This window comes from Typha latifolia, chromosome 8 (assembly GCF_019914945.1).
Source record: "Typha latifolia isolate L0001 chromosome 8, TyphaL0001v2, whole genome shotgun sequence".
NCBI lineage: Eukaryota > Viridiplantae > Streptophyta > Magnoliopsida > Poales > Typhaceae > Typha > Typha latifolia.
The window spans coordinates 7,775,309-7,912,422 of NC_133093.1; the positions used below are offsets into that span (position 1 = coordinate 7,775,309).

The 137,114-nt window shown below is 35.2% G+C and overlaps 9 protein-coding genes and 1 long non-coding RNA gene across 18 annotated transcripts; 6 read left to right on the plus strand and 4 right to left on the minus strand.

Annotated features, from left to right (window-relative positions):
• Positions 1-24,544: 24,544 nt before the first annotated feature.
• On the minus strand, positions 24,545-27,928 carry LOC140794419 (uncharacterized). Of its 3 annotated transcripts, XM_073146435.1 has the most exons (4): positions 27,439-27,473; positions 27,017-27,373; positions 25,805-25,951; positions 24,545-24,951 (listed from the first exon to the last, which is right to left on the minus strand). In XM_073146435.1, exons 2-4 carry the CDS (start codon positions 27,287-27,289, stop codon positions 24,838-24,840), a joined length of 534 nt encoding a protein of 177 aa, XP_073002536.1. In that variant the 5' UTR covers positions 27,290-27,373; positions 27,439-27,473; the 3' UTR covers positions 24,545-24,837. The 3 variants fall into 3 exon arrangements, with proteins under 3 accessions (XP_073002536.1, XP_073002535.1, XP_073002537.1); XM_073146434.1 differs by having other exon boundaries at positions 27,017-27,928; XM_073146436.1 differs by having other exon boundaries at positions 24,545-25,015; positions 27,017-27,591.
• Positions 27,929-33,224: 5,296 nt separating this feature from the next.
• On the plus strand, positions 33,225-42,170 carry LOC140793781 (uncharacterized). Of its 4 annotated transcripts, XM_073145470.1 has the most exons (5): positions 33,225-35,903; positions 36,289-36,786; positions 37,350-37,452; positions 38,193-40,009; positions 40,126-42,170. In XM_073145470.1, exon 1 carries the CDS (start codon positions 33,361-33,363, stop codon positions 35,824-35,826), a length of 2,466 nt encoding a protein of 821 aa, XP_073001571.1. In that variant the 5' UTR covers positions 33,225-33,360; the 3' UTR covers positions 35,827-35,903; positions 36,289-36,786; positions 37,350-37,452; positions 38,193-40,009; positions 40,126-42,170. The 4 variants fall into 4 exon arrangements, with proteins under 4 accessions (XP_073001571.1, XP_073001572.1, XP_073001573.1 ...); XM_073145471.1 differs by lacking the exon at positions 40,126-42,170 and having other exon boundaries at positions 37,586-38,902; XM_073145472.1 differs by lacking the exon at positions 40,126-42,170 and having other exon boundaries at positions 37,600-38,902.
• Positions 42,171-42,962: 792 nt separating this feature from the next.
• On the plus strand, positions 42,963-49,468 carry LOC140793293 (3-oxoacyl-[acyl-carrier-protein] synthase, mitochondrial). The gene is made up of 14 exons (XM_073144686.1): positions 42,963-43,075; positions 43,173-43,402; positions 44,467-44,574; positions 44,655-44,726; positions 44,887-44,973; positions 45,085-45,236; positions 45,655-45,735; positions 45,828-45,861; positions 46,847-46,913; positions 46,996-47,072; positions 47,396-47,456; positions 47,587-47,669; positions 47,942-48,013; positions 48,994-49,468. Exons 1-14 carry the CDS (start codon positions 42,976-42,978, stop codon positions 49,156-49,158), a joined length of 1,389 nt encoding a protein of 462 aa, XP_073000787.1. The 5' UTR covers positions 42,963-42,975; the 3' UTR covers positions 49,159-49,468.
• Positions 49,469-53,248: 3,780 nt separating this feature from the next.
• Positions 53,249-63,740, plus strand: LOC140793544 (fumarylacetoacetase). Its single transcript, XM_073145067.1, has 14 exons — positions 53,249-53,697; positions 54,617-54,695; positions 55,515-55,573; positions 55,649-55,773; positions 56,587-56,661; positions 57,225-57,300; positions 57,630-57,729; positions 57,818-57,877; positions 57,984-58,054; positions 58,233-58,295; positions 58,439-58,503; positions 61,367-61,463; positions 61,596-61,721; positions 63,422-63,740. Exons 1-14 carry the CDS (start codon positions 53,479-53,481, stop codon positions 63,482-63,484), a joined length of 1,278 nt encoding a protein of 425 aa, XP_073001168.1. The 5' UTR covers positions 53,249-53,478; the 3' UTR covers positions 63,485-63,740.
• A 379-nt stretch (positions 63,741-64,119) lies between these two features.
• Positions 64,120-66,977, minus strand: LOC140793545 (protein IQ-DOMAIN 33). The gene is made up of 6 exons (XM_073145068.1): positions 66,723-66,977; positions 66,303-66,590; positions 65,467-65,676; positions 65,150-65,263; positions 64,706-65,068; positions 64,120-64,350 (listed from the first exon to the last, which is right to left on the minus strand). Exons 1-6 carry the CDS (start codon positions 66,795-66,797, stop codon positions 64,225-64,227), a joined length of 1,176 nt encoding a protein of 391 aa, XP_073001169.1. The 5' UTR covers positions 66,798-66,977; the 3' UTR covers positions 64,120-64,224.
• LOC140793546 (uncharacterized) lies at positions 65,165-65,802 on the plus strand. The gene is made up of 2 exons (XR_012109980.1): positions 65,165-65,306; positions 65,420-65,802. It is a non-coding gene; the product is annotated as an uncharacterized lncRNA (long non-coding RNA).
• A 5,060-nt stretch (positions 66,978-72,037) lies between the features above and the next one.
• LOC140793768 (transcription initiation factor TFIID subunit 6) lies at positions 72,038-81,926 on the plus strand. 2 transcript variants are annotated; one of them, XM_073145453.1, is made up of 12 exons: positions 72,038-72,299; positions 72,394-72,480; positions 73,113-73,214; positions 73,296-73,404; positions 75,222-75,328; positions 75,450-75,587; positions 75,678-75,773; positions 76,016-76,140; positions 78,979-79,111; positions 79,186-79,311; positions 79,424-79,535; positions 81,211-81,926. In XM_073145453.1, the coding sequence occupies exons 1-12, from the start codon at positions 72,174-72,176 to the stop codon at positions 81,585-81,587; spliced, it is 1,638 nt and encodes a 545-aa protein (XP_073001554.1). In that variant the 5' UTR covers positions 72,038-72,173; the 3' UTR covers positions 81,588-81,926. The 2 variants fall into 2 exon arrangements, with proteins under 2 accessions (XP_073001554.1, XP_073001555.1); XM_073145454.1 differs by having other exon boundaries at positions 72,041-72,299; positions 75,231-75,328.
• A 551-nt stretch (positions 81,927-82,477) lies between these two features.
• LOC140794270 (cell division protein FtsZ homolog 1, chloroplastic-like) lies at positions 82,478-89,706 on the minus strand. The gene is made up of 6 exons (XM_073146226.1): positions 89,387-89,706; positions 85,245-85,344; positions 84,667-84,896; positions 83,352-83,519; positions 83,008-83,241; positions 82,478-82,908 (listed from the first exon to the last, which is right to left on the minus strand). Exons 1-6 carry the CDS (start codon positions 89,663-89,665, stop codon positions 82,657-82,659), a joined length of 1,263 nt encoding a protein of 420 aa, XP_073002327.1. The 5' UTR covers positions 89,666-89,706; the 3' UTR covers positions 82,478-82,656.
• A 12,528-nt stretch (positions 89,707-102,234) lies between these two features.
• Positions 102,235-106,563, plus strand: LOC140793256 (uncharacterized). The gene is made up of 9 exons (XM_073144629.1): positions 102,235-102,575; positions 102,651-102,769; positions 102,857-103,427; positions 104,479-104,595; positions 104,703-104,881; positions 104,964-105,057; positions 105,260-105,337; positions 105,481-105,582; positions 106,165-106,563. Exons 3-9 carry the CDS (start codon positions 102,885-102,887, stop codon positions 106,294-106,296), a joined length of 1,245 nt encoding a protein of 414 aa, XP_073000730.1. The 5' UTR covers positions 102,235-102,575; positions 102,651-102,769; positions 102,857-102,884; the 3' UTR covers positions 106,297-106,563.
• A 3,221-nt stretch (positions 106,564-109,784) lies between these two features.
• On the minus strand, positions 109,785-133,104 carry LOC140793534 (protein ENHANCED DOWNY MILDEW 2-like). Of its 3 annotated transcripts, none has more exons than XM_073145055.1 (19): positions 132,822-133,104; positions 132,078-132,494; positions 131,894-131,990; positions 127,735-127,782; positions 127,477-127,646; positions 125,485-125,581; positions 125,299-125,397; positions 123,198-123,445; positions 123,036-123,125; positions 122,527-122,940; positions 121,956-122,100; positions 121,761-121,862; positions 120,566-120,658; positions 119,405-119,446; positions 115,270-115,380; positions 112,155-112,226; positions 111,920-112,038; positions 111,729-111,792; positions 109,785-111,638 (listed from the first exon to the last, which is right to left on the minus strand). In XM_073145055.1, exons 2-19 carry the CDS (start codon positions 132,485-132,487, stop codon positions 110,082-110,084), a joined length of 3,978 nt encoding a protein of 1,325 aa, XP_073001156.1. In that variant the 5' UTR covers positions 132,488-132,494; positions 132,822-133,104; the 3' UTR covers positions 109,785-110,081. The 3 variants fall into 3 exon arrangements, with proteins under 3 accessions (XP_073001156.1, XP_073001157.1, XP_073001155.1); XM_073145056.1 differs by having other exon boundaries at positions 127,477-127,615; positions 132,712-133,104; XM_073145054.1 differs by having other exon boundaries at positions 132,712-133,104.
• Between the last annotated feature and the right edge of the window lie 4,010 nt (positions 133,105-137,114).

Consider the following 137,114-nt stretch of genomic DNA (forward strand, 5'->3'; position numbering starts at 1 on the left):
ATCATACCTTATATTTTATCTATTTTATGATTCACACTCTGTCTTTAATATTTTTATAACTTGACACCTAATTTTTTTTTATAATTCTCATCTAACACCCTCCGTTAATTTAAACAGTAGCAGCAAAAAAGATATTTCATTATAATATATAAAATAATTTATAAATACCTAAATTACACATGCCTTTCTTAGATAAAGGGCAGCGAGAAAAAATAGTAATGATAGTATTTTAGAAAAATAAATGGTCGGATTATAAAAGACGAATGTGAATCACAAAATAGGTAATATATATCGTGTTATTTGTTAAATATTTATCCTCTCCCAGGTATGTATATTTACGTAATTTGTAAACTAATTATGAATTATATAAGATAATCGTAAATTATGTTTTGTGAATTAGTCTAACTTTCTTTAAATACAATTTATATCACTTTTGTCTGCAAACAATAATAAATATTTATTAACTAATACAGATATAACTATGGATCAAATGTAAATTAAATACACCCTATATCATTATAAACTAGGAAGTAAATAAACTAAATATAAAATTAGCAAAAATATAAGTGCTCAACAATTTACGTAATAAAATTGATAAACAGAAAGGGGTTTTTTGCATGTATATCCCTGACAAATCTCTTATTTATTTATATACCCTCTAAAGTACAGTTATACCCCTCAAAAAAGAAAGGGTTATTTGCATATATGCCCTACTCAATTAACCAGCTATTAAATCAAGAACTATTTAATATTAAAAAGATACAAATGCCCTCTATCTTTTTTTTTTTGTGCATATATACCTGTAGAACTTGCTATCTTAGTATAGTTTTAAAGTATCATTATAGGTTTTTACAAGAGCATTTAAGAAAGACTACCATAGTCACACAAAAAATTGCAAAAAATCTCAAAAATAAGCAAAATAGGGAGAGAAAAGAACTGAGAGGGAGTGCAATGTAACATCATAGAAGAAAAGACAAAAAACTATGGTGCGCATGTGACCAACAAGTGAGTTGCACCTTTTTCTTCTCTTCTTCCCTCCCTCTCCCACTATTTCTTTTTCTTTTCTCCCTCACCCGCAACTGTCATCTTCCCCCTTTTAGATCTCATCACATCGGAGCTCGTCAACCTCATGGGTCGAATCGTCGTTGAGTCTTCTACCCTCCGGTTAATTTAATTTAAGTGTAATTACCTTGTTAGCTTTTTCTTCTCTTTTCTTCCTCTTTTCAATTCCATAGGAAAATCAGCCAACCAGTGGCCTCATGCCTCGCTGGCCCCATTAGCTTTCTCTCTTCATCCTCATGCTAATGCTGCCCTTTGTGGACCATCCCGTGCCTCGGTGGAGGCTACACATGGTAGCCTCCCTTCTTTAGTTTTAGAGTTGGTTGCTGACTAACCCTGCCAGTGCCACCCTTCCCCGACTAATTGGATATGTTCCTCTTCGTGAGGCAAAGCTTTTGGTGTCATCCTTCGGTGGCCTCATGGTTGGAGTCGTCAAACAAACCCCTCTCCTTGGCCGCAGGCCTTGGTGAGGGTGGCTTTCGTCGTCGGTCGCCCTAGTGGTTGGGCTCTCTCTTAGTTAGCTTCTTCTTGTCGAAGGGAGCGTGTTGGTGGGGTTAGTAGGGCGTTTGATTAGTAGTGGGTAGCTGTTGGCTCCTTCGTTGATCAATCAGTATCGTAGGTGCCTTCCTCTGTTGATGATTGATGCTCGTCAGCAGCTCCTTCCCTTCTCCTCCTCGGCTAGGCTAGGTCAAGGAAGGGAAAGGGTGGTTGGGGTGGGCCAAGCCCTATGTTGGTGGGTTGCAACCTAGCCTTGGCTACCTAGGTAGGCTGCAACCTAGCCCAAATAAGGGTTCGTGGGTTGGGTTGAGCCCAATTTAAGGTAAGGGTGGGTTGTGCTGCGACCCAACCCATGTTGCTGGTCGACTGGGATGCGGCCAAACTCAAGTTGTTGGCTAAGTTGGGCTACCAGCCAAACCCATATGGTGGGCTAGATTGAGTGTAGCCCAACCCAAGTTGTTGGTGGGTTGGGTTGTTGTCAGCCCGACTTATGTTGGGTTTGGGCTATATGCAACCTGGCCATGGTCCGGTGGGTTGGCCTACGGCCTAGCCCAAGTGGTTTGCTTAGCTTTCTTTGTCAGTTGAGCTTTGGGCCTTGTGTTGATGGTTTTTATGATTGTTTGGGCTGACCCAAGTAGATTATTTGCTCTTTAAATCTATTTTAATTTTATTTTAATATTTTTTTAGTTAATCATGTCAAACTCGAGCCTTAAATATTAATTAGTTTAGATAATAGTTTTATTAGTTATATTAATTGTTATAAATTAATTTTAATTGATTAAATTGTGCCTTGAGAGTGGTAGTAATAATTGCTCCCAATAAAGAATCAGTTATAATTAGAGTTTAGCATGGTCAATTATAATTTTAATTAAATCAATGTTTTTATAATTTTAACAATCTAATTAAATCTGAGTTTATTTAATTATTGTAAGAAATGTTGTGTTTATAATATTATTTATTTCCAATTGTTGAGGTGGACTTTATACCAAACGATTCTATCGTTAGGGTTTACCTTTCCTTGGGAGTGTTTAGATGGTCGGGTGTGAGTGTTGATGCAGCCTACGGGTTGTGGCTCTGCATGAGTCTAAATGAAAGATTTAATAGTATGAAGTGGTGCATATCCTATTGTATAGTATTAACATGGCCTATGAATAGAGCTTGGTGTGAACTCGAGTTTGAGGACATAGTAGTTTAGATTGATACATATCATATTAGATTGTTAATACATGTGCACATTAGATGAATATGTTAAGTATGTGGTACTAATATATTAATTTTGATTATGATATGCATTTTTAGATTACCTTTATTGTATCTTTATAAATACTACTTTTAGATTATAAAAGTTGACACTTGCTAGGCTTTATGCTCACTATCTCTAAGTAAAAATATTTTTAGATTTGTAAATAAGCCCGAGTTCACAGAGAAGTTGGCAAAGATTTATTTTATAATTCTTTTAATTATTTATTCTTGTAAACTAAACTAGATGAATTGTAGCCCCTGAGTAGGTAAAAATATATATTTATGGATATGTATTTTTGGGCCTCTTATGACCTATCGTGTTATATGCTTCTTTTTGGCGGTATTATTTGTATAAATGTGAGTTTCTTTTCTTATTTATTGTGTTGACATATTGACCAATAGATCATGTGAAAATCACGTTGGTTCTACCCACGTGAGTGGCACATGTATTTGGTTGTAGGTGTAAGAGCAAGAATCCTAGAGCTTGTTGTCCAACTCAACTTTATAACTAATAAAAAAAAAAGCTCATAATTTAAGTGCTATGACCTAATAATCAAGTTTTACTTTAGCAAAGTCTTCAAATGTGTTAATCACTCTCTTTTGCTAGACCTGACAAGGTCTAGAGGATTCTCTCCGTATTTTAGACTTACTCACCTCGACTTTAAATATGATTCTAGTTAACGATGGCCCTTCTGGTTTCTTTGGCATGGAAAAGGGGTTCGCGAGGGTGACCCCCTCTCCCCAATATTGTTCATCATCCTCACGAACCTTGTTACACGAATGATCAATCTGGTCGGGCTTAACAACCTCCTTGAAACACCAGGGTTAGAAAAAAAAAATTTATCCATCAATTTGCCGACGACATGATTATATTTTATTAAGTTAATTTTACCTCGGCTATTAACCTCAAAATAATTTTCTACCTTTTTGAATTTGTTTGATGTCTCAAGATCAACTTCCGAAAATTAGCCATACTCTCAGTTTCAGACAATTCTAATCTTTATCGATGGGCTATCATGCTGGGCTACCCTAAGGAAACGTTTTCAATGAGCACCTAGGATTTTGTTTGAGACTAGGCCCTCTCTCTAAGGATTGGACATCAATTATAAACAAGGAAGGTCAAAACGCCTCCAAAATTGAATCTCTAAGACTTTCAGTTGGTCACTAAACTTTTCCTTCTTAGCTATATTCCTTTGACCATCTCTTCCTATTTCGTATCAACGTTTTAGATCCTATCTAACATCCTTTACAAGATAGACTCCATTTGAATATCCTTCTTGTGGCACGGTACAACACAACTCTAGTTTTCACTATCTATTAATTAGAAAACTATTTATAAGCCTAAGGACCAGAGAAGTTTAGGAGTTATCAATTTTTATAATCAAAACTTGGCTCTATTAGGTAAATGGTGGTGGAAGCTTCCTAGCCTTCCGATTGCACCATGTTGGAAGAATTTGGTCCTCCACTCCTACTATAGAAGGCTCATTTTATTTTCTTTGCTCATATTTCTAGAGGGAAATCCTCAAATCAAAGTATAGCTTTGAATATGGTGTCTCATATCGAATTAGCAATGAAGATTGGACTAATACTTAGATTAATGAATGAGCTTCACATTTATCTTTATAATCCTTCTGCCCCTCGATCTTGACTAGAAACTCAGATTCCACCATTATTGAAAGGCTTAAAAGAGCGGCCCCTCGAGACATATTTGTATGAATAATGCATGTAGTTGAGATTTGTTAAGTTATGATGTGGCTTGATATTAGATTAGTTTTAAAGTTATTGAGTTTGTTGTAAAGTTGCTATTGTAATCTTATCTCATTCTTTAACCTATAACATATTTCTTATAAATATGTATTTTGCTATCAAGGTAATCAAATCTTGAATTTTCCAAAATTCTCATATGGTATTAGAGCCATATTTACCATATGTATGCACCACCTAAACTCCTACACCAACCTTTCATTTTTCTTTTACTACTCCAACCTCTGTCTCTTGCTTCGTTGTTATCATGGCCGACCCTTCTTCCACCCCTAGTGGTTCCATTACCAATGATGATTGTTCATCTTTTTCAGTTATCAAGGCCATTTGTCAAGAAGTTTCTCTCAAACTTCTTTAAGTCAACTATAGACCCTCGAAGACTCATGTTATTCGAGTTCTTTATTATCGTAGATTTCTTGGCTTCATCCATGGCACTATTGTCCATCCTGAGAGTACATATGATTCTCCTATAGTGGCATGTTAGACTTATCTTGATCAAATGATCTTAGCTTGGATTATTAATTCTCTTTATGAGTTGGTGATCACGCAATTCACGAACTGCACGATGTTAACTGAAGTTTGGCACATCTTAGAGGTACTTTATAGTATACTAACCCATTCTCGTATTCAATAGATGAAGGCAAAGCTCTAGCACTTCTCGAAGGCCTCCCTATCAATCTCCGACTACACTCAACGTGCCAAGAGTATTGCCCAATCACTTGCGAGTTCGAGGAAACCTATTCACGATGATGACTTCATTATGTGGCTCCTTCAAGGTCTTTGACTCGAGTTTGATCCCATCATCAAAGTAATTAATCTATCACGAGAGTTTCCTACAACTAACAAGGCCATTGCAATCTTTTCGACTTTGAGTTACGTCTCTAGCTACTTATAAAATATATATAGTGGTTGTTCAACAGTCGGCAGTATTCACCTCTCAAGATCAAGGTCGCATTTTTGGTGGAGGGAGAAACCGTGGACGAGGCAGTCTAGTGATGCCCTTGAGTCACGAAAATGTTGCCCCCTCCACTTGTGGTTCCAACTACGGCCAACAAAACGGTGGTAGGGGATGTGTTGTGCCTAGAAGTGGCAACTACTTGGGTGTTTATTGCTAGACATCCAAATCACAAATCAAATAATTATTTTGCTCATGCTCTACCGTGACCTGACAACGATGCCACAAATCATATGACCGTGACCATTTCTTAGGTTGAAGGTATGACTTCTTATTCTAGTTTAATACAATTCACATTGGTGATGGAGTTAGTCCACCAACTTGGCATATTGGTTATATCCCTTTATCTCATACAAAGCTCCAACTTGGTCATGTCTTATATTCCTAAGCTGAAGAAGAATATGCTCAGTGTTTTTAGTTTACCAAGGATAATAATTGTTGTTTCATATTCTTTCTCTGGATTCGTGGTAAAGAACTTGAAGAGCAGGATGACATTATTGGAAGGAACTAGCCATGGTGGGTTGCACTCAGTTAGCAATGCTGGATTCTCCACCAAGCGACACTTTGTTTTAATAAAAAATATCCAGTTACTTGACATGCTCGTTTAGGCCATCTTTCATCTCATATTATGAGATCATTGTACTCGTATTTAGATTTGTCTAGTCATGATAATAATTTATTTTGTAGCAATTGTATACTTGGAAAACAATCCAAACTTCATTTTTTTTAGAAGAATTGCTTATTCTACACAACAATTACATACTTGGCATAGTGATGTTTCAAGTCTAGCTCCCATATCCTCTCTGAAGGTTTTCGATTCTACCTTATAATTATAGATAAATGCACTCATTTCTCTTAGCTTTTTTCACTAGGTCGAAAATCTGAAGTTGGTGATATCTTTGTCTAATTCATTACATTGGTTCAGAGGTGTTAGTAATTTCATGTTTTTGACATGAATTTTATTAACTTTGAGCTAAGTTTTAAGTGGGGCCCACACATTATTAATGATGGTTTAATGGTGGAATTAATTTAGCTCAAAGTGTACTTTATTGTCAAATATTCACTTAGTCAAATCCATAAAGAGAAGTTAATAAAAATTGGCTCTAAAGTGGGTATCATGGCAATTGAAAATAAAGAAAAGGAAGTTTAGTACCATATTGGATATTTGAGAAATGTTAGTATGGTATATAAGTAACAAACTCCTTATGGCGCTTTGGGCCCCAAAAGGGGTACCTATTTTGTGGGTCGGCTCGGTTCGCACGCACGGGTCAAGTCCAATTTTAATTTTTTGCCATAATTGAAAACAACATCAAAGAAGAAAAACTTGGTTCATTCCTTCTAGAGTCGAGTCTGCATCCGAAAAGAGAGTACAGCACAGTTCAGGTTCAATCAAGGAAAAGAGAGTACAAAGACGGTTCGGGTTCAATCAAGGCACCGACGTCCACTGTAGACTCGACTATTCAGAATTTTATATTCTGTAATCTGTAAGTTATATATATTATTTTGATCGAATTAATTGTGACTCTTTGGAATCAGATTGTTACTGCCAACAATCTTAAGACCAATTCTTTGGTTGTTACTCTGATTCCAATCAGTGTTCTTTTCTTCGATCGGATTTTATTTTACTTTCATTCTTTAGATGGCTGAAATAGTAAAGAGTACTATTTCCCCTATCACAACTCCTCCAGTACCTACAGTTCATGGAGAAAAGCCTGAGAAGTTATGTGGTGCAGAATTTAAGAGATGGCAACAGAAAATGCTCTTTTATCTGACCACCTTGAATTTGGCTAAATTTTTACATGAAGATGTGCCTGAACTCCGAAAGGAGGAAACTGATAGGCAAGTAGTTGCTACAGTGGATGCGTGGAAACATGCCGACTTCCTTTGCCGAAACTATATCCTCAATGGACTGGACAACTCGTTATATAACGTGTATAGTTCAGTAAAAACGTCTAAGGAATTATGGGAATCTTTAGACAAGAAGTACAAAACAAAAGATGCCGGTGCAAAGAAATTTGTAGTCGATAAATTTCTTGAGTACAAGATGGTTGACACTAAACTAGTGATTAACCAGGTGCAAGATCTTCAAGTGATAATTCATGAGATTCATGCTGAAGGAATGGTGATTAATGAATCATTCCAAGTGGCGGCTATTATAGAAAAATTGCCACCATTTTGGAGGGATTTTAAAAATTACCTAAAACACAAGCGTAAGGAAATGACACTTGAAGAACTTATTGTTAGATTGAGGATTGAAGAAGACAATCGTACTGCTGAAAAGAAAATTAGAAGCCAGTACGTGTCAAAGGCAAATGTTGTGGAGTCCACAAAGGACAAGAAAAGGAAGCACACCGGCGAAGGCTCAAAAAATGGCAATGCAAAGAAGTTCAAGGGCAAATGTTACGTCTGTGACAAACAAGAGCATCGTGCTCAGGACTGCCGCTTGAGGAAAAAGAAGGAGAACTCAAAGAAGGAGAACTCCAAAAAGAAGAAGCCACAAGCCAATGTAACTGAAGTAAAACACCTTCGTTCTGATGTCGATGATATGCACCTCTCCGCTATTGTCTCGGAAGTAAACCTAATTGGTGGTAATCCTAAAGAATGGTGGGTAGACACTGGAGCTACTCGACACATTTGTGCCAATAGGTGGATGTTTTCGTCTTATCAAACTGCAACAGATGAAAAACTTTATATGGGCAATTCAGCAACTTCCAAGGTGGAAGGAATAGGAAAGGTTGTGTTAAAATTGACTTCAGGAAAAGAACTTACTCTTAATGATGTAATGCATGTGCCCGACATTCGAAAAAATCTGGTTTCGGGATCATTATTGAGTAAGAAAGGTTTTAAGTTGGTGTTTGAGTCTGATAAGTTTGTACTTATCAAAAATGGCATGTATGTTGGAAGGGGCTACTTGTCAAATGGCCTCTTTAAGATGAATATAATGACTGTAACTCCAAAAATAAATAAAGGGGAATCTTCTTCTTACTTGCTTGAGTCTTGTGAAATTTGGCATAGTAGATTAGGACATGTTAATTATGGTACATTACGTAGATTAATTAATCTTAACATGTTGCCTAATTTTCAAATTAATTTAAATAAAAAATGTGAAATATGTGTTGAAGCCAAATTGGCTAAGACTTCGTTTCATTCCATCGAACGAAGTACAGAACCTCTAGAACTTATACATACCGATGTATGTGATTTGAAATTTGTTCAAACTAGAGGTGGAAAAAAGTATTTTATTACTTTTATTGACGATTGCACAAGATACTGTTATGTGTATTTACTAAGAAGCAAAGATGAGGCATTAGAAATGTTTATACATTTCAAAATAGAGGTTGAGAATCAACTTAGCAGAAAGATTAAAATGCTAAGAAGTGATAGAGGTGGTGAATATGAGTCACCATTTGCACAAATATGTGCGAAAAATGGAATTATTCATCAAACAACGGCTCCTTACGCTCCACAAAGAAAATAGTATTGCTGAACGTAAGAATAGAACTCTGAAAGAGATGATGAATGCCATGTTAATAAGTTCTGGTTTACCCCAGAATTTGTGGGGGGAAGCTTTGCTTTCTGCAAATCACATTCTCAACCAGTTACCCCATAAGAAATTATATAAAACACCTTATGAGTTATGGAAAGGTCGAGAACCTAGCTATAAATTCTTAAGAGTGTGGGGGTGCCCAGCAAAGGTTGCAATTCCAGTTCCTAAAAGAACAAAAATTGGACCTAAAACTATTGATTGTATATTCATTGGTTATGCTCATAACAGTAGTGCATATCGATTCCTGGTTCACAAATCAGATAATTCTGAGGTACATGAGAATACAATTATTGAGTCTAGGAATGCATCATTCTTTGAGAATATATTTCCATATAAATTTACATCTGAAATAAGTTCTCTCAAAAGAACTTATGAAAATAAGCAGGACCAAGAGTCCATGCAAGAAGGAAATGATAATGAACCTAGACGAAGTAAGAGGGCTAGGACTTCTACGTCTTTTGGTCCAGATTTTCTAACATATTTGTTAGAAAAAGAACCTCAGAGTTATAAGGAAGCAATGTCTACTCCTGAAGCTCCTTTATGGAAAGAAGCCATTGATAGTGAAATTGAATCCATTTTGCAAAATCATACCTGGGAATTGGTGGATCTTCCACCAGGGTGTAAACCTTTGGGTTACAAATGGATATTCAAAAGAAAGATGAAAGCAGATGGTTCAATTGACAAATACAAGGCATGACTTGTAGTCAAAGGATATAGACAGACAGAATGAATAGATTACTTTGATACATATTCACCTATAACAAGAATAACATCTATCCAATTAATAATTGCTCTTGCGGCATTATATAATCTGGAAATACATCAGATGGATGTGAAAACTGCATTCTTGAATGGTGAATTAAATGAAGAAATCTATATGGAACAACCCGAAGGGTTTGTGGCTCCAGGACAAGAGAGAAAAGTGTGCAAATTAGTTAAGTCTCTTTATGGGCTTAAACAAGCACCTAAACAATGGCATGAAAATTTTGACTTAGTTATGATGTCAAATGATTTTCACATTAATGAATGTGATAAATGCGTTTATGTGAAATGCACTTCAGAAAATTATGTCATTGTATGTCTATATGTGGATGACATGATAATAACTGGTAGCAATATTAATGTCATTAAAGCTACCAAGAACATGTTGGCTAACAAGTTCGATATGAAAGATATGGGAGTTGCAGATGTGATTCTTGGTATAAAGATCACTAAAGCAACTGAAGGGTATGTTATATCTCAATCACATTATATTGAGAAAATACTCGAAAATTTTGATAAAGATAGTAGCAATATAGCCAGAACACCTATAGATGTGAATCTTCATCTCACAAAAAATACAGGTGTATGTATATCTCAGTTAGAATATTCTCGGATAATAGGCAGTTTGATGTACGTTATGAATTGCACTCGTCCGAATATTACGTACTCAGTAAGTAAACTTAGTAGATATACAAGTAATCCAGGCAGTGATCACTGGAAGGCGATAGTTAGGATACTCAGATATTTGAGATACACCACTAACTATGGATTGCACTATTCAAAATATCCAGCAGTACTTGAAGGGTACAAAGTGATGCAAACTGGATATCTGATACAAAAGATACCAAATCCACGAGCGGATATGTCTTTACACTTGGAGGTGCATCTATTTCATGGAAATCTTCTAAACAAACATGTATAGCTAGATCTACTATGGAATCTGAATTCATAACATTAGATAAGGCCGGAGAAGAAGCGAGAATGGCTTCGAAATTTTTTAGAAGATATTCCTATGTGGCCAAAACCTGTGTCCGCAATTTGCATACATTGCGATAGTCAATCAGCTATAGGAAGGGCACAGAGTCAAATGTATAACGGTAAGTCACGACATATATGTCGTAGGCATAATATAGTGCGACAATTGATCGCAAATGGTATAATATCTATTGATTATGTAAAATCAAAGGATAACATCGCGGATCCATTAACTAAGGGTTTAACAAGAGATCAAGTATATTGTTCATCGAGGGGAATGGGTTTGAAGCCTACCACCTAGAGTAATGACACAACGGCAACCCAACCTAGTTGACTGGAGATCCCAAGATCTAGGTTCAAAGGGACAACCGAGTTGTGGGGGCGTTCTCTAAAATCACTAAGGAATTAAATTTCCTACACCTTTCCTATGATGACATAGTGATAAACCTGTACTAAGTGTTAGGGTAAGCGATGCTTTTAATGACTCTTATACTTTGAAAATCCAAGTGGAGTATGGCAGGATACTCTTAATAAGAGATCACCTATGTGAGTGTGAAGTGGGCCGCTTCTATGAGATGACTAGGCTAAATCTCTAGAGCACTCAAAGAATTACCAGGCGCGTCCAGGGCCGAAATGGACAGAACATTTAAAACCGACTGTGTTGAAAAGAGCCGTGTGAGTATTATTGTCTTGGTTTATACAAAAGCTGAACAGTTCAAGACATCATGTTCACTGGTTAGCGAATAAATCCGATAATACTTCACTATGGAAGGTTCAAAGCCAAAAGCTACCTATCCTAATGCGGTAACTTTTCGTTGTACTCTCAATCAAGTCTGCATTTCATATGCATTTTCAGCCAATTTATTCATGTGGGGGATCGTTAGTAATTTCATGTTTTTGACATGAATTTTATTAACTTTGAGCTAAGTTTTAAGTGGGGCCCACACATTATTAATGATGGTTTAATGGTGGAATTAATTTAGCTCAAAGTGTACTTTATTGTCAAATATTCACTTAGTCAAATCCATAAAGAGAAGTTAATAAAAATTGGCTCTAAAGTGGGTATCATGGCAATTGAAAATAAAGAAAAGGAAGTTTAGTACCATATTGGATATTTGAGAAATGTTAGTATGGTATATAAGTAACAAACTCCTTATGGGCTTTGGGCCCCAAAAGGGGTACCTATTTTGTGGGTCGGCTCGGTTCGCACGCACGGGTCAAGTCCAATTTTAATTTTTTGCCATAATTGAAAACAACATCAAAGAAGAAAAACTTGGTTCATTCCTTCTAGAGTCGAGTCTGCATCCGAAAAGAGAGTACAGCACAGTTCAGGTTCAATCAAGGAAAAGAGAGTACAGCACAGTTCAGGTTCAATCAAGGCACCGACGTCCACTGTAGACTCGACTATTCAGAATTTTATATTCTGTAATCTGTAAGTTATATATATTATTTTGATCGAATTAATTGTGACTCTTTGGAATCAGATTGTTACTGCCAACAATCTTAAGACCAATTCTTTGGTTGTTACTCTGATTCCAATCAGTGTTCTTTTCTTCTGATCGGATTTTATTTTACTTTCATTCTTTAGATGGCTGAAATAGTAAAGAGTACTATTTCCCCTATCACAACTCCTCCAGTACCTACAGTTCATGGAGAAAAGCCTGAGAAGTTATGTGGTGCAGAATTTAAGAGATGGCAACAGAAAATGCTCTTTTATCTGACCACCTTGAATTTGGCTAAATTTTTACATGAAGATGTGCCTGAACTCCGAAAGGAGGAAACTGATAGGCAAGTAGTTGCTACAGTGGATGCGTGGAAACATGCCGACTTCCTTTGCCGAAACTATATCCTCAATGGACTGGACAACTCGTTATATAACGTGTATAGTTCAGTAAAAACGTCTAAGGAATTATGGGAATCTTTAGACAAGAAGTACAAAACAAAAGATGCCGGTGCAAAGAAATTTGTAGTCGATAAATTTCTTGAGTACAAGATGGTTGACACTAAACTAGTGATTAACCAGGTGCAAGATCTTCAAGTGATAATTCATGAGATTCATGCTGAAGGAATGGTGATTAATGAATCATTCCAAGTGGCGGCTATTATAGAAAAATTGCCACCATTTTGGAGGGATTTTAAAAATTACCTAAAACACAAGCGTAAGGAAATGACACTTGAAGAACTTATTGTTAGATTGAGGATTGAAGAAGACAATCGTACTGCTGAAAAGAAAATTAGAAGCCAGTACGTGTCAAAGGCAAATGTTGTGGAGTCCACAAAGGACAAGAAAAGGAAGCACACCGGCGAAGGCTCAAAAAATGGCAATGCAAAGAAGTTCAAGGGCAAATGTTACGTCTGTGACAAACAAGAGCATCGTGCTCAGGACTACCGCTTGAGGAAAAAGAAGGAGAACTCAAAGAAGGAGAACTCCAAAAAGAAGAAGCCACAAGCCAATGTAACTGAAGTAAAACACCTTCGTTCTGATGTCGATGATATGCACCTCTCCGCTATTGTCTCGGAAGTAAACCTAATTGGTGGTAATCCTAAAGAATGGTGGGTAGACACTGGAGCTACTCGACACATTTGTGCCAATAGGTGGATGTTTTCGTCTTATCAAACTGCAACAGATGAAAAACTTTATATGGGCAATTCAGCAACTTCCAAGGTGGAAGGAATAGGAAAGGTTGTGTTAAAATTGACTTCAGGAAAAGAACTTACTCTTAATGATGTAATGCATGTGCCCGACATTCGAAAAATCTGGTTTCGGGATCATTATTGAGTAAGAAAGGTTTTAAGTTGGTGTTTGAGTCGATAAGTTTGTACTTATCAAAAATGGCATGTATGTTGGAAGGGGCTACTTGTCAAATGGCCTCTTTAAGATGAATATAATGACCGTAACTCCAAAAATAAATAAAGGGAATCTTCTTCTTACTTGCTTGAGTCTTGTGAAATTTGGCATAGTAGATTAGGACATGTTAATTATGGTACATTACGTAGATTAATTAATCTTAACATGTTGCCTAATTTTCAAATTAATTTAAATAAAAAATGTGAAATATGTGTTGAAGCCAAATTGGCTAAGACTTCGTTTCATTCCATCGAACGAAGTACAGAACCTCTAGAACTTATACATACCGATGTATGTGATTTGAAATTTGTTCAAACTAGAGGTGGAAAAAAGTATTTTATTACTTTTATTGACGATTGCACAAGATACTGTTATGTGTATTTACTAAGAAGCAAAGATGAGGCATTAGAAATGTTTATACATTTCAAAATAGAGGTTGAGAATCAACTTAGCAGAAAGATTAAAATGCTAAGAAGTGATAGAGGTGGTGAATATGAGTCACCATTTGCACAAATATGTGCAGAAAATGGAATTATTCATCAAACAACGGCTCCTTACGCTCCACAGCAAAATAGTATTGCTGAACGTAAGAATAGAACTCTGAAAGAGATGATGAATGCCATGTTAATAAGTTCTGGTTTACCCCAGAATTTGTGGGGGGAAGCTTTGCTTTCTGCAAATCACATTCTCAACCAGTTACCCCATAAGAAATTATATAAAACACCTTATGAGTTATGGAAAGGTCGAGAACCTAGCTATAAATTCTTAAGAGTGTGGGGGTGCCCAGCAAAGGTTGCAATTCCAGTTCCTAAAAGAACAAAAATTGGACCTAAAACTATTGATTGTATATTCATTGGTTATGCTCATAACAAAGAGTGCATATCGATTCTGGTTCACAAATCGAGATAATTCGAGGTACATGAGAATACAATTATTGAGTCTAGGAATGCATCATTCTTTGAGAATATATTTCCATATAAATTTACATCTGAAATAAGTTCTCTCAAAAGAACTTATGAAAATAAGCAGGACCAAGAGTCCATGCAAGAAGGAAATGATAATGAACCTAGACGAAGTAAGAGGGCTAGGACTTCTACGTCTTTTGGTCCAGATTTTCTAACATATTTGTTAGAAAAAGAACCTCGAGTTATAAGGAAGCAATGTCTACTCCTGAAGCTCCTTTATGGAAAGAAGCCATTGATAGTGAAATTGAATCCATTTTGCAAAATCATACACGGGAATTGGTGGATCTTCCACCGGGGTGTAAACCTTTGGGTTACAAATGGATATTCAAAAGAAAGATGAAAGCGAGATGGTTCAATTGACAAATACAAGGCATGACTTGTAGTCAAAGGATATAGACAGAGACGAGAATGAATAGATTACTTTGATACATATTCACCTATAACAAGAATAACATCTATCCAATTAATAATTGCTCTTGCGGCATTATATAATCTGGAAATACATCGATGGATGTGAAAACGCATTCTTGAATGGTGAATTAAATGAAGAAATCTATATGGAACAACCCGAAGGGTTTGTGGCTCCAGGACAAGAGAGAAAAGTGTGCAAATTAGTTAAGTCTCTTTATGGGCTTAAACAAGCACCTAAACAATGGCATGAAAATTTTGACTTAGTTATGATGTCAAATGATTTTCACATTAATGAATGTGATAAATGCGTTTATGTGAAATGCACTTCAGAAAATTATGTCATTGTATGTCTATATGTGGATGACATGATAATAACTGGTAGCAATATTAATGTCATTAAAGCTACCAAGAACATGTTGGCTAACAAGTTCGATATGAAAGATATGGGAGTTGCAGATGTGATTCTTGGTATAAAGATCACTAAAGCAACTGAAGGGTATGTTATATCTCAATCACATTATATTGAGAAAATACTCGAAAATTTTGATAAAGATAGTAGCAATATAGCCAGAACACCTATAGATGTGAATCTTCATCTCACAAAAAATACAGGTGTATGTATATCTCAGTTAGAATATTCTCGGATAATAGGCAGTTTGATGTACGTTATGAATTGCACTCGTCCGAATATTACGTACTCAGTAAGTAAACTTAGTAGATATACAAGTAATCCAGGCAGTGATCACTGGAAGGCGATAGTTAGGATACTCAGATATTTGAGATACACCACTAACTATGGATTGCACTATTCAAAATATCCAGCAGTACTTGAAGGGTACAGTGATGCAAACTGGATATCTGATACAAAAGATACCAAATCCACGAGCGGATATGTCTTTACACTTGGAGGTGCATCTATTTCATGGAAATCTTCTAAACAAACATGTATAGCTAGATCTACTATGGAATCTGAATTCATAACATTAGATAAGGCTGGAGAAGAAGCAGAATGGCTTCGAAATTTTTTAGAAGATATTCCTATGTGGCCAAAACCTGTGTCCGCAATTTGCATACATTGCGATAGTCAATCAGCTATAGGAAGGGCACAGAGTCAAATGTATAACGGTAAGTCACGACATATATGTCGTAGGCATAATATAGTGCGACAATTGATCGCAAATGGTATAATATCTATTGATTATGTAAAATCAAAGGATAACATCGCGGATCCATTAACTAAGGGTTTAACAAGAGATCAAGTATATTGTTCATCGAGGGGAATGGGTTTGAAGCCTACCACCTAGAGTAATGACACAACGGCAACCCAACCTAGTTGACTGGAGATCCCAAGATCTAGGTTCAAAGGGACAACCGAGTTGTGGGGGCGTTCTCTAAAATCACTAAGGAATTAAATTTCCTACACCTTTCCTATGATGACATAGTGATAAACCTGTACTAAGTGTTAGGGTAAGCGATGCTTTTAATGACTCTTATACTTTGAAAATCCAAGTGGAGTATGGCAGGATACTCTTAATAAGAGATCACCTATGTGAGTGTGAAGTGGGCCGCTTCTATGAGATGACTAGGCTAAATCTCTAGAGCACTCAAAGAATTACCAGGCGCGTCCAGGGCCGAAATGGACAGAACATTTAAAACCGACTGTGTTGAAAAGAGCCGTGTGAGTATTATTGTCTTGGTTTATACAAAAGCTGAACAGTTCAAGACATCATGTTCACTTTGTTAGCGAATAAATCCGATAATACTTCACTATGGAAGGTTCAAAGCCAAAAGCTACCTATCCTAATGCGGTAACTTTTCGTTGTACTCTCAATCAAGTCTGCATTTCATATGCATTTTCAGCCAATTTATTCATGTGGGGGATCGTTAGTAATTTCATGTTTTTGACATGAATTTTATTAACTTTGAGCTAAGTTTTAAGTGGGGCCCACACATTATTAATGATGGTTTAATGGTGGAATTAATTTAGCTCAAAGTGTACTTTATTGTCAAATATTCACTTAGTCAAATCCATAAAGAGAAGTGAATGAAAATTGGCTCTAAAGTGGGTATCATGGCAATTGAAAATAAAGAAAAGGAAGTTTAGTACCATATTGGATATTTGAGAAATATTAGTATGGTATATAAGTAACAAACTCCTTATGGGCTTTGGGCCCCAAAATGGGTACCTATTTTGTGGGTAAATGTTACTATGCAACTCAACTCACACACACGCGCCGCCCGGCTCGGCTCGGTTCGCACGCACGGGTCAAGTCGAATTTTAATTCCTTAGTGATTTCAGAGAACGTCCCCACAACTCGGTTGTCCCTTTGAACCTAGATCTTGGGATCTCCAGTCAACTAGGTTGCTTTCTCTAAACGATGATCGCCCTTTTGGGTATCAACCTTCTTATGCTCATTTGCGATCGCTTAGATGTGCATGCTATCTAGTTTTGGATCCTATTAGCCGAGGTAAACTCGAGTTCAAGTTTATTTAATGTGTCTTTATTGGCTACAGTGGGCAAACAAAGGTAATCACTGTCTTAATTTATCTAGCGGCTGCATTTATATATCTCGCTATGTCATTTTTCACAAGACCTTTTTCCCTTTGCCTCAATTATCACTAATGTCACACATTGGTTCTTCTGTGGCTTTCCAATCAATACCATTTCCTAGTCTACTATCTCAAACTGTTGTTAGTTCTATTTCTAGATGTATTTCAACATTGTCAACTTCAACTTCTACTCAAGATGCACCCACAATAGATGTATTTCTAGTCTTTTTTTCTTTGGCTCGATTACCACATGTTTCACCCAGCGACTCTTCTTTGGCTTTGCAATCAATACCATTTCCCACTCCTCTATCTTGGTCTGCCATCAATTCTATTTCTAATTGTACTTCACCACTATTAGCGTCAACTTCTCCTCAAGATGCACCCACAACATATATATCCTCATTACTTGTTGTCCAAGAGTCTCCTCACATGATCTCAAATCCTTCCATGTTCGTATCTAGTTCTAGGTCACTCTCTTCTTCATCGACTGATGACAACCATCTTCTTTAGTCCATGTCATCACCGTGACTTAATCACAACCATTGAATGCACTTATTGCTCCCCCTATTTCTAGCCATCACATGGTCACTTGCTCTAAGAATTGCACTCGTTGTCCGAAGGTACTATTTGCTACTTGGCATCCAATTTCGTTAGCACTTACAACCACTATGTGAGCTCTTCACTTGAACCCACCTCATATTGCCAAGTTACCCATAATCCAAATTGGGTTCGTGCCAGGCGAGGAGAGACAGAGGGTCTTCACAACAATGACGTGTGGTCACTTGCTCCATATTCTCCCTTTATGAATGTGGTTGGATGTAAATGGGTTCTCAAGCTCAAACAGTACGCAGACAGTTCTATTGATTGTTATAAAGCACGCCCGATGGTAAAGTCTTCCATCAATGCCATAGTTTTGATTTCAATGAGATCTTTAGTCTGTCAAGTCTGGGACTATACGTCTAGTTCTCTCTTTGGCTTTCACTTTGTGTGGATTTTGCATCAATTGAATGGAAATAATGCTTTTTTTCACGGTGATCTCTAGAAAGTTGTCTACCTTCAACAATCTACTAGATTTATTGATTCTCATCATCATGTCTATCGTCTACATAAAGCATTGTACAAGCTCAAGCAATCTCCTGGTACCTGGTACACAAAATTCACATCTCCTTTATATTGGTTTTCAGTGTTGTGAACAAGATGTCTCCTTATTTATTTGGCAAAAGGGCCTACATATTTTATGTGGATGATCTCATTATTACCAATAACACTTCTTCTATGATTTTTGGCCTTATCAAACATCTTTCTAAGCATTTTTGCTGTGAAGTATCTTCGCAAGTTACATTATTCTTTAGGAATACAGGTTATCTGGATACCAATTTTCTTTAATTCTTTTCCAGACAAAATATGCACTTGATATCCTTGAGTTAAATCGACCAAGAGTCCTTTAGAAGCCAAGCCAGTCTCCAACTTTCGGACTGTAATAAATTTTTGTATATATATACTTTGCTATCAAGATAATCAAGCCTCACAATATCATCTTTTATTTTTGAGACTAGAGGATCTAATCTGATTGCTGCTCGGGTGCTGCCCAATATCAGAAACTTAACTCAGGATGTCACCATGGATGTTTCGTATGATGAAATCTAGTAGAGGTTCACTGGCACTTACTTGCTAACTTCTCTTAGATTTGGTAATACCATCTTCCTTTGAAGCTAAATATCTTCTTTTTGTTAGATCTAATCTTGCCAAAAAAAGTCTTCTCATGACCCCTTTCCTGTGCCCTCTGTGATGAGGAGATTGATTTGATGGAATATTTCTTTCTCGTCGCCATTTTACTCTGACAATAGTTAACATCATCAATTTCAAGATCAGATTCTCATCAATAGTCAATTCAAGTCACGATTCTAAGCCTTGAGATTCCTCATCTTTATTGTTCGGGGAAAAATTTGGCGAGAGCGCAAGAAAATAATTTTCAACTTCAAACCTCTCATCCTAGTTAGCTTTCATCTATAATTTGTATCTTTATAAATTCTTCACTCTAAATTTATAATTGGATGCCTAGAGGTAATCATCTAGCGGGCCGAGCCGAATTAGAGCCGAGTTTTTCGGGCCAACCGGGCTAAAATATTTGTTTATTGCCCGGCCCACTAATAATAGGTCTAACATAATGGGTTAAATATAAAAATATTATATTTTATTAGGTTGAGTTTAATGGGCTTATACGAAGACATTTTAATTATTTTTCATAGAAACATACTTATATATTAATATATAGTTTACTAAATATCTAATGTGTGGCTAAAAAAAATTATAGGAATATACATGTATATGGGTACGGGTGAAAATGGGTTGGACTAACTCCAACTCGAGCTGCTATCTGACCTAATTCGGATAAAAAATTTCTATTCATTTGGATACGGATTAAAATATGGATAGCATTTTTGAAAAGAACTCGGATACGGATTCGGATACAGGTCCGATATAATTTTCAGATTCGAATATCCATTTATCCTACATAGTTTTTTGAATGATTTACAGTTTAAATTAGTTTGCTTATTTAAATAGTAAATATTGATATTGTTACTAATGATGTATTATATATTATTTATAGAGATTAATTTTTCTAATGTTATATATATTTGACATACAAAAAATATATTTTTTGTGAAACTCTTAATACTTTTGTGTTAATTATGCCTAAATAAAAAATCATAATTTGTTTAAAATTCGATCAACATCCGTCTAAGATCCGATCCTTTATCCGAAAATTATCTGTTTCCATTTACTTAGGATATGCTTTTAAAGTTTGCTATCCGTCCAATATCTAAATCTGTATCTGGACTAAAGATATGGATCCAAATGTAAGTTGAGCACTATCCGATCCATATCCGATCCGTTTTCACCCTTAATTATGTGTCAGGCCATAGATAAGAGTAGTGGGTCGGGTCTTTCAGGCCGGGTCGAACAAGAAAGGCTTAGCCCATGCTATCCACTATCATCTTAGGCTTAGGTCGAGCCGGGCCCAATTGAGCTTCAGCCAAACTTAGCTCGATTAAAATTGGGCGAGCCAAGTTTGAGTGGGTCGGGTCTAGTGATTATCTCTAACAATGCCCCATTATTTCTCCCAAAAAGAAAAAGTACCTCCTAGGTATGAGACTTCCTAAAGTAAAAATAGGTTATGGATATAGTAATATCATCCAAATCAAATTGCTTAACTAAATTCATGTCTGTGTTTTAAAATACGGCTAAGGCGGAGCATCTACCCTTGCAAAAGAAATAGGCGACATAGTTTAGCGATTAGACGGACAAGGCGCTTTATATATATATAATTATTTTTATTTATTTTAATATTAAATCATCTTAGCGTTAACTTTTTGCATTGAGTTATATAACAAGAGTGACAACCATCTCATGACCAAGGAAGTCATGGGTTTGACTCAAATCTTAAATAATATTATAGAAAAAAATTATTTGGTGGTTTGGCGGCTTAGCTTAACAGCTCGGCTGTGACGCCCCCGTTCTGCACGAGCACATGCATGCCCACGCGCCCACACGGCACGCGCGGTGCATGCGACAAGACGGGCGGGGCCCGTCACGCACTGATACACTTATATTCAACATAATTTATCTCAGAGGTCAATCATATTATCAACCAAATAAATTTGTTAATATATGAATGTCGAAGTCCACAACAACCATACTAGACAGCTACATAATCTGGTAGGGCCCACACAGGCAATGATAAACCATCAAGATACAACTAAAATTACTAATACATGAGTACACTATAATATGACTTGTATTATACAAATCATCGTCTATACAATGGAGTACAAATATTAAATAATGATACAACTCAATATCTAGATAAACTATCTTCTATACTATATCACGTCTATAGCTCACCTCATCTTTGCTCTAAAATATCTCCTCAGGATATCTCAAGTCGTTATTACGTACCATAATATCTAGGGGTTAGAAAAGAAATAAAGAGAGTCATGAGCAAAAGGCTCAATGAATAGACTTTACCTCAAATCTGTGATGCCAAACAAAGAGTAAATCATGTACTAGATAATATGAGTCAGAATGAGCATCATGTCATGAATGAGTTTATAAATGTGTCCTCAATAATAATATATAAATAAAAGATAGATAACATATCATAACTGATAAAAGTATATAATCCTCGACAATAAACACATCTTCATATCATACTATCATCATAATTCTCTCTCAAATATGACACATGATGTATGCCAACCATGACCATGTTATGATATCAAATGCAACCATATATGACGTATATTAACTACTTGATAATTAAGTAATTAGATGATAATGAAATCATATACATTTCTCAACATCTCACTCATCAATGTCATCTCTATATGTTATCATCACACTAGACCATTGTACGCAGTCAACACCTAGTACCCGGTCTTAACATCATGCTCGAAGGCTTAAAGCATACTTTGTCATTCGCAAGGAGTATCTCAAATATAATCATACCATGTTATCTGCTAAGGGTATCAATATCCATTTAGACCGAGCACCCTTTTAGCTGATAGAAACCTCGTGAGGATAACTCGTCACATATGTCTTAGCGAACGATATGTGTCTGAATGTCTATTGCGCACACAAACTAACGGCCTCGGACGTAAGGCCACAGGATTGCGGCTATGTCAAGCAATCAATCATTCACCAAGAGCGTCTTAATCCTCGCGCCCACTTGGATATCCTTACGCTTTCTATCAACTATCTTATCAATTATATTTCATGCTTTCCTTTTAAATGACAGATCATATGCATATATTCAGTACTATAACAAGTCAATGCATAACAAAAATTTAGGTGGAACATGAATCAAGAGAAAAATAATGCAATATAGTCTCCAATCATGTAGCAACACATGCATACTCATGCTTAGATCAACCAAACATAAAATTATAACAGTATAGTCATCTCTAATTATCTCTATATATCATCATCATATTCATATCTAAGATCAGTCTAATTACATGCATGATAAAATATGCTCAACTGTAATCATGTCTAGATAAAGTCATATAATCATACTGGAGACCAAAACATGCATGTACATAATATATAGTATAATCTAATTTGAGAAAGACGTTTAGGGAATAAGACTACTCACATCTGATCAAAAGACACAACTCATATGTCCCTCACATCCGGCAACCGAGGGACAACTCATCCTAACAGGATCCACGGAGTCTCATATAAGGGGTTCAGGATCTAAAAATATTTAAATAGCATGAAGTTAGCCGTTGATCTAATTAAAATACGTTCATGTAAAATATGATGATTTATTAGGTTTTAGAATTTCTACTTATCTTTATAACTAGCTAGATTTTTAATTATAAATAAAAATAAAAATATAGATAAAAGCCTAATTATAATTAAATTGTGGTTCTCACTCTATCTTGATTAATTAAAGATTATATAGTCATTACTTTATAAAATAATAAATAAATAAGCCTAGTGTTTTATTTGTTACAAAATAATAATATATAATAAATTATTAAAATTACTTAAAATGTATCTCATAAGAATATTAGTATATAAATCTGATAATTATAATTTACAAATCTATCTATTAATCTAATAGAGATATGAATAAATAAATAAAAATAAGTATAAGTATTACCTATATTTATACCTAATTAATCATTAATTATATAAATTATAATTAATAATAATCATATTGAAGAATATATGTTATTATTAAAATAATAATGTCTAGATACTCTATTTGCATTAATTAAAAAGGAAATACCTAAATAAATAATATAAATAAAATAAAACAAAATAAATAAAATAAATAAATAAAACACTGCCACCAATGCTAGGTTCGGCCTAGCACTGCCTGCTACAATGCTAGGTCGGGCCCAGCATTGTGTAGAATGAGAAGGAGAAGAAGCTAAGGAAGGAGAAAAAGCTGAGGAATAAGAAGAAGAAAGAAGAAATAAGGAGAAGAAGAAGAGAAGAAAAGAAGAAAGAGAAGAGGGGACCGAGCCGGTGGGGAGTGGGCTCGGCCACTGCTGGTCAGCCGGCGGCTTGGTTCCGACGAACCGAGAGAGAGAGAGAGAGAGAGAGAGAGAGAGAGAGAGAGAGAGAGAGAGAGAGAGAGAGAGAGAGAGAGAGAGAGAAGCTCACCTTGGCCATCGTGGCAGCAGTGGCGGTTCGACGACGATAATAGTGAGAGAGAGAGAGAGAGAGAGGAGAGTGAGAGAGAGGCCGTAAGGGAGAGGGGAGAGAAATAAAAGAGAGAGAGGCGGTGGGGTTGGTGGCGCCGGGGGCGCACCGTGACCAATTGGCGCAGCCAGTTTGGCTGCGGCGACACTAGGGGGTGCGTAGCACCCCCATGTCACACCCATTTGCATGGGCACGAGGCCGACCACGTTGTGCCCATAACCTAATTTTTTTTAATTCTGTTGTCAGTGCGATTGATTTGAAGGAGCTGCTCAGCAGCACGACGACTAAGAACAAATCTTAACAGCATTTGATTCAGAACATAACGCACATGATTTGAAGCCTAAGTTAAACAAGTTACTATATTAACTAAAAAACTTGGTAAGATCTAAGTATCTCTTTATCTAGAGAGGATTAGACGGTTAACCCATTGTTCAGTATATATTTAACCTTCGGCTCATGAACGATAAAATAAAAAAGTGACAATCCTCACTTTTAGCCTTAGCGCTATATAATAAAAGTGACGACCCTCAAACCCCAACCGTCTTATAAAATATTACATCAAATAATTCAGTACCGACCAAAATAATAAATCACTAAGTAAAATGTTTAATGCTGCGTTCGAGTTCTACATGCAATTTTTTCTTTCATTTCTGTACTCTTTCTATCATAACATAAATATCCGAAAGTGAGTGACTTTTAGTGTTGAAGAAAAATAGTTTGTGACGCAGAAATGTACTACTTCCTGACACATAAGATGAAATCAGAAAACTCACAAAATAACAAACAATGGGTACACCGTACACTAAGAAAAGGTATTATAAAACACAAAAAGAAGAGTTCATTGTTGAGGATAAGTAGCTAATAAAATATTCGGCCAGCACTGGTGTCAAGTAGGAAAATTATAACAGAAGATATTATATATTCTCATTTCTGGATCAGGAGCGACAGCATACTTGAATTTATCAGTAGTTCCAGAATTTAGATCAGCCTTCATTTCTGCGCTGTCACCTGAGCTTACTTTGTCGAACTGGCCATTTGCTTGATCCTGCTATCCCATGTTTGCAACACTTTCATTGTCGTTGTCTGCGTCTTCTAAATCCAAGTTTAAATTTAGATCAGTTCCATTGCCATCTTTGTCAAGAACTTGAATCATTTCTGAAGCCTGGAATAGGAGACCAATCTTAGAAGTTCACTCTGATCTCAGGAAATGTGGAGACCTCAAGATCCTTGCCATATACACGTTCCAAAAGGAAAACATTTCAGAAAAATGATATCAAATCATTACATATGCTTTATTAAATGCTCACATCGAAAAATAAGAGCTTGAAACTTAAAAATCAACACTGTCATGCCAAAATAAGCAAGATCATAATAAAACTCACATTGCATTTCTGAAACTTCTGGGTAAACAACACTTAGTCACTAGCTTCGCAAGTTGGAAAGAAAATGCTGAAACATAGCAGCAATTGTCTGAAAGTTCATAAAGTGCTTCTAAAGACACTGCTAAGTTTATGGCATTGTTGAACAGATGACCCCAAAAACCATCCTCCATACATTTTGAGCTACTAAAAAGAATCCAAAGGCACTAGGGTAGGTTTTAGGAATCAAATTTGACATGTTCAGGTAACAGGGCTCAATTTACCATGACATATATGGTAAAGTGTAAACTCATAATTTTTTTGAAGACGAAATTTTTGTTCATATGCCATGCAAGTATTGAGCAACCAAAAGTAGTATCCATAACTCAATTTGTTCTCCTACTGTTGCTCTCACATAGTTTCCCAGTATTTGTTGTTAGAAATGATAGGCAGAACAGAAGATATATGGTCTAATATGTGTAAAGAATAATATGGTTTAATGAAAGTCATAAATTAATTGAAAGTTTAAATCTGGAAATAGATGCTCCCATTGATGAAAAGGAAAAACAAAGATAGCACTTTAGTTTAAAATGTTCAACTATGGCAAAGTTTATATGTAGATGCATAATAGTTTTGTTGAAATAACAATCTAAATACCTGAGATTCTTGCATCGGGACATCATTCATATCAATTTTCTGATTAAAAGGCTCAGTTTTGGGAAGGGATGGCTTAGCATCGCCAGGTTTATTATCGTCTCCAGATTTGGCAGTAGCCACTTGTTTTTGATCTTCAATTACAGAAACCTGCAGTGCATATGAGAGTCGTAAGAATAAACTGATGGGCCTGACGCAAGAATAAGATGCAGAATATTACACTTTCTGCCAACGTAAGTTTAATTCAACTTAAAATAGTACTTGAAGAAATTTCACTTGGCGTACCATTCAGAGGGCATAACTAATTGCGACAGTTAAGAATTGCCACTCTTATTGGCACAAAACCAGCATTTAAACAACCTATGTTAACTAGTAAGACTGCCTAAATGTTTTACTGACCCAATCCCTGGGATAGCAAGAGTTTCTTGCACTAGCATGCACCTTTTACACATAAATGGCATGTCAAAGAATAATTCATTGGTTGACAGATTAGAAGACAAACAAAAGATACAGGCTTTTAGCTCAAAGTATGGCCTTCCTACCTCTACATCCTATACCTCCTAAATCAGTTATGCATGGCAGGCTAAGAAGAAATCAAGCCAAATGATTACCTTCTGTTTTCTAAAATCACGAGTCTTTTCCTCAATGTAGCACAACTCTAAAGTTTAACAGACTTAATTAAACAAATGAGAGTTCCATTATCTACAGGTAATCGTTTGTCTTTTTATTCTTCTACCATCTTCACCACTGCAGTTTAGAATTCACTGTAAGCAATAAAAATGAATACATCTTCTCATTCTTTTTGGATTAAAAAGGTGACCTTGTCTCATTGTCTCTGTCAAAACTGATGGAAGTTATCCAAATATCAAGATAACCAAGTAACAACTAGCGAACAACTAAGCGAACCCAAATCCCAATCCAGCTAAAACAAGTAAACATCAAAACTTTATAACAAAACAACAGCATAACCAACACCACTATTCTACTTACAATAAGAAATAACTCCGTTGCTACACTTCTGAGAGGGGAAAAAGAGAACCCTCAAAACCCTATCATCGTGACCACAAAATTAGCCACCAAACAGAACCCAAATCAATAAACTAGAACAGATCCACTTGCCCCTAAACTTACAATTCAAAGCCCCTCAAACTGATCAAACGGACCAAGAAAAAGGACAAAGAAAAGGAATTTTTATTTTAAAGTTAGATTACTCACCGGAACGTAGCGGCACGTTCTCACATGCAACTCCTCGGAGTTGAGTCCTTCGGAGGCGCTGCCGTTGGTCGGGGTCCACTTGTAGATAAGGAGATTGGAGCGGTTGTTGCTGTTATTGTTAGTCTTGGCGTTGTTGGTGGTGGTGGAGGAATTAGGGTTCGGGTTAGAGAACGGGACCCACCTCTTCTTCCACTTTCTCACCGGTCCGGTGAAGACGGCGGTTGGGCCGAACCGAGTTGATGACCGGCCAAGACGCGCTCCGACGCCCTCCATGGAACCGGTGACACGAGAGAAGCGGAGGGGAGAGTGGAGAGACGAGTGTTTTTTTTTTTAATTTTTTTTTATGCTGTTTGGCCCCTAAAAAGTTGACACCTTTTATTTCTTTCTCTGCAGATCAGAAAATAAATATATATTACACTTACATCCCTGAAGTACTAGATATTTTCACGTCAACTCCCGCGTTTATTTTTGGTGGCAACTATGTAAATTTTTAAAAAATGCTGAGACCGGCGAAGCTCATCTCTGGCTCTGCTTGACTCCATAGTTAATGGAGCCAGCTCAAAAGCAGCATAGGTGCCTCCGGATTTTTCTAAGCAGTTCAAAGCTCCTACCTAACTCAGTTCAGTGATTGGGAGGACACCGGAGGAAATCTTGGGCGAGATCAAGAAGCTGCTTGAGGATTGTGCGATAGTGGATCCTACGATTCTAGCACACTGTAGAGTGAAGTGGTGACTGTCGTTGTTTGGGAGGTTCTTAGGTAGAGCTATTCTATCACCTAGGTTGAAGATGATGTTGGCTAAGTTATGGAATGCAAATAGAAGGATTGTTAGTGTCCGTTATAGCAAATGGCTTCTATGTAGTCAGATTTGAAAGGGATGAAGATATGCTAAAATAAAGAGATGGTTTTAGATCAATACTAAAAGATATGGATGTGGCTTTAAATAAACACATTAGTGGGCTTGCTAGCTAAAGACAAAAGGAGGGACTTGTCACTATGAAAGATAATATGGATGGCAATCTAGAAAGGATTATAGTAATAAGGAAAATATTGGGGAAGACAATCAATCAATGTCAGTGGCAGGTGTTATCATTCACCTAGGTGATGGGTGTCCTAAACAAGCCAAGATAGCATTCATAAAGATTGTGAAAGTGGCTAGGGTGAAGCCTTTCTCCTTGGCAGAAGTTTATCTAAAAAATGTCTTCCACAATTGGGTAGCTTTTATAAGCAAAGGACTGATTTATTGACAACAATAGTCTCCTCTAAAGACTCATCGGCAGATAGTACACCAGCTCAAAAGGGCCACTATTAGGAAACAGGAGTAGCAAGAACTCATATGTGATCATGCCATAGCCCTCTACAAGCACCAAGAGATAGATGGGATAGAGGTGGACAATACTTTGATTGTTAAGTCCCCGTCCGAAAAGGGTGTAGAGCGGCTTAGCTCTCTCCTCGAGAAGCCTACATTTTCTTTTTTGTTTTACTAGTTAAGACTGTAATGAAACTATTAATAAGAAACACTATCTGGACTTTATCACCAAAAAAAAAAAAAAATGGCATAGCTTCTTGTAAGGTATAGAGACAGGCAATTAATGCTTGCAATGTAACCTTCAGTTAAATTTTCAACTCTTTTGAATAAAAAAAACACTCAATTCTTAGTCGCAGCTTTTCCAAAGTGATTGTGATCTCCCTCCATAAAAAAAAATCATCCCATCACCCCACTCCTCCCTCCCTCGTCACCCTCACCCCACCCCTGCCCTCCCTAGTTACCATCACCCCACCCATGCACTTACCTGTCACCATCACCCATAACCCTTGCCTTATCTCCATCAGCCTCCATCGACTAGCAACTACCACCTCATCCTCTTCATCGACATCCTCCTCTTCCTCCATCAACTGAAATATCTCATCCGACCTCTTTTAGCGGCCTCCTTCATCGGCGTCGACATTGGCCTCCTCATCTTCCTCCTCTATCAGCTGTCTCCTCCATCCTCTTTTGTTGACCTTCTTCTCCACCGATCTCCTACTTCTTGGCAAGTCGTCATCTCCACTGCCACCGCCTCCTTATCATTTAATCAAGCTCGGGCTCTACTCGGGCTTGGTTAGGCTCGGCTCAAGTTGAGCTGAGCTGAGCCTAAACATATTAATAGGGCTCAAAATTAATTTCAACCCGAGCCTAAGCTAGAGCCGACGCTTGTGAACTGCCTCCTAACTTGCAATATTTTATACTTATCATGTTGGTTTAGACTTGGCCCGCCATATCTATGGGTTACATGATAAAACAATTGAGCATATGTTCTCAAATTATAATTTTGTTTTGTGATTGTGGACTCATCTCTCGATTAGTTGGAACTTAGGTATGCATTAACCATTTGAAAAGAATAATTATTGGTTCATTGTGGGAGTTAACATCCCTCCTTCCCAAAGAGCTTTGCTCCATTCCTTAATTATGGTCTGCCTATGGCATATTTGGCTAAACTAGAATAAGGTGGCATTCACACAACACTCGAGATTTTGTTTCCTCTACTTGGGAATGCACAATTACACTCACTTATGAATATTATAAGCACCAATTTCTATAATAAAGCCTCGCCACTAAATGTTGGCATGCTCATTCGTTGAAAACTCACTCTGCAAGGTTTCTTAAAGCTCAACATTGATAGTTCATTTTTAGGACCTATTTTTAGGTGTGACAAGCTTCAGCTTGTGCGCCTCATCTGGCTCTGGATCATAGTCGTCAGTAGCTTTAGCTATTTTTTTTTCTCTATTATGCTAGTTGTTGAATCCTTCACCCTTCCTAAAGCATTGCCTTGAATCAAGAACTATTGCATCATTACTTTGATCGATGAAGCTGATTTTATGCTCATCATTAACACATTGAAGGCACCTTAGTCTATTACCTCACTCGTTGGAGATTGAATCTTTCTTCTTTCTCTTTAATTATTTTCTACCATATTTATTAAGAAGCTCGTCAATCGTCCGACAGATTAGTTTGCTAATGCTGGTAGAAATATGGGCTCTATGAGTGTACTTGGGAAGGGGTTTTTCGTGATTCACTTATCCAAATATATAAAGGGGGAGTGCTAAAATTCATATTTAAAATAGATTTAAGATCTACTCGAAAGATTTTTACGGAGAAACATCTTTTATTTAGAATAGGTAACACTCAAGTTAGTAATATTTTCATAACTAGTTAATTTTAGGTATAACCACAAGAGGTTAATTTTTAATTTACTCAAAAAAGATTAAGTGTCACTACAAAGTAAACAAGATGGTCTATATAAAAATGGACAAGAGTTCAAGAATCCAAGTCTAACCAACCCAAACATAAATTTAGAATTTGAGTAGCCACTTTTTATTAAATAATTTGGATGAAAAACTAACCCCCATGATATATACTTAATTCACACACATATATATATATATATATATATATATATATATATATATATATATATATATATATATATATATATATATATATATATATATATATATATATATCAGCCGACGTGAAAGCCAAAACAAAAAAAAAAGAGAAAGAAATAGATATATGAGCTTGTATTTTTTTCTATGGATTTATGATAAGTTTATATGGATTTACCGTAGTTTTCTATAGATTTACAAATACTTTTCTACATATATATATATATATATATATATATTTGAGATTAGATAACAAAACTAATAGTGTTTTTGTATGAATTAAATAGTGAACAAATTCACGTTTTAATGCATGTTAAGACACTCTTTTAAGGCAATCACACACAAGCGAAAAAAAAAAGCAAGATTTAGGCCACAAAATTGAAGAATATATTATGTTTTTTTTTATCATGGGTTGAAAAGGGACGGGACAAGGATATACCCTAAGAAAGACTTCCCGATAGACTCTTCTTTACCTATCCATACCGTAGATGAAATTAGAATATTGACCAATTTGCCATTTCTGCTTATAATAATAGGATATAGTTAAGTGATCTAATTAATAAAAAAATATTTTTTAGCCTTTAGCCCTCTCGCTCCTCCCGCTCCTCCGACCACTCACCTTAGGGATTACTTCGCTGATTGAAAACGGTGATAATTGGAGAGATGGAAACTCTTCTCGGTGCTTTGTCTGTCTGGGAATTCACGTCCTCTTCCACTTCCTCATCTCTGACCCTGATCTCAGCTCCATCATACCTCCCTTCTCCCACTAACTATTGTCATTTTTACATATATTCCATCAGACTTAGTCTCGACTCACTAGATTACTTTGGGGAATTCTTTGCCTCCAAGGAATCTTTGCCTCATCCCTCAACCTATTCGCCACCATGGGAGTAGAGAAAGATAAGGAACAAGAGAGAGGATTTCAAAGGGTAAGAGGAGGATTTGGTTACATAAGAGAGAGAGTATTTTTGTCATATAATTATCATGTGACTATCACACGGTGAAAAAATTAAAACTCAGATATACTTAAATTATTAAGCGAGGTATTTGTGATAGTTTGGAGAGTCATTATGTACCCCAAAAAAAAAAAAATTCAATGGGTCATTGTGGAAAAGAATGCTAGTTTAGCAGTAAAAAAGAAATTATCCCAAAAAGTTTAATATATAATCACATCTAAATATCCCATATATATATATAGCCAGTCTATGGAACAACATATATGCATATATTTCTATCTGGGTAAAAGCTTTTCGGCAAGGGGAATATTTTCTCTAGTGGCAATGAGAAGGCTCGGTCCAGATTTTGGAGACTACTTGGATAAGTTGTTCTTCCATAAAAATATGTGTTGTTAAACAAATCTTTTGTTTTCTCTCATATTTCGATCTGAAGCAGTAACAGTTAACCAGAATGGTAGAATTTTGAAAACTACGCAAAAGAGTATCACCAACATGCATGCGTAGAATGTGTTACTTTTTGTCCATTATTAGATTAGTTCCCTATCGTATCGAGGAAACCTTATAAGTAATCAGTTATAATTTCTCAGACCTCCTGTCGATAGATTCTCAAATACTTTCATCTCTTTTTCTCTTTAATTCCTTCAATGTTTAAATTTGCATTTGTTTTTTAACTTGCTCTAAGGTTGTTCATTTGTTTTACTGTTTAATTTATTCATCTAATGATGGCCGGCACGTCACGTGCCGTAAGAAGAGAAAAATAAAGAAGAGATACTCACCTTCGCTTTCATCGTCGCCGCTCGCCGCTCGCTGATCGCCGTTGTCGTTACCCGAGCACGTCGGGTGCCCCAGCCCAAGTGAGAAGGAGAGACAAAGAGAGTGAGAGAGAAATTGAGAGAGAGTGAGAGAAATTGATGAGTTAAAACTTAAGTTGCGGATTCAGATCCGAATCCTCTCTCTCTCTCAATTTCTCTCGATCTCTCTCTCGGTCTCTCCTTCTCCCTCGGGCTAGGGTACTTGATGACGACGACAATCAGCGACGGCGATGACGATTAGCGATGGCGACGATGATCGGCGACGGATAGCTCGACAACGAGGTCGACGACGAGGACGGAACAATTAGGAGGTACGCCGCCTGCACAGCTATCCATGCATTCATCCTTACTATACATGACTGAGAAGAAAGCTTATTTTCTTCAATAAGTTGGTGGCTAGTGGAGGAGTTCACCTGCATTTTGCCTTTAAAGTTGATTGTAATCCTTGTTACAAGTATTCTAGCTTAGATCATTTTCCTGGTATGCAGCTATTTCATCAAACATGACAATATTTCTTCTTTTCTACTTTCTATATATCAAACTTATTTCAACCTTTTCTAGAGAATCCAGACTTATTATACTTTCTCATTTTAGTCTCTCACTAAAAAAAAAAAAACTAATTATATATTATGACTCACATTTTGTGAATAGTAAAAACTAAATAATTTAGCTATTTTATTATTAACTTATAGTACAATCTGAGCTTACTAGAAATGACTCTCTTTGATACTAAAACAATAAAAAAGAAAAATCTAGACAGTTGGACTAAGAAACCAAGGCTTACCTTTGAACCTTTCGAGAGCCGTAGGCATATTTCATACGTATCGAATAAGGATATACTTTGAATATGCTTCCGATACGTGCCAAAAATATTTTTCAGAGTATTCTAATTTTATAATAAATTATTTTAATCCATGAATACGGCTGAGATACGGGCGGGGATACGTTTCCAATTCTAATGGTTTAAATCCGGTAAGCTTAACGTTTTAACCCGTTAAGCTGCTTACGATCGACCCATTTCCTCTTTCTTCCCGCGCGTACCCTAGCTGCCTTCCTCCTCTCTCGGCGGGCTTCGACGGAGCGAGAAGTTGATTGCGTTTCCAGGTGGTGGATTAATTTGAGCGAGGAAGAGAAAAGTCTGCTCCTTTTTGGATGAATCCATCCCAATCTCTCTTTCGCCGAATGCTCCTCTACCGGGAATCCAAATCAATCACCAAATGGTCGTTTGGGCTTCCAAAGATTGCTTCTTTCATAGATAGGAATCAGTCGAACACTTGGAATTCTTCTCGGGTTTTCTCAGCAATTGCTGCTCAGTTTCATGCGGTAGACTACTCGAGCGGTGACGAGAAACCCAGTTCAGCTCAGGTTGTGAGGACTTTGCGCAGTCTCTGGAGGAAACCTAACGTCGCTCTCGCCTACTTCAAGGACAACGAGAACGTTGGATTCTGCCACGACCTCTCCACTTACTTGGAGATCATCCGCGTATTGGCCGGTTCGGGTCAGAAGAAGAAGTTAATTTCGTTGTTTTCTGATCTCATCTTGTCGAATGGTGGACTGGGTTTCGAGGTCTCGGCCCTTTTCCATTTTCTTGAGCAAGCTTCAGATGGTTCGGATGCGCTCGTCTTCGTGTTTGATGCTCTTATTAAGGCCTACGCCACTTGCCGGAATCCGAAAGAGACTACAGATATCTTCTTCCAGTTGGGAAAGCTTGGATTTTTACCTTCGATGAGGTCTTCCAATTTCCTTATAAATTATGTGGCTGAAAACAGTGATTTGGAGATGGTGATAGAAGTTTATGATCAGATGAAGGGATTCGGAATAAGTCCGGATGCTTATACATTTACCATACTGATCAAAGCTTTCTGCCAAGCAGGGAAATCAGATGAAGCACTTGAAATTTTGAGCGAGATGAAGGAAATGGGAGTAAAACCAGACCAAATGACGTATTTGACGTTCATTGCCGGTATGTGCACATGTGGGAAATCTAGTCTCGGTTATGCATTTCTTGAACAAATCAATAGAGAGGGTGTTCCTGTAGGCATTCTTACTTATAATAAGTTAATTTATGGGTTATGCAAGGAGCACAAACTACAGGAGGCTGAAAAGCTTTTGGAGGCTATGGTGAAGCAAGATGTGCTCTCTGATTCTTATGGTTATGGTTATCTTATTCGAAGTTACTGTAAAGTAGGAAACCTAGTAAAAGCTTTAGATCTATATGAGGAGATGGTCTCAAAGGGCATCCAAACAAATCCTCTCATTGTGAGCTTTCTCCTTCAATGCTTCAGGAAGTTAGGCATGGTTTCTGAAGCATTGGTGTATTTTCGGAAATTTAAGGACTCAGGGCTTGACCTTGACAAGGTCCTCTATAACATTGCGATTGATGCTTATTGCAAGCTCGGTAACATGAGAGACGCAGTGGAGCTGCTTCAAGAAATGAAGAGGAATGGGTTGGTACCTGACAAAATCCATTACACATGCTTGATTAATGGGTATTGTCTCAAGGGAGAAATTTCTAAAGCTCAGAAGGTGTTTGACGATATGCTGAAGAGCAATGTGGAGCCTGATCTTGTTACATATAACATATTAGCTAGCGGATTTTGTAAGAATGGGTTTGTTGCAGAGGTATTTGACCTTCTAAATTATATGATGGATCAAGGATTGGAGCCCAATGCTCACACCTATGCTTTGGCAATTGAGGGCTTCTGTAAAGGAGGCAAGCTTAGTGAGGCAGAAATACTGTTCAGAGTACTAGAAGACAGGGGAATTGATCAAATAGAAGTCCTTTTCAGTGCAATGGTATCTGGCTACTTACATTTGGGGTGCACAGGACATGCGTACATGCTTTTCCTCAGGTTTTCTGAGCAAGGGAATTTTGTGGATGAGATCGCTCGATCAAAACTAATAAGCAACCTTTGTAAAGAGGGAAATGTTGAAGAAGCTTCCACTGTATTTAACATATTGTTACAGAAACACGTTATCCTTGACACAATTTCCTATAGCAAACTTATTGCAGCTTACTGTCAGATGGGAGATATGCAAAATGCTCGATTCTGGTTTGAGGATTTGATTGAACGAGGGCTTTCTGCTGATGTAATTTTGTACACCATATTGATGAATGGGTACTGCAAGGCCAACCGTTTGGAAGAAGCTTGTGGATTGTTTGATGATATGAGAAAAGTAGGAATTATGCCTGATGTGGTCGCCTACACCGTAATGTTGGATGGTCATTTGAAAGAAACCCTACGGCAAGGCTGGCTGGGCATTGGAAAGGAAAAGAGAAAGTTTGAAATTAGAGCAAAGCATTCTAAATTGTTGAACTGCATGAAAGATATGGAAATCGAGCCTGATGTAGTTTGCTATACAGTACTGATTAATTGTCGGTGCAAGATGGAGTATCTTCAGGATGCTCACAAACTCTTTGATGAGATGCTAGAAAAGGGGCTGATACCTGATGCCTATGTATATACATCTCTTATAAGTGGTTACTGTAGCCAGGGGGAAATAGCAAAGGCTGAAACTCTACTACAAGAAATGCTAGATAAAGGATTAGCACCTGATACTCTTACTTTCTCAGTCTTGGATCAAGGGATCTTGTGGGCTAGACAGATGCACCAATAATGGTAATCGTTCATGTGGTTATGCTGATGGCCTTCTGTGGAAGAGCTTTTTTCAACTGTGGCATAGATATTGCAAAGGTAAGTACGACAACTTGCATCTTATCTCCTTAAAGCAAGAAAGGATTTTCTTATCCTGTTGAAACTGTTTATAAATGTTTCTTAAATTTAATATAGTGTACACTATATACAAAATACGAAGATTATCATTGATTATATTATGTCTGTGACAAAGATAGAAACAGGAGAAGTATATGTAATAAATTACAGCAGTGTAAGTCCATGCTATAAATTTCTATGTCTGCTTTTCTCCAGAAATCTTCATTCCATGCCAAATGAATGAATGACATATATCTATACTTCTCGTGGGTCCAGCAACATTGTTTATCACCTTTGATTTAACAAGCTCCCAGTTGAGTAACATTAAATGGTGCTACATAAATTCATTGCTGATCATTTTATGTAGTTGCCTACACCGTAATGTTGGATGGTCATTTGAAAGAAGCACTATGGCAAGGCTGGTTGGGCAGTGGAAAGGACAAGAGAAAGTTTGAAATTAGAGCAAAGCATTCAAAATTGTTGAACTGCATGAAAGATATGGAAATCGAGCCTGATGTAGTTTGCTATACCGTACTGATTAATTGTCAGTGTAAGATGGAGTATCTTCAGGATGCTCACAAACTCTTTGACGAGATGCTAGAAAAGGGGCTGATACCTGATGCCTATGTATATGCATCTCTATAACTTTATAAGTGGTTACTGTAGCCAGGGGGAAATAGCAAAGGCTGAAACTCTGCTACAAGAAATGCTAGATAAAGGATTAGCACCTGATATACTTTCTCAATCTTGGATCAAGGGATCTTGTGGGCTAGGCAGATGCACCAATAAAGGTAATCATTGATGTGGTTAGCTGATGGCCTTCTGTGGAAGAGCTTTTTTCAACTGTGACATAGATATTGCAAAGGTAAGGATGACAATTTGCATTGCATCTCCTCAAAGCAATAAAGGATTTTCTTATCCTGCTGAAACTGTTCATAATGCTGAAACTGAAGCATAATGTTCCTCTAGATGTCTCATTTCATCCTTTTATTCAGGAAACATGGCTTCTGATTGAAAATACTATTTGATGATGCTGATGTATATAAGAAGCTTTGCTGCATCTTACTTTTGTGACCTTTTGCTTCTTTAGTGGTATACTTTTCACTTCATGCTAAGCAAATCATATACTCATAAAGATACTTAAAATTAGGTGTAAATTACTGCATCAAATTTGGTCTTATCCTCAATTAGATTGCATGACCTGAAAACACCTTTCTTCAGATTACTGTACATGATCTACTATCAAGTGTTTCAAGAAAAATATTTGAACTGATTTTGGCAGTCAATCACTATATGAGGAGGATTGTTTTTATTTTTACTTTTTTAGCTCTATTATATGTGGCAATGTCTTTTCTTTTTCTTTCTTTCCTAGTAGAAACCTTTCTTTTCGTGGAAGCTTCAAAATTGAAATTAATGGATCTTCTGCAGCTTCGCCTGCAAGAGTTTTGGCTACAGTAGGGTACTTGCCAACCTAATGTTGGCATATGAGTCAAGAGCTATGTTGGACTGCAAGAAATTCCTGCAGCCTGAGGTACGTGCTATCTGCTATCAAACTCTAGGACTTGAATCATATCCGTCCATTTGCTACAAAATCAAACTGCCCATTCCCTTCTTTTCTTCTATAATCAAGGATTCTAATATCAGCTGGTCACGATCTGAATCAGCTAAAATGGATCAGGTTCAGTGATATCAAACCGCAATCAGTCGATTGATTGCTTTCAGTTAGGTATTGGTTGGATCCGTCGATACTCGATTTGTTTTGGGTGGGTTTTGGCTGTTTCAGTCGAAACTGCTGACAAAGCCCACTGACACCCAGGCGAAGCCACGGAGAATGCAGAGGATGGTGCAACGGATGACAAGGGTGGCGATAGTGTTTGCATCAAAGTGGTGGATGCAGAGATCAATTGAAGAGAGTGAGAGAAAGAGGGAGACTGAGAAGAAGAGAGATATATTTAAGCGATTTATGTTTTTAAAATTTTCTATTACTTTTTTAACTTTGTAATATTTCTCGAGATTTTAAATAATTTTTTAGAATATTTATGTAATGAAAAAATGATATCATTATGAAATCCGATACTAACAGATGAAACAACCAATCCGTATCATTTTTTTCGAGCGCTCGATTCTGATCCTGATATTCTGAACCTTGCTCCTAAGCATAGGATTAGCGCTCAGTTTATTCTTGGGTTAAGGATTGCCCTAAATCACAATTCAGTGTTAGAATTTCTGTTTCTAGTCTTTGCCGTCATCTAAACTCTCTCCTTCTTGCAGCAAGGAAATCTTAGGGCTTGTGGGTGGAGGAATCCATGCACAATCTGTCACAAATGATGAATCTAAGCTTCGGGATGTGGTAGCCACTGCCCCTGCCGCAGTTGCTTGCTGCCAATGATCCAATGGGCTTCAAGAACTCTAGGCTGGTCTTCTCAGCTGGAGTCAGAGCGGCAAGCCGGGGAGGTCCAATTGGAAGGGCAAGAAGGCCCTGACAAGCACAACATGGCAGTGATGACGATGATTGTGGCATTAGTGTCTGGCTACAAGCCTCCTTGCCTGCACGAGCTCCAGTTTCAGAACTGCATCGAGGCTCTGCAATTCTAGTTGAAGAAGAAGTTCACCAACTTCAGAGCTCCCCTGGGATTCTTGCAAGGACTAGAATCAATTCTTTCTTGTGTATTATAACCCTGTTGTAGTGGATATTTGTCCTGTTTAATTTTGATTTTCTGTTGCGATGAACTTTTTCATAGATTGCTAGCTGAAAAAAGTGATTCAGCTTATTATTCCAGGTGAACCCTTTTGACATAAAATTGCATTTTCTCTGGTTTGAATGATGTAAAGGAACAATGATCTTCTTCCTTTTGGAGAGGCTGGGCTGGAAAGTTTGTTGGAAATGATGGTGTTCAAGGTGGCTGCAAGTTTGGGCTTTATGAGTATTTCAAAAGGATGTACCTGCTCTTTTGGTAGGACAAAATAGAATTGCAATCTTCTTTAGCAGTTTATCTGCTCAAGTAATAGCAGATATAGCCCTTTCTCCTTTTGAAGATGTCAAAGTTTGTGTCCTGACACAACCAATATCTGCAAATGGCTTGATTGATGGCTTCCCAAAGTAACATGCCTCTGAAAGTTTCTTATCTCTTCCATCTGGTTTGATCATAATGTGCCATGTCAAATTTAACATGCTTCTTTTATGTTCCGTATATTTTCTTTGCAGTCTTGTTCGTTTGTAAGTGATTTCAATTTGATTTTGTATTGCAGCATCTACAGGTGGCTTTTGCCACTTTGATGTCGGAATCTTCCATGTAATGTCATAAACTCACAATTCCTGTAGTTCAGTGTTTTTCATTCTTGTGCTTCACTTTTTGAAATTAATGGAGGCTTAAATACCATGGTTCTCTAATGAACATCTCAGTGCAGTTCTCTGCATCAGATGTTGAGTTGAAATTTTCGGTTAAACAAAAAGGAATATAATTCAGCATGGATCATGTAGAAGTGTTACCAACTTACTTCTGTTTTGGCAGTAGTGACTGTGCAACTTCACTCTTATGTTGAAATATTTCCTGCAAATTCTTAGATTCATATTGCTCAAATAAAGGATATACTCTGGAGATTGGCATTTATCATAATATTTGCTTCTAGTAAGTAACTTAATTTTGTTCTGAAGTAGCCTCGCATTATTTTAAGGAGAAATGCATGGTGTTTGTAGCTGCAATGGATGGTTATAAAAAAAAAAAGTAGATAGTGTTTCATATGCCCATGCACTTCGAAGGAAGTGGTGCTTAATTACTTTGACATACTAAGTCTTTGTCATTGAAGACTGTCTTAAGGGAAAGTGAATGTTGTTATTCGTTGTGTTTTCACTTTTAATCAGTTATATCATTATCTGCTAAATCTGAATCATAAGCTGACTGCTTGTGTGATTTCTATCATAGTGTTTCTCGGTTCTCCAAAAGAGAAAGGACTGCTCGAGAACTCAACAACTTGGAGTGACTTGCTTGGCTGGTTATGCATCTGGTACTATTGGTACTATTGTCTCAAATCCTGCAGACAGCATTGTTGCTTCTCTTTACAACAGAAAGGCTAAAGGTATAGTGAAGGTAAGATCTTTGAAGTTCTTCTTGGTTTTTGAAAATTTCGAAGTTCTCTTTGGTATGCAAATACTCATCCTACTATATGATTGTTTATCTAATATAATTACTTTGTACATTTTCAGGCTGTTAAGACTTAAGAGCATTGGAATTCCTAATTTGTTCACAGCAAGCCTTCCGATTAGTATTGCACTTGTTTGACCCGTTGCAACTTGTAACTATGCGATGGTTTTTCTACAATACCATCAAAGTAAGTACACCCAATTTATGAGATTTATGCAGAATGTTAATTGCTTTTCTGTTTCACTAATCTGGGCCCAAATGTGCCCTTTTTTCTAATATCATTCAATGAGATTCTCTTGACTTTTACTTAGCAGATTAATTTTTTGGAAATAATCTCATTTGTAATTCTGGTATGATAAAATTTTTTAGGGAAAATTATATTTTATTCCCCATGTAATTATGCCTAAATTCACTTGACCCCTCTATAATTTTATTTGTGTTAATTTACCCCCTTATAATTAGACTAACATATTTTTCAATATATTTAACTAAACTATATGTCGAATTTGAAGATCCTGATTAGAAATAAAGTTATAGACTCATGGATACTACTAGCTTTATCTTTTGCCTAATTCCCAGGAAATCATACAGAAAGAAAATAGTCACATATGGAGCAAATGCTTGTGCTAGATTCTCTTAAAATGTAAGCTATTATTTTTCAGGACGAGAGCAGGTATATAGCTCAAGCAGAGGTGGACATCTGAACCTCAAACATGCAAAAAAAGCTCGTATATTGGTAAATAAAATTCCGGGTACTAGAAATTTCTTTGTTGAAGGCTTGACATTCCTTATTTCAACAAAGATCAGCTTTGTTAGGATTATTCCCAGGCTAACCTGTTAAACCTTCTTTTATTCCCTGAGAAGGTGAGAAATACATGACTAGATCGAGATAAGATACAGTACAGATCGAGATACTTTCCACCTGACCTGTGAGGTAGGAGAATTTTTCTTTTTCCAATTGAAGGATCCGTTTCTTTCTTAGAAGATAAAATATCACATTGCTGAATCGCCATGTTAGCTGCCCTATCATGCTTATATGCATATTGGTGCATATCGTTTTTGGATCAAACATATGACTATTATACCTCCATATGCAGTATACTGTGTAATCTGCCGTCATTATTTTATGAGATATATAGAAATTCTAAGTTTAAGCGATTGATATGAAACTCTTTTATGTATATCTACTAATTTAAAATAATCAGTAGAATCTGTTTGTGCTTTTACTCAACTGTTGTTAGAACACTTTGGCATAATAAAAGCTTTCTTGTATAAATGGAAGATCCACCACTTATAATCTACTTGATGCTAACCTTGATAACATTCCCGTTATTCACTTAATTAACTTCATTGAATGCTTGCCATAGCTCTTGTTCGTATGCTGGTGTCCAAGACCATGCATGGGAAGAGGATTGTGGAATGTCATTTACTTACGATAGTGCTCCTCTTCTAGTGATGCTAGATGAATACACAATTTTAAGGCACCAATCTCTGCTGGCCGACTCTTCCTATGTCTGCATTCTGTTCTTGTTTTCGTTATCTCAGGATCAGATTGTCCTTAGTAAAGAAAGAGAAGAAGTAAATTGTTTCAACTTCTGGAAACACAATGACATCCGCGGAAGAAGAAGAAAAACAAAGAGAACAACTCCATAACAAGAAATTGATGGAAAGAGATTTCTTTCAAAAAGAAAGAAAGACAGTGATAATGCATCAGTTAGATGTGCATGGCTTCAATCATGTTCGAATATGATCGAGAGCCATTGGCTTCAGAACTGTAAGCAGGGATATGGAAGAGACAAATCGTTCTTCAGCTCCAATGAATTATGTTGCCGTCTCTAAAGAAGATGCCTCTTCTATGCCAGTGAGCTGACAGTTCCAGTTTCTGGGCTAGGTTGAGATATGTACATTCTCGTAGCTGGATTAGGTTGGTAATGATTTTTTTTAAAGCAACTGTATCATTAATCCTAGAAGAGGCTTAGCTTATGTTCTTTCAAGCTACTAGAAACATATACAGGGATTTTATATTACTTTTTTATCTTTAGATTTTGTAATTTTTATGTTGTAGATGAATGTTACATATGAATACAAGCTTCTACTTCTCATTCAATCTATTTTTTAACTGTGTACTAATCCTTTCTTGCTTCCGGTGATGCCTCACATTTGATTACTTATTCCACCATATAGGCCTATAGTATGACTCAATCCAAACATTACATTCTCAAAAAACAGTGTGCAATTTTTTATTTTTTGACCAAACTTCTATTTTTTTAATGGGTCCAGTACATTTTAAAACTTATACACAAGATTAAGTGTGTTTTAAAATCACTGTCTCAATTAATAATTTTTAAATATAAGTCGCTCACTCGCTGAACCAAAAAATAATTTATATAAAAAAATCTCTATTTTCTCAAGTAATTTAAAAATTACTTTATTTAAAAATCACTCTTGCATTCTAAGGTCTGCAAATAATTTAACCATTGGCCATATAAATTAGGTAAGAAAACTAATAATGTGTATATAATTTATATATACATATATTTTATATTTTTCTTATTAGAATTTAGATAGTAATTTCAAAATATACATAGTTTCGTTTATAAATTTTAAAGTGAATTAAACATATACAAAAAAATTAGGGGTAGATTTGAAATAGTCAAATACTCTACAAAGGGTGAAGAGTATTGCAGTTTAGTTTAAACAAGGAATTAAATCTTTTATTCATCTGGGTGTCATGTGAGATTAGGTCATATTGCAGGGTCGCAAATGTAAATTAACCTAAAGCTAAATTAGGATGCAAACAGATTCCTTCAATACCCAAATCCGTTAACTGTGATCCGGGTTTGGATCTCCCTGATTTGGAAAATATATAAAAGTAAAATCGAAGCACAAAAATGGAAAGAGAAACTGCCGCCATGGAAGCCTTCCGCCGTCATCTCCTCCGCCGTCGTTTCTTCTCAACGAGGCCTTTCCCTCCGCCGCCCACCTCCCCCTCCCGCCGAGTCGTAGTCACAGGTAAATTTCCCGTTCTGCCCCCGCCCTTGCGGTCTCTACCGTTCGGTTTCGATCCGACGGCGATGATGAGATCTCTCTGACCTCCTCTTCTGGTCAGGGCTGGGCATGGTGACTCCTCTCGGCTGCGGCGTGGAGTCCACATGGCTCCATCTCGTGGAGGGGCGTTGCGGGGTGCGCGCGCTCGCCCCTGGGGATCTCCGGATGGAGGGGTTCGATGAGGCTGTGGTGATGCACACGTACGAGCAGTTGGCTTCAAAGGTCGCCGCCGTCGTGCCATGTGGGAAGGAGGAAGGGGAGTTCGATGAGGAGGTTTGGGTTCAGTCCAAGGTTAGTTGGAAGTTTGATTTTTTTTTTTTTTTTTTTTTTTTTTACTTGGATCTTGCTTATTTCTTGCCGCTCAGTTCATTAGTAAAAGATAGGATTTTGGGACTTTTCTTGCGTCAGTTTCCTGTTTATTATAGTTGAATTTTGAGGAATATCATCAATGTTGTAATATGCGGTCGCCTACGAGCTAAAATCTAATTACCTGACATAAAGAATTAATTGGTAGTCGATGAAGCCGTTGATGCACACGTAGGAACCTTTATTTTTTCACAAGGTCGCTGCTATCGTTTCCTGCTGGAAAAGGGAAATGTTATAAGTTGGTTCGGATTAAGTTGAAGGTTCCATGCTTGGTGAGAGAAAGGATCTTGAGGTATTGTTTGTCCTGCCTCTGGGATCGGTACATGGTGTAAGATAGGAATTTGAGATTTGGGTATTGCTTCTTGCACTTCAATTTTATTTCTTACAAAGGAGAATTGGGTTCGCCAAAGTTTTAGCAAATGTTTGGATTTCGAGACTTGGGTTTTATCTTCTTTCGTTTTGAAATATTGGATTCTAAGACCTGAGTATTGTTTCTTGCATCAGTTTCAGCCATGGTTCGTCCTTTTTTTTCTCTTTAAGGTGGAAAAATGGAAGTGGGACTTGCATTGTGTTTTTTATAATGCTTTCCCGCTTTCGAAGGTTTAGGAGAAATTTGGATTTTGAAACTTGAGTCCTGTTTTCTTCATTTTATGTGAGCTCTTAGCAAGGTCGTGATAGGATTTTGAAATCTCTTTTCTATATTATTGAATGGTGTATCCTGGTTGCATAATTGGTCCGTGTTTGAGGACTGCTTCAGTTCTCTAGTAAAACCATCTATCACGTGTTAATAGCTCACTTTTAGCACATTTTATAACTTGTATATGATTGACTTGACATTCCATTTCTATCACTGTGCACTTCGTTATGGAATCCTTAAAGAAGTTAAATCCCTTCCTAGATAAGATACCATATTCCTTCAATAATCACAGAACTGGAATTATTATTATTATACACTTTCTTGCACGAGTTGATTGAAAATTTCTTTTCAGGATCATAAATCTATAGCAAGATTTATAGCATATGCACTATGTGCTACTGATGAAGCTCTTAGAGATGCAAACTGGCTACCTACTGAAGATGAAAAGAAAGAAAGAACTGTACTCATCTACCTTTCATCTGCCCTTAAATTTGCCTGCAAGAAAGTATCCTTTTCTGTATCTAATTTGAGGATGACCAGGGTGTTTCGATTGGTGGGGGCATTGGAAGCATATCAGACATTTTAGATGCATCAAAACTGATTTGTGAAAAGGTTGGTTTTTTGCTTATTAGCATCACTGTTTTGCTTCGTCTGCATGATATATACTTACTTCCTGGTAATTCATGTTATGGATAATGCATAATAGTTCACCCCAGTCATCGCATATTAAGGTAATATACTAATATTGTGTTCTTTTACTTCATCAATACAGCGTCTACGTCGCCTTAGTCCATTCTTCGTACCTAGGATTTTAATCAACATGGCATCAGGTCATGTCAGCATAAAATATGGATTCCAGGTGAGTTTACAAGTGTTATCATTGAACTTATTTGCTAATTCAGTCTTTACAATTTGATAGGTTTTTGTTAGCAAAGATGAATTAAAAGTTTTTTTTTTTATTCTTTTCAAGGGTCCAAACCATGCTGCTGTGACAGCCTGTGCCACAGGGGCTCACTCCATTGGTGATGCTGCAAGAATGATTCAATTTGGAGATGCAGATGTTATGGTAGCTGGAGGAACAGAGTCCAGTATTGATGCACTATCAATAGCTGGATTTTGTAGGCAAGTGTTAAAGGTTCAGTTTGTGTAACTTTGTCACAATTGTTATAGGCGTCCTTGACACCTTGTATGTTTGCTATAGGTCCTCATTTTGGATCTTTATTTGAGCTTCGCCCCTTCCTCCTTCCCTCTTTTCCTTTTTTCCGATGATGCTGGGTTGTCCTCCGCTAAACTGTAGGAAGCACCTGAATTTTTTTTTCTTAATGAACTCTCATTTATATACATATATGCCGTTATGAGGCTAAGCTCCATAAACATGTTCAATTCTAGTAATGAAGAATGATTATTCTCATTTGATGTACATCAATGATTTCTTCCCTTTGCATTGATTACTCTATCCTCTTATTTTTTAAAATAGCATAAGAAAAGGATTATCAGGAGTTCTTCTCAATTATTCTACTTGCTATCTGTCATTTCACAGGTTACGGGCATTGACTACAAAGTATAACTCTCTCCCTGATGTATCTTCTCGACCATTTGATTGCAATAGAGATGGATTCGTGTAGGCCATGCTCCCATAACCTTATGTTGATTTTCTATTTCTTCTTTATTTTTCTTGTATCTTATGGCTCATATGCAATATTAATTATCCAGGATTGGTGAAGGCTCTGGTGTCATGGTGCTGGAGGTGAGTAAGAAAGAATTTTCAGTTTTTCTTCTGAACTCATTCTCCCATCATATTATTTCTTCTTTATTTATTTATAAAATATATCATTGAGATGTATAATTCAACCATTTTAGTAACATATGAATTATGAATTGGCCGATAACTTATACATATGAATTATCATGATTGTAGAATGTGTATGAGAGTAGTTGCTCAAATAGTTCACTTGATATACTCTTATGTATGTATCACTCACTTAACACCACTTTCATACTTGGTAACTGTTAAGCAACTATTGGAGGGTATGATGAGGACATGAAGTGTTGATATAACTATGTAAGAATATGTTCTTAAAGAACATTTATGTTTGAAGAACATACTAGATAAAAACCTAGTGGTCAAATATAATGGAAGAGTGTATTTTCTTCCTTTTATTACTTGATAGGTGACATAATTTAACAATGATTTGCATGTATGAGAGAATGATGCTTCAAATTTTATAAATTTAACTGTGAGACCCTGGGCATTAGATGAGCTTGCATTTACCCGAATGTTGAAACTATCTTGTTCTAATAATCACATAGACTGTTTGAAAATCAAGGGCAATGGAGGGAGTTTAGGCTTTCGCAATTAATCACATAGGTAGCAATAGTATGAATTAGTTGATTAATTGAGGTGGTTTAGGCTTTCGCAATTAACATTAGAGGAGGCATCTATAGTATCAAGTGACAGATAAAAACTGTGATAAATAATTTGCAAGTCTTGAAAAACTGAATATAGGAATAGTCATTCATAAGAAAATTAGCCAAAGGAAGCCAATCATTAACAATCTTTCAGACTACGGCTTGTTTTATGACTGGTGTTTCCTCTTCAGGTTTTCCTAGTTTGTTCCCGCTATTGCTAAATACGCTGTTGTACTGCAATATTTTAAGTATAACAATTTTCTTCTAATGATGTGTTGCATTTTCTTGTTGGATGACCTTTCCCACTTTCTTTCTTTCGAAAGGCATTTGACCATGCAAAGGAACGTGGAGCAAAAATTTATGCAGAAGTTCGAGGGTATGGAATGTCAGGTATCTTATGTTTCAAGTTTGGATTGCTCAATAGTCAAATAGCTCGTAGGTATCGAATGTATGATGATGCTAATTCTGTTAGGTGATGCTTACCACATAACGAAGCCACAATATGATGGAAAGGGTGCTATTTTAGCTATGCAGCGTGCATTAGATCAGGTATTACTTTCTGCTACTTTAACTCTGTCTCTACAGTTGGGCAAATATGTTGGCTTTATCTAGAGATTTTCAGACTTAGATATTACTTTCCATATTGTAAAACTTCATCTTTCAGATGTATCATGCATCGAATGATTTTATTATGGATTTCCGTTCAATTTCTTTTGTTAAATCAGTTATTCATCTGTAGGTGCCTTATATAAGATGACCCTATAGTTCATTTTTGTTTAAATTTCAACAATAGCATGTATAAAGTTTGCATTAGCAGTATATCACGTAGTCACATATCCAAATTTTTTGGTTTCTTTTTCCTCCATATGTAGTCAGGGGTTCATCCAAGTCAAGTAGATTATGTGAATGCACATGCAACATCGACTCCTCTAGGTAACATAACTATAGCTTCACATTTTACAATATAATGCTTTACAGAATATTAATTTTTATCCATTTTGCTGATTCCCTAAAGCTAGTTACTACGAAATGCTAATTATGTTTGGGTGCTGCTGTTAACCAGGTGATGCGATAGAGGCCAATGCTATTAAATCTGTCTTCTTAGATCATGCAACATCTGGTGCTTTGGCATTCTCCTCCACAAAGGTAATGTTCATAACTTGTATTGTTTCATGCTGTTGTACCCCTTCAGAGTTGGTGTAATGGCAAAGGCTTGTAACCATGCACCCAGACCCCAAAGCCATGGGTTCCAGTCATGGAAGTGAGCTCTCAAAGAAAGGCTTAGGGTGTGAATATTTTGGTCTCCCATAACCCCACGTCTGTGGGATGCTTGTGCACATGGATGCCTTTCATCATGATGCTGTTATATACTTTTGGTTCTTCTGGTCTTTATCATTGCTAACACCTGTGATCTTTAGGGCGCTACTGGTCATCTACTTGGAGCAGCTGGGTCTGTGGAAGCAATCTTCACTGTTCTATCTATCCACCATGTATGTTTACTTGACAATTATATATACTCTCTCTACACACATGCACACACGTGTTAGACTGTAAACTTTATTGCTAAATGGTATGCCTTGGGATTCACAAAAGCTTATCCCAAGATGGAGAGAGTAGTGTATTGTCACCTTTTCTCACCTCGGGATGGCTTTTATCAAAGCTGAGGCACACTTAATGGATAGAAGACTGTTAAGAACAAACTTTCTTCTAAATTTTAACATGAAGTTTGTATTCCATATATATATATATATATGGCTGGACTAAAATCTTGATGTTGAAACTTTGAAAATTATGACACATATGTTACCATAATTTGCATCTTGGGATTGTAAAAACCTCACACAGTGGTGAAGAAATTTTAGGGCATCTTTCTGTGAAGTTCATGTTGAGATGAGTGTCCTACAATCTCAGGACACAAGCATAGTGAAGTACTAAATTCTTTTTCAAAATATTAATGTTCTGTTTATAAGTTCACTTTCTTCATGTGATGCTGGATGTTCTACCACCCTCCTTTTCTTTTGTATTCACTGGAAATAGATCTAAGAATGTTTCATCTCTTTCTGTTTTATTCATGTAGCACGTCAAGAAATTTATATTAGGTAAGCTCTCAACCATAAAAAAGTAAATGTTGATCAATGTTTGTTTGGAGAACCTCATTTTTCACAGATAAAATATCAATTTTGATGTCAGCTGGTTCCTGCTGTTTATGAATCAAGCTTCGTCTATATTTGCCCCTAAGTTGTGATTTTTTTTTTCTCTTTCTTTCCATGATCAAGTTGTTTCACATGCTATAAGTCATGTGATTGTAAAAGTTTGTAATATAACAACTAATCACTGCCAATTACTACTGTTCTTTTTCTTTCAACTATGACAAATCATATTGAGTGTACTGCTTTGCCTGTGGGGGGGAATATATTATGTGTGAACTGTGTTTGGAATAGTTTATGCTGATCACAACTGCTGGTTCCAGGGGATTGCTCCTCCAACAATTAATCTCGATAAACCTGACCCAGTTTTTGAAGGTGCATACACACCGCTAGATGCCCCGAAGAAGATGCAAATTAGAGCTGCGCTCTCAAATTCTTTCGGCTTTGGTGGAACCAATGCATCCTTGCTGTTCTCCTGTCCGCCGTAGCACAACTAGCGATCGGGACACTTCAAAATCTTGTCACCTTATGGAAAATGTTGGTCAGGAAACTCCTGTCTTTATACCGTCCTACGACGCTAAATAGGGAGATGGCGGAGAACAAGATCCAGGAATCAAGATGATAGGATTATTATTTCATCGGATAAAGTTATTGTTCAGATGAACCACTTGCCATTTTGCATTATTTTCTCCTCTCTTCTTTTTGTCAATCAGAGAAATGTACTATTACTGTATAACAAGTTCGCTGAAGTTCCGAAATTATGTCTTCAGATGGCTAATTTTCTGTCAGTTTTGAGAATTCTCAGAGGTGTCATTTTATTTTATTTTATTTTATTCAATAGAAGTTTTAATCTGCCTGTCAAGCTTACAAAATGCGTTCACCTAAAATTCCCCACCGGTGGTTAGAAATCTATTTGTCATGTAATGCTTCCCTCAAGAGACTCTTAGGTAAGGGGCATCAAATTTTAGTGACAATAACATGCCTTAGCTTGGCGAATGTTTGACCAAAATAAGCCTAACTTAATGTCTAACGGAGTCTATTTTTGGACCTGTCAGGTGCCACTTCATAGGCGCCCTAAAAAAATGATGAACTGTTTAGCATTTTATTTCAAACTTAAAAGCGCTAATAGGATTAGCGGTTTTTTTTAAGCTAAGCCATTGAACATATCGAAATTCTATATGAACACTGATCAAGTTCGTTCACTTTAACTATACTGTTAGTATAAATTACGAGTTGATAAGATCAGCGTTTTATGAACACTGATCAAGTTCGTTCACTTTAACTATACTGTTAGTATAAATTACGAGTTGATAAGATCAGCGTTTTATATGCGGAGTAGGGTGTTATCTGTAGCGTAAAAATGCGAACAATTAAGGTGGTGTTAGTGATTGATAGATTTTTCTTTTTTTTCTTCTTTCCTCAGAGGGCTGTGCACAAGGGGTGGTAATTTAACTAGGATAATAAGTTCCGGAGAGTGGAGCATTTTGAGTAAATTAGTTTATAAGAAGGCCTAATTGATTAAAAACTCTAGCTTGGCCTCAAATTAAGACATACACCCCTACTTTTAATCATTAAAACCATTAGCCATAGGATTTTTACATAATTGCCTCTGAGAACACTCAAAATTGCGTAGTTGCCACTGCATTTTTTAAAGTATTATAATTGTCACGTAAATCTTTTAGAGTTTTTGACCAAAATTACTCTATTTTAAAATTTATTTATTAAAATAGACAATATCAAAACTTAAGTATTAAAAAGAGCCTATTTTATTGTAACTCTAACTTAAAACGCTTAATTATTAAGCGTTTTTCTACGGAAATACCTTCCTAGGCTATAAAGAATACGAAGCATTTTAGATAATGCCCTCGTATAAGATTAACGTTTTACTTAAAAAATTAATAATTTATATGAGGGCAAAGTAGTCTTTTGGGTCTACGTTGTGCTTTAATCATCGATTTAATTAACAGACTGATGCTGTTTTTAAAATTAAAAGATGATAATGCTTTTGGTGGCAATTACGATATTTTGAGAAAATTTGGTGATAATTATGTAAAAATCCCAAACCATCGTCTCACCTGCACCATCTCACACAAGCACATCAAATTACGCCTTAACTACCACTCTTAACTAATCTAATTATTATATTATAGGCACTTCAACTGCCATCCTACCTTAATTATTAATAGAAAATTACATATAACAACCTGCTTTTTAACGTAATTATAATTTACACCGTACATTTTTACTATTCATAAATCGAGCTCTATAATTTAGTGAATATGTGTAAAAAATATTCTAAATTAAATTTGGTCTAACACCGTGAGAATATTCCATTAAGTATAGATATTTTATTTTTAAAATAACTAAAATATTTTTATTTTTAAAATAACTAAAATATCTTTGGTAAGACTTAGTTGATGTATTTTTATACTTAACTTAACACAGATGTTTAGTTAAGTTTAACTAACTGATCTAACGGTATAATATATTTTTATACATATTCACTAAATTATAGGCCTCGATTTATAAATAGTAAAAATATAGATCGTAAATAATAATTTCACTATAAGACAGAGTGTTATATACAAATTTTCTATTAATTAATTCATTAATCGCACGTAGATCTCATGTTAGCACTTTTGAATCCCTCTCACACACAGCTAAAAAAACATGGAAGTTTTAAGACAAATATATCTTTAGCTTTTAAAACAAAACAAAATTTTAAATAGTCTATAGAGATATAATAAGTTTCAAACTCTTATTTAAAACTTACAGTTTGAAAATATAAATCACTATACTAGTTCTATGATTTATATAAAGATTTTGAATCCATTAAGAAATTCGCCAAGTTAAAATTTTCGTTAAGTCATTCCACTAGGTTAGTGGTTTTCATACATACTTAGTTTTGTATTTAAATTTTAAAATATATTAGACATTAAAATAAATATTGAAGAGAATTAGTATGGTAAAAAATTCTATGTTTATTGGGGTCCATTATATCTAAAAAATACCCTTAGCTTTTGGATTTGTCTATAGCTAGATTCCCATTTCTCTGCTTTTGATATAATATCAATAAAACACTCTGACTTACATTTAATATTTGATTAAATGTAACTCTGACTTCAAAAATTCTCAAACTACTTATGACAAAAGTGATACCCCATTAGTTTGTGTTTGTTAGGCAAAATTGAAGAGGTTTTGATCTAGCTTTTTTTTAAAAAAAATTTATTTAGGCAACTTTATCTTCTTTCGTAACTAGGGTTTGCGATTGAGAAGAGCGGAAAGACATTTTTGTTCAAAAAAAGCAGGGAAGTGAGTCTATTATTTAGTTTTTAAAATTATTAGGGTGTGTCACGTTAATTCAGATAGAAAATCTAACGGTATCATTTTAGTCGTAAGTACAAGTCTAACTTTGGACATAAGTACAAAGCCTAAAATATATTTAATTATAAAAAAAATTAACTCTATTCACTTTCTATTTGAAACTTTAGTCTTATAAAAAGTAGTGCTCTATTCCTTTGTAGTATAGGAATAAAAATATAATATATGAGAAAGTCGGTGAATATTAGTATAAATAAAAGTGTAAGACGGTGTGGAAGATACAAATAAGTGCTAATAATAGAGATAGCGCTAGTCAAGGAGGGACTGCCGTTTTTGAAGGATAAAACAAGTCAAAATCCCATCATCGAGTCTGATTCCAAGCTTTTGATAGATATTCTCAGTAGTGTCACTAAGCTGACTTGGTCAGCGGCCAATATTAAATATCTCACTTGCAATTATTAAAATTATAAAATTGTTCACAATTTTAGAGAGGCTAATCGGGCTACTGATTGGCTTGCTAATTATAGTAGAATCATAGGTTATGGTTGTACTTGGATGAGGGTTTTTCTCCGAATCTTTTTCAGTTTTTGGTTTCCGATTCTAATAGAGCATTTTTTAATTGTGGAAGTTAATCTATAATATCTTTTCTATTTTTAAAAAAAAAAATTATAACACATATAACAATGATGATTATAACAATACTTTTATATTTTAATCCTAATAATTTTTAATTTTTAAACCCCTGTATAATCTTATATTTAATAATATTTAGAGTCTTAACTATGCTCTAAAAGAGGAGATACAACATCCCACCCAAATAGGTGAATGAATTAATAAATTTAAATATTTAATATATAAATAGCAAACTAACCATCTTAATAACTTAAATTTATTTTTCTTTTATATATTTCGTATTAGTATTTGATATTTTATATTTATTTAAAGTATTACTATATTACATCTTTGTTTTTTTATTAAGAATTTTTATATTAAATTTATTCTATTATTTCTGTTACACCATGATTTTTTTTGAACCGAACGTGATTAATTTTGATAATTAACATAACATAAATAAATGATATTTAATGATATAATTTAAGTTTGAGAATGACCAATATTAGTTTAAAATAATAATTGACATTATTATTATTTTTTTATCAAGAATAATAATGTAATTTTATTTACTTATCCTATATATATATATATAATTAAAATTGTAATATAATATTTATTCCTTTTTATCTAATTCCATGAAGTAGGTATCACCCTCACGCACGCTTCTCAACAGAAGGTCCAGATTCCAGATGATCAGAAGCAATCCCAGCCTCCAATTTATCCGGTAGGAGTACGATTCCCTTACCATCACGCTACCTACTTCCGTTTCCGGAACGATTAAGGGACGAGTATAAGTACCAGATTACAGCGAGATGGAGAGAATACTCTGACTCCATCTTTGTCTCGTCCTCCTCCGTTGGTAGCGCAAGGGGATGGGTCTCAAATCCTTCGTGGAGGTGCCTCGGGAGTCCCACTTCCCCTTGGAGAACCTCCCCTTCGGCATCTTCCGCCCCAAACCCTCACCTGGTGCGGCGGCGGAGGCGGCGCGGCCGGGGGTGGCGATCGGGGATTTCGTCCTCGACCTCTCCGCCGTCGCCGCCGCGGGACTCTTCGATGGCCCCGTCCTCAGGGGCTCCGAGTGCTTCTTCCAGGTCCCTATCTCGCTCTTGTTTGATGCTACTTTTGACATTTCTAGGGTCTGATTGAACTGTGGGAGCAAAAGACGGTCCTTTTCGTGAGATTTGGCGTTTATTGTGTAAAAAAGATTTGACTTTCTTCCTTGTCCTGGAGAGGAGGATTTGGGCCATGTGTCATGCTATTAACGGACATGATTTTCTAAACGGTGACATAAATTCCACCGTAGAAAGATTATGTTAGAATGAGATCTGAAGCAACAAAGTGACGGTGTAATTGCCGTTTAACTTGAAGAGGTAACTCCCTGTTTGGATGGAGAGAATATGAGAGAAGAGAAGAGAAAGCAACGAAAGAAAATAAGTTTCTCTTGTTTAGATTGACTTTTTAGGAGTAAAAAGGAAGAGAAGGGAAGAGGGGAGGAGATAAAAAAAATAACGTTACTTTTTTCTTTCCAAAAGTGGAGAGAAACGGAAGGAAAAAAAGAGGAAAAAAGAACATAAGTTTATTATATTTTAAATTTCAAAAATTGCCACTATTTTATTATACTATTTAGTCCTCCTTTTTTCAATATTAAAGATTTGATTTTGAGCAGTATTAGGATGTATAACTCTTTATCTGATTAACCGTGCCGTTAGAAGATCTGTCTCAAGTTTATTATATTTTAAAATTAAAAAAATGCCACTATTTTATTATACTATTTAGTCCTTTTTTTTCAATATTATTATTTGATCATGTAAGAAATATAAAAGGATTTGATTTTGAGCCGTCCCATTTCAAGAAATATGTTAAGTTGATGCTCACGTCATAATAGTTGTTCTGATTGGCTTAATTGTTGGTTATTGTGAATGTTAGAAATGTCTTGAACTAAATGTTTAATGTTGATTTGTTAGCATTGTTTTGGTAACTGGTATATCTTTTGCTTGATTCTAATTCCAGACATCTCTTAACATATTTCTTGAAATGGGACGGCCAGCTTGGAAGGAGGCACGATCGACTCTCCAAAAAATTCTGTCAGGTATTGCTGTTGTACTAAGTGGTTGCTTGGTTCGTGTCATCTGTATTCATTTACTAATTTATTGGAGGAATGGCAATTGGGTGAAGGAGTGGTTACAGACTATCCTAAATCTATGGAACTATGCTTGTAAATCTAGGATCCTACTGTACAATATAGTTCTATAAGCGCATCTTCTTCATTGATAGCAATGGAAATAAGCTTACTAGAGTAATAAGAGTTCTTTGTCATCATTCATCATCTGCGCCTTGGGTCGGCAAGAATACAATTCAATGATAAGAAGGCTCCAAATAAATTGACAAATTTTATAAGAGGCTATCAACCTAACATCAACCCTCTACAATTAATACCAAATTCCTTGCTTAAGAAAAAACATACACTTTTTAGTTGTGGTGCCTTTTCCTTTGTTAGACACGTAGACTTGCTAAAAGTTCCCTAAAAATTTCAACTATATATATTTCGTGGTTTTTTGCCAAGTTCAATTGTTAGAAGGTATAAATGGCTTCCTTTGGCACTGCTTGTGATGACAGCAACAAATGGTTTTTCTACGCCTCCAAGCCAGTGACTCAGTGACTAATGAGAAGAAAAAGTCCTAATTTGTATACATGAGGTTCTTTCACCTAACACACAGGAAATACACACAAATGTCTATTTCCTAAACAGTGGGATGATTCCCTTATGTTCTTGAAGATATGGGTCTTAGTATTCTTTTGGCGCAATCTTTATACAGGAAACCTTTTCTTTCTGAATAAAATGCTTAAAGCCTTGTAGATTTTTGGTGATTTTTAAGTATGTGCAATATTATCTTTTTCTCCTTTGCAGCTGATGAGCCGATTTTACGTGACAATGCAAATTTGAGGGAAAAGTCTCTTTTGCCAATGGTAGGTGATTCTCTGTAACATTCTTTTGCTCATCATTACCAAATGAAATGCTGATGTTATCTTTTGAACAAGCAGATTGAGGTAGAGATGCTTCTGCCTATTGTTATAGGTGATTACACAGATTTCTTTTCTTCTATGCATCATGCAAAGAACTGCGGAACCATTTTTCGAGGACCAGAGAATGCCATCCCACAAAACTGGTAGCTTTCTTTGGATATCTGAATAATTCATATTGCATTCAAATCTAGCCCTTTATTGTTAATCAAGATTGTTCTGTTCTTCATTATTTGATGAAATGAATGCAGAAAACATTGGTATGATTAATGTTACCCTTTAAGAGTAAAGATGGAGTTAATTTCATATTTGGTTAATAGAATTACTTTTTAACTCATTTAGTGTTTCAGACTTCGAGCATTACAGGATGATATATTTACTAGGTAGTTTATTGCTGGAAAAGAGACAAAGATATATCTCATACGAATAAGAACTTTTACCAGGAAAAAAGAAATAGACAAAATAAATGGCTTGAGAAATGCTTCATCTAAGAGTGGAGACTAGGTTTACTAAATAGCTACCATAATCTTTCTTTGTAAGCATTTAGGCGTCATTGACAATCTTTTCATATGATACATACATTAAAATGCTGGGTATAGCTATTATTATAATGTGATACCTGCCCGACAAATTCGCTCCATTAGGTGATGCATAGACATTTGCAATACATATACATACATATATACTAGGACATGCATTTGGACACGTACATTTTATGTCACATTATCATGTACCTTCCTTTTGGTATCTCATTTGCCTTTCGTTTCCATTGACCATTATTGGTTAATTGTTCTGCGTAGTCCTGCTGCAATTTCTCATCTGATCTGTAAACTTTGTTCATGCCTTCAAATCGTTTTAGTATCTCTCTTTACTGCACTTGTCAGGTGTTCAACATATAGAGCAAGGACTGCTGTTATATTTGCAGCATATCCTTTATCAACATTTGTTTGAACTTTCAGGTTTCACCTTCCAATAGCTTATCATGGACGTTCTTCTTCTGTAGTGATATCTGGAACAGACATTATCCGCCCGAGGTGTGCTTATTAGAAACCAAAATATTCTGGTCATTGTTCGAGTGTTTCTTCATTTCTTGGATGCCATAATGAAGTTTACCTGATCAGAGTAAAGATCATTCTTCTATATGTGTTTTCCATTGTTAATATTTGAAATTTTGAATATAGTAGAGAAATTTTGAATATAGTAGAGTTATGCTGCAGTTCATCTATATAGCACCAATCCAAGTGGAAATTTGAATATTTATGCATGCCTAAGTTTTCTGGTTGATATGACCTTTAAGAGATTCAAGATGGAAATTGATTGTTTCTTTCTTGAAATCATGGAAGCTAACAAGGAACTCTTCTAGTTTTTTTTCTCAATTCTCATGAAGCCTATGATCTAACGTATAGACCAGTTTATTGACATTTTGATATACGCAGTAAAACAAAATGTCCTGGAGTTGACTTTCAAATAACTGGTCTGTTTGTTTTGACCTTTTAATGATATATAGTGTACATATATGTGGTGTTCATCAAATGAAGATTTGGTGAGATAGAGGTGTTCATGGACCGACCAATAACTGGCTAATTCTTTCTTTCAGAGGCCAGGGTCATCCAACGGGAAATTCTCCACCATATTTTGGGCCCTCCCGAAAGCTGGATTTTGAGCTTGAAATGGTTAGCCCTATTTGAGTTCCTAATCACAATTTTTCTATATTATTTTCTCCTTTATATGTATTTTCCATGCTTTGATGAATATCCTTTAAATTTCTACTTCCATTTATTGTTGTCACTGAAAAGTTTCTACCATAACCACTTATATCCTTTTTTTTTGGGTGGGGGGGGGGGGGAACAAAAAGACATTCACCTATGTCACTGGATTACCATGGAATTGTTTACATATCAAATAGCATGTTACTAGGTTCTGCATGCATCTTTAGCTTTATTGTGGTTACTTTTCATGGTTCATCATCTTCATGAAAGTTATTTAATATTATTGCTTCCAGGCAGCTATAGTAGGGCCAGGAAATGAGTTGGGCAAACCAATAGATGTTAATGAGGCAGCAGACCATATATTCGGACTAGTACTAATGAATGACTGGAGTGGTAGTTTTCTTTTCCTTATGTCAGCTTTAAACTAGTCAAAATTTCAACTACTTTATACTTATTAATCATTATTGATGTGTTTTTCCAGCCAGGGATATGCAAGCATGGGAATATGTACCTCTTGGGCCTTTCCTTGGAAAGAGCTTTGGTAGGAAAATTGATATCTATTCACAGTAAATGTTTATAACACATCATCTGGCACTTTCCATAGTTTGTTGAATTTTATCGTCCTTTTGTACTTCGATTTGTTGTAGGTACAACAATATCACCATGGATTGTGACTTTAGATGCTCTAGAACCTTTTGCTTGTGCTGCTCCAAAACAGGTGGTTAGATCTTTTCAGTCTTGGTACATAACTACACCATTATTTGATAGCTTATGAAGAGGAGTTCAGCTACTCGAATTTGATTATACATAGTTTCATGAATTGGAAGCTGTTATTGTAGTAGTTTTCATTAACAGAAGTTAAATTCTAGTTATAACTAATATGCTTTTAATTGCAGGAACCTGAGCCTTTGCCATACTTAACAGAAAAGAAGCGTATAAACTACGACATACCTCTGGAAGTATGTACTTTTTAACCATAATTTTGTTAGTTTGCTAGGATGTTCATTCTTAGAACAGAAATTGATAACAAGGTGATGTAGTAGAAGTGTAGGACTTCTCCATGACATCCAGGTATTGATAAGTCTATGTTCTTTGCTGCAAGGTTTGGATCAAACCCAAAGGTTATGACCTTCCATCAATAGTCACAAGGAGTAACTTTAATCATCTGTAAGTGTTTCCATCCTAGGTTTTATTGTTTAAACTACCTTTTAACACTATATTCCATTTTTAGAAGCTTCTGTTCAACGAATCTTAGATGATGCCTCTTTTCCCACTTTATCTAGTGGTCTGCATTGTTGAGTGAAACAATTGATGCTTTCTTTATTTTTGTGTTTCCTCTTCTAGATGAAGATAATCAAGGCATAACAATGGGTTTTGCAATTTTTGCATACAAACATATTAATTGGTTCACTAGAATGGTTAATCCTTATTGAATTACATTAAGCTGAGGTTCTGAGTGTATAGAGTATTGTCGAGAAGTATTTTTAATAATGTATGAACTCTGAACTGTTGATTGATTAATTTATTGAGGATACTAACTCTGACCATCTCATGAAAGAATCTCAGATATAAGATATATCCCAAACGTTTGTTTCTATTGATATGTAGCTTTCTTCATGTAATGCTAAGCAAGTCAAATGAAACATATACGTTACGTGAGATGCAGTATCATTTGCCAATTTTTACACCCTATAGGAATCTTTGCTTACCCTATAGTTGGTTAGAATATGACCATGCTGTTTAAGTTTTTTATACAGAAACTTTGATTACAACATACCAAGCATTAGGAATCCTTTTCGGTGGGAAAAGACTATTGATAAGCACCTCCATTCTATATGTGATATTTATATTTACCCTCTATCTTCACTCTATATGTTGTTAGAATTCCTTGAATTTTAGGTTGCTAGAACCTCTTGACCCTTAGATACCTCTCGTATATTACAAGTACTGGAAATGTCTCGAATAACATTATACCAGACAACAACTTTACTGGTTCCTCAGGCTTTTAAGTATATACTGGAGTGCATCCGGCACCATAGGTTTCATCTGATGAGTTAAGATCTCTTCATCCTTACTGATCATGCTCATGCATTTCATTATGAATCTTCTCAAGATCTCAGTATACCTTCAGATTATCACTTTCAGGTTTTGTTTATTCAGTTGGCAGTTCATATTGGAATTGGATGAAATGTACTACAAGTTTGAATTTGGATGCTGTGTCCTGATCATTTCTTGCTAGTCTAATGATTCAGTGATTAAAATTGGTGGCATTGTATGTCTACTGGTCCTCGAACCAAAACTTAAAATCCTGTTCTCTGGGGTTTAATCTCTAATGCATTAACTAGATCACTAATAGTTAGGGGTGAAAACGGATCGGATAGTGCTCAATTCATATTTGAATCCATATTTGTTGTTCGGATATGGATATTTGACGGATAGTAAAAATTAAAATAATGTTTAGTTAACAAGAATTAGAATCAGATGTAAACTTACAATTTTACTTTCAAAATAAAATTCAGAATCGGATATTTGCATTGAACCCAAAACAATGAAATAAACCAAATGCTAATTAAGGAAGTAAAAAAGAAGATTAAAATAAACCAATTGCTAATTAACCAGCAAAAATAGATAATTTAACTCTAAGCTATAAATCGAAGTACCTATAAATAGATAATTTAACTCAAGCTACCTATCAAATTACATATAAATTGGTGAAGTGATGGAGCTTGGTGACGACGATGGAGTGGTGATGGCGACAGAATGGTGATATTGGCAGAGCTTGGTGATGGCGAGCTCGAGGAGGGAGGATGCAGAGCTTGGTGACGGCGACGGAGTGGTAATGGCGTGGAGCTTGGTCACGGTGAGCTCAAGGAGTGAGGAGGCAGAGCTTGGTGACGGCGGTGGAGCTTGGTGAAGCGACGGAGCTTGCTGACGACGGTAGAGCTTGGTCACGGCGAGCTCGAGGAGGGAGGAGGCAGAGCTTGGTCATGGCGATAGAGTGGTGATGGCGGTGGAGCTTGATCACGACAAGCTAGAGGAGGGAGGATAAGCTTGGTGAAGCGACGAAATGGTGATGGTAGTGGAGCTTGCTCACGGCGGAGATGCAATGGTGGCGGAGAGCTTAGGTTGGCAAGTCGTTGAGCTCGAGGAGGGACCGGAAAAGGCGAGGTTGGTGATGTTACGATTGAGGAGGTGATGGCGTCTGGTGATCGGTGATGGCGAGGACGCCGAGGAGAGACTTTAGAGTTGGGGGTGGAGGTGGCTACGGGCTCAATTGGGATTTGGGGGAGATGGAGAGGGTAGGGCTACAGTGTAATAGATGAGTTGGGTATTTAAATAGCGGGTAAATGGATATCTATTATCCGAATCCGTATTCGATAATATTAATTATACCCCATATCCGTATTCGGATCCGGATATTTTCTTAGCAAACTATCCATATTCGGATTCGAACATTTTACTATACTTATATCCGTATCTAGGATTCGGACATTTTACTATACTTCTATCCATATCAGTATCTGGATCCGGATCGGATAAGATTTTCCTATCCGTATCTGATCCGGATCAAGTAGCGGGTTAGGTCGGACTTAAATCGACCCGTTTTCACCCTTACTGATAGTTGTGGAATGAAGTGAAATACAACAACCATATTTTTATTCATATGGTTTTGGGAACATACAAGCACAATCGTGGTGCCTGATCGTTGACCCAAATCCTCGACCTCTCATCATCCCCTCGGAGATTGTATATGTGTCTTACTTGAAAATAAGCAACTTTTGTATTGCAAGGACGAAAGTAGGACCTATTAAGTTTAACATAGTTGTTACCACTGGAAGAATGAATCACTTGCATCAATTCTGAATAAGTGGTGAAACTTTTTTTTATTTCTTTATGTTTAGTTATTGTGCTTATTATATTAAAAAGAAGATTCATACAATCCTACTATTTTATTTTATACAAGATCAATGAAGGAATTATCTGTGTTATATTGTATAACTTATCCGCCTTCTCCATGAACATCTATCAGATATTGGACTTTGACACAGCAAGTAGCACATCACACTATTAATGGTTGCAACTTAAGATCTGGTGATCTACTTGGAACTGGGACCATCAGTGGACCTGTATGTAACTATTTTTCTTTCTGATTGCTCTCAAAATTTTCCTCATTCTGATGTTCTCTCCCCTTTTATTGGTTATTATTTATATTCTCTCATTGGCTTTGTTGATTTCCTTCTGACATGATATTCTTTCAGGAACCAGAATCATTGGGTTGCTTGCTAGAGCTGACATGGAATGCACAAAAGCCACTAGCCTTGAGTGGCTTAACCCGGAAATATTTAGAAGATGGAGATGAAGTCATCTTTACTGCATGTTGCAAGGTTTAAAGTCATGAAACTCTTCCATCTGAGATTATGTTATTTTTAGATCCTTATCATCCGCTGAGGTAAATAGAATGCATAAAAAGAAAAAGAAAAAGAACACCTTTTTATTTTTTTTTCCATTGTTGTTGTTGTTGTTAACAGCATGTTCCCAAATTCGGCTGATCCCAACTTAGACCGGCTGATCCAGACCTAAAATTTATTTGGGGTCGGCCAGATCAACTGAAACTAAATTATTTTAATAGTTAGGTCAATCTAAAATATATTTAACTTATAATTGATATCCTCAGCTGCTTTTTTTTATCAATTTTTTAGTTTATACCCTTTATCTCTCACACACATTTTATTCCCACCTCTCATACTTTACCATGCTCATCCGGTGGCCATTTTGGGGAGCTCTTTCGCCTATTCTGCACTCTTGTGAACTCGGATAAATATTTCTTTTTCTCATTTCTCTTATCTCTTTCTCACACACTCTTTAACTCCTATTTTTTTTACTGCTGTAAAATAATAATGAAGAGAGAGATCTCTCTTCACTGTTATTCTACAGTAGTAATGTACGGATATAAAAAATTATCAAATTCAAGTCAAAATTCATCATAGCTTTTGAGTGAGTTATTTTTAGTTTTTAGGCTTTATATGTGAATATTTTTTTCTCTGTTATTTTTTTTCTAATTTTTTAGAAATTTTTCTACAAATAATAGTTAAAATTTTACGTAACTAAAAATATTTTGATTTGATATGTGCGACCGATACAATCGATACAGCCAATACGACCGATATATATTATTTTTTATAATGGCCGATCTTGATCTTAATACTGAGTTTCAAAACTTTGGTTGAGAAGTATTGAGCCAAACTAACTTTTACTCTTAACATCCTTGCAAAATTTGTCTACCATATCACTGCCTTGAGAGTACATGGCACAGTCACGAACTAACAAGGAGTAATTGTTACTATAAGAAAAGAAAAGAAAAAGAAAGTCCAGCTTCTACAGTTCCAAACCATTTGAACACTGTGAATAACTTGTTCCAGAACCCAAGTGGCTTATGCATTGCTCATGTTATAATCTGGAGATAGTGGTCTGATGCTACCAAGAAAAACTTGACCTCCAACATCTCTGTAGCTTAATATGTTTAGGTCACATAAATTTGGCCCCTTCCCCTTTCTCCCCTTCTCTTTGATTCCTTGTTGATGTCTGTTTATCAATTTATACTTGCGAATGATATTGATGTCGGAACATAATCCTATCTTGGTTTTCTATTATGTTATATGCTTCATTGCATAACATGTAAACATTTACTTCATTTTGGATAGATAACCCCCTGCTTTACTGTTCTATTTTCCCATCAGATTTTCCATTTACAAGGAAAAGTGTACTATATTGGTCATTTTCTTTATGTTGTGAGTTGCAATATCCACTGCTATTGTTCCCTGCATCTTATCATATAGTTTTCCATTCATATCCTGTCTTCATATGCCTGTCATATACTTTACTCAAAAACCAGAGCCCTGAGTCAATCCTGCTATGGTTTATGTTAGTATAATTGCAATTTTAAAGGCGTTACTTTGTTTCGCAAGCCTTTGAAGACGTGTGTTATATTCAATCGCAGCAGATCTATGCTCTGCAGGCATGAAACTACCTATTTTATAGTTTAGCTTTTAGTGATCATTAAGTTGATAAGTGTGAATATTGGCAGGGGAAAGACTACAATGTAGGCTTTGGGACATGCACCGGGAAGGTCCTCCCAGCATCCTCCTGAGAGAATCCAAAGGTCAAGCACCTATTGTGTCATCAGCTTCTTGGTAATAGAAGGAAAGAAGATCTGAAGTTTTTCAGCAAACGCAACTGAAATGCATTTGCTTCTACTTTCTAGTGCTGCCCACATTTTTATGTCATAAGACACTGAACTCTGATCTATCAACCGTAAATTGGAGTTATGATTGGTGATGGTGTCAAAAAACAGTGAACTCTCTAGTTTTTTTTCTTCAATATTTTTATTTTGTTATTTGAAGTTATTTTGAGTGTTATCTTCTTTGATAGTGCTAGTAGTAATCCTTGGTAGTGGCCTTGTTAATGCAATTTGATGAGTAGGATTAATTATATGGCAGTAATAAAAACCTAATACATAGGAAGGTGGTGCATTGTTAATGGTAAAATTACATGGAAATGGACATCAGTTGACATTACAAACTTATATCGCATAGCATATACTCAAAACACACTGGTAGTATTATCAAGGACACTAATGCAAGACTCAAAGCATTATCCTATTTGAAATGCAAGAATGGTCTATTTTTTGGGGTCTTTTTCTTCTGTAGTTTTTAAGTTTGTTTTGGTTGAGTTGAGATTAAAGGTTTATGTTAAATCCTCTCTCACTTGGATTGGACTCCCCAGTTTCTCCAACTAACAACAACAGAATTCTTTTCTCACTCAAATATTTAGTGAACCAGTATATTGTCCTCAATCTCCAAGCTGAACTACTTACATTTGTTTGTTTAATCAGCACTCTGAAGGAGGCTGGCAAACAACATCACAGCCTTCAATCTTTACTTGGTTCTTTTGTTCTTCTTGCTTGCAATGTTCTTTTTCCTTCACCACTTCTCTCTTATGTTCCTTCTTGCTTACCTGAAAAAATAAGCTAACTTCAAAAGATGGAACCTAGAAGCATAGGGACAATTCAAGGTAAAGTTTTGCAGCTAAATTTTTTGAAAAAGGCTTCATGTAGGATCAGTTTAATATGTTTTTGTAGTGTTTTTTTCTATGGAAAACAAGTCATTGTTGATGAGAAAAGAAAGAGGAGATAAGTTTTTAGTCTATCCGTGTTACTTGTTCACAAGTAATTAGCTAAAATTTGTGTTTGCTCACTAAAACTACACACTATTTGGAAATTTTAAATAAATTTAGAGAAATCTTATTTTATAAAAATTTCAGTGAAAAAGATTTCAATACTTTAGAAAGAACATAACCATGGATTACTTACTTTGTTTGGTCTTGCTGCGGATCGATAATCAGATAGTGTTCTTTGTCGCGACACATTTTTTGTAGCCTTCAATCTGCTTCTCATTGGTCTGTGGCCACTTCTAGGAGTCTGAGAAGGTGTTTTAGAGCTATCAAAGCTCACAGAGACATCATTAGATCCACAACTTTCTTTCTCCTCAGCTGCAACATCGGATCTCTTCTTGATGACTATTGACCTCCTTGCAGTCGGAATCAAATCGAAGTGCTTACTCAAGCAGTCATCCATTGTTGAATTCTCGGGCAGGCGAGTAGCCATCCATCTCTCAAGCCAGCTCCATCCAACATTAGACTCAGTTGATCTTTTCTTTGTATTGCAAGTTCTCAGCTGAGTAGAATCATCAATTCAAAGCAGTATTAGTAAGAATTTGCATTTGCCTTGTGGATGCAATCTATGTCTGGTATCTACCTGCTGTGAAAATGCATAGGCGAGAGCTCTTTCGCGTCTCGTTGTCGCCTCGAGTCTATTTTGGATTCGTAGTTTTGATACATTGCAGCTCAAAGTGCTATCATCCCAATCTTCCTGCAAATAACAGCGATCATTCTCAATTTCGAATTGTCAAGAGGTAAATAACCAAGTTGCTTCAGTTTTTAAATTGAACTGTATACAAGAAAAATAATCCATTAAATAAGAGACAACTGATCAATGTTTTGGCCAACTATCTAAACTTTGTTGCAGAAATTATTCACCCTCAGACAAAGGAAAGTATGAGGTGTAGATGTTACCTTCACCCTGAAAACCTGTGGCCGAGCTTTCTGATGCATCTGATGCTGCATCACAACACTTGCCTCGCTTAATGTAAGAGTATCAAAAGATTCTCCTATTTGTACTTCAGTTGATGAAGCCATAGATGCTGCAGCAGCAGGAGGGCTCACAAGTCCTTCAGTGTGATCTCTCTCACTTGATCTTCTGATCTTATTATATCTGTGCCGTGCCTGAAATTGTGAATCAAAATTTGTGATACATTATAAATTTTGAAAGAAGAAGCTTTGTACATATCAATATGGTCTCTGAGAGCCTATGACATTATTTTCGTTTTCGAAGACAATTGCTCTGGATAACTATAATTTGCTCTGGCCATGCTATCAACCTTAACTTGGAACACCATATGAATTTGGCTCTTTGATATCAGAAGAATATGAGAACTGGATCATTAGATTAAAGTAATTTTATTAGTAGATGGCAAAGAAGTAAAATAAAATGACTTCAGTAAAATCAGGACAAGGAACACTAAAGATTTAGGCATACTTAAGTGAAAAATAGATGGAGATGCACAAGTAGGCCAAAAATAAATGAATGGAATTTGCTATATACCTCAAAAATTATGAATAGGAGAATCCAGATGGTTCATAACAATTTGCAAGAGCATTAGCAAAGGACTCTCAATTATTTGTACAGCAACTGCAGACTTCTGCAGCATTATTTCTTTATCTACTCAGCTCAAGAAAATAACAAAAGTAACTCCTAATGAAAAGAAAATCTGCTTCTAGTCTTTTAAATAGTCTATCATCATTAGAATCATCAAAGATCAAATCAAATTCAAAAAGTTTGAAAAAGAAACCATAAAGCTTCGGAACGCGGATTGGATGAAGATTGCAGCATCCTCTTGGCTAAGAAACCTTTTTGATGACAGCTCTTCCTTGAGGATTAATTGTTCAACCTCTTCTGATTTGGTTACTGAGCTACTTTCCTCATCATATGGAGTTTCCACCACAGGCTGCACTGTAGTGGCTTCAGAGCTCTTAATTGAGACCATATCATTCTCCCCCTCAACTGCATTGAATTCATCTCCACAGAGATATAGTCTAACTGAACTCCATCTACTCGTTTTATCAAGAAAACTCCTTTCCTGCAATGCAAAACCATGATCACCTAATAATCATACCATTGTAGCCTTACAAAACATAATTCTGTCAGAATATTTGTATGCAAGCAAAATAGAATCATGAACATGACACACAATCAGATGAAGAGAACTCACATCGCCGGCACGGGAACTGACCAAAGACCGACTCTTCGACAAGACTTTCTTAACTAGTCCCCCAGCTAGACCCATCTCATACCAGAATTCTCACATTGGCTCACTCCAACCCTCCCCATCCAATTCTACAGTGATGAGCTCAGCTCTCAGGAAGCTTTCTCTTAATAGCAACAACAGTAGACAAAGAACAGTCAATTACTGTTCACTTTACATAAAGGCACAAACATTTGATGGCAGAGTCAGTACAAATGCACCAATGCTATCATGCAAGGTTGAGGAGGGTAAGAAGGAATCCCATGTGTTAGTTTACATTGTGGCAGGGCTTTAGAGCTGGACTTGGCCATTGTTAAAGAAAAAGAAGGTGAAAAAGAAGGGAGAAGGAAAATAATGGGGTTTCTAGATGTGCACTTTTGATCACTGCACATGGCCTGCTTGTAGGGTATTGGATCTTACTTCTTACTGGGTCTACGAATATTCCTTTGCACAGCATCCTTCCTATTTCTCATAACAAACAGCTGCTGCTTTTTCTTTTTAAAATTTTCTTAACCCTCCTCTTAGTATGGCCTTTAAACTAATTAAATATTTATAATCTTTACCCTCAAAGAAAGGTGCAAAATGTTACACTTTAGATAGTATAAGAAGTTAAATTATATGCTTTTATTCTTCAAAGATACAATACTGTGATACTGGATCATAGTACAGGGGGTAAAAATTTGGCTAAACCTTTTTTTTTTTTTTCTCTCAAAGAAGTGAGATACTTGAAGCTGCACTCAATTAAGATTGTTGATTCCATCTGGTGTTCATAAATGCCACCTACTGGGGATCTGCCACCTTCTTTAGATTGTGGATTTTGTAATCTTTTGGTGTTATAGGCTGATGACTTAGATGGTCCAATTACACTCTTCACTGTGAATCCAATTACAGTTTTAAACTATAGTAAGAAAAGGTCATCACTAAAGAGGGTAAAGAAAAGGAAGTAAAAGATAAGAGAGTCCATTTTATCTTTTTCTTTAATGTGCCTATCACATTCTGCATGCAAATGTATTTATAACTTTGTGGACTTTACGACAAATCTTAGAATCCAGCTCAAACACTAAACCTAATTTTGTAATTAGGTAAGGGTCTAGAATTTATATAAATCCTTCTTGCTGTCAATCCATTTTCAAGTGCGACTATTCTCTTGCATATAATATTTATCTCTCTCTCAATGTCCTCCACTAATCTAAGTTTAAGTATTGTGCTATTTTAACGAAAATATAGTTTACACTCCATATTTTTATTATATGCAAATTGAGCCTTATAAATTTAGCGAATATATGTAGAAAATACTTTGAATTAGATCTGAACGACCACCGTTTGGGCATATGACATAAAATAAGAATATTTAATTAATTATAGATATTTAATTTCTAAAATTACTAAAATATCCTTACTTCTTCTTTTTTACCCTCTTTTATGGCATAACTAGAATGATGACTAGAACATCGCTCCCCGGCTTGGGCTTCACCGAACGTCAAACCGCCATCCCCACATACTCAAGCCGGCGACATCTGCTCTCCGACATAGGTTTCTCTGAGACCTTTCGCCTCAGCCCCCAAATGCCTGGTGGTTCATGATGGGCGATGATGACATCGGGCCGCAAAGCCTCCTCCCCCTTTTTCTCCAATGAGAAGTACCTCAAAGCCTTATCCCACTGCTTCACAAACTATCGTGAATCCAACCTCAAACAATCAAGGAATTTATTCCTCCTACTCGGACCCACCCTCATGTCGTGGAACACGTTGACCTCCAATGGCTCCCTAGCCATTTTGAGCGAGCCAATGACGTTGAACTCTAACGTTTCATTCCACGTTAGTTTGAGGTCTTAGCGCACCATGCGAGTCTTCTGTCGTTGGCCATCCAAATCTACTCGCCCCAAAATGTCTTGTGATTCATCATGGGCGACAATGACGCCTTCTTCATCCCAATCATGCCTCCGCCTTCATGCTTGACTAGGATCTGTGATATCTTCAGTGGCCCGTCGATCACCTTCTTTCAATGGTGATTCTTTTTTGAGATCCAAACCCCCTCTTGTGGCATCACTCTAGGAAGAGGTCTTTTACTCGGTTCTATTGTCGGTTGAAGAAGGCAGCGGAGGTTAGTGAAGCTAGCCAGAGTTTCGGATCAAACGATGGAGGAGGGAGGGGTGCTTTTATGATGATGAAGATATATTTATATTAGACGGTGGAGGTGTTGAGGTATTGGTTAGGTTGGGTTTAGACTATTTAGTTGAGTTGGGTTTAATTGGCTGGATTTAGTTAGTATAGATTAAGTATAACTTGACTATGTGTATTTTTATAATTTTTTTAGTATAGTTAATTTAATATAGAGGTTTGGTTAAAATTAGCTAACATTTTTAATATCAAGATATTTTCTACACCTATTGCTAAATTATATGACTCAATTTATAAATAGTAAAAAAGTAGGGTTTAAAACACAATTTTGTTAAAAGGGCAAATTTTCCTAGATCATAAAAACCAAATATATTCTTTATTTTAATAAGAAAGTGGATATTAACTTCTCAAATTATATTATAATAGTTATTCATAGATGATTTGCAAAAAGAAAATGCATCAATGTACTATGTAAGTCTAATAACTGCTTCTCTTTTGGTAGATATATTTATTCCTTTCCTAGATCTTCCACCACATAATATATAGAGGTGGATTAGTCCTTGAAAACTCCTCACAGCAGATTAAAAGAATGAAAATAAAATAAACTTGGAGTATTGACAAGTTAAATTTATTTGAAAAGGTCATGATTTGAACATGAATTTTTTACATACTTTGAACCCAAAATTAATTGGGATCCGCAAATTATTTATAATGAATTAATAGTGAAATACAAAGAGCTCAAAGAATACTTTAATACTATATATTTATTTATTTAAATCTATAAATAAAAGTGAATAAAAATTAGCTTTAAAATGACTATCATGGTAATAAAAAAAAATAAAGGAAGAGTTTAGTACCGTACTAAGAAATGTTGGAAGGCTATATAAGAATCAAGTTCACTTGGGCTTTTGGGACCAAAGAGTAACCCATATTTTGGAGTGAAGAAATCTTTGCTAACTCAATTCACAGGCATGTCGCCTAGTTAGCTCATTTTGCACTTTTGATTTCCAAATATAAAAGATACAAAACTTTTAGAGGAAGTAATATTTTTCAAATACCATTGTGACGATTCAAGAATTGATAAAAGAAATTAACCAAGATAGACCAATTTAGAAAATTTTCACCATGTTGAATAATTAATTAACTCAAAAGCTTAAGTTATTAGGTAATTAACCAATACTATACATTATATATTTAACACACCCCTCATATGCGGCCCCTCGCATGTGGACAGATAAAAAATAATGAGTATATGTAGCCTTCCACACTACACAAGATAAAAAATAGAAAATAGGGACGAAATAAGATAAGAGGAGATTTAGACTGCAAACTTTAAGAAAATTATATCAAACTCTGGTTAGATAACTTGTTAACTCAAAAACTTAAGTTATTAGGTAACAGACCAATAATATGTATATCATAAATTTAACACGTTTAATATAATCAGCACCATTTATATGAACTCTATTTCTTATTATATCTTAAGTTACAAGATAAATGCTTATTAGTAGCTTATTCTTAAAAAGGTTCAATTTTTTTTTTTAAAATTGAGTTTTTTTTTTTCATTTTGTAGGATCACTTGATTTTTTATTCTTTTGCTTCTGCACAGCTAACAAAATCCAGTTAAGTAGGGATTGGATTGTTTTGCAAAGGAAAATAAAATATGGTTGCTGCTACAGAACCAAAAACCATTTTAATTTTTAAGTGCAAATGATATATAGGCATCTAGATAGGGTAATTAATGCCACCAGCACAAAAAAAAAGAATGTTAGTTTTCTGATCAAGAATGCTAATAATTCCTAACCTACTTAGATTATTATTTTTTGATTTACTAACATTTTTCCAATTGATGCTTACAAACACTTTAAAAATATATAATAAAGGAAGTTATGGCATAAAATGTAAGGCTGGAGTTAGAATTAGAAAGAGAGAAGAGAAAAGAAAGAGAAAATGGTGCTTATAATGTATTGACAAAAATGATCTATAAGTTTAAATTTATTTTAGATTTAAAAAATATAATTAAGTTGATATAGTTACAAATATGTAGAAGCTCATGTCATAATTAATAGGTGTGGTTTTAATAAATATCGATTCAATTCCTATTTTCTATTACATGTGAAACTCATCTCTTAGAAGTTTCTAACCATCTCTTTCGTTTTCCTTCTGGCATCAATAGCAATGACTATCGATTCAAGTTAGTTTTTATATTATTTTAATATCTCTAGAATTATATCTATATGATTTAACTGATCTTGTTTTAGATTTGAGTAATTTTTTCATTTTTCTCTTTCATAAAATGGCCAACGGAAGATGAGAAAAAACACTATCCACTTGATCAGAAGTGGGGAGGTTATTTGATTATAAGCAGTAAAAATAGGAACAGAGATTAGTATTTGGGGCAGGTTAGAACAAACAAACATTGCAGATTTGGAGAGGAGGTTTACTAAAGAAAAGAAGAAAATTTTTTAGTTTAAGTGCTGATAAAGCACTTGGGCAAGATGGATTTTACAATGAAGTTTTTCTTCACTAAAAATTTTGGGAGGTGATAAATAGAGATTGTAGCTCAGCTTAATTATGTAGCGGTACATCTAATTCTAAATAAAAAAAGATGTAGAAATGATGGAGGAATATAAAACTATCCGCCTTTTGAACTGTAGTTATAAAATTATTACAAAAATATTAGCGAATAGAATGGGTGGGATGATTTCAAATTTGATTGGCATATCATAGTCAATCTTTGTCCAGCATAAATATATTTTAGATAGTGTGATTAGTGCTCATAAAATGAATCATTATGCAAAGAAAAAAAAAAATAGGAAGAAGTTTTGCTGAAAAGCTTGACTTTGAGAAGGGTAATAAGATGATGAACTGTGTGAAGAATAAATATTATGGAGCAAAAGGGTTTTTGGAATAATGATTTTACCTTCAAATTTTTCTTTCTTTTTTTTTTTCTTTAAAATAAGAGTAAAATAGACCCTAGATTTAACTTATAACTAAGAGAAAAAGTAATTTGGAGGTAAAGGGGTCAATATGTCATTTAAAAAATGACTGAAGGGATCTATGTGAAAATAGGCAATAGATAGGGGTCTTTATGTAACTATACCTTTTATCTTTCGGATCCATTAGGTATTTATGTATCCAGTCCGAATCCGACGCGTTGGTACTCATAAGGGCCAAGGCAAGGATTTACGGTCATGGCACTGAAAAATTTCTTCCCTCTGTATTGCTGCGGTCTTTCTTGCGCATTTCCTCAAACATTTTTCCTGCAGTAGAGAGAGGAGAGAGGAGAGAGGGAGGGATGAGTACTGTCCCCAAGGAGATGATCGAGGTGATTGCGCAGAGTATTGGAATCGCAAACCTCTCCCCAGATGTTGCCCTCGCGCTCGCCCCTGACGTCGAGTACCGCCTTCGCGAGATCATGCAGGTAGATAACCCACAAAATCTCCTTAATAACTTGTTCGTCTTAGAGTTTACTCTTTCGGGTTCCTTGAGTTCGATTTTTGGCGGGGGAAATTTAGGAGGCGATCAAGTGCATGCGCCACTCGAAGCGGACGGTGTTGACGGCGGACGACGTTGATGGCGCGCTCAGCCTCAGGAACGTCGAGGTAATTTTCTCATTAAGGTCCTTGTAAGCTGTTTTTCCGATGAAAAATTGCATTTATTTGGGGGTTGTGTGTTCGTATTATCTGATGGGGTTTTGGGTTTGTGGAATTATTTGGTATTTCTTGTTTAAACCGATCGGCTGTTCCTTCGGGTGCTGCAAGTTCGGTGTTTTGTTAGTAAAATTAGAATCTTGCTCAGTTCTATTCAGTAAACTTGTTTACATTAGCTTTCTCTATTTTGTGGTTTCCTTTTTTCAGCCCTCTGTTGTACACTAGAAAAATATTATGCTTTGATTAAAGTATTAGTTATATTGTTTCTTGAAGAATACGAGTGTTGATTCTCTGTTGCTTCTGTGATTGGATTTAAAGCACTTCGTACCCAACCAGGTGTAGTGTGCTTGATTTGTAAGTGGTAGAGTTGTCCGTCAGCTTGCACATGTAATCGATTAAAGAACTCTAGAGCTTAACTTATTGGTCAGGGTGCTTTTTACTTGGAATTGGCTGTCTTCTTTTCTCTTAATAACTCATCATCTTTAGTTGGAAAGGGGACCAAAATTTAGGTAATAAATTTGCTTGTGTCATATATACTTTGCAATTTGTTGTCTAATGCCTGTAATCTTCATTTCTTTGACCAGCCTATATATGGATTTGCTTCTGGGGATCCATTACGGTTCAAGAGGGCTGTGGGGCATAAGGATCTCTTCTACATTGATGACAGAGATATGGATCTCAAAGAGGTGAGAATCACTCATTTTTATGAAGTTAGTTCCTTTGCTATCTTATCTGTGATGTAACTGTTGGATGGAGTGTCCCTGCAGGTGATTGAAGCACCTCTATCGAAGGCACCTCTTGATATTGCAGTTGTAGCTCACTGGCTAGCTATTGAAGGGGTGCAACCTGCAATTCCAGAAAATGCTCCTCTTGAAGGTTTGATTCTTCTTGTTAGGTCTCATTGTCTCACCAATTATTGTCAATATTAGAAGTTCTGCAACAGCTGTGCATTCTATTGTGCTCTTGCATTGTCCTAGTTGAATTCTTAAATTTCTTTGTTTCATATATAATGTCCAATATTGTGCTTTAGCATACAGATCAATATCCCATATTGCAGGTGAAGGCATCTTATATGGAGATTTATGGCTATACATCATGTCGAATTGATCCCTTCCAATTCTTTGTAATAACTTTATCCACTTTGGTTAGTTGCTATCATCATTGTTGTGCTTTAGCCGGTCTGCAAGTTTTGACATCAGTAATCAGTCTTGGTGCTAGGGAATAAAGACATATACTTGTAGGATTTTAGCTTTTAGAGAACCTTAATGATTCTTACTTCTCACCAAGATCAGGAATCTTGTCATTTTGCTCCACTTGTTTGAAAAAATATCAAGGTAAATATTAGCATGGATTTCAGTTTTGGTCGATCCTGAGCTGTTTCGGATTGGATTCGACCTATGCCCTCCTACTCTCCCAACCCTTTCTCTTTTTTCTCTCTCTCTCTCTCTCTCTCTCTCTCTATATATATATATATATATATATATCTTTTCTCTTCTTTCTCACCTCTTCCACAATTCTACCACTGACGACCTTAGATGAGTTTTTTTTTTCTTATCTTTTCCTCTCTCTCTCTCTCTCTCTTGTTGCTGCTAGAAATCTTACTCGGAGGGGGCTCCCGGACGGCCAATCCTGATCCTAATACTGGGTTTTGGAATCTTAAATGTAAGTACATCCGGAGACAAAATGGAATACAAATGAAAGTTTACCATTGTGTGGGTCAAAATCACTGTTACATAAGTAATTCTGAATAGATATCGCATTTGCATGGGTACTTTGCTCTCATTCATAACCTACAACATACATAGGTTTTCTTCCCTCTTCCATGATGTGTTGAACTTGAATCTAATTTATTCGAAAGATATTGTGTTGACTTACCTGATTAGTTATATCAGATAAGTGTTGACTGACTTGATTAGTTATGGTGTTGGCGAGTATCTAGTTGAAGAGAAAGCGTTATAGTTTGGTGCCATCCGGAGTGGTATTATTCTTAGCTCATATGCTGCCTTTTATCTTCCATTCTGAACTACAAGCAGGCTTAAATTATTGTTTGGTACACTAGCTCAATATATGCTCTTGTTGCAATTCTTATTTTGACTTAGATGCTTAGAACAAACTGACTGGTAGTAGTTCCTTGTAAAGTCATTTGGTAGACTCTATATTGTCCTATCTCGAAAGTTGAAACTCTACTAGCTACCTAATGGATGATAGTCTTATCGTTCTCCTTGCTTTAAAGATTACATTTATCTCAATTTTGACATATGATATCAAATTCATCCACTTTACATATGTGAATCTATGTGCGTGCACACACACATACATATAAATATGTATGGGCCAAAGTACAAAGTTTATTTAAAATCTTTGTAAAAGGATCTAGCAAGTTTGTTGCATTGAGTGCCCTTTGGGATCTTAAAAGCTCAATTCCCAGAAGGTAAAGCTGAAAGCTTTTTCTGTCTTTTACATTCCCAACAAGTATTACCAATGGCTCAAAAGGTGTTAAAACTTTTCCCAAAGTTTACTGTCAGAGTTTGTACTCCAACTCTCTTATATATATATATATATATATATATATTCACACACACACACATATATATATATATATATATATATAATCCTTCCATTGTTTCTGAAGCTATCTATTTTCCATCTCTTGCGCTTCAATAAAAGCTAAGTACATTAGTATCATTTTGAAGCAATTGTAGCCCCATCAGAAAGCAAAAGATCCGAGCATGGAAAGGAAGATGCGCTTCCTGTTGATATCAAACTTCCTGTTAAACATGTATTATCTAGAGAACTACAGGTCAGTTTTCTTTTTGTTTTACTTGTGGTTCACTATGTTGAGTATTTTGATAGTTTGTTATCCTAATCTTACAGTCTGAATGTGGCAAAAATTATATGTATTTTCTCACTTGACTCTGCAGATGTACTTTGATAAAATTACTGAGCTCACTCTTAGTAGATCTGAATCCGTTCTTTTTAAGGAAGCATTAGTTAGTTTGGCAACAGATCCAGGCCTTCATCCTTTGGTTCCTTACTTTTCGTACTTCATTGCAGATGAGGTTGTAATCTGATTATTTTGATCAATCAAATATGAAGTTATTAAATAACTGAAATGTACATTTATCTTAATATACTATACTGGTTTACAGGTTGCTCGGAGTTTAAATGAACTTCCTGTTTTATTTGCTTTAATGCGCGTCATCCGAAGCCTTCTCCGAAATCCACACATCCACATAGAACCTTATGTAAGTAGTTTAGCATTCTGGATTATGGCACTGAAGATATGATCAGGATTTATGTGAAGCTTGCTCTTATTATGAGATATACTGTTCTACTTGCTCAATGCAAAATACTTGGTTGTTATTATTATCTTAAGGGAAAAGTTAAAGTTTTGACACTTTGGTCAGACTTAATTTAGTTTTAGGTATGAATTGTTTACTTCAAAGTTGGTATTTCCGTATGATCTTTATCTTTTGTCAATTTTCAGTTGCATCAGTTGATGCCGTCCATGATAACATGCCTTGTTGCCAAAAAGCTGGGGCACAGGATTGCTGATAACCACTGGGAACTTAGAGATTTCTCAGCAAATTTAGTTTCTACAGTGTGTAGAAGGTGAGTTGTCCTATTATCAATGGAAACTTTAATGCATATATATTAAAATCGGTCACTAATCTAATATGTAGTACTTTTGTTTATGTATTAAATTGATTAACTTGTATCTTTCTGTCAGCAGTTGAAAAATATGGTTTATGATATTTCTGAGACAAGCTACTGATTGTCTACGAGGATTCTCTATACCTTCCAACTCATTGAGTCCTTCAGCTAAAGTGATATGAACAAATGATTGATGATTCAATGAATTCTTTCATGGTTCATCAATGAGGGATTTGAATGAATTTCTAATGATTGGACTTAACTTTAGATTAAATCTCTATGAAAAGATTAACACTTTTGTAGCAATTGATTTTACCATTGGATCATAAAATATAGGGATAATTACACGTAGACCCTGGAACTATTATCCATTTTCATAGAGATTTCCTTTTTCTTTACGGCACATTGGCTCTCTTAACTATGTAAAACCTCCAAAGTGCCTCTTACATTAGTTATTTATTAGATTTTATTCATTAAAAGATATCATGGTTGTTACATAATCAATTTTAGGTCCTCTAGGAACCATTTAGTACCTTTAATTTAGAAGAAAGAAAATAGAAAAGTTAAAAGGTAAGATGGTCATTTGACGTCCTTTGTTAACATCGTCAGGAAGATGAGAGTCTAAGATTTATTACTTATTAGATAATTGAAGGGGTCAAAGTGTTGTAAAAAATAAATAAAGTAGTTTATGTGAAAATTATCAAGGTGTTCTAGGTGTAATGAACTCTAAAATTTACGCTACGTGGAGAGACAAAGTAAGATTACATTTTTCATCTCTGTGAGGTTTTCCTTTGGGATCTGAGGCGCATCCAATGACTAAAAAAGCGTTAAATCATTTCCCCAAAAAATGAACATAATTTATTAGCCGGCTCATTTCTAATTTTGCAAAAGACTCATTGATAATTCATAATTCCAAGACTTTTTTTTCATTTTTTTCCATGTTTATGTTGTTCAATGGTCTATCATTTTAAGGCCATATATGCTTCTTCGTATGACATATACTATCTTTTTTTTTTGAGTTGTGGCTCAAATATGTTTTCTTCATTCAGTAGAGAGTGATACCCAAATTAACAACTTTTAACATTTTTATGGAAATTGAATTCATAAAGATGGTATAGAATTAAGGTTTCGAAACTCAGTATTGAGATCAGAATTGGTCACTAGAAAAAACGATACATATCAGTTGTATCGGTCATATTGATCGCCCATATCAGATCGAACTATAGCTTAATTACGTAAAATCTTGAATATTACTCAAATATGCAAAAAAGTTTCTAAAAGTTGAGAAATAATAGAAGAATAAGAAGATAAAAAATACTCGCATATGAAGCCTAAAACTAAAGAAAAAACTCATTTAAAATTATAATAAATTTTGAGCTGAATTTGGTAAATTTCTATACTCATAAATTATTGTTGTAGAAATAAGATGAAGAGAGAGATCACTCTCTTCACTAGTGTTCAACAACAATAAGAAAATGGGGGTTAAAGAGTGGGAGAGAGAGAGAGAGAGAGAGAGAGAGGAGAAATGAGGAAAACAAATAAAAGAGAAAAACATTCACCCAATTTCACCAGAGTGCGGATGGGCTCACCAAATGAGCTCGATGAAGTGAGGTGGGAGGAGGGTGTGTGTGAGAGATAGAGAGTAAAAGCTAAAAACTTTAAAAAAAGGCAGTTGAGGATATCAATTGCTAATGTTTCATAGGTCAATTCCATTTTAGATTGGACTTGGATATTTAAAAATAAATTAGTTTTGACCGAATACAGCCGAGACTAATTGGCCGATCCAACCGATATGGCCAAAAGTGACTGATCCCAAACCAAAACCAGTCGTTGGATTGGTTTAGGGTTGGGATCGGCTGATTTTGGAAACCATAGTTACAATCCATTATTACTTAAATTAGGATCCTTAAAGATATGTTAGAATCTATTATCACTAAAAGGATCCGCATCACTTAAAATAGGATCCTTTATGATAAGTTGGAAATGATTCAAAATACTTTATTGCTTATATAGGGCTCTACAAATACTAAAGGTTGGATCTAATAACTAATAAGCTAACTTATCATCCATCATCTTCCTCCTTTCACATTGGTCCACCTCCATTTTTTTTAAACTCTAGTTGTAAGTCGGCGGCCATGGATGGTGGTGAAGGATTCCAAAACAAGTCCTCTTGGGCAGCATATTTAAAATTGGATAAGGTGGTTCCATCTTTTTTTTTTTTTAACATGTGTAGATATATTGCCTTAATAAGGTCTAGAAAATGATATATCTCATGAACATAGGGAGACTTTTGTCTGGCAACTCAATTGTTATGCATTGATCCTGTGTGGTGATCCTGCTTGGTGACTACTGACTAGCAGTTCCCAAGCGTGGCGGACTGTCTCCAAAATTACAAGGCACTAGAAAGTAGAAACTTCTCATTCACATGCTATATGACCAGTGGGATATGCCAGATATAGTGATGTAGTTGGTTCTTTTACGGTCAATGTGAGTCCTGAACTTGACAACTTACATATTGTAGTTACCCATACATCCTAGTATTTGAAAGCTGCAATGTCATTTTTGATATTCAAAATAGAAAGAGATGCTGATATATTTCCCAGGTTTATGAAGCAATGATTTGGGCTTTTATTTGTGATATGGCTTAAACCTTTGCCTCATAGCTTGTCTATAATCTGAAGAGAATGCATTAAAACTATAGTTAGTTATATAACAAGTATGCTCGTTCTGTAGCATGTCTCTCTTTCTTTCTTATTGTGGCCACACAATTTTATGTAGTCTAATAGAATTCTGCAGGTTTGGTCATGTATATCACAACCTCCAGTCCCGGCTGACAAAAACTCTCATCCATGCTTTTCTGGATCCATCTAAAGCATTGACACAACATTATGGTGCAATCCAAGGACTTTCTGCATTAGGACCTGGTGTGGTAGTTCCTCTTCTCCTTGTCCTCTTGTTCTTTCTTCTTTTATCTTGACTGATTTATGCATCACTACTTGTTAGGTGCGACTTCTAATTCTGCCGAACCTAGAAACGTACATGCAACTTTTGGAGCCAGAGATGCAGCTTGATAAACAGAAGAATGAAATGAAGAGGAAAGAAGCATGGCGTGTCTATGGTTCCTTGTTGGTATGTCTTGTCACTCGATACTCTTCTATTTTTAGTGTTTTTACAATATTTGAGAGTCAAAGCTTATAACATCTACTCAGAAGTAGTAATTCTTGCTGGATGTATATTTCAGTGTGCTGCAGGTAAGTGCCTGTATGATCGACTCAAGTTGTTCCCTGGTTTGCTCTCTCCATCGACACGTTCTCTTAGGAGAATTAAGGGAAGAGTTGCGACTAACATGCCAAGTAAGTATCCAGTAGATTGTTTCTTAAATCATGTTTAAAAGATGTCCTAGTTATCCACTTCACACATATAATTGTTTAATACAACTAGGATGAAGAATAATGAACTTTGGTGAAAGATGGTGAGACTGAAGATCTCAGGTTCAGTTGATTATGAGTTATTTGTGTATGAAATCTTTCAGTCCACAAGGCATACAAGCCTATTATTCTTCTAATTGGATAACTTTGTGTGGGTCTTTTTAAGAGATCAGGAATCCAGTAGTGCTAGGTTAAAAGACATGATAAAAAAAACTAGAGGGCAACACTGTGAGACAAGCTTGGATTGTTTGGTTACCTAATTGCTTGTTGGAAGGCTGAACAAATAGTAGGTGGGCTGAAACAGACCTATTTAGATATGCCTCATTTCAATTTTGGGTATGATCAGAAATTCCAATAAAGGAGAAAGATTATCACCAAGATGGATCAGATCTGAGAATCAAAGAGAATGGAATCTCTGATTTTATTTTCAACAGCATAATTCTTTTCAATCTACAAAATTGAGAAGGAAAATGGAAAAGAAGAAAAAAAAAGATGAGAGAAGAGAAGATATGTAACCAATGAAATATTTAAATCTATTACATATCGTCAAATCTAATTGGAAAATTACCTCTTCTGGACTAGCTTTAAGAGCTCCATTTTAAAGTTTAAAGTTTCCTTGAACAGCTCCACATTAAAGTTTCCTTTTTTAGATCCTTTATATACCTACAATAGGGCATAACTTATAAGAAAAAATTACATGGATAAAAGATCCAAAATAGATTCTAGTCTATACATATAGTATATAAAGAAAATAGCTGATTAACCTGCTCCTAGAAACTTGGTACTTCTTATATGTGCTGAAGGCATCCAGCCACTCATCTCACAAGTTCAACACCTTGAATTGCACACCTGATTGATTTAGTACTTCATAAGATGCCAAAAACATTTTAGGTTCTTTCTAGATGTATAACAACAACAGTATCATATGGGCTCCCATCACATGGTGTGAAGTAGAAGTTATGATCTATATTATTCAGTACAATCCTGTACAAAGGCTAAGATGAAGAAAAAGATTAAATGAACTTCATATTAATTTGTTCATTTGAGCACTTGCATTTATTAAAGTTGAAATATAGAGCCTGGACTGCTAGAATCTGTCACTACCCGGCCCTTCCTCACGGAAGATTTTTAATAACTTGGTTGACATTAATTTAGTGCACTATTATAGTGTTGCTAATCATGCTCTATTACAAGTAAGGACTGATCCAATATTACAATTGCTTTCTTATTCCTTGATTTTATGTTCTCCAGTATGTTTTTTTCAAGCTTCATTAAAATTCAAAAAGATTGCTTGAGGACATTCTGATCAAATTAAAGTGATCAGTAAATAAATAAATAAAGTGATTAGTACATGATGAGGCTTGCAGTCTCTGGGCTTATCAATTCTGTCCCAAAAATCCTGGCAGATACATGTCATATAATTCATAAAAGTCTAGGTACTAGCCTAATATGTTTGGCCTGCAGGCTGTAGACCTTAGAGAAACTACACTTCCACTTTCGAGTTGTTATATCAAAATTAAGCACTTAGTTTCTTGAACTGTAGAGAACTAGAACTACATTCGCATCTGTTGCATATTTAAGTGAACATTCATATTTTCAGATAAACGCAAATCAAGCACCAGCCTCTTGTCACAGCAGCCACCCCTGAAGAAGCTTGCAACTGATGCCTCAATGGGTTCAATTACTCCGATTTCCTTAACAGCTAATATGCAAGGAGCTACAGATGTGTTTCCTTCCCAATCTTCAAACTCTGGCATAATTCAATCCTCTTCCTCAGGGCAGATATCAAAAGATACCCTTTCTGGAGCAATTAGAAGAGACAAAGGTGGTGCCCAACCACAAAAAAGTTCTGCGGTCCTAAGTCAAGCTTGGAAGGAGGATCTGGATGCAGGTCATCTGTTGACATCACTGTTTGAGTTATTTGGTGAAGGCATATTCTCTTTCACACAGCCAGCGGAGATGTCGTTCTTTCTATAGTCCACAAAATAGCTATTATTGCACATTTATAGAGAAGTAAGGGATTTGTAGTTTGTAATCTTTTAGGAAATAATTTATCTGTATGATTAGAGCTTGTTGCTTAGTTGTATAATGAGAACTGCCTTTAGCCACCCTCAGCCAACTGCTGTATAACAAGAGATTGTCTAAGCCTTTGTTCACATCTAGGATAGAGAGGAATAGGAATACCAAAAGCTAATTTGTTATTACTAAAAGGCCCTGTAAGCTTTTATTATCTCATTACATCATATGCTTGTTACCTCTCTTTTGGATGTAAGCTTGTGTTGAAATTATAGCTGCTACAGGGACTTTTTTCGCTAATTTAGTTTTGCTCTCAAACTCGGAGGAATATTGGATGTGCCTTCAAATTACTTGAGAAATTAGTTTATGGTTTTTTGGCAGGTTAAAAACGCTCCCTAGTGTATTCTTAGGTGGCGTCGTCGGTTTACTACATGCCTACAGTTTCTTTGAGATGTGAAATATTAGGACATTATCTTCTCGATTTTGTTTCTTTTGAGTCCTCAAGCGTACTAATTCAAGGAGCCAATATGGTTTGAAAAAGGATTCACCATTGTTAAGCAAGAATGATGGTATATATGAACATATACTCAATGAAACTCATTTCTTCTACCAAGCTAAAGCCAATAGCAGATGTAGCAGTCATATATCACCCGTTAATCCTTTCCCCAGATTAAGGTAATAGAGGCTATCCCAGGACTTCAAATACGAATATTGCTGGTGAATTTAATTTGCTTGACATCTGAAGAATTGTTGTGCCTGACCCATCGAATGAAGAATTATTGTGCCTGACCCATCGAATGAGGCTATCCCGTTAATCCTTTTTTCTACTTTTTCCTGGGAGAAAGGAGAAATTATGAAATTCAGAAAATTGGTACTAACAACATAGTTCGTTTCCTCTTTTACATCTCATTTCTATAGAAACAGAAGATACACCTAAAGGGAGTCAAATCTCTGTACATTGATCGAAAGGCAAAAGGATGAGAAATCTAAGGTGCATCAAACAAAAGAGAAATTGCCGAATATGAAATGATCAGAAGAATAGTCCTCGAGGCGTAGAAGAAACTGGCGACGGCGTGGCAGCCATCTTGTGAGGAAAATTCCCACCTTTGCTTTCTTGAGCTTCTGCTATCTTGGCTGCCTTTGGATCTGCCAAGAGGGTCTTCTGAAATGACTGCGAGAACCCTGTTGCGATGATCGTGACGTGAAGCTCACCATTGTAGCGTTCGTCCACGACAGCTCCAAATATTATGTTTGCAGAAGGATCTGCTAGGCTTGTGACAACCTGCAAATTTAATGGACAGTTATAAGCTTCTAACTTCGTGGCCCAACGATCTGGCTTGCAATCAAGTTTGAAAGAACAGCAGATTGAAAGAATAGGCACCTGAGAGACTTTGTTTACTTCTTGCAAGGTGATATCCTTTCCTCCAGTTATATTGTATACAATTCCAGTAGCTGACTCAATTGATGATCCCATTAATGGTGCCAGAGTTGCTTGTTCAGCTGCTTCTTGAGCGCGGTTCTTGCCAGAAGAAACACCAACGCCGAGCATGGCAGTTCCTGAGTCCTTCATAACAGCTTTCACATCGGCAAAATCGACATTTACAAGTCCAGGTGTCTGTGAAGACCCGATGAGAAATCTTCATTAGATTATGATCATCATATTGTCTAGTCATAAACATCCAGATCCCAGAATCAACCATTGGATTGTAATGAAACACCACTCACCATAATGATGTCTGATATTCCTTGCACTCCCTGGCGTAAAACATCATCAGCGATGAGAAATGCATCCTGGAGAGGTGTATGTTCAGCAACAAGATCCAACAACCGATCATTGGGAATCACTATAAGAGTATCAACATTCTTTTGCAACTTCTCAATTGCTCCTAGTGCCTGATCATTAAGAAAGAAGATATCAAGGAAATAAAGATGAAAAAAATAAGAGAGAGAACAAAGTTATACTGAAAGCACTAACAAGTGGAATATAGTTTTTGGTAGACAAATTTTATGAAGACTAAGCTTTCAAGAAAGTAAATAGTAGAATACAATTTTACTAGTTACCTGCCATTTCAGAATTAATAATTTTCCAAATGATAAACACCAAAAGGAAATATGGATACAAAATATAGGATTCTTATACAAATAAAAATCTTTCTGAAGATGAACAATTTTTGTAATATAAATACAGGCTAAATTTTTGTCAACCATATAATTTGCTTCAACCTAAGAGAAGGAACAAGTTCCACAATAAACTTGTATTTCTCAACATGGAAAAAGGAAACATGAACAGAGAAGTGATTTTGGTGGGAAGAAGTAACTTTTTGCAAAATCTTAAGGACTAATTTTATGGATACAACCATGTATTTGTAGTAGTGACTTGTAAGATCTCCAAAACCAGTTTGGATTTCTTAGTCAAAAAAGGACAGGATTTTATAAAACCAAAAGAAGACAAAATTTTATAAAAAAGTTCTTTGCAATATAGCTCCAGAACCCTTCAATGTTGTCCTATGCAGTGCCATCTAATTCTTCACATCCGGAAATTACAATCAGATCAAATATTTCCAAAAATGCAAAACTGAGCTTCACTGAGCAATTTGAGGCAGTAAATGGCAGTCAATTCTCCTGGTTTTAGAATTCAGACTCAACTGTGGGAGTATAGACTTAGCTCTACCTGTAAATCTATTATCATGCAGTATATCCAGCTTCAAATCATATTCATGAATTATAAACCAATACTGGCAGATTAAAGGCTAGCACAAGTAATCAGGTAAAGTGAAAAATATATAGGTCTAACACAAGTTTCATCAAACTTCAATAAATGATGATACACTATTGTATCGAAACTGACAGAATCGACAAAGGCATGCTAATTATTGCTCAAAAGGAACATAGAAGATACATATATAAATCAATCCTATGCATTAAATACTCCTGAAAAGCAATAAACACCAATGCATTTCACAAGGCAAAGTATGTAATGGCATTAAAACTTATCAGTAAACAAATGGATAACCAAGTAAGACGGGAACCTGGCACCTGCCTGCAAAGAACGTTTACGACCTTCAAAGCTGAAGGGATAGGTGACCACACCAACAGTCAGATGACCAGCTTCTTTTGATATCTGTGCAACAACTGGAGCAGCACCAGAACCTGTACCACCTCCCATTCCAGCTGTTATAAAGACAAGATCTGTATCCTTTAATGCATTCTCTATAGCTTCTTTTGATTCCTCAGCTGCTTGTTCACCGAGAAGAGGATTTCCACCAGTACCTGCATCTCTGAGCAAAGAATCCAGTGAATCCACTCAAGATGTAGAAATTTTACAGGCAAAAATGTGGCATTATTTTTCGACATAAATATTCCTGCAATCTTATATTATAGTTTCTTTTGACCGGCTAATAAAATATATTTTGGCCACTATAAGAAAGTAACAAGATGCTAACAAGAGTCTTTTGAATGAGGATTGAACCATCCCAAACAAAAGATAGATCAATATGTCATCACAAAAATATGGCAGAAATTTTGGTCATATAACTTCACATGTTGAGTGAAAACTAATTGGAAATAAACATTTAGCAGAGCAATGCTTCTACTGAAAATTGAAGTAAAGTGCCTGACCAAGTCCACGAGTTAGAAGTTCTCCAATTTGAAGTGGATGTTTTGCTTGTGAGTGTAGTAGTGCCTGGGAATCTGTGTTTATCGCATAAAATTCAACTCCCTGGCAATGCACATCAAACATACGAATAAAACATTTGTGAGAAACTAAATTTATGGAAATTGCGTAGGGATTTAAACAAGAACCAGAAAATATTCTGGGTAATCAAATTGTTGGATAATAGACATTTAACAACTGTGGTTTGTTAACAGAATATCTTGTCAATAAAAATGAGTATCATCAAAAACACAAAATCATTTTCAGCAGGATATATGTAGAATTCTCTGTATTATGTGCACATACAAAGTAGAAAACAACTTGAAGGTTCTATGTGATTCAAGATATTTCAAACTATAAAAAAGAACATAGAGAAAAGCCAGAATCTAGAACAATTGAGAAACTACTAGAGAGAATATGCAAAATGGACATCAAGAAAGACACTAAAAAAGTCTTCTTTAGTCTAATGAGCTAAAAAGCACAAAGGAAAAAAAGAAATTTGAAATAAAAATCGTATCAGTTTTCAGTATCATAATGCAAACAAGTAGTTATGCCAGCTACAATAGTTCCACTATTGGAAGGCGTCAACACTCCACCTTATAACACGATAATGAATGCTACAATCACCTCTGATTATCTATTAAGCTACCCTGTCCAATCAAAAGCTCAAAATCATCACCAAATGAAATTACAAGTTGTTTCAACTTTCAAGTTCTAATCATAGATTCCGGTTTCAGCTAGTTCCAAGATAGATTGGCCAAACCAATCCAGATCTTGACCCAAAATAGCCACAACCAATTTCAGCCATATAGACTGAAACCAGTTCAAAGAAGTTTTTTTAAGTTTTAGGGGACATCAATCAATATTGATGTCCCCAGATTGCATTTCCATTAAATTTTCAAATTCTACTCTCTATCTCTTACACACATTCTCCTCCTACCTCTCACACCACCGAACTCATCCGATGATCTCTTCAGCTACTCCGCACTTTGGTAAATTTGGATAAATATTTTTCTCTTTTTTTTTTTCTATTTCTCTTTCTCTCTCTTTTTCTCCTATTCTTTAACTCTTATTTTCTTACTGTTGCAAAATAACAGTGAAGAAAGAGACTCTTCATCTCACCACTACAGCAATAATTTACGAGCATAGAAATTTATCAAATCTAACTTGAAATTCATCATAGTTTTGGATAAGTGTTTTTTTAGTTTTTAGCTTCATACGTGAGTATTTTTCATTTTCTTATTTTTCTATCACTTTTTCTAAATGTTTGAAAATATATCCTGCATTCTTTAATAATATTTAGATTTTTTACCTAATTTAAAAATAGTTCGATCTGATGCAACTGATTTGTATCGGTTTTTTCAAATCATCAATCTCAATTCGATCTCAAGTTTCGGACCTTAGATTGTACTAAAAACTGAGACAAGCATATTAGCCTAAAAGTGAACATCTCCTGATGTTACAAAAATAAATTGGACAGTGGAAATAAGGAATTCCTATGGAACTAGTAGAAATCCTACATGTGAAGTTAGTGGGACAAGAATGAAAATTTCGAGGAAGTCAGGTAAGATATGAAACCCCCATGGTGCATCTAAAAAGAGAGCTTGATGTGTAGTCAGTTTGAGAGAGAATAACAGAGGATCTTTTTTTCCTCTTTTCCATTTATTTCCCCTTTAAGCTATTTCCTTTCTCTCCTTCATATTCATGGTTGAAAGTTTGGTTGAGGGTGGTCCAGAACCCACCATAAACTAGTAATTGAGCTGATTTACCCAAGTTTTGGTTAGAACTTGGAACATATCTTACCCAAGTTCCACCTATACCTTACCTGATAGTGACCAATTACTTATGAGTAATTAATCTACTTGCAACGTGTAAAAATTTACAAAAAAGGAAGAAGTACAGAGAATTACATGGTTCCTCAATATGCATAATTCCTTCAACAAGCAACTTTCCATTCTAAAACCTAAGTATGTGAGAATACGATCTGCAGTGTCATCTCCAAGATCCACTCAAAAGTCTCAAATCATTTAATTTATACCCTTATAAAATTCTCTCCTTTTCATGGATGGTCATGCCAACCAGCACGAGGCGTGCAAAAGATAAGTATCCCTTACTTTTTCTTCTCTCCTCTTACGACACGGCCGGCAAGTGCCGCAGCACGTGTCGTGCCATGCCGGTCGGTAGTCAGCACGGTCCGTGCCTGTGGCACGACCATCATTGCTCCTTTTAACCCCTGCAAAATGTTGACAACAACCATATGATGATCCACATCATTTTAACTATTTCATCAAGTCGTGTAAGTTTACTTTTTTTCATATTAGTCTTAATTTCTATTTTTTTGGTACCATTAGAATTATTTTTCCTCATAAAATGTAAATCAAAACCAAAAAAATAATTGAAACCAACCAAAAGCATTGTGACCAATCAGAACTCCAAAACTCTTTGTTTTCCAACCAGAATCAGAGACCAAAACTTTTCAAAGATGCACTTCTGATTAAATCCAATTGAAGTCTAAACTTTCCAAAAATGACTAATTGTTTGAGAACATGTCAAGTAAAGAGTAGATATAATACACAAAACTTATACTGAAATTGAGAAGTTAAAAGAGCTGGTGGAAACAAAAAAGATACAAGATATCTCAAATTAATTAAGCCCCTAAATTGTTGTTTATCAATAAATATTAAAGGATGAAAAAGCTGACATAATATATTTTGAATCCACCATTCCATCCAAGATTAATTTCAAATTACCATCGGACAACATCGACATGATTTGTTGAATGATTTTTATATGTCTCATGTAATCCCTCCAAAGGAAAACATATTTGGGTATACCTACATGATAACATCACAAATGGTGAAAATCGAATGTCAAGACAAAAATAGAAGTACCAAATTGTAATTTAAATAATAAATACCATCCCTAATTCTTCTTGTCTTTCTTCAACTTCTATCCTCTATGGTTGTAGCATTCACAAAGCTCTCCCTTTTTCTCTTCCTTATTTCTTATGCTGTGTGATTTCAGAACTCATTATTGATTATACCACTTCGCAGCCACCAAATATGTTGTAATCCCTCTCCATGAAATCAAACTATTCCAAATTTGGGCCTCCTAAACTTTGTCCCTTTTGTTCCTTGACGAGCACAACAAGCTCCTCCTTACCATTCTATTGCATCTTTCCATAGGTCATATAATAGGTTCATCTGATCTATTTTATACTATTACTGGGAAGGTAGAAGAATACAAGTACTGAGTATTTCCTCCTCCACAGTTGCACCATGATCTCCTAGCATCGCTTCCATTGTTTCAAGAAACGAGGGATAGCTGCATTAATTCTCCCTAATCAACTAGCCTCTCTTCCCAGGGAATCTAATCACAACCTTTGGCTTTCTATATTATCTTAGAGTAATCTGACTTCATCTTCTTTATTCTCTTTCAGCCCATTAATGTCTACCGTCTAACTAACTCCCATGATCCATCATTGTCCTAACTCTTCAATCTACTATTATTTCCTCTCGACCAGTATACCCAAAATTACAATATGCGTCTGACGAAGCAAGAATTAGATGCCAATTCTAATCCTAAGCAACGCTCAATTCAGAAACCCACCTAACATCCACGATCAGCCATACCAAACCCCTGGTTAAACTCATGTAACTATCCTGCTCTGAATAACAGGAAAGAATTTCAACTTAAGAAATAAGACATAAGACTTGGGTTTAATTACCTAAATTTGACTGTAACATACAAATCTTAAACTGAAGAACATGGTGGATTATGATTTCACAGGTAATGAGCGTTGCATAGCTCCTGTTTATGCCCAGCAGCACTCTGTTTGCTTCACTTAGCAATGCTTCACAAATTTTACAAAGTAAACCACCCAAAATATTGCTGATGAATCGCTTGACTCTTTAATAAATCCTCCTGTCAGCATTTGTCTTCATTACTTCATGAAAGCTTCAGTGCACAGTTGAAGTAAAATTACATCTGGGAGACTAGAACCACACAGACGCAGGAAAAAACCAACAAGATTGAATTTTGAATGCAGAACGACACAAAATATAAACAGAATGAAAAATCCAAAAGATCTTTTCTTAAAAAGTCCAACCTGTAGACCGCTCCCAATCATGCGATTGACGGCATTGTTGCCGCCACCTCCGACTCCCACCACCTTAATCGTCGCCGAATCCATCGGGGCTAATGGGGAGTAGGAGCATTGGATTGAAACGTGGCCGCAGCGCCGCCGGAAGGCTCCCCGACGGCTCGCCGTCGCCGGAGAGAATAGACATGGGGAAAGGAGAATTCTGGAGGGACGAGGAGAGTTAACATGAGTTGAACCCGAGAGGTGGAGAGAAGCAGAAGGAGAAGGAGAAGATTGCGAAGCCATCGGGAGGTGAGTGAAACAGTTGAGACGTAATAAAGAGCTTTCTCTTTTATTTTTAGGGTTTTGGGAGGGTTTTAGAATTTTGGATTTATTTTTAATTAGCGCAAAAAAATATATATTTAGTTTTCAATTTTTCTCACTCATGCCCATTTTGATTGTCCCTATCTAAGTCATGTAAGGAATATTATAAAAATAAAGAGAAATATTATCGTACTCTTCTTCTACCTAGTCAATCTTTCGCTAGTTTATTGTTCTTAGTATAAAGCTTATACGTTTGGTTCGGGATAATTTATAAAAAATTTGACCAAATTAGCCCTATTTCAAAAGTTTTTTACGGAAATAAATTACCTCTTCAACTTACTACCAAATAGGGTCTAATTCACTGTAGTCGTAATAAAAATGTTAAACTGATCAGCCATCTGTTAAATATTTTTTTAGATCCTAAAAAGTTAAATTGATCAGCGTTTTATATATGTATATTTTTTTAACTTAGCATTTTTAACAATACTGAGAGAAAATTTTTGCTTAGGAAAAAAAATGCTAATCAGTTTAGTATTTTTACTAAAACTACAGTGAATTATATCCTTTTGGTGCTAAATTTAAAAAATTAGATCTAGTTCCGTCAAAAACTCTAATTTATGTATATATGACAACATTAAGTAAGAATTCAAATTTAAGGGAAAAAGAAAAGAATGTATGCTAATTTTCTTTGTTCTCCTCCTTTGTATTACTAATGTTCATGTATCTAATTGGCGTATTAAATCTGTAATCTAAGTACGAAATACATAATTTAGGTATAAAATATATTACAATTGAACTAATATTCATATGTCTAATTAAAACATATTAGGTAATATTAGTACAAAATATATAATTTAAGTACGCAATATATTGTAACTAATAAAGTATACTCATGGAGATTAGAACAACTATCTAGTCACGAGAAAAGCTATATTATGAAATCTTTTTTCTAAAGATAAGTTATAGTATAAGAATACAGAAAAATATTATGGAACTCTTTCTTCTTTTTCCAAATCAAAATAATTTTATACAAGACTATACGCTGGCTTAGAATAATTTGTGTATATGATTCTAAAGAGTCCTAAAAATCTGATCAAAATAAATAAATTAAATAAATTTATAGATTACAGAATATAAAATTCTGAATAGTCGAGTCTAGTATTGGACACTATCTCCTTAAGACCAATTCGCCCCTCCACCGATTGCTTCGGAACATTTTGGGTCGGGTTCAACCAACTGACTAATTAACTGTTCATCTAAGGAACACACCACTTCGACCCTGAACCAAACCAGATTTGAACCCGTATCAGGCAAAAAATTAAAATTGGACTTTACCCGTGCGTGCAAACCGAACTGGGCGGCGTGCGTGTGAGTTAAATTGCATAGTAACATTTACCCATAAAATAGATACCCCTTTTAGGGCCCAAAGCCCATAAGAAGTTTGTTACTTTTATATCATACTAACATTTCTCAAATATCCAATATGACACTAAACTCACTTTTCTTTATTTTCCATTACCATGATACTTACTTTAGAGCCAATTTTCATTCACTTCTCTTTATGGATTTTACTAAGTAAATAATGACAATAAAGTACTCTTTGAGCTACATTAATTCCATCATTAAACCATCATTAATAATATGTGGGCCCCACTTAAAACTTAACTCAAAGTTAATAAAAAATTCATGTCAAATACATGAAATTACCAACACTTGCACATGACAAGAAGGAACACTAAAAAATAAAGCTCTTCCATTCTATATCCATATTTTTGTTGTATTTGATTGTAATAATAATTCACCGAGTAAAATTTTGTCCCAGTGAATTTGAAATATAAAAATTATAAAATTATAAACTAAATATACCGAAAAGTTGAGACATAATATCCGAGCGATAACATCAGATTGACGCCAATTAATAAATAGTGCAAAAGGTAACTTTACGAACAATATAGATAAAAGTTCTATTGATGAGATCATCCTTTAATACTCTCTGGTCTACTAGCATTCTAAAATATCTTGTATATATATTCAGATATTTTTTCATGCATCCAATCAATTTTCTTTTTATTTGCAGAATCAAAAATTCTACTACATATCATAATCTAACACTTTTATCAAAACAAACTTGCAAACTTTGTTAGACATTAAACCGTAGATTACGCCACAAATAACGATGTTGCTATCCAAGAATTAAAATGTTTTCTTACATTATCATGCAAAAATATGCCATGTCTACTCCGAATAACCTCAAATCTACCGATAATAATTCTTCTGTACAAAATACATATTTCCACATATTTACAAATTTCTACACTTTATCACAACATATGAATAAGTTTATATATCCAAGATTATGCTCCATAGACTATAACACATCAATATCAATAACATCAACGCATGATTTAGTAATATCTCTTCTTATTCATTAGTCGCTCAAATAAATTCTCAATATACTAACATCATAAATTATTTCTATCAATATCATCAAAGTATCAAAACTTAATAATCTCAACATTACAACCTAGATTTCTATCTCAACCAATTCATATCAAACTCATCGAGATCGACTACTAGCGTAACCCTAAACCAATTTGACGACTACTATACTTGATGGTTTGCCAGATCATCCTTAAACCTAAGCTCTGATACCACTTGAACTGTAACGCCCTAGTCCAACACGGGCACGTGCACACACATGCGCCCACAAGGCATGCGCGGCGCACGCGACAGGTCGAGCAGGGCCTGTCACGCACAGATACACTCCTGTGCACATACAATCATGACATAATCAAATAACACATGCTAACATATCCATGATCACATAATCCATCGTCAAATAAATCATACAATCAACCAAATAAATCTGTTAACATATGAATATCCACGTCCATAATAATATACACTAGACCACTATATAATATGGCAAGACTCACACAAGCCACAACAAACCATCAAGATAGAACTAAACAACTGATACATGAGTGCTATAAAATCTGGCATATACTATACAAATCATCATCTGATACAATAAGGTACAAATATAACAAACAACGATACAACTCAATGTCTGGTTAAACTATCTTCTATACCGTCTCACATCAATAGCTCATCTCATCATCACTCTAAAATATCTTCTCAAGATATCTCAGGTCGTTATCACGTACCACAAATCGAGGGATTAGAAAAAAAAAATAAAGAGAGTCATGAGCAAAAGGCTTAGTGAATAGACTTTACCCCGAATCAGTGATGCCAAACAGAGAGTAAATCATGTACTAGATAATATAAAACAGAAAGAGTATCATGTCATGAATGAGTAAATTAATGTGTCCTCGATAATAGATAAATAAAATATAGATAACATGCCATAACTGATAAGAATACATAATCCTCGACAGTGAATAAACAGGTCACCATGTCATATGATCATCATAACTCTCTATCAAATATGATATATGATGCATGCCGACCATGACAATGCTATGATATCAAATGCAATCATATGTGATGTATATTGACCAATCAATAATCAGGTATGTCAGATAATAATGAAATCATATGCATTTCTCAACATCACGATCATCACTGACATCTCGGTATAATATCATCATACTAGACCACTCTGCACAGTCAATACCCGGTACCCGGTACCCGGTACCCGATCTCAACATCATGTCCAAAGGCTCAGAGCATACTCTGCCACCCGTAAGAGTATCTCTAATATAACCATACCCCGCCACCCGCTAGGGTATCAACATCCATCCAGACCGGGCACCCACATAATAATATTTTATTTATTTTCTTTTTAGTATTAACAAAGAATTTTTCAACAAATTAAACTCTCTTTATCTTTCAACTTTCTAGAAAAACCCTAGAAAGCTTAATCTCGATAACACTATGTTGTAGTCCTCTTCAGTATCTAGATTAATATAATAGTGGATGACTATAAAATGTCTCTTATTATAAATGTGAAAGTAGTCATCTTTTACGCATTATAAATAATTTTACCATGCTAGAAGGAAAGATGAGAGTATTTCTAAATATATAATTATAAAATAAAATAAATAAAATAAAAGGCTAAATAAGTATAGACAAAGTCTAATTTTAATTAATTTTATAATTCATATACTATCTTGATTAATTAGGGACAACGCAGTCTTTACTCGATAAAATAATAAATAAATAACTAAATAAACTTAGTATTTTATTTGTTGCAGAATAATTATAAAATTAATAGAAATACTTAAAATATATATGATGAGGGTATTAGGATATAAATCTAATAATTATAATTTACAAATCTATCTATTAATCTAATAGAAATGTAAATAAATAAATAAATATAAGTATTACCTATATTTATACCTAATTAATCACTAATTATAAAAATTATCATTAATAAAATTATATTGAAGGATATATAATATTATTAAAATAGTTAATGTCTAAATAATCTATTTGCATTAATTAAGAAGAAAAATACCTAAATAAATAACATAAATAAACTAATTAAATCTGCCATCAATGCTGGGAGTGCTGGGCCGAGCCCAACACTATGCAGAAAGAAAGAGAAGGAGCTGAGGAAGAAAGAGAAAAAGAAAGAAAGAAAGAAAGAAAGAAAGAAAGAACGGAAGAAGAAGAAGAAGAAGAAGAAGAAGAAGAAGAAGAAGAAGAGAAAGAGTGGAGGTGAGGGAGGAGGTTGCGGACCCGGGCCGGCGGGGAGGGCACCGACCGCTGCTAGCCAGCCAGTGGCCGGCCTCTCGCCGGCGGCTCGGCTCCGACGAGCCCAACCTCGGACGAGAGAGAGAGAGAGAGAGAGAGAGAGAGAGAGAGAGAGAGAGAGAGAGAGAGAGAGAGTGAGAGGTCTCACAGGCGGCGGCGGCGGCTCTAGGGAAGGTGTCAGTATAGAGAGAGAGAGTAGAGTGAGAGGGTGGCCGAGAGAGAGAGAGAGAGAGAAGGCGGTGGAGGAGTAGTGGCAGTGTCGGGGCCCACCGCGACCAGCTGGCCGTAGCCGGTTGGCTGCGGCAGCGGCCGCAGGCGCGTGGCGCCTCACCAAGCTGCATGAGCAGCTGGCATGGGCACGAGGCCAGCCACAGTGTGGCCGGTCGCGTCATGCTCATAATTTTTTTTTTTTTGGGGAATTGGGTTGTTACAAAAACATTCTAATAATATAGAGTTAGAAAATGCTGGAATATTAAAAAAATTAAAAGTTTTGGAGATACAACTACTTGTCCTTTTGCTATATATTCTTTAGGAAAAGCTCCATATCTTTTCAATTTTTTGCAAATTTTAGAAGTGATTATTTTTTATTCATATTTTGTGAAAAAATGGACACAAAGTATTGTAAATATTTTGAGCCAATTCCACTTATAATTTATTTTCAAATTTTATTAGATCAACGAAACTAGCTTTAAAAAATTATCATATGAAAATGATAATAATCTTGCCTTGCAAAATTTATTTTGAATTTTTTTAAGAATATTTATCTTTGTTAAACTCTTTTTTCTAAAAACTAACCAATTGGTTCTAATAGTAATAGTGGCGTATTAAATCTTCTATGTGGAGACATGGGTATTATTAAAAATACTTTATCTATATCATCATATCTTGAATTTATGGTTAGGCTACAATTATATTACAATCATTTTATGGGTTATGATGAAAATTTAAATCTTTCAAAATGGTGGAAATCCAATTCAATCATATTTTTTTTGTTATTTCTATTATAGCTTGTGATATTTTTTTGTTCTTATGCCTACTGTTGCGTGTGAATCAGCATTTAATATATGTGGATATGTTTAATGATTAAAGAAATTATTAGATCTTTCCATTGTTAAAGTTCTCATGCGTCTATAGAGAATTCATGAATATCATCTTAGTCCATTTTACGCTTGTACATTCTACTGCCAAATAAATATATAATTTTTTTTTATTATACAATGAGCATATTTCAAATATTGACAAGAGACAAGGTATATTCATCCTCAACAAAGACAGCAAAATATTAAATTGTTTCAACCAAAAAATATACTTAATTTCATCTTTCCTTCTAGCATGGTAAAATTATTTATAATGCGTAAAAGATGACTACTTTCACATTTATATTAAGAGACATTTTATAGTCATCCACTATTATAGTACTCTAGATACTGAAGAAGACTACAACATAGTGTTATCGAGATTAAGCTTTCTAGGGTTTTTCTAGAAAGTTGAAAGATAAAGAGAGAGTTTAATTTGTTGAAAAATTCTTTGTTAATACTAAAAAGAAAATAAATAAAATATTATTACATTATTACTTATATTTTATCTCTTCTTTCTTGCATTTATCTCTTCACAAAGTACACATCCTCTTTTCTTGTGAATATAAAATTAGAAGAGAGAAATAGATTACACAGATGAATTGACTTTGTCTACTTGATAGATACAAGGGTGTTATGGTCCAGTAATGGCTGAAATGAGTAAGCAACTAAGCATGTAAAGAAAAACTAAAATGGGTAAAAATATAATATTATAAATTATATTAGTTTATGATGCAAACTCCCAATTTTTTATTTTTATTACTTTTTGCACTCCTACTTTTGTTTCCCATTTCTATAATAGCTTTTTTCGAGGGGATTTGCATTGTATGATTATATTGGTTTTTTCTTCTTTATTCCTTCTCTCTTCCTCTCTTTTAGAAAGTAATATGATTTCTTATTACTCACTAGGAAAAGTAAATCAGATCAAAAAGTGGGAAGTCCTCCTTGCTCCTCTCTTCTTCTCCACACATTAGGTAGAGTTCAAGTTAGATTGGGTTTAATTAAGTTGAATATAAGTTGGGTAAATATAATTTAGCTAAGGGTATTCTCATCATCTTCTAGTACAGTTAACTTAACCTAGAAATTTAGTTAAGTTTATTTAGCATAGTTAATAGTAGAATATTTTCTGCACATATTAATTAAATTATAAGGCTCAATTTATAAATGTGAGAATATAGTGTATAAACCGTAATTTTATTAAAAGGCAAACCTTCGTTAATCTTTAAACATAGAAACCACAATGATTGCGGCAGAAACCTACACTCAAAGTACCACGATGACATTTTTTATTATTATAATACATGTAATTACCACTAAGAACTATTCGACGCATTCATCAATCTTATAATAATTATGTCTATTTCCTTTCTTGTAAAGTTCTCCTTATCTATGGTCTGAATATAGTAGACTCGCATACTCTCTTAGCTCGACAGTCAAGTTTGAGTTTCCAAAATTAAATCCAACTCAAACCTAGCCGATCCAAAAGGCTATTAAGTTCGACTCGAGCTAGGCTTGGGCTCGAAGTCGGCCCAATAGTTTTCGCGCGAGCCTAGCCCAGCCCATGGTCAACCCTAGGCCTTATGGGCTGTGGCAGGTGCAGTAGTCTTCCCTCCAATTTCTCCAAAAGGATATCACTTTGTGTGGTTATAAGATATATCTCTTATTAGATCTTATTAAACATACCATTTTATAAAATAGATCTCTCTCTAGTTCTATATAGATATTCTAGATCTAAATGTGGGTGAAAGGAACTTGGAGCTTTTAACTTACTAGTAGAGAAGCAAATATCTCTCAATTGCTCAGAAACACAAGATACTTTGATTATTAATGGATCACAATAAATAATATGTGTGATTTACACTGCATTTTTATTTCTACAAGTTAGATTCATTTTATGTTTTCCTTGCATGATATATTTTTGTTATTATTTTCTTCTAATCTTATTCTCAAAAGAAGAGAGAATTGTATAAGTTATTTATTAATTGTATTAAATGTATCTTACACTTGATTAGACATGTTTGTATTCTATAATTATATTAAGATTCTTTTCCTTCCATTCCTTAACTAATGGAAACAACCAATTGGATATGTATGTAAGTATTCTATATAATTAAAAGTTCTCCTTTTCTTTTTACAGTCAAAGGTAAAAATATAGTAACTACAGTTATTATGTAATTACTTTTGTAATTCCAAGGTATTACTCTAAGTACTTTTAAATGTGTAATATGTTTAGGGGTTTTAATTTCATATTTTTAATTGGCAATTAGTTTATTGATGGCATAATTTGCACATTTCTAGTTCCCAATTAGATGACAATTTTTGTAGTTATTAAGCTAATAGTTCATGATTATTAAACATAAATAATTATTAGTTAATGTATGTTACTTCACCACTTAAATTTTGATGAGTTTCATAGTTTTATTACTACGTAGTATGAAATTATTAAACACTTGTATTTTATATTTCGTGGTTTTATTATGTTATTCATAGTTATTAAAGACATATTTTCACGAGCGTCAGCAGTTTTATTATGCAATTTATAATTATTGAACACTTGTATTTTCTATTTCATAATTTTATTACGTAATTTACTGTTATTGAACACTTATATTTTTATAATTTGTTTTATTATATTAATTTATAATTATTGAATATGTGTATTTTTTTTATTTTACAAACTAATTATGTAATTCATATTTGATGAACACTTGCTTTTATGAATCTCATACTAGTTTATTTAATTCCTTAGTTTATACTGTGGTAGTAGATCATAGTTAATTTACATAATTTATAGTTTTACTTATATTATTTATTAATATTTATTATTACATATATCTTCCCAAGTCAAAAGTTATATAATAGTATAGTTTTTAAAGAAATTTGCAGAATATAATTGACAGTTATTTTATTAATTTATAATTATTTTAGACATATGTGAGAGAAAGAGTAAATATTTATTACTGCCTATATCTTCCCACCACAAATGAGTTATAAAGGTATAATTTATTAAAAATGTCTGATCATATTAAATGCATTTCTCTCTTCACCATGCAAAAATAAGTTAAGAATAAAATAAAATAGAAAAATTTATATGTAACACTTATAATGTAATTATATTCACTATTTATAAATTGAGACCTATAATTTACCCCGGGTTAGATTTGAACTAACACCGTAAGAATATTCTATTATATAGAAATATTTTATTTCTAAAATAACTAAAATATTTTTAGTATGACTTAGTTGATGATCTTTTTATAATTTTTTAGTATAGTTAACTTGATTGAGATATATTTGATTAAGTTTAACTAAATGATCTAACGACGTAGTATTTTCTGTATATATTCGCTAAATTATAGAACTCGATTTACAAATTTTCTAAATAAAAAATGTATAATCACCTACTAATAGTCACTGTTTGGCCAAAGACTCCCTCAGATCTTGAAATTTTATTAATAATTTTTTTCCCCATTTTGTAGGGCATGATGATGTAAGTTTGATTAAGTGGTAGTTTTTTTTTTTTTTTTTTGTGTCCTAATATCAGATATATATATATATATATCACTGTCTTGTAAAGAATTCTTTTAAAGCTTATTTTGAAAAGAAAATTAGAAGATTCTGCTTCAAAGAAGTCTCCATCATGATCTGTATGTAAATTGTAATCCCTAACAATCTATCTATGCATCACTTTCCACAAAATATATTAGTTTTAGAAAAATTTATTAAAATCACTGCATCTTTATTATTATTATTATTATTATTATTATTATTATTATTAAAAATCTATTATACGAGTATTTGTTAAATTATATTGGCAGCATAAAAAAAAAATTTGTATATAATTTTCAAAAATAAAAAATTTTAAAAAAAAATCCCCTCTCTATTTTACCTTGATCTTAAAAAAACTCACTCAGAATATTAAACTTATTTTATATTTTTAATTAATTTATGGTAACTATTGATTAAGATAATTAATATCTAGGTGTCCATGAATACGACAGGGTGTTAAAGTATAATAAATGCAAGATATTGAGTATTTTTAATAAAGTTCTCTAGGTTTTAATGTATCAATTGGTGCCACACACAAAATCGATGAGCTTAGGGTAAAATATGAATAAAGATTGGGGGCTTAAAAAAAAAAAAATCCCACGTCTAAATCCTCATGGATTCAATAATTTAATCCCTAGCCATCTTGCTCAAATCAGACAAACAGAGAGTCTAAATCATATGTCAACTTGACTAAAATCCAATCGAACATTAAATAAAATATGGATTTTAGACTTGGTCAAGTACATGTTTGGATAAGAACTTCGCTATCTAAGTTAAGAATAAGAAATGGTTATAGTGTTTTTTTTTTAATTTTAGCCCCTCTAAAGTTGATATTTATATGTATTAACTCTGGGTTTTATAACCTTGAAAGTTATTAGAATTTAATTATCCGATCAAAATAATCGGATATCTAATCTACCACACAAAATGGTCATGGAAATCCGAATCTCCATCGGACGGTCAGGATGACAGGAAGGCCTCGCACGTGCGAAGCTGGGCCCTAGCCATTGGCGGGCTTTACCGAGTCAAGTTTTTTGGTGCGTTTACCGCGTCGACGTCTCATCTATAATAATCCGCCACCTCCTCGTTTTGATTACCTTCTACTTCAACTTTGTTTTTGCAGAAAGGCCCCCATCAGATCTGGATTTCATCCTTCTTTTTAGGGGTTTTTGCGTGTATACCCTTAAATAAACTCTTATTTGCCTATATACCCTTCTATAAATTGATATGTACTTGTATGTCTCTCAAAACACATGTTATTATTCTCTTAAAAAAAATTTATTTGCAAATAGATAAAAAATATTCTTAACTAAGAGAAATATTTATAAACTATTTTATATTTAAATTATTAAATTTTTAATAGTTAGTTAACTTCGAGGCTAATTTAACATATAAACACTGTGTATTTTGAGCAGTATATATATAAATATAAATTTTAGAGGAGCGTATAAATAAATAAGAGATTTTAAATAGTATATATATTGAAAGAATCTCTTTTTGTCTTTTTCTTTTTTTTAAAGAATCTTCATGAGTTGCTCCAATAAATGAGTAATAATATTAAAGCAGAGACTAGACAAATCCCAAAGGATAAAAGTTATAGCCCTCCTTAATCTTGATTGGTTGCTTAAAACTATTAATTTAGGTGTCACTGTTAATTAGGTCGCTTAGAATGAGGCTTCACTATTAAAATACTTGTCAATCACAAAAGAAGGAACTCATCTGTGATTGACAAGTCTTACGAGGTCTTATAAGTGAAAATAATCCACACCGTTGGCCTCGGCGAATATGAATGCAAAATGGCGGAGATATCGAAGATATCCTAAACCCTAAGTTGTGTAATCTAACAAGGACTAAATTAGGGATTTATTTGTGATTGAGAAGTCTTATAAGGTCTTATTTGTAACTTTTTAATGGCAGTAGTTATCCATAATGGCAGGTGAAGGAGAGAGCACGTGGGAGGCCGGCGAAGTCTCACGTGCGACTCCATCTTCGCTCCCTTCTCGCTTGGCTTCTAATTAAGGGAAGGGGTCAAAATTTTTATTTTATTTTATTCGTTCATTTAGGTCACATTTTTTATGTTCTATTATGGGTTTCATGGTGCTCATGACTGCTTGTATTTTTTCTCTCCGTGCCACATTCATGCATGCCCCTTTCTCTAAAATAAAAAGATATTATTAATGAAATGACAAAAATACCCTCGTAAAATGACTAATAATCTAAATTAAATAGCCACTATAATTATTATTATTATATCCTTGCTATAAAGGTAAATTGACCCAAAAGAACAATTATCTCAAGGATTTTATTCTCATTTTTAGGTTTTATTTCTTTAGTTTTGCTTATATTCACTTCACTCCCTTATGATTATATTAAAACTGAAATATTCATTATAAATAATTAGATAAACTTTTTAATGCATCTGAAATAATACTTATCAGACTTCAAATAATAAAGATATGATAAATATATTAAATATATATATATTTTTATTATTTTTTATTGTTTGAAATTTGATCAGTATTATTTTAGATGCATTAGAAAAATAATTCAATTATATACAATTTTATTTTGTAATGAGTATCTTCAAATTTTATTTATGAATTAATAAAATCTGATCAAAAAGATAATATTTTTAATTTAAATACAATTATAAAAGGGTAAATTGACACAAATAAAAATATAGATAGATAAAATAAATTTAAACATGCAGAATATTTACAATAGCAGAATTATTTATTTTATTCCATCTACATAGTCTATAGGATTCAATCAATAAAAGAAAACTATAAAAAGAAATATCTCTTCAAACTTGATGGTAGAACCAACTTGTTTTATTGTGTTTCTTTTTTTTTTTTTTTTGAAGTAAAAAAAATTAAGGGTATCCCAATTAATTTAATTTAATTTAATTTAATTGATGCCGCTAAAATTCGAACATTAAAACCTCTCTTAATAAAAGAAATGTAATTTACCGTGCAATAATATTTGAACAGTCAAACTCAAAGTCAAACACACGATCTAATTAAGCTACTGGTTGCCTCTAAGAATAGAAAATGGATAATACCTTATTTTGGTCAAGGCGAAAAAAGTGAAGTTTGTTTCAGAGAAGCAAGGTGGGTATTGTTGTCCTTTCAACTCTAATGTTCAAAGAACAGTGCAAAAAATGTTTGTCTGAACAAATCAACAATGTCCATCTCACATCCAACCACCGCAACCATCATTACATCTCATGATCCTCCATCACCCAACCATCATTGCCCACAGGATCACCATCAACTCCTTCCTCAGCATTACGGAGTCACAAATCCCCACCCTTCCCCAAAGAAGACCCCCCCCAAAATTCCTCTCCTCCTCCCCCTCCATGAGAAGATTCATATCAGAAAGGCTCCACCTTTCTCTTCACAATTGGGAAAAAATTGGTCTTTTCCATTCCCCCATGGCGTTCTCTAGTGGGTATTTGCTCCCCTCTTCCATTAGGTGATCCTTTGCCTGCAAGAAGGAAAGATCTCTCCTGTTTGCATTGTTCGTCGTTCCAATATTATTGGAAGGTAAGCTTTTGAGCACTTTTTGTTTCTGGGTTTGCTTACATTGTTGTTTAAACATTGGATGTTACTTTTTTGTAGCTTTTGGTGCTTGAAGAAGATTACCCATTTGTGGATTTTATTTCTCATCCATATACCCATTTGTAAAGATTACACCTTTTTGTAGCTCCTCATCAGAAGTCGATCCTTTGATTTTTTAGGTAAGAAGAGATCCTTTGTCTGTTCAAATATATGAGCTCTCATCTGTTGTGTTATATAATTGATTGATTTCCTGAAACCAACAACAGAATCATCTTTCCGGAGGCAAATAGAAGTATGATGTTTGGAACCCAAACACATAGAGAACTCTCTCATGAGGTCTTACCTAGAAGATGGACCTTGTGGAATAACCCAACTACATCCACAGCTAGAACCACCACAACCTCCTCCATCTCCAAGAAGACATATTCCAGGGCCTTATCTGTCAAATTTGAGGACCTCTATGGATTCACCGTTGAGGGCAATCTTGATGATGTCAATGTGCTGAATGAGGTGAGGGAGAGGATGAGAGAGCAGGGAAGGGTGTGGTGGGCTCTCGAAGCAAATAAGGGAGCAAATTGGTACTTGCAGCCGCAAATCTCGTCGAATGAAGGCATCAGCGTCACCTCGCTGAAGCTTTCGGTGTTTGCCAACACCATTACAATGATCACATTGAAGAAGCTCATAAGGAAAGGCATACCGCCAATGCTGCGTCCCAAGGTTTGGCTTTCGGTCTCAGGTGCTGCAAAGAAGCGGTCTACAGTGCCTGAGACCTATTATGATGAATTGATCAGAGCGACTGAAGAAAAGGAAACACCAGCTACACGGCAAATAGATCATGTGAGTTTGTGAACCTATTGTCAATCCATTCTTATGCATATGTAGAGAAATTTGATAGGTTACATCTGGATTTTTTTTTCTGAGAATATATATTAAATCGGATCCTATGAAGGCCTTCTCTGCCCTTGAATGCAGGAATACCGGCAAATTAATTTTGCAGATGTGATGATGTTCTCTTTTTCTTTTCTCTTTGACATGAAACTGAAATTCCATTGATGGACATAATTTGTTTTCTTGTTACAAAAGACAATCCATTGTTTTATTAACTTGATTTATATTGACGGCATCTTATGAAACTGGATACAGATGCTAGAGATTACGACAATCCTCAACTCATGAACATAGTGTCAGGTTATAGAAGAAATACCTACAGACATCTTAGAATTAAGTGACATTGAAATGAATCTCTAGATTTTGGACAGTAATCATAGTTTCACTATGCGGTGTCATCATCATCAACATCTAGGACTTCTTCCAACAATTTGTTGTCGGTTACAAAAAGAATTGATCTTTAGAAGATTTCTGGAAGAATCAACATTCTCTTGCCACAGGCTCTCAACCTGACGTCAGACTTCTAGGACATGGTGCCATTATTCAGTGAATAATCAGAAAAGAAATGCATTTCCAATAAAATGTACTTTGCCAATTGACAAGTTGAAATTTCTATTTTCATGGTTATTACGCTTTAGAAAGAAGAAAACTTGGCTTCAGAGTGTTTGTAGTAAGAAATATACCTATGTAACTCACAAATATTACTATTTAGTTTCCTCCATGCCAAATTGCAAGTTTTGTATAAATTTGGAGCATGGAGATATTGGTACTTCCTAATCGTATGAAATGATCACCATGAAATTAACACTTTCTGAGTTTTTCATATTATCTAGCCATTGTACTTGTACTTCAGCTATGATATATCCATGACTATCTTCATCTTGAGAAAATTATCGTTTTTTCTTATGACAGAAAATAAAGCATCTGTACCATTTTACCATTTTCTGTCTCAACTGGAGCTAACCTAAAAATTTCACCAATTCGTTATAAATACATCCAGGATCTTCCACGCACTTTCCCTTGTCATCCTTGGTTGGATAGCGAAGAAGGTCAGGCATCTCTTAGACGTGTTCTTGTTGGATATTCCTTTAGAGATTCAGAAGTTGGATATTGCCAGGTAATCAAGAAGTTCATTTTTACTCAAGAAAAGGAAGAAACACATATTCCTTGCTTTAGTGCTAGCAAGCACTCTATAGCAGTGCTAATTGTAATTGTATGTCACAGGGTTTAAATTATGTTGCTGCGCTGTTATTGCTAGTAATGAAGACAGAGGAAGATGCCTTTTGGATGCTTGCTGTCCTCTTAGAAAATGTCTTGGTGAATGATTGCTACACTGATAATCTTTCTGGATGCCATGTTGAGCAGAGGGTTTTCAAAGACCTGCTAGCTAAAAAATGCCCCAGGTTTGCATTAGTCTTATCATGTTTACTAATTGTCATGAGCATTGTTTGGGCTCATCAATCCCCTTTTGATTAAATAATGCAGGATAGCTACTCATTTGGAAGCTTTGGGTTTTGACGTCTCTCTTGTAGCCACAGAGTGGTTCTTGTGCCTCTTTTCGAAGAGCTTGCCTTCAGAGGTGAGGAAAGAGTTCCCATGAACAACCTATCTATTGAGATTGATCTTTCAAATGTTCCCTTGCATGTTCTCCTTATTAATGGGAATATCAATGTCCTATTCTCTTTGTTTATAACAATACAATTTATATAATCCTTACATTTTCATTCTATCCCAAGACATAAGATCATCTATTCTTACCTATCTCTCTGCAAACTCTTCAGACAACTCTGAGGGTATGGGATGTTCTGTTCAATGAAGGGGCAAAAGTTCTTTTTCATGTAGCTTTAGCAATCTTTAAGGTATGCTCCTCTACTGTATTGCAAAAATCATTCTGTCATACTTTATATGTACTAGATCTGACGGATGTTGAACTAAATAAGAACTGTAATCTTGCTAGTAGGGTTCAAATTGTTTTGCTTAAAGTTTTTAGAGATGATTGCAGATGAAAGAAGAGGAGTTACTACGTGCCCATCAGATTGGTGATGTAATTGATATCTTGCAGACAACCGCTCATCATGTATATGATCCTGATGAACTGCTCAAAGTAAGGAAAATTTCTTATGATTCCTTGAATAAATTTTTTATATTACCTAATGAATTAAAACTTTCAACTTTTGACTTTTAATCATCCTCGTATATAGTAGTACTAAAAAGTGGGTTAGTCTAATTTTCTGTATCCAATCTCCCTCATATAAATGCAGATTCTATACTAGTAGTACAAAGTCCCACTTACCAAACAAACGCTCCCTTGCAGAAACTAATTCCAAGAAACTTTCTCAACTACTATTTTATCTCAGTATGCTCCTCAACTCCTCATTGTACTTGTTTCAGGGAAAACCACTATATGTAGGGTATATCAGCTAATTGCTGTCTTTATCCATTTGTGTGCTTAAAAGATAAAACTAAATTGTCAGGCAATGGACTTAATAAATTTCTTGATGAAATGAGCTGATGCCCATCTACAGAAGGACTACTATAAACATATAATGCAGCATTATTAAGCTCTTGATAGAACTGAGATAGGTCCTCTTATACCATTTTCTTACTAAATATGCTCTCTTGATCTTTCCTCCATTAACTCACTATTTACCGGGTCATAATTGTTATATCATCTATATTTTGTCAGGTTGCTTTTGATAAGATTGGTTCCATGACTACCAACACTATAACGAAGGAAAGGAAAAGGCAGGAGCCAGCCGTCATGGCCGAGCTCGATCAAAGACTGAGACGGCTCAATTCTCTGAAGATGGATGAATAACAGAATTAGTTTCCAGGTTCTCAAACCTGAATTTCTTAACAATGATGAGGTCGATGCCCTTTTGAGGAGTTGTCATAAGGTTGCATCCCGATGAGCAAAGACCAAGGACTACTCACAATACAATGTAAAATTACGGCATATATCAACATGGGTTTGGTTAGTTATCAACCCTATATAAAGTTTTCTTTTTTGTGGTTATGTATACAGATTTTGTTCCTTAATCTAATGCAATGAAGAGCAACAAACTGTAAACTTACAGCTTCAAAATGTTGTAAACTTATTCCTTATTTGTTAGAACTTAGAAACATCGAACAGCATTGAATGCACTGATCCTTCTATCCATGAGAAAATGACATAGGAACAAAAGATTATAAGCTACATTGTTGCAGCAGAGCCATCAAAATTGACTCAACCTATTTGATAGCATTTTAGAATAAAATTCAATTCTATCACCAGTGATGTATGTGGAAGAAGTGGTTCTCTGAACGGCATTTTCTCAAAAAGAGTCCTTGTTAGATCTTTTCTTTATCTTCTTTGCCTCTTTTTAGCTTCTCAAAAACAAGAAGGAACCAAACATGGCTTCCTTCTTTTCTCTTATTTTATATCTACTTTATGTACAGATTATCAAATCATATATCAAACAAAAGCTTGTGGTGGATTTCTAATAGTTGCAATTGGCACAGAGCAAATAAGTTGCAGATTCATAGTTTGGACATGATGCACATCTTAATCTCTCCAGCTATCACAATGATTCTATACTAGTAAATGAGCTGACCATGTAAACCTCTGTATCACACTAAATGTGCCACTTCAAGATGATTTCCTAGGATGATAATGAACTAAAAAGTTTCAGTAATTAGTCTTAGTTTTTCTGTACTAAGTGAATTAGCAAAGATTTACACATACCTACAAAATCATCTGCTACTCGCAATTTTTTTTTATTGATCTACTGCTGTTTTCAAACTATTTATCAAACTACTATAGTATTTGGCGAGTAAGCAGTCACTTAGATTATTTGAGCAAATTACTCTCAGAGAAGGTGGTTTAGAAGATCGTTCTCTCGATCAATAGTTACTATTAATTTAGGACAACTTTAGGACAATAAAACACCAAAAGCAACTCGCAAATTAGACAGCTTGTTCCAGTATTATCATATCGCTACTTGCAAAAAAAGTCAATTAGATTCATCTGGTGATATAGATACTAAAAGAGAAGTCAAGATACCATCATGGTGTAGAAAAGTGATTATTATATTATCTTTGTTAGATGCACGATAAGTTTGAGTTTAAATTTGACTTTAAATCTTTATTCAAACCCTTTAGTCGTTGAATACATTATTCTCTTGTTTTGCATGCTAACTTCTGCTTAGAACCACTCTTCTATCCTTTTTTTTAACCTTCTGATATCATATAATTATAAATAACATTGAATTCATCATTACATGATGAATAAATAAAGCCCTCTTCTTATTGTTTGTTAAAAAAAACCCCTGTTTGCTAAAAATAATCGAGCCACATCCTATCATTTGATGGATAAATATAATCTAACCACATTATCAAGTTAACTTAATAATAGGATCATATCTACCCTCCAAACTAGCTTGGAGACTAATCGAAACACCGATTTGCAATAAAATAGAACTAAATCAAGCACATATGCAAACAGTGAATCCACAAGATCAGCTAATCGAAAATTATTTTTGTTTAATCTCAAGGAAGGAGTGAAATTAAGGTTATTTAGAAATATAAAAATATCATTAGAAATCAATAAAATATTTTATTTTTATTGCATTCTTCTATTATTGTTAAGTATACATACATTTTACTTTATATACTTATGCTCAAATTATTTTACCTCTTTATATATTAAAAAGTTCTAAACCAGTTCTGATACTTATGATTAAAGTGAGACCATTAGTTTTTCTATCCAAGTTAACCAAGCGTCCTCAAAAAAATTTCAAAATTAGAATGGCGGGATGAATTCTCTATATTTTTAATTTTTTATTAAACAAAAACATTTCCCATCTTATATAAGTGTTTCTTTTGCTTCAAAGAATACTCATAATTTTTTTTACTTTCTCAATTGTGCAACTATATAATAAGTATTGTAAACCTAATTTCTTTTTTTATAAAATTTAGTAGTTGGATGACATCTAGGAAGAAGACGAGTACGGGTTAAACAAAAACCAAATCAAAACCCTATCTATTTTGCCTAACAAATACTATAACGGAGTATTTTAGTTATTTAAACGCACTCCATTAACTTGACAAAAAAACTAACAATCTTATTTTAATCCTAAGTAAAGGGATTAGTTTGAATTTTTTTTAAAATATATGATGGTAAAGTGATTTTGAGCATAAATACAATAGGTAAAATATATTTAACCCGATTATTAAATTAAACTTAACATAGAAAATAAAGGTAGTTTTTTTTTAAACAAAGTGGAGGGAAGAAAGTTCTCTCTTTTTAGTATTACAGAGTTTGGTGGATCTCTGTCATAGCTCATAACTCATTAAGTAACTAAATTTTTCTTTAGCTATGAATTTGGAGAAAAAAAATTCTGTCAAGATTTCTCAAATGTGAGCTATACTCCAGCTAATCTAATATTAATGAGAAAAGGCTTGGATGATGGTGAGCTAATATGATATACTATCTTAATGTGACTCATTCCAGTAATTAGTCTAATGTTAGATTTTGGACCCCAATTAATATTTGTCACTTTAGATAGGCTTGATCCCATCAAGTTAAAAACTAAATGCTAAATATTAGGAACAGAAATGGAAAGAAAGATTTCAGAAAGAATCAGAAGTGCAAATCCCAATTTTGTGTGTATAATTTTTTTGAGGTTGATTAAGTCTGAAGGCTTTTAGACCTGGCCCAAACTCATTATGAAACAGTGGAATGAAGTAGTTTACCAAAGAACAAAAAGGAACAAAAGACAAAGAAAAGAAAAGAAATGGCTTGACATGTGAAGCAGCTGCATTAGATCTAGATTTGACAGCAATGGTTGTATTCAATGCAAAGCAGACTTGACTACAGATAAGATATTCATTCTTGTAAGGAGTGGCATAACACTTGCACCACCACTACTCTTACCATGTTTTCCCTTCTCTGCATATTGTTGGTTCCTCTCTCTCTCTATGTATATTTTCAACTTTGGGAATTGACCTCAATCATTCAAGAAATCAGATCTTTCTCATGTCCATGGTATTTATCGATTTGCTTTTAGCCTATTTACTGTTTTTTTTTATTGGAGTAAAACTGAAAGAGAAATCATTCAGGCAGTACCCTACTTTCTGTCATGGCTCTGCTATTAAGATTCAGCTCAATATAGATGTTATTGAAGAAAACAACACATACTACTATGTGAATGAAAAATTATACGTAGTCCTCGCATTACCACTGCCATTCCACAACTATCCGAAGTAAACGATTCAGAGGGGCAATACATTTCTGTATTAGCAAATAAAAGTTATCTACACCTCTAATGCTTTGAAGTTATCAAACTTTCTTTTCCAGCTTTACTTGTTACAGAGTACAATTAAGTTGATAAGCCTCCAGCAAGACACCACTAGCTTACTAATGACAAATACTAAACCAGATCCCACAAATCATTCTCACATCTGGAGAAAGTTTCAGAGGATACAATGAATTTACACTGAAGTTAAAAGACAGTCGTTTGCTACTAACCAAACTGTCTTATTACTTAAATAGCAAATCTCTCTCTGATTTGATATTATTTTGTGGAAACTCGATGATGGAGATAACACTCCCTGAGCGCTGAGTCAGCGATTGAGCCAACCACTAGAAGAGCCGGGATGTGGGTACGGGTGTTGCTGTCTCGGTGCATATCCTGTTGGATCAGGAGGCACGTCCCTTCTCACTCCATGCATGTCATACATGCCACTTACTCCATGGAGTGGAGCACCTGGGCCAAGACTTCCAGCTCTTGTATAATTTGTCTCGTTGAGTCGTGGGGCATACTTATCCATAGTTGATGTTCCTGCAACTGAAGCTGAAAGACCATAAGAGGATGGAGGAAAAACACCAGTCCGTCCAACTCCGGTATCTGGAGCCCCAAATGAATATCTGTTCATCTGTGGATAATCATCTACGCGTTGTGTAAATGATTGTTGCTGCATTTGGATATCTGACTCTGACAGCCTCCCATACTCACTGAACTCAACATTTGGGTTGCTGCAAAAGGGTTCCATACTTTTGTCCATTGTATAGCCTGAGAACCTTTCCTCGGAACTCTGTATCCTGTAATCTGTTCTAGTAATTCCACCACCATACCAGTTAACAGAATTGGAATCATACAGCCCTTCCCTGATTGGGGGTGTTGTGTACCTCTTGGCTATGTCATCGATTTCCATGTTGCTGCTGCCAAGCTCACTTGGGGGAACTATTCCAAATTCTGCACCAGACCTGTAGAAGTTAGACTGGTGGTTCAACATTTCTAAGGGAGTCAGAACTGCTTCAAACGGGAGACAACTCATAGGCTGGTTCCCGATCTCTCTACTAGGAGGGGTGGACATGGTAGCATGATGGTTCAACATTTCTAAGGGAGGCACAACTCTTTCTAATGGGGGACAACCCATAGACTGGTTTCCAATCTCTCTATTAGGATGGATGGACATGGTAGGCTGATGGCTCAACATTTCTAAGGGAGCCAAAACTTGTCCTGATGGGAGACAACCCACAGACTGGTTTCCAATATCTTTGCTGGGAGCAATGGACATGATAGTCTGATGGTTCAAAACTGGTTCTAATGGGAGACAACTCATAGGCTGGTTTCCCATCTCTCTATTAGGAGGGATAGACATGCCACCCTGATGGTTCAACATTTCTAATGGAGCAGCAACTGGCTCTAATGGGAGACAACCCATAGGCTGGTTTCTGATCTCTCTACTAGGGGATATGCTCATGTCTGATGACTGATCCACCTCCTTTGCTTCAGATGCCTCTATCTTTTTCTTTGATCTTCTTCTCCTCTTGTGGGACTTGTTTGTAGGGATTTCTGGGGATTTTCTCCTGTCATGACATTCTGAGCTCTTGCTATCTTCCTTACTGGGTTCTGTTTCTTCCTGAGTGATAGCTCTGTGTTCATGTTCTCCTATTCTTTTTAACACTGGAAGAGCATCTACTTGCTTTTTCACCTGATTTTCTGTTTTAACAGAGAGTTCCTCCAGCCCTCCAGTTTGGTGGTTATGTTTCAAAGCAATCGCCTTGTGCCTTGAAGTCCAGTCAGAACGGCTCCACAAATAGAGCAGAGGTGGCTTCAAATTCCACTGCTCAATTTGCTTGTCATCCACATCGACTGAACCAGGCAAATAAAAGGACTGCAAAAGGAAGAGAGAAGTTAGAACTACTTGTGCAAATTGATCTTCCATAAAAAGTCATCAGAATAGCATGGAAATTCTATTCTCTACCTTCCCTGAAAGACTTCCACCATCCTCCCAGATTAAATCATATGGCACCCTCTTCTTATCTAGTCTGATTTCTCCACAGAAAAAGAAAAGTTAAGAAACCAAATATAAAGATAAATAAAAAAAAAATACAGGTCAGGTGTTCCGACATGTCAACTTTGGAAATCAAGCAAGGATTATGCAAAATATAATACCTTTCAGTCTCCTCAGGAACAATCAGAATAACAAGTTTTGGCCTAAAAGTTAGAGCTTTGTCGATGAACTTGTTCGCAAGAGCTGCTTTAACACCAAAAGGTGGATTGAGACCCATAATCTGCTTAACAAAGAAAAAAAGAATCCCACTAAAAGGTGTAGTATATAAAGCATACTGAAATATGCTGTTTCCAGTCCAAAAAATTGAAAACTTTGGAGCAGCATAAGAACTCATACCAGTTGTGATCCTGAAGGTAGTTCCTTTGTCTGCACCTTCATCCAGTCTCTCTTTTCGAAGTTGAAATCATTCTAAAAAGGATAATCTTAAGCCCCACATCAAACAGATTAATGAGGTATTGACTGAGCAACAAAATTTTGAAAGTTAGTGCATGTTTGTATTATTTATTAGGTTTAATTATACTTATACCCCCGAAACTATGGCTTAGTATCAAATTGACCCATAAAGTTTAAAATTATACAACTAGACCCCCTAAACTAATCAGCCATTACAATTTTGCCGATATCTCACTTTTTAACCCAAGTTAGTTTTATGATAACTATGCTCATAAAATAGAAAAGAACTTTATTATACGACAAAAATACCCATCATTTCTTCCTCCTCCCATCCCTAAACGAAATCCAAACCTTTCTTCCTCCTCAACCACAATTCTAACCCAAACTCAAACTTAAACTCAAACTCTTTCTCAACTTCAACCCCAACCCCAAATCACAACATTGCCCCCAATAGGTTTTGATCTAGGGATGTTGCGGGGGATTACCATAGTGTTGGTGTGCAAGTGAGAAGAACTCTAGCACCCACGCTCTTAGCCAATCCAAGCATGTTGAGAGTTTTGACAAAATTGGTCTTGTATCTCCAACAAGGTTCCAAAACATGGTATTAGGATCAAGATCGGCCATTTGAAAAAAATGATATGCATCGGATATATCGACCTTTCGTATTTGCCACCCATATCAGATCAGACTATTTTTTATTACGTAAATTTTAAATATTATTTAAAAATGTGGAAAAATTCCTAAAAATTTAAGAAAATGATAAGAAAATAAGAAAATAACGATTACTCATATATGAAGCCTAAAAACTAAATAATGCATTAACTTAAAAATTTTGATGTCTCTTCCCCCCTCCCTTTTTTCTTCCCTCTATTATTGCCACGGCAAAAAAAAACTATTTTTTTCCTTTCTTCTCTCTCCCTTCTCTTTCTCTCTCTTCCTCTCTCTTATACAACACATTTTATTTATTTCATTTCTTCTCTTTCCCTCCTCTCTCTCTCTCCCTCTTCCTCCCTCTCTTAATGCTGCAAGGCAATTTTTTTCTCATTTTTTCTCTTTCTTCATTCTCTTTCCCTCTCTCTCTCTCTATTACTCCCTCTCAATCTCTTCTTCATCTCCCCATTCTCCACTCTCTCTTTCTCGTCTCTCTATCTAGCTCTATTACTGCAATAGAAAATTTGCTGCAGTAACAGAGATTAAAAGAGGGAGAGAGACAGACGGAGCAAGAGATGAGAAGGAGAGGAAAAGGCTAGAGAGAGAAATGAGAGAGATGAGGCAACAGAGAGAAGAAATGAAAAAAATAGAGAAAAGAGGGGGAGAAAGAAGAGAGAAGAGAGAAAAGATAGGGAGAGCCCGTATAGGGCGATTGCTTTCAGCCATGGATTGGGATAGGCTATGTCTGATCCCAATCTGTTTCGACCAATCCCTCTCAAGATCGGTCGAAACTTAGAACCTACAAGAATTAAGTCTCTCCAAATCGAAAGATTCCAAAACCAAAAGCAAATAGCTTTCCAAGTTTACTTAGCTACAAAGCAATAACATAAAATATGATGAATTTAAAAACCATGAAAAATTTGAGCTTCGCAATAACTAATAATTCAATCTTTCGAGCAAAAAATCTTTAAAATAAAAATTTCATCATAAAAAAAATATGATATTATTGACATGATTGAACTTGAAGTGGATAAGGGGAGGACGGGAAAGCAAGGTGGTAGATCTGATCGACCTTGAGGAGGAGTGGCTCGACGACATTGTGGCGGATGAGTTCAAAATTTGGATTCCTAAGATGGTGCATCATGTTCTCCTTCCTGCCCATGAAGAAGTTATCCACCACGATATCGCTACCCCGCATCGCAATAAGCTTATCCACCAAATGGCTCATGATCTTTAGCCCCTTTCTCCTCATATGCAGATCAATCACCATGAAACCCACCTCCAACTATTGAGCTATGGGTTTAATCCAATATTAGGGGGGTACTGACCTTGGATCCCATCTTCGGCAAAGCCAAGTGAAAAACCATCCTTTAGAGAGCAAAGACGAAGCACTGCTATCCGAGCACGTACCTCACTGGCTGTGAGAGCCACGGGTAAAATGGGTATGTCTATTGCCTCTAATATCAACCAATAGAAATGCTAAATAATGCCACGTGGATAACGAGAAAAGAGTATCATCATATTTTTCGTTAACATTGTCCATTCCAACTCACCCCATAGTAGTTTAGGGGGTCTGATTGTAGCCATAGTTCATGGGGTGTAAGTGTAATTAAACTAATTTATTATGCAGACCTTCATCTTGAGTACAGTACCCTGGTCATCAACCTCCGGTTAGTGTCATAATCCTTCACTAATTGTCATTCAAACGAATGGTTCATTCACTATCTCAAATTTAGATTTGTAAAACTAATGAGATGGTTCATTGTATTATTAGGTAGTGGCCTACACTGCTGATCCTACTTCAAAGGTCTTAGACCTCATCTCTTTTCCTTTCAAACTCCTCATTTCTCTCTCTCCCTCTCTCGTCGACAGATTGAAAGCACGCCATCAGACGTCCTTTATTTAATTTTTGTTTTTATGGTTTTAAAAAAATCCAGTGTTGAACACCACTTCAGCACTAAATACCTTCCTGATTCCACATGTTAAACTTGACTTTCAGGAACTGAACCTTATAAAATGATGTTAAATGCTCGTCTAATGGGAATGCAAGACGGCAAAAGAAAGTGAAGTACAATAATAAAGGAAAGAAACAGTGTTCTTCTTCTTTTGCATTAGAGGTTTAGTCAAAGGGTATTTGAACCCAAATATCCAGGTGCTGACCCAGCTTACGAATTTGTTCCAACTACCATAAATGTCTCTTCATTACTCTTATAACCCGTTTACTAACTTTCAATGGTATGAACTTATTTGCCTAGACAGAATTTATAATCATAAATAAGATGAGTTTACAGATTCATGAGTTCTTCAAATCTTCTAGTGTGAAAGCAGCAGTCCCAAATAAAAGACGTGAAGATTCATTACAACTTTACAAGATAACAAATTGTTTTTTTTTGGTCAGAAAATTTACCTTTGGTTGAATAACATCATAATTCTTAAAATTGCATCTTTTGCCAGCTGCATCAAGTTTTTCTTTCATCAACTGACTGAAATCATTCGCACCACAACAGAAGTCAACAATCTGAAAAGAAATAGAAGGAACTGAATCAAAGATCAAGAAGTGACAAGAAAGAAGATCACACGCAGAATAAATACAAAAAAAAAAAAAAACTTTCATTACAAGCCTTATTTCACATCTAATAGAAAAAGGAATTATTCAATTTCAACAACAATATTCTGCAGCAGATTATTGAAAGTAAAGAAACTAAAAATCAAGATCAATGGAGACAAAAAATATGAACACCTAAGTTTAGCAGAAAATATATAGGAAAGGAAGCCCAAGAAGCACAACAATCTAAGGTGTAGAAATAGATGAACCCTAACAATTCTGCAATCTAATTTCAGGACAGGGAAGACTAGGAACAAAAAGAGGAACTCCAATAAGAGTTTCATTAGCATGGAGTACAATTCTGCAATCTAATTTTTTTCCTGAAATTATTTGCCCTAACTTAGAAAATTTGAGAAAATTGGAAAATTATGATATTAGAATCTAATTGCATATGTTACACTCAACGTTGGCCGTGCCAACCAGCACGCACGCCCCTACATGCCCACTGGCACGCCATTGACATATTTTTAATTTTAGTATATTTAAAGATGTTTTTAAATCTTCAGCACATCAATCTTTAAATTTTAGTTTGAATATATGTACTAAAGCATATATTTGTAACTGAAAAATAAAAAAACTGCTCACGTGCACTGCACGTACGACCCCTTCTTCTCTCGCCTGCTTGGTGACGAGGAAGAGAGCCACAAATCTCTCGGCCGAATCCTAATCGAAAATTTTGCTCTTATAAAACAAAACCCTAACCCTAAAATTGGAGGATTTTTTTTCACACCGAGGCCCCCCTTTCTTCCTCTCTCTCCTCTTCTTCTTTCTTTCCCGTTGGAGCCGCGTCCTCGAATCGGCACGCCTGAGCCCTGCAAAGCAATCGGAGAATGTAACTCGACTCGCCGATGAGTGCTCTTCCACCCCATGTAAATTAATTTAAGTCTTATAGGATAGAATATAAATACCTAATTATTTGCGCGTTTGTAGTTTCAGCAAAGCTCGCCAATTGGAAGATTCGAGTTGTCGTCGCCCCTGCACCGAGAGCTTCATGATGTTGACCTTGTGCCGTGGATGCCTTTTTTTGGAATCCTCGTGGCTCGAAGTCGTTGACGACTTCTCTCATTCTCGAGTAACCGGCAGGATTCACCAATGGTGCGACCACCGGTGACGTCTCCATCTCTTTCTTCTTCTTCATCATCGTTTTCTTCTTCTCCATCGGGTGAGAAAAGAGCTCGATTGGGATCAATTGATCCCAACCCGAGCTGGGTTTGGCTTGATCCAACCCTTTTGGGTTGTGGGTTTGGGCTCAAGTCGGGACGACCCGACTAACTAAAAAAAAGTTGGGCAGCAGCTAGTAGCCCAACTCATTTTGGTCCGAGCCTGGGTCCGGCCGATTAAGGAGTATGTATGGGTTGCAGCTGGCCCACAATATAGCCAACCTTCTAAGCTTGAATTAGCCCATTTTAACAATTTAATTAGTTTTAAATTAAATTTTTTTTATTATTGTTAAATTATAATAAGAATTTATTTATGGACGAAGGTGAAGATTTGCACTCACACCTAGATTGCCAACCACAAATGAGGGAATTTACTCAGTATTTACCCTCTCCTCTCATGTTTTGTATTATAATTTTATGATATTGTCTTCATACTTTGTGTATCATTATTGTTTTTATATGTATTATACTTCATGCCATACATTAATTCATAAAATATATTCTTCGTGCAAGTAGCCAATATTTTAGTCATAAGTAACTTGCTTGGCATGAGTTATAGTAGGTGGGACTTAAGAACAGACCCAGGCTAAATATTCTTCATACATGTCTCTGTGGTGATTCAAGTCTATCTTGAAGTCTAGGAAACAGACATATACCTTATCAGCATATAATTCGTTTAGGTGACTAACGCAATTAAGTCTACTTTAAAGTCTAGGGAACAAACTTATACTAGATCAGCATATGATCGTTTAGATGACTTTGGTGTGATTAAGGAACAATCCCAAACTAGACTAAGAGTCTCTCTGAGGTGACATTTATCTCTCTCTACGGCTAATGGAATAGACATGTTGAATTTATCACATAATGACATCTCCTGGTGACCATAATCGAATAAGCTATAAGAAAAGATTCAAGTGCATCTCGAGATAACTTCTAGTTAATATGAATCCCCAAGCACAGTCCCAAGTTGAGACAAAGAGCACTATTGAAATTGAGATAAGTTGTATAATGAAGTAGACTATGGTATTAGCTTTATTAATTGCATCTTTATGGCTTGTTCTTATTATTCATTTATGAATTTGCCAGCTCTTGTTTTAATTATTGAGTTTTAGTTAATATTATATTTAATAAAGAATAATTTTCAAGCTTTTGAGTGGATTCACTCACTGAGTACAGTTGTTGGCTCATGGGATACGTACGTTAATATTTCAGGTACTAGTCAACATGGCGATTGAGCAAAATGCACCGAGACCGCATCACCACTTAAGATCTACCATTTTATCTTTCAGTTCCATTAGTCTTTATATTTTAAAATTTTAGTTAAATTAGTTTGATTAGAGACGCATTGGTGGTGACATTGGTCAATTTTATCATTGTTGAATTACGTTTATTGGAGTTAGATATTTATATTAAATTCTTGTCATGGTGAACTTAGAAAATTATTTATTAAGGCTTTGTATATCTTAAGTATATTGAGGTATATTGCCGATCATGATTCAAATTTCGGGTCGCGACAATATTACAATCTTTTATCTTTAGATTATTTTTGTAATTGACATATTTTATTAAAGATATAGCAATAATTAAATAGAAACATTATCCAACCAATAATATGATTGAATATATTTATTAAAACTAATACTAATGATTGAGCATTCCATAATATGATTTTTTGTCACATGATATAAATAAGACCTCATAGAATATTTTAGATTTATCACTGATGAATCCACATTTCGAATCAATAAAATCCATTTTGAGCTTTAACGCAACCCGTGCTGATCAGCACACAACCGAGCCAGTCAACACGGCTCGGCAAAGGGTGTGCCATTGGCACACCCCATGCCAGGTGCCCTAGCACTATCGGAACGACAAGTGTCGGTCAGCACCGGGCATGCTGAATAGCACGACCACTGTTCGTTACACTAATACCTAGCATCAACAAATTTTATATTAGCCCTTGAAAACTATTTTAAGGACCTAGAAAGTATTAAAGTTTTTTTTTTCATATGTCAAGACTATTCAATGTGTCAACGACACACTGACTTGGCATGGCACATACCAGCAATATGCATTGTGCGGAGGCAAGGTCAGGAAGGCTCATGCATTTGGCACGACAATATGACTTTATTCATCCTTCAATTAGAGAAGTAGGTCTGTGTGCATTGTCATTTGATGCCGCTTCTTAAGACATACATTGAGTATCTAAAGGAAAACAAGAGAGTTTGATCTCTAGATGTCAGTCTCACCAACCACCATGAGATTAGCTGAGTGGCTGCAAGTTGCCAAGAACTAGAAGGATCTGACTTGATGAGATTGAAAATTCACCGCAGCCCCCACAAGTTTATCACTGATGAGCAATAGCATATGATGTTGGGCCCTAGGTGTGGCCAAGGCCATCGAAGTTACTTACAGAAATCAGCATGGCACATGTTGAACATGAATAACTATATGGAATCAATGAATGAATGATAAATGATGCCAAGTTGCCATACAGTATACCGAATGAATGAATGACAACTATGTTTTTTGTCAAAAACAACCGCACATGCACATGAAAATGTTAACAGATTACCATGCTAGCATAAAAATTGTCAGTACAAAACATTCACTTCAGGTTTCAACATGAACACAGCCATCCTTAGATAACAGATTAGTGCATCACTAGCTACCATAATCTCTGTCATCTCTCATATAAACTACTGTAATCTAGTAACAACAAAAGCAACAATCAGGAAAGCAGCATCAAGGAAATAAACAAGATAAGAAGGCTTTACCGTATCACCAGCTTGCACATACCATTGCAGTTTATCAACAATCTGCAGGCAAAAAAAGTTGCATCAGAGCATCTCTAAGGGAGAGGCTCTAAATATAGAGCCAAGAGCCCAGTGCACTCTAATGCACCGGGCTCTATATTTATTATTTATTTAATATAATATTATATTTTAAATCACTTAATAAGTCCTTTATGTTATTATATTTTAATAAAAAATATATGGTTAGAAAACTCTCATCGATATCTTTATAATAAGACTAATATTCAATAGTTTCAGAAATAATTTTAAATTACTATTTTTTAATTAAATGTATCAAAATTATATTACATGAAATAAAAATAAAAAATTTAAAATAACTTAAATAATTTAATATTAGACTCATTTTAAAGATCTCGATGAGACCTTTCCAATGGTACTATTTTTATTAAAAATTAATTAGTAAAACTAATTATATATTTAGTTTAACTAATTAGATTATTTAATAAAGGATTCAGACGGAATTTAAATTTTTGGATTAAGCTTTTGTAGAGCAAAAGTGGAATTTTTTTAAGTTAAATAGTATTGGAGCTGAGCTCCAAATTTTTAGATGGAACTCTAAATTTGGAGCTCCACTGAAGCTGGCTCCAAATTTGGAGCCCTATTTGGAGTCTGGTTGGAATCCACCGGGCTCCAAATTTGAAATTTTGGAGCCCAGTTGGAGATGCTCTCAGTGAGCACTAACCAGAAAAATGTAGTGTTGCTTGAAGATGGAGTCACTTAGTGCAGAAATAGAAATACATTACAGACTAAGAAAATGATATAACCATTCACTTTGTCTCTATACCACCGTGTTTATATGGGGTTTCCTAATTTAGTGAATATAATGTTACTTCTAGGCAAGACAATCCAAATTTTTATATGCTCCAAAGAACTCACTCATGATAATGGAATTAAGAAAAACAAAGCTAAAACATATTATTAGACTTCCCATCAAAAAGAAAAAGTTCTCAGAAAAGACAATTCCATAAACTATAGCTTTTACAAGAGCTTAGCTAAATAACATCAAATCAAAAGAATGAAATTATAGAATAACTAACTAAAAAACTAGTATACCAATGATAAAACAGAAAGTGCATGAAGGGTGAATCAACTTCAGAGCCATGTTAAATGCATAATACCTACCTCCTTGAGCTTGTCCACTTTTGTAAAATGACGGCCAAAGGAAGTATAACGCATGCCATGGAGGAAAGGTGCAAGATAAACTTTGAGTTTGTTCTGAAGAAACACAATCTTAGTTAGCAAGATATTTTTTGTCTACCAGAACTTAGAAACTAATAAACCATGAAAGTGAAAACCATTATACATGTTTCTTTTGCAGCTAGAATCCAATTAAGTTTCGTCTGAAAATTTTACATGCCAGGTCATCCGAAAACATTCTGGATTGCGAACAAGCATCTAAACTCTAAAGTAATGAGACAAGTTTGTTAAGATATCAAATGCAAAGCCTATGTTAAATTTGTTCCCTTATTGGTATCCAGTGTTTGAGATTCCAGGTTTTCTTCTGGGAGCAAATCCCTGCACTCACCATTCCTTTTTGTAACAACTCTTGTGGAGATAATGGTTTTAGCTGGAATATCATGAGTTCCTCCTCTCTAAAAAAGCTTAAGGTAAACTTAGAGCCATGGTGGCATTCCACATATATCTGCTGCACAGATTTACTGGCAAGAACAGGAAAATAGTAGATATACAATAGAGTAAAAAGTAAGAGTATAATCACTTACATATTGTATCTGGAAATATAGGAGACATTCAACTCAAATTTGAGTAGCAATTAAATCTCAATTGAATCTTTCCCTATCATTTGTCTTCTAGACGAATAGAGCTACCTATTCAAAAGTTGCCTTCCTCTTGCTACTAGATCTACCAATGTCTGGAGCAACTATGGCTAGATAGAAGTTACATGAGCTAAAGATAAGACCAGCAATATTCTTCCCGCTAGCCATTTCTGTAAACTAATACTTTCAGACCCCCCCTAACAAAACCAAGCAAAGACTATTACTTTTGAACCTGCTAATAAAACCCAAGCAAAGACTCATACTTGTGCATATAACAAATTAATAATAAAGCAAAGACATCTATATCTATTAATATTGAAAGGAAAATGTGGTAAAACAGTTAGCATGTGCAAGTCAGAAACAAATCTGACTAACAGAAACAATTCACAGCATAATAAAGGCATTTACAAAATGACATAGAAAAAGAAGAAACTAGAAATAACAACATGAAAAGTATAGTAAAGAGACCTTCTGGCTACCATAGATCACACAAAATATATAATAGAAAACAAATGATTAAGGACTTAATTAATGGTACCTACATTCCACTTAATCAATTGCTTCACAATCTCAGGCTCACAGACAGCTTTAGCATCCTCAACACTCCCACCATCCTCTAATTTTTGTAAAGCTGTTTGTATAGCCTACAGAAAGACTCAATTAGGGGACATCTAATAATTCGTGCTATTTACAATCTAATAATTCAGGTTATACTAGCCTTGCAGCCATTTATGTACCTCAACAGAACCCTCAACCTTGCCACGTGTAATGGTCTTGTCAACGTGCCTTGAAGAGAATGCGTGAGTAGATGGCATAATGTGACTCCTGGTGATATCTCCCAAGGTTAAAGAAGAGGACTCCTTTTCCATCAATGCAATCACTCTGCAATACAAAGAATCATAAAAGGCTGAATCAACCTTCATGAGGTTTAGTCAAATCAATTGTGAATTTATGTTAATCAGACTAAATGAAAAGACATCAGAAGACTAGACAAACTTCATCACCTAAGAATCAGATCTCTGCCTCCACAATTTTGACTCAATGTGGAGGAGACCAGTTGATTATATACTCAGTTTTTTCATATTAGTCAAGACTTGAGAGACTACAAATACACATGAAAGAGAGGCCAACAAACTATTATTCATGTAGCAAAGTTCATCCATGTTGCTGAACCAATAAATCAGGTGAGGGAGATAGATATTCGACTTGGTAGCAGCAGTTTCAATCAAGTACGATCAGCGCCTTACAAACTCCATCTCTAGAATTGACAACAGAAAAATTGAAAAAGGAAAAGGATGAGCGTCTTACTTCTTTTCAGTTTCACTGTCTATAACAGGAAATGAGCTGTGTATTATGTTTCCCCTAAGCATTTCTGACGGTTTTGCCTTCTCTTCAAGAGCATTCTTATCATTTCCAATGACAGTATGTGACTTCTCCTTCAAAGGCTTTATTTTCTTCTGGGAGGATATTATTTGCTCAGTTACAGTTCTTCCAGTTCTTACTGTTGATTGACTTTGTGCACTACTAAGCTTTTCTTCCACATTCACAAACCTTATCGTACTCTGATCCAAGGGAAGGTCACCAGAGACCTGCCTTTTCTTATTCACCAAAGTCCTAATTCTCTCTTTTTGCATATCAGTTATTTTTTTCTTCTCAGGAATATCAGGAAAGATAATATGGTTTCTAATTGGAGTTCCAAGATCATCATCAATTTTATGTTTCCTGCCAAAGCCAAAAGAAGTCAATATTAATAGCTTAACAGTTCTGATCTCAATACATTAAAAAAGAAAGAAAGCGATGCAGCCAATGAGACATACAGGCAGTATATCAATATGCGATTGGGAAGAAGATCTTCCCAAGCCCTCTGTATAATATCTTCTTCTTCTGTATCTCCAAAAGCAATCTTCCTGTGTATTTAGTGCAAGACTATAACAATTTGTCATAATAACAAAAAGTAAGCTTTCTTATAATTTGAGTACCTTGGCAAGCACTTTCTGTGATATGACTTGGGACAGCGTCTACACATTGCAAACTGCAATTCTGTAATCTCTTTATTCTCTCCTAGTTTACAAACTATACATTTATGTACAGGACAGGTAAATGACATCCCCATAGCAATTTTTTCCTCATATTCTGATGCTTCAGCTTTATTGTCAGGATAGAGAAGTTCTGCAACACATTTGGGGTGATAGAAGTGCCCACAAGTGGCATTAACACATGGAAATACCTAAAATGCAAGACAATGAAGAAATCAGCGTATCAGTGAACTACTAGAGTAAAGGTAAACTAAGGTACAAATTTAAAACTTCTTTAGAATACAAAGGGAAGAGTCAACAAGGCATATAATTTTGGAGAAAGGAAAAAAAAAAACAAGCAAACTACATTATTACATGTTATGAGTTCTGACCAATGCACTAAATACAATGAACAGCCTTGTGAATAAAACCATCCTTAAATCTGAAAATTTCACTCTTTTGATTAAGGCCAAAGTGGAAAGAAAAGTCAGAAAGAACGATCACAAAATTGAAAAGAGGGTTTACTAGATGGTTCAATAACAAGCTACAAACAAGAAGGTCCAAATTGTTAGGTAATCTTTTGTACAGCATCTATACCAAAATTTTCAGATAGACAAGAATATCCTTATGAAAAATAGGTCTGCTCCTTGTGATTTTTTTTTTCAGAATATGATATCTATGCTTGTAATTCTTCCGGTTTCTCTAAAAGCCCTTTCGCGAGGGTTATATCTATAGAGATCATACTAGAGAGATCAAATGGCCTGACCAGCCTAGGCCCAAATTTGCCCAAATTGAACTGGGCTAAGCCCGGCCTGAGCCCGATATATGATGGGTGATATGGGTCAGGCCTTTGCCCATCTCGGCCCAGCCCAAAAGCCCGACTCAATTAATCTGCCCACAGCCCAGCCCGGTACCCCTAATAAACAATTTCTTCCCCCAAAACACTCGTCCACCATGCCACCACACTAACAAAGAGGCTTGACCCAAGCCCACGCCTGACCAAGAGCCCATCTCGAGCCCAATAAGTCATGGGCTAGTGAGCAGCAACGAGTTATAATATTTCAGCCCGATCAGACCCAATTTGACTTGTGGGCAGGTTGGCGAATAGAGGCTCAGCTTGGTCTAATCGGAAAATTCCGGCCCAAACTCAGCATGGGCAACCTAATGATCATCTCTAGATCATACGTGAAAAGCATTGACATATTAATAATGATAAGCATCAAACTTCTTATTTCCTACCAATATTATGGGTTTTGGTCCATCTCTAACTTAAACTAAGAAGAGTCCAATAGATCTCTCATAGTCTCACTGAAACAGCCTATGAGGACACCATCTCTTGTAGAGGTTTACTTTCTCACATAATTGGCATTAAATCCTCAAAAAGTCCAAACCAAGGAAACATTTGCACACCACTGTTACCTTTTGGAAGTCCTATGCAAACAGAAACTATCTATACAGTCTACACTGAATAATCTACACTGCATATGATGTTACTTTTCCTATTTTAAAATTCTAATTACAGTAAAAAAGTGAACAGTAGCCTGCCTGAGTAAGAGCACAATGATTTTACTAATGAAATTTATACAAGGCATAAGCAAACCTTTTTAGTCTACAATGAGTGAAAATTGCACAATTAAGAATCCTTTGTGATAAGCCAGAAAGGATGTATACAAAACTAGAAAAGTCAGAAAAACACGCTATACAACCAGCTTTACAAGCTTATTTATGAAGGATAAGAATTTAGTCCATAAGTCCTCCTAGGCATACTAAATGACTATGTTTCTCTCTTTTGTCGCTGACCCCAAGACCAGAAAAGGAGGTTGCCTAAGCTGGCTTGATGCTCGTCAGAATTTCTATCAAGTCAGCAATGCACTTGAATCCTTGAATGGAAAAAAAAAAGATACATGTAGTAGACCAACTTCTCTAAAGGACATGATAAAATGTCTGTTCTCTTTGTTAGGCAAGCACTATAATCCATAGCCATCTCAGTTAGATCTTATAAGAGGAAGAGCATGTTCAAAAGCAAAATAACTAAATTGAGTCAACGAAAAAACAAAAATCATACCTCAGCACCGGATGATTTATCAGAGGAGCCCAATTTTCCACAAACAAAGCACTGGTGCCGTTTGTATTCACAATTCTTACAAAGAAAGCTTTGGATAGACTGCAAAAAACTCAGTAAAGAATGAAGAAAATAAACTAAGAAAACATATGACCAGAAAATGATAAATTCCCAACACATTAAAAGTACCTCTACTTGTAGTCTTGTGAAACCAAGTGATCTACACTGCGACTCTTCACCAGCTTTCTTGGTTGCATGGAAAGACCTCATGCACCTGCCTTCACAACTGGATAGAAATCTAATGAATATTAACCAGCAGAAAGTAGAGGATATGCTTACTTCTAATATGACAGTAGCATAATGGTGAATTAGCTCTGATTATCCATCTATATACATCCTTGATGACGCATGCAGACCTTCAAGCAGTAAATATATAGAGTATGTTGCAACAAAACTTTCACTTGATAAAAATGCTGAGATATCCAACAAGAAATAAGCAATGACATTAGCCAGTGAATGTAACAATACATGCATGTCATGGGCATATTTACAGGAGAAAAAGAACTGCAGGACATATATGCACTTAAATCACACAGGCTCACAAATGTTGGCAAAATTGTTGATCTTAAAGTTCAGCAGACAAAAAATAGATGCATAAGAAGCAAACTATTAATTAGATATGAAAACAGTTCATGCCACTGTAGAGAAAAATATGGGTTAGTAGAAAACTCTCTCCATCAGCCAATAAAAGTAAACGTCATTTATAATTTATAACAGAGAGATGATCAAACCTACAAAAGAGCCTACCTAGTTTTTTATTTACAGAAAGAGAGGGGAGTCTAAGAACTCTGGTAATCTTTTCATAAATCACTTTACTGTCCTTTTATCAATGCCGTTACTCTTTCTTTTGCTTTAATGTTATTGTAAACAGCGGTAGCTTGTGATGGGCCTCACTTATTAGTAATACTCTAAGGCATGGTTCGAAGTTTTGGTTAGTTTTGATTTTCACCCCTAGAAAAATTTAGGCTGAAATAGAATAGTTTTAGATTATTGTGGTCCAAAATAAATGTCAAAACCAGAAATCTTAAGAGTTTCGAACTTATGGTCTTAACCGATGAGTTTCAGGTTTGGTTTTCATTAAGTTTCAACCATCACTGTTCCATCTCGGATGAAACTTCAAATCATGCTCCAAGCATACTTCACATAGATGATTCCCAATCTTTGCCACCTAAATTGCCACATTACGAACAGTTTTGCATCATCCACAACAGCAACTTGAATGATTTTCCCGCATACCAGCTGGATCCTACAACAGTATCACATACCAATGGGAGGAAGAAAACCATACCCTTTCCGGTGCTCAGATGACTACACGTCAGGTTATGAGAGGGACAAACAACATGTCAAATTAACAATCTCCACATTGTAGACAACCCTATAACCAATGTCGATGAGTATCTCAATTTCTCAATCATCAAGTTGATTAACAATGACTCAACAAAATTAAATAACAAAAAGAAATATGGAAAATAAGAAAAACAGCAAACAATAGCATAACCAATATGTCACCACCATTCATCATCCCAATGTTAGGGGCCACATCAGTAATGCCCTTTGGGGCCAATCGTACTCCAGCTTGAATACATGCATACAGCTTAAACAGAATGGACGCAACAGACAGCCTTTTTATTTAAAGAGCAAAAGGGCTCACATCATACTAAAGTAGAATGAGAAGAGAGTGTATACCGGGTATCACAAGGGTCACAACTGAGTGCCCAAACTGATTAATGTACTAAGGCCCGCACAAGAAAAGGAAAGAAGCTTTCAGGTCAGAAGTTTTGGAACCCCAAACTATTGCATTGGTTGCTTAACACACATTAAAAAGTTAGCAGGTAAGTAAAGTCCAATATCATGCCATAGCAGTCTATTTGTTTCCCATTTAACGAATTAAGGATGCACGAACTGCATAAATAGAGATAGTCAAGCATGTACATGTGTATAAGCATATGTGTGGTAAGTGTGTGGTAAGGATGTTGGCGCAAGTAAGCTTGTAAAGTTATAATCATTCAAGCCCCACGAAACACAATATATGCAAACATGTATATATATATATATATATATAGAGAGAGAGAGAGAGAGAGAGAGAGAGCTTTGAAAAGGTGATAAAATAGGAAAACATACCATAAAAGCTCTCCACCATTGTCACAAATAGCACAAACTGAATCAAACAAATCAGACTCTTCTTCAGACTCATCCCCATCATCATCTTCCATGATATCATCCACTTCATCATTGTCAGCAATAAACGGTTGCTTCATGTCTGGAACCTCCAGAGCATCATGATAGAGTATCTACTTCAGTAGTTACTAGTTAAATAAGTATATAAAAAAATTTACAAAATATTGCCAAAGTCTCTCAAAAACATGATAAAGCTCTGACCTCACCAAATCTCTTCCTAGGCTTCTCCTTAAGGAAGTCCAATAAAAGCTGTTAAAGAAAAAAAGCTGTGAAAACTGAAAAGTAGTATCATCTTATTGCTCCAATAAATCAAATGCATACTTATATAAAAAGAACCAAGTGAGCATGACATATTAAGAAGGGCTCCTCTAGTCAAGGTGAAAGCAAACATGATAAAGAACACCAATAACTCATTCAGTGCTCAAAACTTAAAAGCCAGTTAATAAGCCATAAAGAAATAATCTCACAAAAGTACTACATTGTTTGCCCACTTGCACATGCAGCAAAGATGCTCCTTAATTGCTGAACAGTACATCGCTCATTCTACACACTTTTTCCAGTATTAACAATATAAAGCCAAACTAGTGCAACTACCTATAAGACAACCATAAAGGATAAACTGGAAAAGCAGGTTGATTGGTTAAGTATGTCAACTCAGAAAATTGAACTAGGAAACTAAAGAATAGTTAGCACCATAAGAACTACAAATTAAGATTACTAAAAATAACAACAATTCTAGTCTAGGATAAACAATAAAAAAATCAAACACTTCTGTAGTTTCTATCAAAAATAATCTAGCTAGTTGTAAGCATAGTTTCCAGTTTCGGCCGATCCCGATCTGGGCCAAAACCTTGGCTGGTTTCGGCCCTGCAGCAGCAACTGCTGCAACTAGCAGCAGTGGCGGCTGTCAACTACTGCTGATGCTGCTGTAGCTAGCAGCAATGGCGGCTGCAGCAGGCAGCTGTCAACTGCTGCTGATGCTACTAGCAGCTACAGAGAGAGAGAGAGGGAGAGAGAGGGAAAGAGAAAGAGAGAGTGAGGGAGAGAGAGAGAGAGAGAGGGAAAGATAAAAGAAAAAGGGCGAGGGAGAGAGAGAGAGGGAAAGATAAAAAGAAAGGGAGAATGTGGGAAAGAATGGATACTTCAGAGTTCAGACTAACAGTTAAAAGGATAGGAAAGAAGAGAGGGAGGAAGAGAGATTTTTACTTTTTAGGCTTTATATGTGAGTAATTATTATTTCTTATTTTTTTATAATTTTTTCTAAATTTTTAGAAATTTCTCAATATTTTTAAATAATATTTAGAATTTTATTTAATTAAAATAGTCTGATCCGATACAGGCAGCCGATACGGCCGATATGGCCGATACGACCGATACGTATCGTTTTTTCGGATGGCCGATCCCGATCCCGATTTTTGGAACCTTGGTTGTAAGTTAACCCAAAACCTATTAGTTTAGAGATTTTAGCCAAGAAAGGATCTCCTTACTAGCTGATAGCCACCAAGAAAGCATTACATTGGTGCTGCAGCCACAGGTGGTGGTGGCTCAACAAATGTAGGCACTCTGTCATCATAACTTGTCAAAGAGACTCAGAAAGAAGGGGGTAACTACCATCACAACCCTAAATAGATGAAATCCCAGTTCCAAGGTCTACACATGAGCATCTCTGTTGGCAGAAGTGTTGTTGTGCCTTGTAGCATGGCACATGCTGTGTTGGCAGCTGACCAATTAGGACTATAAGATGGATCTTCAAGCAGATCATCATATATAGACCAATGTTTTAATGCAGTCGCTGTTTGCGGTAAATTACCCCACTGCATAGCACCTAGGCAGTCTAGCATTTTTATTATATAAAGAAAAATTAAGAGTAGTTATATATGATATATAATATATAATATATAGTATATATAAAATTTTATTTTGGTAATAAACTAATTTATGTATAAATGAGGTAAAGAAATAAATTGTCACGATCATAAGTAATTAACTAATCACCGTAAGTAAATAAAATTATAGTGATCGACATATTATTTGTTTCTTAATTATAGTTTACATTAAATAGCTATTTCAGATTATTATAATGGAATTAATGTGTCTGAGTTAAAATAAGAGTGAGAGAGAGAGAAGAGAAAAGGCAGAGAGAGAAGCAACTAAAGGGCATAAGTAGTAAAACACTTGGGATTCCATTACCACCGAGATTGCCATAGACACTTGGGGCTCATTACTACTGTCCAGTTTATCTACATATTTGGAGATGAATGAAACAACTAAGGGCATAATTGGAATATTAGAAACCCCCAATACACAAATTGAACATTTATAAATCCCAAACTCCCTAGTTCCACTCCTCCCCCTTTTGAGAGCCCTCGTTATTAGAGAGAGAGAGAACAACACGCTAGTAGGTTGCCAATGGCGTTGTCATATGAGCCTTCGTCAACTGCCAATACCGCCGCTCATCGCGCCAATTAGAAGGAAGAGGAAGGCGGCTTGAGTTGAAGAGGAAGATGGGCTCGCCAATGCCGCCTTGCGCCTTTCTCTACTACTGGTTACGTGTCGTCCAGTAGTGTGGAAGCTTGGGACAAGACGCTCAAGTGAAGGAGAGAAGAGAAGGTTTGGATTCTAGGGCTTGATTTGGTTAATTAGTTCTCAAACCCGATTAGCTTACCTGACCCACTAATTCGATCCAAGGATGGTTGTGCCGCAAGAGAGGGAGAGAAAAAGAAGAGAGGGACTAACAACGCTTCACTCTTCATCATCATCATCGTTGTCGTTGACCTCGTCATTGCCCCCCGCTAACGTGCCCGAGGTCGCAAATGAAGGCGTCGATCTCTCCAACATGGATCCCCCAGCCCCAGTGCTCCGACCCGCTAAGATAGCTGCTTTTCAAAAGTCAAAACATTGATATAGACCCTAGGAGCTAGGATTTCGTGTGTTTACGACTATGATGGTGTTTAACCCATTCTCTCTTAGACGGCTTATGATGATAGAGAGCACGTGGGTTTCATGTGGCCACACATCACTAGCACGATATGTGCTGATTGGTACACCGAAAGGAAATTGTATTGTCAAATTTGACGAGTGTAAATTTATGCAGGTCTTGTTGCTCACTCATGCTTTTCTAGTGAAAATAATGCCCGAGTTGGTGAATTTCACACTATCGTCTTTGAACAGCAACTCAACTAAGATCTAAACATGCATTCCTACAATCAACCAATTTACGTTGTTGAGAGGATGTTTTTGTATTCTCTCTGTGATTTCTTGGGAGCCACTTTTTGACTTTTACTTTACCTATTAACAAATCAATATGCTTGAAAATTAATTCAGAGCAACTGATATTTTTTTTCTTTTAGACATAATTGCATTTTCCCGAGGATTGAACAGATTTTTTTTACTCCTCCACTCTTGAATTTATTTATTTTACAATTGGATTAGTGTTCTCCAATTAAAATTAGGGTAGCAGTCTAGCAATACTTCTCCAAAATCCATTTAATACTAGAACTAAGGATATTGATAATTCATGTGATATAATTATATATTGTAAGCCACTTCTCAAAATTTTTTTTTGGCTAAAAACAAAATAAGTAACTTCATCTCACTAAGTCATGCAACAAATAGGTTCATCAAGACGAGAGTTTCAAGAAGCAAAAAGCACATAAAAGCATAGGAATAGTAATTCATTTTGTGTTATATACTTATATTGTTATCGGAGCTTAGAGAAAAAATTTATTTCAAATAAGACACTAGCAGCAAAATGAAGACCAATCATCACCCAAGCTTCTAGCCATAGTCAGCTAGATGGATCCTCCATTCACATTTCTTTGAAAAGAATTAAGGTAAATAAAATGCTGATTTTATTCATCCTCGCATGACTAAATGGAGCTTTCATTATTGATTCTATAATCAAGTATATTATTCATGCTCTTATACAGCTAGCTTAAAGCATGGACTCACCAGTCAGCTAAGACATCTTACTAATTTGATAATATTCAAATGAAGAAAGTACAAGTAGAACTTCTCAATAGCATATGGATTCAAAACTAGGTATTCATGATAACCAAATCTCATTAATGGCAAATAAATGGCTCTTGATGGTAATCTAGATCATAATATATCATGTCATTGTACACTCTTTTGCTAATTTAAGATTATTTCATGTCATCCTACTATGTAGTACTCTATCAGTCACCTACCTATTCAGAATGATATTACTGTCTTATTACCATTCTACATACTACTTTTGCAAGTGTAACCCATTTTCTTTGTGCGACATCGCTAAATGAGAGTATATGAACTTATATACACCAGTCACCAAGATAAATACAATATCCTAAACACCTATACAATATAAGGTTATTCATACCTGAGATTTTGCAAGAGTTTCATCTCTCTGGGCAAACAGCTTCATGAGAGAAATATGATTTTTGAAGTCTTCCTCTGAGGGTCTGACTTCAAATGTACTGCAAAATAACGACCTTCTTGAAGTCTTAAATATCAAGAATTTGCAGTAAAAAAGCAAGAATTTGTAGCAGCGAAATGCATTCCACCTGTAAACGTTACGCAGGTGATCCCAGAGTCTCTTTTCTGATGCTTCTTGATTTCTTTTCAGAAAGTAGAGCATTTGCACTGTGATCATAATCGTCCTGATGGTATCTTCATAACTCTTCCGGGGTTTCAGAAGACTAATCCATTTGTTGTCCTTCGAGAGCACAGCAATTGTGGGCTGCTCATCTTGAAGTCCTAATTTCCATGCTGTAACTTGCTTAAAAACTTTCTGAAGACCTCCATCGGTGGTGCCATGCAAGAACAAATCTTCCTTAGCAGCATCTATTTTCTCTGCATCATTAAATTGGATAGGCAAGACTGCAAACGAGATGGGCACCTCATCCCTGTCCACAAAATAGTAATTTGTGACTGCCTCTGTCATGACCTCCACCTCATCATCTGATATTGCCATGAATTACCTGAAACCGAAGTGAAAAGACAACCAAAAAACAAGTTAGGAAAATAATTCCTCTTTGTTTCTTTACTCTAACAAAAGAATTTGCAACAAACATGAACCCCAACAGCTAAGACACCGCTCAGACAAAGAATCTACTACAATCAAGTTTGGCTCATGTCTACACAATCCCGAAGCAGGTAATAAAACCAAGATATAGCCTAGAAACACTAAATATGCACCTAAATAGCAATCAACAGGACTACAAAAGCATCAACTTTGCATCTTTCCCCTTCAAACGCAACCAATTAGCAACATTAAATTGGTAAGATCGCAGAGAAAAGTATAAAACCGGCGCCGTTGTCTGAATCGTCGCCAGCCTTCGCCAGCTGCCAACACCACCGCTCGTCGCGCCGGTCGGGAGGAAGATGAAGGCAGCTTGAGTTGAAGAGGAAGATGGACTCGTCAATGCCGCCTTGCGCCTTTCTCTAATACTGCTGGTCATGCGTCGTCCAGTAGAGCGGAAGCATGCGAGTGGACGATCAAGAGGAGAGAGAGGAGAAGATTTAGGATTCTAGGGCTCGATTTGGTCATTTTCTCTGGTTCACATCTGAAAAGTAATTGTTACCAAAACTGGAATTTATCTTTACGAATAACTATTTATATGTCCACCTATATTCTAAAATAAAGGTGTAATAATTATCTTTAATATAATATAAAATTACTAAAATACTCCTTAATTTGATATAAATTAGGTTGATGAGATAGATGAAAATTAAATTACCATACTCAATGCTAGGGCAGGGTGCCAAGTGTGCGGGGGTGCTAGATATGTAATGCTAGGGTGGGATACTAGGGCCGGTGTTAGTTACCCCACTAGCTATCTAATACTATTAAATATGCAATGTTAGTGCGCTTAGTATGCAAAGCTAAGTTAATACTGTGATAGATATGCAACACAATACTATGATGGATGATGCTAAATCAGACTTTGAGTAAGTAATTCAAAATCTTTCTCATAATATTAGAGAAAGTTTGGAGCCTGTCACCGAGAACTTCTAAACTTCAAATATCATTGGCAAAGTTCTTCATTGAAAAGATTATTGACGTACTTTGAAACATAGAAAAAATGCTCAAACTTTTAAATGAGTTGATAACGCACATACAAATTAAAATTGAAGCTCGTTCTAAAGACATACTTGAAAATCAAGATAAGAACATTGAGAAGAAAGAGAATTTTAACAACATTAAAAATTTAGCATTCAATTCAAATAATAAAGAGAAGCATCATAACAAATGTAAGAATTTTTTGAAGTTCAAAAAGGAAAGAATAAGAGCTCTTGCTATTTTTATAGTAAAATTAGTCATTTGATAAAGTAATATCGCTATTGCATGGACGAATAATCAAATGAGAAAGATGAGTTAATGTTGTTGAGGATGACATGGTTGTTACGATCACCGAACTCATGATGGTCAATATAGATGAAGGTTGGTGGTTTGACTTCGATACCACTTACCATTTGACTCATTCAAGGAATATTTTCAAAACCTACGAGACTATAAAAGATGAGAAGACGGTGTTTATGAAAAACTTTTCTACAAGTGTTGTAACGGACAAGGAAACCGTTCGTCTTTCTCTATTTTTAAGTAAAGTTCCTAAACATTCAGGAAATGTTTTCAAAAACTACGATACCATAAAAGATGAGAAGACGGTGTTTATGAAAAACTTTTTTTACAAGTGTTGAAGCTGGCAAAGAAACCGTTCATCTTTCTCTATTTTCAAGTAAAGTTCCTAAACATCATATGATGTCTATCACATCCTTGGACTTAGAAAAAAAAATCTTATTTCTATTATGAAACTAGATGATCATGGCTTCCATATAATCTTTAATTCATATAAATTTATTATTAGCAAAAAAAGATCCTTTGTGAGAAAAGACTATGGTAAGAAAATTATGTATTTAATTTCTATGAATAACAAAGTTTCTATTTTCTCTTACATTTTTTTGAATGAATATGATGTTTGACATTATAGATTATAACATGTAGAAAAAATTATGCTTAGGATGATGCATCATGATTTAATTCCTAAGCATAATTTTTTTACTCTTTTAAATTGTGAATGTTATGTGCAAGTTAAGTTATGCTAGAAAACATTAAGAATGTTATTAGATCTACTATATTATTAGAATTGATATATACTCATATCTGTGATAATAAGGATCATCACACTAGAGGTGGAAAGTACTATTTTCTAAGGTTTATAGATAAATTTTTTATGTGTATTTATTAAGAACTAAAGATGAGGCTTTTAAAAAATTTAAGCCCCGTTAACTTGTGGAATAGGAATGGCCTTATTCTATGATAAGCATCATTATTCTAGTATACTAACTAAACAACAACTTAGTTTGTTCTGATATACTAATTCATCATTATCTCTCATCTTATTTCATATAACTTTTAAAAAATAATTTAATAATAACACTATAATTATTGCATCTAAACTAGATATCATTTAATTATGAATCATCTCTCCTCTCTCTTTTTCTTAAAAGCAGTTCTGCCATATAAATACACTATGATATCCGTACTACAATAAAGTACAAAAAACAAGCTTGCATTGCCTCGCACTGTGGCACGCTATATAGCCATGCACTTCTTTTGTTCTTTCAATCTATCACTAGTAATTTCAAGCATCAGATAGCAAGGGAGAGAAAAGGAAAACAATCACTTGTCGTTGTCGGTGTCGAGAGTGAAAGGGAAAAAATAAAGAAGAAAGAGAAAAGGAAAAGAGAAGAAATCCTGTCATCGTCGTCGCTCTTGCCGGCGCACCACTTTCGCTCGCTACCGTCGCCTAAGAAGGGAGGGAGAGGAAGATGAGAGAAAAGAAAAATGTGGATTGATGTGACAATTAAGTAGGTTGCACAGGCCACAAAAAAGAAAAGGCTGCCCGCCAGAAAATAAATGGCGGCCTGCCCACCATTAGCAGGCTGCCTAACTGGCGACCATCTTGGTCACCTTTAAAATCACTACAATTGACTATTAAAAATGTTAGTCCTTTGGAATTAGAGAATGACTTGACAAATGATTTGAGATAATTCAAAGAAAATAATTCAAATGATAATGCTAGTGGTAAGGATGACAGCATTCATGTAGAAACTTGAATTAAGAAGTGAAAGATGTAGAATTGAAAAAGATTTTAAACATGATATGATTACATATTTTTAATAGATTTCAAAATTGGTAGAAAGAGTGATTCTGAAAATTAATAAGACTATTCATTTCTTTACTTTTTTTACTTCACGATAACTCTTTTTATGAGGTTGTCTTTATTCTATTCATATCTTTAGGAGAAGACTATCGATGATAAAGTTGAATTTATTAATATGAATTGAGTATTAGCAAGTTTACCTCCTAATACTAAATCTATTGAATGCAAATGGGTATTCACTATGAAATTTTAACCCAATAGAAGTATTAGTTATCAAAGGTTATAATCAAAGAGAATGATTTAATTATTTTGAGACATTTTCACTAGTAACAAGGATTATTTCTATTAGAGTTTTGTTTGCTATTGTTTTATGTATAATTTAGAAGTTCTTCAAATAGATGGTAAAACAATAGTGAATTAAAAATATATTTATATTGAGCAACGGAAAGATTGTGTGATAAATGACTTAGAAGATAAAGTTTACAAATTAAATAAATCTATATGGTCTAAATCAACCACTAGGCAATCATATAAAAAATTTAAACAAAAAATTGAGAAATTTAGTTTCAAAGGTAATAAAGTAGATATTTGTGTTTTTATTAAAATAACCAATACATATAAGATTACCCTTGCTCTCTATATTAATGTTTTACTTATCTTTGATACTAACATAGTTATTGCAAACGAAACTAAAAAATTTCTTACTAGAATATTTGAGATAAAAGATCTTGGTCAAGTAGATATTATTTTAGGCATGAAAGTGATTAAACAAAATAATGCTTATATTTTGACACAATCACATTATATTAATTGAATATTAAGGAAATTTGATTTCTTTGATACTAATTAATAATAATAATAATAATAATAATAATAATAATAAGATTAAATCTAATAAAGATAAGGCAATAAGACAAGAAGAGTGTGCAAAAATTATTAATAGTTTGATCCATATTATGAATTATAGTAGACTAGATATTGCTTATGATGTTGGTAAGTTATGTAGATTTATTAGTAATCCTAGTAATCTATATTAGACAGAACATACTAGAGTTATGAGATATCTGAATCATATAATGTATTATGATTAATTTACATTATTAATGTAATAATTTTATTCTTGAATGTTATAGTGATGCTAATTGGGCTTTCGACAAGACTAGTTTTAAATTGGTTAGTGGTTTTATATTTACTTTTGGCAAATGCCTAATTATATGGTCTTCTAAGAAATAGTCATGTATTATTTTATCTTCTAGGAGCTGAATATATTGGTATATCACAAGCTAGTAAAGAATTAATTTAATTGAGATATTTTCAACGTGGTATTTCTTTTATGAAATGCCTAACTATCCAATTAATTTATATTGTGATAATCAAGCTACAATATGTATTTCTAAAATTAAGAAACTTACTAGTAAGAGTAAGCATATTGCA

What these genes read in the sequence shown, in the direction of transcription:
- LOC140794419 (XM_073146434.1), bottom strand. Translation starts at nt 27,289, where the DNA reads ATGGAGGGCGTCGGAGCGCGTCTTGGCCGGTCATCAACTCGGTTCGGC. An exon ending in GAACGTGCCGCTACGTTCCG is followed by an intron (nt 25,952 to 27,016) that starts GTGAGTAATCTA and finishes TATGCACTGCAG; the next exon opens with GTTTCTGTAATTGAAGATCA. An exon ending in TCCCGATGCAAGAATCTCAG is followed by an intron (nt 24,952 to 25,804) that starts GTATTTAGATTG and finishes CTCCTATTCCAG; the next exon opens with GCTTCAGAAATGATTCAAGT.
- LOC140793781 (XM_073145470.1), top strand. Translation starts at nt 33,361, where the DNA reads ATGAATCCATCCCAATCTCTCTTTCGCCGAATGCTCCTCTACCGGGAA.
- LOC140793293 (XM_073144686.1), top strand. Translation starts at nt 42,976, where the DNA reads ATGGAAGCCTTCCGCCGTCATCTCCTCCGCCGTCGTTTCTTCTCAACG. An exon ending in AGGTTTGGGTTCAGTCCAAG is followed by an intron (nt 43,403 to 44,466) that starts GTTAGTTGGAAG and finishes ATTTCTTTTCAG; the next exon opens with GATCATAAATCTATAGCAAG. An exon ending in TGCAATAGAGATGGATTCGT is followed by an intron (nt 45,736 to 45,827) that starts GTAGGCCATGCT and finishes TTAATTATCCAG; the next exon opens with GATTGGTGAAGGCTCTGGTG.
- LOC140793544 (XM_073145067.1), top strand. Translation starts at nt 53,479, where the DNA reads ATGGGTCTCAAATCCTTCGTGGAGGTGCCTCGGGAGTCCCACTTCCCC. An exon ending in AAAAGTCTCTTTTGCCAATG is followed by an intron (nt 55,574 to 55,648) that starts GTAGGTGATTCT and finishes TTGAACAAGCAG; the next exon opens with ATTGAGGTAGAGATGCTTCT. An exon ending in TCTTTACTGCATGTTGCAAG is followed by an intron (nt 61,722 to 63,421) that starts GTTTAAAGTCAT and finishes GAATATTGGCAG; the next exon opens with GGGAAAGACTACAATGTAGG.
- LOC140793545 (XM_073145068.1), bottom strand. Translation starts at nt 66,797, where the DNA reads ATGGGTCTAGCTGGGGGACTAGTTAAGAAAGTCTTGTCGAAGAGTCGG. An exon ending in CACAGGTTTTCAGGGTGAAG is followed by an intron (nt 65,264 to 65,466) that starts GTAACATCTACA and finishes TGTTATTTGCAG; the next exon opens with GAAGATTGGGATGATAGCAC. An exon ending in CCGCAGCAAGACCAAACAAA is followed by an intron (nt 64,351 to 64,705) that starts GTAAGTAATCCA and finishes TTATTTTTTCAG; the next exon opens with GTAAGCAAGAAGGAACATAA.
- LOC140793768 (XM_073145453.1), top strand. Translation starts at nt 72,174, where the DNA reads ATGAGTACTGTCCCCAAGGAGATGATCGAGGTGATTGCGCAGAGTATT. An exon ending in GTTTCTACAGTGTGTAGAAG is followed by an intron (nt 76,141 to 78,978) that starts GTGAGTTGTCCT and finishes AGAATTCTGCAG; the next exon opens with GTTTGGTCATGTATATCACA. An exon ending in AGTTGCGACTAACATGCCAA is followed by an intron (nt 79,536 to 81,210) that starts GTAAGTATCCAG and finishes TCATATTTTCAG; the next exon opens with ATAAACGCAAATCAAGCACC.
- LOC140794270 (XM_073146226.1), bottom strand. Translation starts at nt 89,665, where the DNA reads ATGGCTTCGCAATCTTCTCCTTCTCCTTCTGCTTCTCTCCACCTCTCG. An exon ending in GTCGTAAACGTTCTTTGCAG is followed by an intron (nt 83,520 to 84,666) that starts GCAGGTGCCAGG and finishes CTTAATGATCAG; the next exon opens with GCACTAGGAGCAATTGAGAA. An exon ending in GAATATCAGACATCATTATG is followed by an intron (nt 83,242 to 83,351) that starts GTGAGTGGTGTT and finishes GGGTCTTCACAG; the next exon opens with ACACCTGGACTTGTAAATGT.
- LOC140793256 (XM_073144629.1), top strand. Translation starts at nt 102,885, where the DNA reads ATGATGTTTGGAACCCAAACACATAGAGAACTCTCTCATGAGGTCTTA. An exon ending in CTACACGGCAAATAGATCAT is followed by an intron (nt 103,428 to 104,478) that starts GTGAGTTTGTGA and finishes AAATACATCCAG; the next exon opens with GATCTTCCACGCACTTTCCC. An exon ending in CGAAGAGCTTGCCTTCAGAG is followed by an intron (nt 105,058 to 105,259) that starts GTGAGGAAAGAG and finishes CAAACTCTTCAG; the next exon opens with ACAACTCTGAGGGTATGGGA.
- LOC140793534 (XM_073145055.1), bottom strand. Translation starts at nt 132,487, where the DNA reads ATGGCAATATCAGATGATGAGGTGGAGGTCATGACAGAGGCAGTCACA. An exon ending in AATGGTGGAGAGCTTTTATG is followed by an intron (nt 125,582 to 127,476) that starts GTATGTTTTCCT and finishes ATTTCTATCCAG; the next exon opens with TTGTGAAGGCAGGTGCATGA. An exon ending in TACCTTCAGGATCACAACTG is followed by an intron (nt 112,039 to 112,154) that starts GTATGAGTTCTT and finishes TTTGTTAAGCAG; the next exon opens with ATTATGGGTCTCAATCCACC.